The sequence below is a fragment of the Perognathus longimembris genome, chromosome 8 (assembly GCF_023159225.1).
Source record: "Perognathus longimembris pacificus isolate PPM17 chromosome 8, ASM2315922v1, whole genome shotgun sequence".
NCBI classification, from domain to species: domain Eukaryota; kingdom Metazoa; phylum Chordata; class Mammalia; order Rodentia; family Heteromyidae; genus Perognathus; species Perognathus longimembris.
In genome coordinates this window covers 23,443,721-23,581,087 of record NC_063168.1, presented here as the reverse complement: position 1 = coordinate 23,581,087, position 137,367 = coordinate 23,443,721, and the positions used below count along the sequence as shown (strand labels likewise).

General features: G+C 40.6%; 2 protein-coding genes across 4 annotated transcripts; one reads left to right on the top strand and one right to left on the bottom strand.

Annotated features, from left to right (window-relative positions):
• The first annotated feature begins 17,163 nt into the window (after positions 1 to 17,163).
• Bmp10 (bone morphogenetic protein 10) lies at positions 17,164 to 21,565 on the top strand. Its single transcript, XM_048353559.1, has 2 exons — positions 17,164 to 17,497; positions 20,625 to 21,565. Exons 1-2 carry the CDS (start codon positions 17,164 to 17,166, stop codon positions 21,563 to 21,565), a joined length of 1,275 nt encoding a protein of 424 aa, XP_048209516.1.
• Positions 21,566 to 51,277: 29,712 nt separating this feature from the next.
• Arhgap25 (Rho GTPase activating protein 25) lies at positions 51,278 to 123,597 on the bottom strand. Of its 3 annotated transcripts, none has more exons than XM_048352652.1 (11): positions 123,285 to 123,597; positions 90,001 to 90,200; positions 84,641 to 84,728; positions 80,717 to 80,833; positions 67,264 to 67,471; positions 62,206 to 62,338; positions 60,544 to 60,617; positions 58,636 to 58,757; positions 57,683 to 57,879; positions 54,487 to 54,995; positions 51,278 to 51,819 (listed from the first exon to the last, which is right to left on the bottom strand). In XM_048352652.1, exons 1-11 carry the CDS (start codon positions 123,343 to 123,345, stop codon positions 51,606 to 51,608), a joined length of 1,923 nt encoding a protein of 640 aa, XP_048208609.1. In that variant the 5' UTR covers positions 123,346 to 123,597; the 3' UTR covers positions 51,278 to 51,605. The 3 variants fall into 3 exon arrangements, with proteins under 3 accessions (XP_048208609.1, XP_048208610.1, XP_048208611.1); XM_048352653.1 differs by lacking the exon at positions 123,285 to 123,597 and adding an exon at positions 90,427 to 90,665; XM_048352654.1 differs by lacking the exons at positions 80,717 to 80,833; positions 84,641 to 84,728; positions 90,001 to 90,200; positions 123,285 to 123,597 and adding an exon at positions 73,869 to 75,413.
• Positions 123,598 to 137,367: the final 13,770 nt, after the last annotated feature.

Sequence of the window (137,367 nt, the reverse complement as noted above, 5' to 3'; positions counted from 1 at the left end):
GAACAGATCTTGCGCCTCTGGAGATCCAAACCCAGCACCCCAGGGATTGGTTTGGTTAGGGACAATATATGCTTCCCTTCCATATCTGAGCAGTCATTCTATCTGCAATCAACCCCCCACTGCCACTGCATCCCTTGCCCTCTGGGGAAACCTTCCTTAGGACACTGAGGCTCTGATTGCCACCTTGACCATTGTCTTCTCCTGACATATGACCCACTCATCATCTGCTCACCACACTGCTGTAATGGTCTCTATCTTCTTGGTACAGGCACATATGTAGTAGATGTGTCTCCCTCAGTGGGTTTAAGGACACTGTCATCAAATTGTCCAGGAAGGGATGGAAAAAGACTAATGAAAATATATCTGTTTTTTGCAAGATAAAGAGAAGAGCAATTCCACCATAGTGGTATCCTACTTGCATTTCTTAATTATGACTATTTCCACTGGCTTGGAGTTGAAAGGACTAAGTCTAAGAGCAGTATCCTGAAAGATTTGTATTAAACAATGTTTCCAAGTAGATATTACCAAACTGCATTGACCTGACTCACAAAGAACAGAAGTAACTTGTCAATAAGGACTCTTTAGGAAATCTCTTTGTGGTTTGTCTTTCATCCTTAAAGGCACAGGGGAGACACTGAGGAACAGCTCTGAGGTCTAACCTTGGCTGCACAACCCATACATGGAGAGGTGTGAGATGAATTCTAAACCCAATGAGTGTGACAAGATAATCCCTGGTATTTGTACAACCAGATAGCTCAGGATCCTCACAGCACTCTGCACATTTGCACATTGTCTACCCATGACAGCCTTGCTCATCATCTCCACTGTGCCAGTTTGGGTCTGACCAATGCAGGCCGCCGGTGGGCCTTTGAGAGTGATTGAATGCTTCACTGAATGGCTCTAGGCTTGTCAGATCGTCCTCTTTAGAAGAACTCTCTGTTAGCACAGATGAGAGCTGGCTCCCAGATTGGATTGCCAGGAAGTCATACTTATTAGGATAGCCAGAGCATTGGAAAGGCTTACATCTACCCAGCCCTCATAAAAATCCCCAATTCCCTGATAAGGAGAGGAAGTGACTGCCTCAGGAATTTGGTCTGCGATAACCCCCTCCACCACTTTGGGTGGACTGTGGTGTGCATTTGCAATGTGCAGCCACTTGTTGTAGCAAGCAGTGGCTGCTGCAGGCTCTAAAGGAATGCGTGCCTCCAATATTTGGTGCTGAAAGGCTGGAAAGAGAAGCAGAGCCCAGGACGCGTCAGGGAAACTGATTCACTGTGATAGAAAGGGTGTGAACCTCCTGTGGGCAAGAAGTGGGGGATAGGGTCACAGGGAAGAATGTGGAGAGGATTAGACTTTGCTTCACTGGGTATCACTCCTTCCTTCCTTCCTTTCTTCCTTCCTTCCTTCCTTCCTTCTTTCCTTCCTTCTTTCCTTCCTCCCTCCTTCCCTCCCTCCCTTCCTTTCTTCCTTCTACCTTTTTTTTTTTACTGGATATGACTTCTTAAAAGAAATATAGAATCTATTTTTCTTTTATAACTTTTCCTATTTGTTTCCCTTTAATTATTTTTAACCTGAGTTTCCCTAAACCCGAGTGTTAAATAAGCGAACAGTACAGTGTGTCTTGTGTTCAGGAGTGAACTTTGCACAGAGTATCCTCCCTTTGGAGCTAAGGGAACAGACTGTCCTCTTGTGGCTGTCAGACACAAGCAAAGGAATCTAAATTCTCACAGCAGCATTGGTGTGCTAATAACTTGTCAAGTCACATGCTTGACTCTTGTTCTTGGAAAAGGAAGGGAAAGCTTATGATGATCCATTTATCAGTGGAAAGAGCCCAAGATTTAGACTCAGCTGAAGATCTGGAGGTTTGCCTCTACTTTGCCACTTGCTGAGTCTGTCCAGGGAAACAAAGTCTCACCCTTGAGTCTTAGCTTCTCTGTCTGAACAGAAAATATTCTCCCGTAGTGAAGCAGGGGCTTTGGGAAAGACAAAGGTTACCATAAAGCAGAGAATTATATATTATACACAGTATATTATATAATTATTTAGCCCCTTCTCATTCACTCCTTTGCACTAATTACATAAGGAAATAACTTTATCTAAATTGACAGCTGTAATTAATAGTGAGGAAAGGGAGAATTGTGTTTCAGCCCAAGCCTCCATCAACCCAGAGTTGATAGACAAGTTTTAGCGTTCAGCTATTATGAGGAAGACAGTCTAGTGAGAATAGAGTTATGGGATGCCAATATGGCATACAGAAATGCACTTGGGATCTGAGAAAGTTGGGTTCAAATTTTAGAGCAGTTAGCTATTGCATCCTCAATAAAAAAACATTTTTATAGTTCATATGTTCATTTAAGGTAAAGTCAATTCTTCCACTTGTATCATTGAAAATGTTTTGTGTTCACTCACTCTTTCATAAATTCTCCCTGCTAATACCTTCCTTCCTTCCTTCCTTCCTTCCTTCCTTCCTTCCTTCCTTCCTTCCTTCCTTCCTTCCTTCCTTCCTTCTTTTCTTTCTTTTTTGCCAGTCCGGGGCTTGACCTCAGGGCCTGAGCACTGTCCCTGGCTTCTTTTTGCTCAAGGCTAGCACTCTACTCTTGAGCCACAGTGCCACTTCCAGCCTTTTCTGTTTATGTGGTGCTGAGGAATCCAACCCAGGGCTTTGTGTATGCTAGGCAAGCACTCTACCATTAAGCCATGTTCCCAGGCCCCTCCCTGCTAATTTTTATTCTTTAAAAAATATTTTTGGCCTTAATGATGTGTTTTTTGTTTTTATTTATTTATTTTATTGTAAAGGCGATGTACTGATGATGTCAACTGATTTGAGAACTTTTAACAGTGTTTCACATTCATTCTTTCAAAAGTTTATATACATTTAATATCTAATATATAATCTCCATTTTCTACTGTTCTCAGTTCTACACTTTGTGACTCTGTTTAGACATTGTTTTACAGGATTTTTGGTTTTATAGAAGTTCCATTATGCATTTCCTGAAGCTGTAAAATCAGTTATAATTTGAAAATAATAATGTTTTATTTCTTCTTCCATAATGGTTTTGAAGTGATATTCTTAATAGTAATTTGGTATACAAAATTCTCAGCTTTCTATATGCATTATGTATTTTAAAGATGAAATAATTCTGTACTATCAACTGAATTTTTAGTTGTATATTACGAATTATTTCTAAAATATTTAAATATACTATAGGAGCCTAATTGTAAATAGGAATATAAAATAATTTATTTTTGTGGAAAACTTTGGCTTTTCTTTCCTTTTCTGATTATTTTTTCCAGTATAGATAAGAAGAATTTTAAAATGATTCTTTGTGTGGATAAGTGCCAGAAAATAGAATTTGGGGATTTTTAAAATTTTAATTCTATGTACAGAGGGGTTACAGTAACATATGTAAGGTAGTGAGTACATTTCTTGCCATACAATGTTCAATAGTAAAACTTAGGAAACAATTTAAATATTTTATTACAAACTGGATGAACAATGCTAGATTGATGCAAATAAGTATGGCATTAAGCAGCCTTTTAGATGAAAATCATACAAATGCACATTGACAAAAGGTATATTCGGGTTATATGATTCAGCTTAAACATGACCCAATAAACAGAGTCCATGGGTTTCTTGTTTTTACTGGTCTTCGAGTTTGAACTCAGGGCTCTGTCCTGACCCTCCCTGTGCTCAAGGTTAGTGCTCTACCACTTGAGCCACAGCTCCACATCTGGCTTTTTCTAAGTAGTTTATTGGAGATAAAAGTCTCATAGACTTTCTTGCCTGGGTTGGGTTCAAAATGTGATCCTTAGATCTCAGCTTCCCGAGGAGCTAGGATTACAAGCATGAGTCACCAATGCCCAGATGTTCTTCTTAAAAGCGGAATTGTGACTTATATCTTGCCATTTCATTTAAATTGTACAATTTTTTAAAAAATCACGACTAAAAGAACTCTCACATCATTTTAGCCATCACCCCCTGTACCCAGCTTCTCCCACCCACCTCCTGGCAACCAGTAGTCTGTTTTTGTCCATAGAGATCTCTAAACATCCTCCTAATCTGTTTTAAATTCACATTTACATTGATCCACGTTTATTTTTCAGTGAGACTTCACACAGTGATCATGAAAACAATTATCTCTTATCGTTTCCTCTGTTCCATGTTAGGTACCAATCTTACAGCTATGATTGTGGTGGTTTTAGACCTAGGGGCCGGTGGTGGATTACAGCTGCCTTCAACCTTTTATGTTGTGCCCATGCTCAACTGGAGAGTTTTGCAACTTCTCTTCATGTTATTTCTGATTTGGGATTCTCTCTGTCTGACTGTCTGTCTCTATCTCTCTTTTTCTCTCTAGTATAAATGAAATAAGCCTTCACATCAATGTTAGGTATTGTACAACCTTATTTTCTATTCTGAATCACTAATGTGAAGTAAAACATTTTATAGATAATAAATCTAGTTGCCATCCAAGTCCTCTTAGGCCATAGTTATTTTCTAGGTGTTATTCTCTGGAATAATTATAGTAGCTTGATCTTAGGTATCAGAAGTGGAATTCTAAAACTAAGGGAAATGGAGTAGTTAAATTCTTATTTCTTATATTTCAAATATGCTATACAGATAATTAACTTCATTATGCTATCATTTGTTTACCATCCCCTGTAATAGAGAGTTCTTAGTTAATTTCCCAAGCAGACAATAAAGGAAAATCTTGGCTTAAATACACTTAAAACTTGTAAGCCATATTGCTCTCTTTATCTTTCTTTATTTACACTACTAAAGAGATCAGTCTTCTTAACTTATGGTAACCAACATAAATCCATTGAGAGCAAAGCATAGATCAAGTAGATTCACATGAAGTAACTAATATAAAGTGATTTCATGTATTAATAAAGGAAAAACATCTTGTACTAAATAATGATGGAACATGCATACCATTACTAGAATTGGGCTTAACATATTTTATAGGTATTATCTGATGTATTCTCACCCTATAAGGTATATAGTTCAGTCCTATAAGGTATGATGTTCACTTTTAAAGTTAAGAAAAAGTTTCAGAATCACAAATTCAGTACCTATCAATTCAAGTACATATGGAAAATAAGTGGCCTTATTGTGACAAAAATCAGTATGTTCTTAAATATTGTATTATATAAAACCCAAAATGTATCTGGAGAGAAAACAATAGCTACGGAGAATTTCTTATCCAAGTATCTAAAAAACAGTATAATGTGCTTAATAAACATTAGAGAAATATGTGGGCAGAAAAGGAGAAGGTGAAGACTAATAAAATAGCTAGATTATTAAATCCTTCCCATATCTTCTACTTTTGTTCCCAAGGATACGGAACAATCACCCTATGCTATAACATTTCCCATTGGTTGGTCCCCTATCTTCACCTCTGTGTTTCCAACAGTTCTGGAAAGATGTAGGCTACACTTCTTCTCTCTTCATTAGTCATCTCTGACCCAGATTAATAATCTTCAACCTACTGGATCAAGAATCTCAATTCTTGAGCTCTAACAGTCTTATCTCCAACTATCAGTTAGTAGAGAGCTAATATATAAACTCTTAAAAACTGAATAGTAATAAGAAATATCAGTAGAGAAGACATATGAAATATATGCTAGTTCTTCTCTGACTAATATAGTTCAGTGTCAATGACTCAGGTCATCTTGATATGGAGAGATCTGTCTTACAGGATACCTCTTGGTAAACCACCAACAATCACCAGCTTATAAAATGCCAACATGTGAACCACTTGATGCCCATCTGGTGATAACTACCCTTTCCCAAAGTTCTGTCATTACAATCCATCATTCCATAAGCTTTGCTTGCAAGATATGTGCTGGCAACTCCTTTTGAAGCTACCTCAAAATTCTGACATCTATCACTGTTCTTTGGGCAATGGAATGATACAGTGCGTACTCCAAAGTCATAGGTACCTAAGGACACTGCTAAGTCATTCCAAAGTACTCTGGAAGAGCATTATGGAGATGCCCATAAGTGCTGTCAGCCGCTGCCTGCCACATGAGTGAACAATTCTGTGAGAGGAGAGATACAGCCAATGTGACGGGGGATGAGCATGTGCATGATGACTAAATTTAGTTTCCAATCTGACATCCTCATTTCTGCCTTTTCTGGAATCAGCTACTGTTTCCCCCATACATGGTCCAATTCTGAAACGATCCCCATTCAGAGGTCTAAATGTCAACTGCTCTGAAATTCTGATGGCGAATGAATGTCTAACTTTCCAAACAGATACTCTGTGGAATCTTATCACCTCTCCCAGAAAGCAGCCAGGAGAGAACCATGGCCATATACTGAAGCAAGGCCTGGCTTCTGGCCTTGTAAAGCCATGTCTCAAATGCAGACGTATTTTCAGACTGTTTTGTCACCCCACAGATGGATTCCCATCATGACCTGGAGTCCTTCAGCCTTCCCAGAGTTTCATGGGAGCCGTCTCATTTCCTGGCGAGGCCAGAGGTTGGAGTATTCAATGCAAATGGAAGAAACAGGCTCTTCCAAGTCATGGAGGGCTGAGCACTTCAGGGACCAGATATTAACAACACAGTCTCAAATGAAAGGCAAGGAGGGCTCCCAAAGTCCTCCCACAGGAACCTTATTCCTAAGGCTTTACAAACTATAATTTCTTACTCCTGTCTTAAGTATGCTTTTTTGACCAGTCAAGGAGAGATTTCAAACTCAGCAACCTCAGGTGAATATTCAGGCCCATTTGTTTTTCTGACAAAGTCAAAACCAAAGGAGGGGGAAAGTTTAGATCATATACTCTCAGTAATAGTTGTAAAATGTGATCTAAACTTTGCCCCCCAGTATCTTCCTCTCCTTTCAAGGCTTGCTCACTAGGAGACCTCATCATGCTATCATAAGACTGCAACCTATTCTATTCCTCCATCTTGACCAGTACACTCAGCTTTCTGTATGGAGCAGCTCAAAGTATTCACCATCTTTGCCGTGGTTCTGTACGTCCAGACCACTGACATATGGAATAGCACTTGAATATTGCTGAAATTCAAAGCACAGTTGACTCTCACAACTGTAGAAATGGGTTCAGTTCTACTTTGTCTGGTGAAGATTCCATCAGGATTGCTTCCATTGTTGTGGTTATTCTGAATTTCACAGGGGAAGTTATGTTCTAGCCATACTTATAGATGTTTTGTATCTCTTGAATCATATAACTCACACGCTTATTGTAAGTCACTATTGTTGCTACTGAACCTGTCCCCCAGATTTCTCTCTTGGATTTCAGTTTCAGCAGGTCATCATCATTATCACCATCAGTAGCAGCAGCACAGCTTCCATCCCCATCTTTGCACTTACTTTTATCATACATTGTTTACACCCTACTATTGAGAGGAAACTGAGGATATTAATTGTAAAGATTCTTCTCTTCCTTACCTACTCTTGAAAATCTGACTGTATCCCCTTCGTCTCCCCCACCTCAAAACAGACATACCTATCTTTCCCTGTGCCCTCTCCTCCTCCAATCTGTGTCTTTCTGCCATGTTCCCCTCCACCGAATCAGCTCTCTTAGGTATGAAGCAGTTTAACTGAACAACTGGGCTTTGTGGTTGAATAGGGATGGTGTCACACTTAGATCTTCCTCTTCTTGGAATTTCATTTCTTCTGGTCTTGGGGCTTAAACTCTGGACCTGGGCACTGTCCCTGAGCTCCTTTTGACTCAAGGCTGTACCACTTGAGCCACAGCATTACTTCCAGAGTTTTCTGTGATTAATTGGAGATACCAGAATCACAGACTTTCCTGCTCAGGCTGACTTTGAACTCTTATCCTCAGATCGCAGCTTCCTGAGTAGGTAGGATTACAGGTGTGAGCCATCAGTGCCTGGCTCTTCCTGGATTTTTAACCAGAACCCTCATCTCTACAATGGAGATGATAGCAACAAGGTCACAGGGTTTGGAAAAAAATTGGATAAAACAATGACCACAAAGCATAAACTCAAAGGCCAGACACAAAGCAAAACCTGAATAAGCAGTAGCTTTTAATTATGGTTCTTATGTTGGTGGTGAAAGTAGTATGTGCCTTTTGTGCCAGCCTAATGCCACTGTACATTACATAGTGCAGGTACTTAACAAGTGTCTGTTTGAGTGGTGGTGGTGAATGGTGAATTATTTGCCACGATAAGTTTTTTTTCTGGCTGGGGCTCAAGATTTCTGACTCCTCTCAGAGCTGCTTGGCATTGCCACAAGTTCTAAAGAGCACCATTTATGTAGAGCAGTGTGCTGCTGCCAAAATCACTTTATTTCTACTGGAAAATAAAATGCTGCCAACCTAATGCAATCTCCCAAGGACACAGACTAGATCGGGCAGAGGAATGTATGCTCTGGATAGAAGCATCTTCGAGGATAAGAACCTAAGGTTAGCAGCTCTCTCAATGTCTGGTCTCTCTAGGATCAAAATTCAGTCTGTTAAGGAAGAAAGAGAATGCTAAGCAGTAAGAAAACTGGGCAGCCTCAGACATCCTTCTCAAAGGCCTTGAGTCTGAGAGAAGTCATCCTTCTAACTCGAGGACACTTGCTCCCCGCCTGTTGCTCATCAGCAACATAGATAATCCCACAAATTAATTCCTTGTCAGTATTCTCAAAATACTGCCCAAAAGGAAATATAGACAGCAGGGAAAAATTCCTAATCCTTGGAAAATGACATCAATGAAGGAAAACTGGGGGATGTGGAATGGGACAATAGACTGATAGCAAGAAATAATTGAAATAATTGATGCAAGTACCTTTAGGGTTAGTATGTACACACAGCTTAGAAGAAGATTGTGATGTTTTAAGAATGTCAATCTTGGGCTGGGGATATAGCCTAGTGGCAAGAGTGCCTGCCTCGGATACACGAGGCCCTAGGTTCGATTCCCCAGCACCACATATACAGAAAAAACGGCCAGAAGCGGCGCTGTGGCTCAAGAGGCAGAGTGCTAGCCTTGAGCGGGAAGAAGCCAGGGACAGTGCTCGGGCCCTGAGTCCAAGGCCCAGGACTGGCAAAAAAAAAAAAAAAAAAAAAAGAATGTCAATCTTCTTAACTTAAATATAAATCAATTTGGTCATATTTTAAGTTAATTCACAGTAACTTATGGAACCTAAAGCAAATGAATAGATGATACACAGCTGTCTTTATTGATTGATGGAGCCTATGTTTTATTCCAAGCTTCTTACAGGGTTGTAGGAATGTGTGAATGGAATACACCTCTGCCCTCAAGTTGTCTGTGTTATTGAGAAGACACACATTCTACCCTTATCTTGGGGAAGCTGATACAACTCAGAACTATGCCAACCACGCAACAGAGAACAACTATTCTTGTGCCTGTAATAAACAGCTTTGAGGATGCAGATTTTTACATTCTTTTTATCACAAATTTGGCTATTTATCTGTATTATTACACTTACTTGGACATTTCATCTTATCAAAGCCTATGCTTGCTGCATAAAAGGACAGTAGAGTCAAGGAGACTGCAGACATTTAAGGGGAAAAAAACCCAGTCCTCTAGTTTTCCTACAAGTCAGCTATCCAGGCTCCAGTTAGCTGGTGAGGGATTCTCAACACATTTTTTTAAAATAGAGAATCCACTTTAGGTGCTGGTATCAATACTGATTACACAAAACTTTCAGGGATAATTATCTATGCCACTGTGGTAGAACACTTATTAATAATTTGGGAGGCCATGTGAAAAACCAGATACATGACTCCGGTCTCCCGGACATGTACACAATGTAATTTGTTCCACAACAAGCTTAATTGAAGACATTTAACTTCAACTTATTTTGTCATTTTCTTTCTCCTTTTTGTTAGTGTCATGATGATGCACAGAGGGGTTACAGTAATAAGGTAATAAGTACATTTCTTTTTGAGCAATACCACCTCTTCCCACATTTTCTCCCATTTTTTTTCCTTCCTGACCCCCTCCCACACAATTTGTATAGTTCATTTCCAACATAGTGTCTAGTGAGTATCATTGCTGAATTAGTTCACCTTTGTCCAAACATTTCTTTGCTCCCCCTTGCCCTCCCCAAACAGATAAACTTACAAACAAGACACAAAGTACAGAAGTCAAAAACAGCAACAAAGTGAATCCAGTCACATATTTCTATTGCTCAAGGATTGCTTAAGCAGAATTACTGTCTTATGACATCACACAATTACAATGGAATTTGACTCTTGTGTCTCGACCTTTTTCCATTGAAGGAAAAAAAGAAAAAAAAATGTCCTTGACAGTTCATTAAGTATTTAAAGGCCATGGCACCAATTCACTTCTGCTTAGGAATCAGAAGGCTGTTTCTGTGAATAGACTTGCTACTTCAATGTTACTTAAGTGATGATTATCCAAGGCTTTAAGTTTGTTTGTTTGTTTGTTTTTGTTCTATGGACATGTTCTATGGATCATGAAGATGGGCAAGCCATGGTGAGCTCTGGTTTCACAATGATCACTGCATGATAGTTCTGTCTCAACAGACTGTGGCTCTGATACAAATGATCTCCAAGAAGCTCTTCTGGCATGCAACTTTCTGAACTTGTTAAGTGAAAGCAGTCAGAAACGTGGCTGCTGCTTGATAAGGAAGGTCCCATTTATTTCTGTCTCCTTTCTTCTCTCTTCCTGCTGTGTCATTGGCCAGCCAGGCTGACATCTGTTAGTCCTTTTGGCTTTAAAAGTCATTGATGATTCTGAGTTACAAGGTTACCCTCATGGGTAGTCAACTGGGAAGCAAGGTTCATTTGCAACATTCTTTATGGTGATACACCCTTAGACTGTGGCCCCAGAGTTCACAGAATCGTTTAGCTGAGCTAAATCTTAAAACCACATTTCTTTTTCTGTCTATTATTTTTTAATGATCACTTTTCCAACTTCATTACCATGAGTGTAGTTTCCCTTGGTATTGTAGCCCTTCAGACAAGGTTGTATTAATGATTGCGCAAAGAAAGAATGTACGTAATGTGTGTTGTTCTTTCAAAATGTATGTGTACTGAATTCTGAAAAAGAGGGACCATTTTTTCTTACCAAAACAAAAGAAGGAGGAGGAAGAAGAGGAGGGGAGGAGGAGGAGGAGGAGGAAAGGGGGAACTTGTGCTCTTTATTCTGACTTAGAAAATCTAAAACACTAGAGACTTCATTCGGCCTTCAGGAAAACTGGCAGCAATAGCTCTTGTGAAGAAGCCCTGTTTGCCCAATCCATGGGTATAACCACAATATAGGCACAGGTTTATAACATATCCTGTCTATTTTTTCCAAGTATAGCTTGATAGACTAAGCTTAGCACAAATTATTTTGAAAATTAAGAGTGAGAGGTGGCAAAAGTGTCACTCCAAGTTTCCTCAAGCATGTGCTTGGGACAACTCATGCAACCCTTTGCATTTCAGATACGTCTGGAAAATGAAGAAATAAATGCTCATGTATGCAACGAGGTACTCAGGTAGTGAGTACAAAGGGATTGGTAATAATAGGAATGAACATAGGGCTTTGGGTAGGCATGCTTGGAAAACTCAGCATTCTGGGAGTATGCTGATCGTGGAAATGAAGTCAAAACAACTCGAGATCTGCACATTTTCCCCAGCAAAATAACTGCATTTGTTCACGTCTCTTAGTTGTTCCTCTGGGCTGCTTTCTAGATGAGTGTGTTGTGAGGCGTGGATGGCAGCTTATCTGGCTGAGAGTGAGGAATAAACCCTTAGCAGCCTCTGGTGTTAAAGGGCTTGACTTATCTCCCTGTGGTGGCACGATGCCCTGGCTGGACTTACGTCTTTGTCTTTTGCACTCTGTGTCATTGCTTAGCACAGCTGTCAAACACCTCTGGTGACTCTGAGAGCATGTTGATGGACAGTCTATTCCACTCCCAGGATATCCTAGGTCAGTGGGCATTCTCATTTTTAGCATGTCTGACTTCAGAAGCACATTCAAAGGAGAGTCTCTTAGTTTTGGGAACAAAAAGTATGCTTCTTAAAGTGCATAGAATATAATCTTCTGTAACATTTAAAACTTGCCCCATGCCAGGTGATGTGTGTTTCTGGCAGGAGAGGGAGTATCACAAACTTTATTTAAAAGGAAACAGAGAATTCACTATTCCAAAGGATTTTCTTTGTGGATTTGAATACAGGGCCTCTCTCTTGCTAAGGTAGGTGACCATTACATTCCTCCACTTGAGTCACACCTCCAGCCCTTTTTCCTTTAGTTATTTTTCAGATAGGGTCTTATGCCTGGGTCCAACTTTGGACAATAATCCTCCTAGCTATACTTCCAAAGTGGTTGGAGATACAGGAATGAGCCATTGTGCCCTATTAGATATACCCTATCTAATTTTTTCATCTTTTGCCCTTACATATTCGAATTCTTCTGAAAGTTTTGTTTAGGATTATAATGAAGTTTTGTTGAATTTCTGCATGAACGTGGACATTATTGACACCTTTATGATACTGATGTCTTCCTATTTATGAACTTAGGTAGGTCTGCTTTACTATCCTTCAAAATCTCTCTCTCTCTCTCTCTCTGTCTCTCCTTTTTTTCTCCTGAGTACTGGATTTACTGGAGTCCAATAACTTCATACAGTGTGTGGAAGCCAATCCAAACCATCTCTTTGCCCAGAGACTGCATATACTGTTGCAAATCACAGGAATAAATGTGGGAGTGAAACAAAAGAGAGAATCTCTCAGGTCAACCACAGTTCCCAAAGCCAACCAGCAGAAGTACTGACAATGATGTACAATAACAAATATCCTTACTAGAAATAACAGAATCAGGAAATCCATTAGGAAAACACTGTTGCTAGTCTCTTTGACTAGTAACAACAATTCTATTCCTATATTTATTCTTATTAAATATAATCCTTACTTGCACTGTCTCATATCGTAGTTATAGTTACTTGAAGATATAAGTTAAAATGAATTAAACTGATTTAGTTCTTTAATGAACTCAATCATACTCAGTTATATTCTGCACTGAGAATTGGTCTCTTAGAAGTAGAAGGAAAGTTTGAAACCATTGTTCAATCCATTTAAGAAGTCTTTTTCACCCATCTAACAGTGGCTTTCTAGCTTAAACACTTAGTAACTGAGCTTATGACAGTATGAAGTAATTTCTTTTCCTTTTGGAGAGAACTGATGGTTTTCAAAGCTGCTCTTCATCCTGAACTAAGGTAGACATCATCAGTCATTCTATTCAGTGGTAATAGTTACGCTGTCTTGGACTACACAAATCATGCCCCACTTTTCATGATATATACCTAGTGTTCACATGTGAAAATACCCATAATGTCTTTCCAAATGTCTTTCTATCCACTACCTACACAAAAGCAGCTTTTTAGAACTATTATTGAAATTTGTAGGACTACTTGCTAAAATGTATTACACTGTATCTGCAATAATAATCTAAAATTAAAATTATTAAAATACTTTTGCTGGGAATATGGCCTAGTGGCAAGAGCACTTGCCTCGTATACATGAAGCCTTGGGTTCAATTCTCCAGCATCACATATATAAAAAACGGCCAGAAGTGGTGCTGTGGCTCAAGTGGCAGAGTGCTAGCCTTGAGTAAAAAGAAGCCAGGGACAGTACTCAGGCCCTGAGTTCAAGACCCAGGACTGGCAAAAAAAAAAATAGTTCTTGAATTGTACCTTTCATTTGGAAGGTGTTCGTATGCAGCTCCTATGACTTCTGTATTAGCATTCCCATCACAATAGGAGCTTCTACTTGGCTGCACTTCATAGAGAATATCTTTATGGAATTTGAACCCAAGGTGCTGTCTCTGAGCTTTTTTGCTCAAGGCTAGTGCCCTACCACTTTGAGCCACAGCACCATTTCCAGCTTTCTGGTGGTAAATTGGAGATAAGAGTCTCACTTTTCTGCCTGTCCTGGCTTTGAACCATGATCCTCACATTTCAGCCTCATAAGTACCTCGGATTACAGGCATGTGCCACCAGCACCTGGCCAGAAAATGTTTTTATTATCACAGGTGCTTTGGGCTATACCCCCAAAGTCTTGAAAATTTCTAAGTAAGTAGTAAGAATAATGTAATGTCCTGAAGTGAGATGCAAAATGGAAACAGTTTCAAGAACCTAGAGTTATGTTCCGTGGCTTTGTAATGTCACTGGCCTCTTGTCAATCAAGGAAATGTACAGATCACATTAGTTTGTGGTCTGACCATGTTCTATAGAAAATAGCAGAGCTCCAAAAGATGTTGCCCAACATTTTCAACCTTGTCTAAGGAAGATCAATGTTAAATCCTTCACTTAGGAAACTCATTTTTGAAAACTGGCTCTAAACTTTATGAAACAAAAGCTCAAGAGCATTTTGCAGTAGGACTGAAAAGCAATGATCTAATTGGTGTTTTGTCCTCACCTGTGTGCATTTCCTTAAGATGCTTTCACCTGCCTTTAGCATACTTGGTTCAGTAACACAGTTATCTTCATTTCAGTTATTTTGAATATGTAGGGACATCTTTCAAATGGGTGAAATCCAAAATAATGAGCTCAGCAGCAAATAGTAAGATAGATTGTATACAGAAAAAAAAATCAAGATAAGGAAAAGAATGACGAGATACTTGGACATTTTAGTGTCACATGGGAGTATTTAGGAAAAACTTTCTAGAGAAAAGCATGGGAAAAAGAGAATCTCCTGCAAAACTGTGTGGTACCCCAGGCCCAGAAGTGGAAGGCTGCTTATGGCTCCTTCCTGCAGACACAAAGCTCAGCTTCCTGCTTCCTCCAACCCAGCACACGTGTGGAGTTAAAAACCTTGACCAAAACTTCAAGACATTTTAGGTAAAAAGATGTCATTATAATCACTTTTCCATTCTTCTTTTTTTTTTTTTTTTTTTTTTTTTTTTGCTAATCCTAGGGCTTGGACTCAGGACCTGAGCACTGTCCCTGGCTTCTTTTTTGTTCAAGGCTAGCACTCTACCATTTGAGCCACAGCATCCATTTCCAGCTTTTTCTGTGTATGTGGTGCTGAGGAATTGAACCCAGGGCTTTGTGCATGCTACCATTAAGCCACATTCCCAGCCCTCTCATTGTATCTTCTACTCAGCTAAAAAAAAATTAAACATTTTGATGAAGTGACACAACCATTTGTCTGTAGTTTCTCTGACAAGTACAGGGATGTCAGGGACATTGCCGTTACATTTTTCATTCCGCTCAAGAATGTGAAGAACTAGAACTCTGCAACACAAGATGCACGCCTCTTCCTGACCTTCGAAACTGGTGCCCTGGGGGGCCATAAGTACCAGCACTTGCTCTCTTGTCCCATGGCAGCTCAGGCACATGCCTGCCATTCAGAGTTTGGGAGTGTGCGTTGACATCTCTGCATATGAAGATAAACGGGCGCTTGTTCTGATCAGGACCTGATACAGGGGCCTTGCTGGCAAGCTGTCAGAAATCTCAAGTTAAAATGTCCCTCTGGTAAATCACGTTTTGGCCTATCTACTCACAGATGGGCCTGTTCAGGGTATCATCTATTTCTGGTCTACCATTGTCTTTTTATAATAGAACTAAAAGTTTTCATCAGAATAGGACATTGAACACGGCCAGTTACTTCAATCAAATGCACAAGGAACAAGTGGTTAAATGAAATCTATTTCTGTGGCAACTGAAAGAATTGCTGTAAAATTTTACATAATAGGAAAAAGAAACAGAAGGTGACTAAAAACCTTGGGAAACCTGGTGAAAATTGGAGGTACTATAACTGTTTAGTGTAACTGTAAGAAAATTTCCCTTTGAAATCAGACACTATTCCAGCATACCAAATATTCAGATGTAGTCCTGAAGACACAATGTCAAGCTGCCTGGGTGATGAACACGCAGTGGACCAATCAAGAAGAGGCGTCAGTGTCACTGTTCCAGCAGCAAAGTCATCCTACACACTTGGCCTCAGGTCCCCATAATGGCACTAGAGTTGTTACTGCCACCAACTAGGGTAGACAATGTGATGAGCCTACCTTGTCTTCCTTAAAGTAGACAACCAGTTATAGCAGATTTTTTTCCCCAGGCTAAGGTATTTGGCCTTTCTCGCAAGCCTAGTAACACGGTTGATAGAGTCTTTCGATGAGCAATCTGATTTAGTTGTGAAGATGAATTTGACAGAGATTTGGGTCCTAGAAATGAGTGCACAGGCAAAGCAGAAGTTCACAGCCAGCTGCAAAGTTCTACCTGCTTCCTTTCTGTGCCTTCACAGGGCTGCTGTGGGATACACTAGCCTTTTGACACTATTACCTGTGCACTTGTGCAAGGAATAATGGTTTAAAAGCAGGATCACACTATTTTCTTAAGAGTCAGTTCACCTAGGTTCAACCTGTTGCTGTATCACTTGCAAGAAACCTCATGGTCTAAGTATCTGATGGGAATAATAATAGAGTTATTAGAAGGACATTAGATTACATATGTCAAATACTCAACATAATAAATGTTTGTAGAAAGCATCTAATAAACTTGAGTAGCCATTATAATTAAGCACCTATTTTATTTTCGAAATGCCATGTTAGCCTGACAAAATATGGAGGACAGAGGTTATTGGCCATGAATCTTATACTTTTTTGGTTCTAAAAGCATGTGCATCAAAAATTTTGTATAAATTCAATTGTATCTATTTACCTGAACAATATTGGCTATTCAGGAGTGTTTTTTTGAGGATGTAAGTCCATGACTTGAATTGACATATATCACCACTAATGCATGTTATATTGATTTCTGTATATCTACTGTGTCCATGTGTGACACTGAACCCCATAAAAGCAGAATTTTGGCATTTCTGCCAAAAGGAAATTAATTGTAAGGAAGAGTAGCAGAGGCTTCACAAGGAGAAAATTGCCCTATCTCTCAACCAGTGTCAGAATGTGGAAATGTTTACAAAATGCTCATTAAGAGAAAAAGGGATTGTGAGATAAAAACAAAATCTGGTGAACAAGTTTATACTAGGGAGATAAGAAAGGCTAGGCCCCTATAAGGGATTTTTGTTATCCAATTACTGCAACCTGCCTTGGGGGGAGGGGGCGGAGAAGAAGATGGCGGGGGGGAGGGAAAAAGAGAGGAAGAGTTTCCAAACTTGTCTCCAGTGACACGAGACATTTACGCCCTGCAAGATAAAACTGCCACTTAGAGGCCAGGAGAGCTAAACCTTCCTGGGTTGGCCTGGAGGCTTGAGCAGAGCCATGGGTTCTCTAGTCCTTCAGCTGAGCGCTGTCTTATGCCTGGTGACTCACTCCGTTTCTGGTAGTCCCATTATGGGCCTTGAGCAGTCACCCCTAGAAGAAGATATGCCCCTCTTTGAAGATGTCTTCTCAGAGCAAGATGGTGTTGACTTTAACACACTTCTTCAGAGCATGAAGGATGAGTTTCTCAAGACATTGAACCTGTCTGACATTCCCATGCAAGATTCAGCCAAGGTTGATCCACCAGAATACATGTTGGAACTCTACAACAAATTCGCCACCGACAGGAGCTCCATTCCCTCTGCCAATATTATCAGAAGCTTCAAGAATGAAGGTAAGCTTGCATTTTCTCTGATAGCCTCTGGCTTGGAATTTTCTCATGAAACAATAAGCAAATTTACACCTGAAGACCCATATGATGAATACATCCCCATGAGGGTGTGTGGACACAGACACAGAAACAATGAACATCTTGTTCTAAAATGATTTGTATGGATGCTTCAAAATCTCCAAAAGTGCCTAAGAACATTTCATAATACAACATCATTAATTGAGTCTTTACTAAGTGTTTAATCTGGAAATAAAAGAAAAATATTGGTCTGCTGTGATAGGTTTGCCATTTTCCAGTTAGGCCTTGGTTTCCATTTGGGATTTTTAATTGCCTGCAAAATCCACCAGCTTCTACTTAGAATGAAAATGGCAAATACAATTTAAAAGAGAGAGAGAAATTAGAGATCTGTGTTTTTGGTGAGACACTGAGTTTCCAATTTGTGACTTTGTTTAAGAAATGTTCAGATAGAATGGAAACTTACATTTTAGAAATTCCTCCAAAGGTTGTCTTATCTTTGATACATCAGGCAGTCAGAATATTGTGTGTAGTTTTCAGGAAGCATATACAACACAATCAATGACCCAGATGATTATTTCTATGTGGTTATGAATAGCATTGCATTAGCTTTCCATTCAGTTACTAGGCCTAGCAAGCTAGCAAGTTAATATTTTGTTTAATGTGGAAGTAGGAAATTTTTTTCTAGTATCTATGGTAGAAGGTATGGGTTCAAATAAACTATTTATCTACCATTTATGCCTTAAGCAGATAGGAAAAAGGTTTGGACCAATATTGGCCAGCTCTCTTTGAAAGCAGAAGGCCATTTGGTGAAGAAATAAGTCAGGACTGGAGATTCTGAGAACTTGTTGATTTGGGAAATTTGTATAGTTAAAATAAATTATTTGAGCTTCCATTTCCCCACCTGTAACATGGGAGCAACAATATCTACATAACACATGGAATGAATCCTAAGAGGATATGGGTAAGAAGGAATTTCACTAGGAAGTACTAAAGAAACTTTAATGATTACTATGTTGCTTAATATTCTAGGCAGGAGATATTTTCAAAGCCTCAAGACATTATTTTCTTTCAAATTTAATAAATGTCTCACCCCAAATTTTCCATTTAGTAGTTCATTTCTAATGGAAAAGGCAAGCTGAGATTACAGATTTCTTTTGGAGTTAAGACTGAGTTGAAAATAACCTCCAACTGAGGGAAGCCTCCCTCATGCTGCTGAACCTTCCACGCTTAGCTCAGGTTTGACCTATTCATTCTCTTTTCTCCTATGAAGGTCAGGGTGTTAAACTGACCAAGCTTGCTATGATTGGAGATCAATGGGTCAGGATCAGGGAGCACTCAGTCCTTGCACCTCTCCAAGTTGGTGGGAGGAAACGCACAGCTCAAGGACATGTGTCCCCTCACCAGGCTCCCCCTGGCAGCTGCTGTTATCTTTCTTCTGACACTTTGAGTCTGCTCAGTGCAGCTCCCCTGGGAGATAAAGACCAAAAAGACTTCAAACTTTTTACTCTATCTGAGGAAACAAGTGCCACATTCAAAGTGGGAAAAGCAGGCCTTTGATTCTTAGTTCCCCTTCACCCTTGCATTATCATCTGGGAAGTCAGTTGTTGGTTTATTATTATTATTTTGCATTGAGGATTTCTTCTGATGCAAAATGAACAGAGTATCAATACATGCAATATGAGGGAGGTCATTGTAAGAACCACAACCTAATGTGTGGAATTTGTATAGACTGCATGTTGTCTGCCTTTGCAGAGACTTTTGCAGTGAGCTCATTTGTTTGTATGTTTTGTGGATGGGATCTGGATATGTAGCCCAGAGTGTCCTGGAACTTATTATGCAACCTGGAATGTCCTTGAACAGTTTATTTTAACAGCCTTATTGGGGTCTAATTGATACAGAGAAGTCAGTATGTATTGAGAGTATATGATTTGATAAATTTTAACATATATAAGCATTTACTGAAACCACCATCAGGCTCAAAATAGGGGATGCATTCATTTCTACCAAATATTTCCTTGTCTTTGTAATCTTTCTCCCACTGCAGTGAGTACTTTACTCCTGGGGGGAGCACTCAGCCTATTCTCCTTTATGTGTGTGGATGGTGGTGGGTGGGAGGGTCTTGGGGCTTGAACTCAGGACCTGGGCACCATTCCTGAGCTGTTTTGCTCAAGGATAGTGTTCTATCACTTGAGCCACAACTCCATTTCTGGCTTTCTGGTGGTTAATGGGAGATTGGAGTGTCATGGCTTTCCCTGCATGAACTGACTGAATTTCAATCCTTGGATCTCAGGCTCCTGAATAGCTAGACTTAACAGGCATGGGCCACTAGCACCCAGCTACTCTCCCAGTTTGGGTCTTCTCCTGTTCCTTATCCAAAGGAAGTTGTGTCCTCTATTCTTATAGTGGGTGGACAATTCCCAAACTACTTCTGTATTTTTCTTTTAACCTGAAATGCTAGTGATGTTTCAAGGACATACATGACCTAGAAATCAACTGACCTGGAAGGCAGAAGTGCCAACTAGTGAGTAGTTTTGAAGTCCTGTCTCTGTTGAAGGCTTCAGGGTAGGATTCAGACACAGCAGGTAGTCTGAGTCATGTTTTTGCAAAAGATGAAGATATGAATCATCAAAGGCGGGTTTACAAATTCATTCTGCTGGTCAACAAGCACTAACTGAGGGATTGGAATGTTCTCTGCATTGTGAAGTCTAAATGGGAGCCGTGGCTGCATCAAGAGTTTAAATTAGATCTGATTGTAGTTGAACCTGAGAACCAGGCTGACAAATTTAAATTTAGTCCATAGTAAAGATTTCTTATTACAAGTGTGCGAGATGATTTTAGGTGGTACTTGGAAGTATCTGTGAAACATGCAAAATCATTAATTTCCACATAACTGTTACCTCAAGGATAAGCCTTTAGCTATTTTAAGAAATAGTAAGTTTAAAATAACCAGGATACCCAATGCTGGGTTTCTCCTCTTTTTAGAGAGACCATTTTGATACTTATCTTTTACTTTTGAACTTACTGTGTTCAGTTAAAGGAAAAACACTAATAGAATACAGGCTGGGACACATTACAAGTCTGATTTTTTTTGTACATCTTTCTTTTATTTCAGATCTGTTTTCTCAACCAGTCAGTATTAATGGGCTCCGAAAATACCCTCTCCTCTTCAATGTGTCAATCCCTCACCATGAAGAGGTCATCATGGCGGAACTCAGGTTGTACACACTGGTACAGAGAGATCGCCTGATGTATGTTGGAGTGGAACGAAAAATTACAATTTTTGAAGTGTTACAGAGTGAAGGGGACAACACAGAAGAAAGAAGCATGCTGGTCTTAGTGTCGGGCGAGGTCTATGAGCTCAACAGTGAGTGGGAGACATTTGACATCACCGATGCTGTCAGACACTGGCAAAAGTCGGGCTCTTCCACTCATCAGCTGGAGGTCCACATTGAGAGCACTCCCGAGCAACTGGAAGATGCTGGAAGGGGACAGCTAGAAATAGACACCAGTGCTCAGAATAAGCATGACCCTTTACTTGTTGTGTTTTCTGATGACCAGAGTAGTGATAAGGAGAGAAAGGAAGAAATGAATGAAATGATCACCCATGAGCAACTGCTGGAGATGAACAACTTGGATATGGATGGCTTTTCCAGAGAACCAGGGGAAGAAGCTTTGCTGCAGACGAGGTCAAACATCATCTATGACTCCACTGCCCGAATCCGAAGGAATGCCAAAGGAAACTACTGCAAGAAGACCCCACTCTACATCGACTTCAAGGAGATTGGCTGGGACTCCTGGATCATTGCTCCTCCTGGATATGAAGCCTACGAATGCCGTGGTGTTTGCAATTATCCTCTAGCAGAGCATCTCACACCCACAAAGCATGCGATTATCCAGGCCTTAGTTCACCTCAAGAATTCCCAGAAAGCTTCCAAAGCTTGCTGTGTGCCCACAAAGCTCGAGCCCATCTCCATCCTCTATTTAGACAAAGGCGTTGTCACCTACAAGTTCAAATACGAAGGCATGGCTGTCTCTGAATGTGGCTGTAGATAGAAGAGGAATCCTATGACTTATTTAATAACTGTAAATGTGTATATTTTGTGTTTATTTAATATGACTATTTAATGAGGGTGTACAGACAATAGAGGCTTGTTGCTTTTGGGAAATGGACAGGTGAGTTTGCTGTAGTAAGAACGTATTTAGCTATCCAATCTGTTTTGGCTGGGGCTTACGTTTTTTGATAATGCTACATTTAACAGGAAATGGTAGGCCCACACTACTTCTCTTCTGAGACAATTTGGAAACAGAAACCCCTAAGCAAAAATATGCTAACACACACACATTTGCTTATGTCTATATGTATATATATGAGCTGATGAGCATCTTTTAGTTCAACAGGCAGATTCTACTCAAGCACATGCATGACTCACTGAAATGTGAATATAAAGAGCAAATGGCATGTGTTCAGTCACCTCTTCTCCCAATTGGATTTAAGTCAAGAAAATTTGCATTAGGAATTTAAGAGTTCTTAATATTACCTTTCCCCAATTCTCTAGACATTTAAGTGTCGTTTTTGTTATTTGTTTCTGCTATGATTTAGAGCAGCAAGCCTGGTAAAGGAGGATGCATGCAGGGGAGGGGTTGTCATAGAAACCAGTTTTGAAAAGGAATGGTCCTAGAGGGCCAATGGCAATGAGCTCATGAGGACTATGTATTGTGGAAGGCAGGGGATGATGAGGAAAAGAAGCCAAAAGGGATCTCAGGATGAGCTCTGCCCCTCAGATGATAGAAATCAAGGTCATATGTGTTGGCCTTTCTGCTGCAGAGGATAGAAGAAGTGAAGAGGGAGAAAGGAGGAAGGATACAGATGCTATCATCAGGTGTACTTGTGAAATCATAAGCCATTCTAATGAAATAATTCAATCTTTTGGAAAAACAAATAATCGACTTAGAGGAGGAAAATCAGAAGAGATCTGTTTGTTGAACTCATTATTCCTTAACCTATTTTTCTTCACTTCATAATATTTCTCCCTTGCTTCTTACTTTTGGTTTCACTCTTTTCCATCATTTTCCTTCCTTCTTTACTCTCATGTTTCACATAGTTCTCCACTTTCCTGGGACCCCTGCCCCCAAGCTGTGGGCTAGAAGGAGGATCCATAAAAGCATTTCCATTCAGAATAAAGAGTTACTAATCTGATTTTATTTTTACTTTCCCCAGTGTTTAATTTGATTTTTTTTTTACTAAGATCCATTATGACAGGGATTTCTCATGAGGAATACTTAAGTATAAGGAAAGGAAGATCAGCGTCTAAGTACATGTCAATGCATGAATTAATGGAAAATTTGCCCACAAATGATTTGAAGGCTAAGTTTGAATTTTGAAATTGAATTTGTTTCATGGTGAAAACACTACAGCAATTCCAATTTTCCCATTCTGTAATTTTTTGTTTGGAATCCACCAAGGCTGAGGGTCTAGGAAGTGTCCCTTACAGGAGTAGTCTATCTGGACACTGAAGGTTAGATGGACATTGGGCATGGCTGCAGTTTTGGTGACCCCACTGGGGATCATGGGTTCTGCAGGAGGAACCAGAACAGAGCAGGTCTCAATCCATTTGGGAATCTCCAGCTAGGCAATAGGGACAATTCACACTAGAATCAGGAATGTGGTTTCTAGTACATTGCCCCTCACTCCTGACTCCTGCTGCATGTTTTCTTATAAAGTCTTGTACTCCTCCCATAAAAATAAACCCTCCCAGCTTATTTCATGAATCATAGGGTTATAAGCTTATGCTGCTCTAGAAAATAGAGACAAGGAAAACCGTTGTGAACTGAATTTGAGCCTCAGCTCTACACATACACTGGTACCCATAAGGCAAGTCTTGGGGAATTCATTACCCTGGAAGAATGATAGCTTAACTCTCAGTGGGAACACACTGAGTGACAATTGGAGATGGCCATGCAAAACTCCAAATCCTTTATTTCTAGGCTTTATATTCTATGATGTGGATGAGTATACACAAACACTTGTGTTTGTATAGCTAGCTACACTGGGAGCCCTCAGTGGAAGATGGTATATCCTTTATACTTCATGGTACACCCTGTATATTCATAGACTCCACGGTACTTATCCTTTCCAAAGGACACTGCAATAGTCATACAGTAAAAATCTCAGCTAAACAGAATCATTTTTGGTAACTCTTATTTATTTTATGTCAGATATATTTATAAGATAATGGTGTGCTGATAAATGCTTTATAAGCTTCAATCCAGTGTGGGAAAAAGCCCTGCTTTCTACATTTGTACATGGTCCTACCATGGTCCACTTCAAGGTACTAATGTGATGCAAATTTGGTTTGCAAACTTCCTGAAAAACCTAACAGTGCTTTTGACATAAATGCTGATGCTAGAGGTGCCAGCCCTAGTACCTCACTGTAACTCACCTGGTTCTACCAGGCTGCTGAAGAAACCTTGTCCTGAATATCTGTAACCACTCTGCTATAGAACAGAGGTGGCCATCCTGACTGCCTGAAATTAGGTAGTACATATCTCAGATGTTTTTCTGTTTACCCTACTCCAGATAGCAACCTGCATTTATTTTTTAGAAATGGGTACAGAAAAATTACAAGTTTGTTACTGAAGTATTGCTAGCTGAAATATTATTTTGTTCTCTCTTCTTATCACAAAGCAAATGATACAAACCATAAACAGAAGCACTGTTCCAATAGCACACATGCAAACCCTTCTATGTCTCTGCCGCAATGGGAAGCTAGTGAAGGGTTGGATCCTTAGGAAAGGAGAACTTCCTCATTATTTTTTTTGGTCAACGAGCTTTCACTCTGCCCCATGCTAGTCTTTTCTTTATTTATCATTTTATTGCTGAATTATCATCACTGAAGTTGCTAAAACTAATGACTCCTGAGGACAATTGTAGCAGAGGCAGCCCACAAGCAAAACCATCATGTAAAAGTTTCTAGGCCTCCTACTATTTATTGACTGATATATTTATTTTTGTAATATAGTGTAGAATATGAAATATTTTATTTTTATGCTTGTGAGTCACTCTTGGATAGAACAGTCTTCTGTGCATTTCAACCAGTACCCTTCCCCCAGAGGATGACTCACTTAGAGTATTATGTGGCCTGCATTTTCATTTCCTCCTTTTTTTTTTGCATCAAATTATGTTATTTTAAAGAGTTTTGCCATAACATTATGTATTTGTGTCATATAAGCAGGCTGTGAGCCCTTCTGGTAAATACTACAGCTTTCACTGAAGTATAAATGTTCCATAAAACATTTTATGAGTAAGTATCCTGTCATTCCACAAGTTGGTACTGTCATTTTATCAGTGAACCGAAATTACATTTAGTTAGGTATATCAAAGAAGGTTTCTCTTCTCTTGATATTCCCATTGTCTTTATTGATCCATCAATTCAAAGACATATACATGTCAAAATATTAATTTATTGATTTATCAAAGGGTCAACTTCAAAGGCCAAATTCTTTTGCAGTATATAATATTTGGTCTGGACATTAATGATAAAAAAAGATTTTCAAAAATGTTAATGCTTTAATATTCTTTCTAATGTATATTCTTTGAGTAAAAGATATGTTTGTGAAAAATATATGTTCACATGAAAGGTATGTTTTGATAAAATGATTTGTCATTTATACAGCACAAAAGGGACATTACCCTTTTTAAAGGCTATAGTTCTTGCTCAGAGACATTGTGGATTATACTTTGCGGTTCTGTGAGCTAATGTGTATGGATGCATTTCCTTTTCCTGAAAAAGAGACACACAAGTCCACACATTACATGGAAGGAAAGTAGATGATACCATTCATAGTGGCAAAAAGGATATTTTTGCAAGTGGAAGTGTATTCATAAGTTAATAACTCCATGAAGAAATACTGTTTGTTGTGGCCTGCATGTTTCTATCACACACGTAAGCACTGTTGTTTGTCGTTGTTTTCGTGAGAGCCTGGCCTGGTTGTAGTGGAGACAGATGCCCGGGTCCCACAGAGGAGGCTTCTATGCATGTGGAGTATCAGGAAGTGTTCAGACACGCCAAATCTGCTGAAGCAAATCACATTCTTGCATAAAATGAGAGAATTAGTCATGTCCAAATTTATTTAGTAATTAGACTTAAAATGGAGATGGGAATAAATATTTTGCACTGTGTTCATAAACAAAAGGTATACATTCAGAGTCATCTTGTTAAATAAAATGGAAAAATTATTTTGGCAAGAATTATTGGAAGTTTATTGTTTCTTCAAAGCAAAGTCTCAAACTCGACACTCGACTCCGCTCTTTGACACTTCCATTTCATAGCTTATCCAACGAAACTTGGTGCAGCAATCATAGAGAATGGCCTCATGAAATGCTAAGTTCTCTTGAGCTTCTAAGTGCTCAGAGTAGAGAATGGAATTCAGCTTTTAAAATTTTTTTTGGATACTGAATAACTATTTCAAATGCCATGTACATGATTTTCATGATCTTTCTATACAGCTTCAACAGAATTTTTAATTAATTATTTTATTGTCATACTAATATACAGAGGGGCTACATTTTCATATGTAAGGCAGTGAGTGCATTTCTTATCAAACTTGTTACCTCCTCCCTCATTTTCTCCCAACCTTCCTTTCTTCCTAACACCCCCCTGCCGAGTTGTACAGTTGATTTACAGCATATTGTCTTCTAGGTATTGCTGTTGCATTGGTTCACCTTTTACCCTTTGTCTTTCCATTTTGAAGTTTCCCTTCCCTTCCCAAGTTCCGATAAACATATACAATACCCACGGTACCAAAGTCAGTTACAGTGACATCAGGGGTAAAATCATGGGGAAGAAAGACAAAAGAAAAAGGGATAATTTGAAGTCACGTTTTGTTCTTTGCTAGAGGATTGTCCCTAACAGATTAAAGGTAAGATAAAAATAGCCTGAACAATAACTAAAGGAGTTCATTTATTTGTTCTCATCCTGATACTCCAAGAGCACTGTGTCATTTGCTATTAAATGGAGAGGATAGTTCCTAAGGATTCCCTCTTGGCCAAAAAAATATAAGACATCTGTTGAAGTCATGAGTGATTTTTCAGCAAGTTCAGCAGCAGTAAAGCCTCCTAAAAACAGATCTTTCTCACCAGTAGGTATTTAAATAATTACAGTCAATTACAATTTAGAATTTCTAAATTACAGTGACTTTTAAGGACTCTGCTGAATTTTCTCATTTGCCTTGAAAATTTCTGGAGTTACTACATAATTAAGTAATTTTCTTCATTTCATTTTTCATTCTAATTTTCTTCTTCAGGCTTGGCAATTACCCAGCACTCCAGGGTACATTCATTTAGAGTAGGGAAATAAAGACCACACAATTTTCAAGAGAGGCTGAGGATAGATTTACAGTTTGCTGAGTGATGAACTTGGATGTGTATAGCAACTTCCAAGTAAGTTGCCTCAATCAGCTTCTGTAGTCCTTAAACCCAGAGCCTTCCAGGAAATTGTCAAATTCTCCGAGTGATCAAAACCAAAAGAGTGAGCATTCAGACTCAACATTCTTTAAAAAAAAAAAAGAAAAGAAAAGAAAAAGGCATAATTTCACATGGTACATTGAAAAGAACAATAATGATAAACCACTTATTTCCATAACTTGTAGTTCATTTCACTTAGCATCATTTTATGTGTTCATATGGACTAGCTATTGAGCTATTGTGATCTTCTGCTAGGACTATCTTAGACATGTACTAATTATTGCCAATGAGGGAAACCATAGAGTCTATGTTTCTTTGGGTCTAGATCACTTCACTTAGTATCATTTGTTTTCAAGTCTTTCCATTTCCTTACGAATGGGGCAATGTCGTTCTTTCTGACAGAAGCATAGAATTCCATTGTGTATATGTACCACCTTTTCTTGATCCACTCGTCTACTGAGAGGCATCTGGGTTGGTTCCATATTTTAGCAATGGTAAGTTGTGCTGCGATGAACACAGTTGTGCTGGTAGCTTTACTTTGGTCTTGCTTATAATCCTTTGAGTAAATGCTTAAAAGTGGAGTTGCTGGGTCATAAGGGAGCCTTTTGAGGAACCTCCACACTAATTTCCAGAGGGGTTAAACAAGTTTACACTCCCACCAACAGTGTAGTAGGGTTCCCTTTTGGCCACATCCCTGCCAGCATCTACTGTTATTAGTTTTCTTGATAATGGCTATGCTTACTGGAGTGAAGTGGAATCTCAATGTTGGGATTCTGTAATTTTTTTTGCCAGTCCTGGGGCTTGAACTCAGGGCCTGAGCACTGTCCCTGGATTCTTTTTGCTCAAGGCTAGCACTCTACCACTTGAGCCACAACACCACTTCTGGCTTTTTCTGTTTATGTGCTGAGGAATCGAACCCAGGGCTTCATGCATGCTAGGCAAGCACTCTACCACTAAGCCACATTCTCAGCTCTCAATGTTGGGATTCTGTTTTTGCATTGCTCTCTCATTTCATATGACTTTGTATAAATCTCATGAATGCCAGAGAAATACATAGAAAATAAAACTGGCTCCTCATTGTCAATAACTGGGAAATACCTCTTCTTTGAATTTTGAATGAAGCATATGGAAGAGCAATTTGTGTTGGGAAATAGGCTAAATTTTTCTGGTCATTAATTATTGGGCCTCATAGAATTTAAGCTTAAGAAGGGATCTTTAAAAGCTAGTCAATGTGGTCTACTTCTGAGAGATATAAACATACCCATGTAATTTTTCACTTCTCTGCAAATATTAGTTATGAGAAAGGGACTCACTTAGGAGTACCTGTTCCATTCTTAGAGGGACTCAATCTGAACTACACTCTGTTTAACAAATCATTTGGGTCCTATGTGTGCACATCACTGGGGAAGCACAATGGACAGCAGAATGTTGTTTGTGGCTCTTCCTTATATGGAACTGAAGTTTGCCAGGTGTCTCATACTTTCCCAAACCATACCACTGGCAGCTTCACCATGCAAGTTGAACTCCCCATCTTCACAATAGCACTTCTAAAGGCTTATGGCAGCCCTCCTGGCATTCTGAGCCTACTGTTCCTCGTTCCCTGTAATGGTGTATGCTATGATTTGAATACTTCTCTCAATGTCAGGGTGAGAAATGGTAGAATGTAGCCCATTCATAGAGATCTAAATGTTTTCATTGTAAAAGTGATCTGTCTCTGACAGCTTACTCTGTCTCATCATGTGATGACCTCTGCCACATGATGCTGCTGCAAGAAGTATCAAAGATGCTGACCAGAGGTCAGTTCCATGTCCTCTGACTTCCTGGCCACCTGGTTTATGAGGTAAATGAGCTTTTATGTTATATACATTACTGGTCCTCGGTATTTTGTTATAGCAGTGGGGAATGGGTAGTATAAACCTGGGCAGGTGCTTAGACACAGTAGACTCTCAAAGGTGGGTGGGTATAATGAACTCCACATCGGCAGGAGCTTCCCCCTTATGAGCAAAAGTCCTGGGAGACAGACACACCCTAATGCCTATTCTAGAAGGAAATTCATTCTTATTATACAATGTGGGACTTGAAGGGCATAAAGTCAGCTCACTGTAGAATATAATTCCTTTATTCCTGCATCTCTTTTGAGAGGATTTTTCCAGTATCCTGGATGGAAAACATATCTGGCAGGCAGGTATCAGGGAACATAGCTCTTGCTCTTGGATGAGCACTGACAAGGTGAGGCAGACAAGGTGAGAGGTGAGAAGAGGGAGCTGAGCACCCATCGTGAACCTGGTCCAAAGAGGTCTGAGAAACCACTCTTAAGATTCAATTATGAGTTCATTAGCAACCTGTTTATTCTTATATAAATAATTTCACCTGGGGTTGTCTCTCACAGTGGGAAGCCTGGATAGGTTCTGCACAGGTGATCTGACCTGAGGTCACTTTGGATCAGTGGCCTGTTCTGAGGTTTATTTTCCACGGAAGTAGCTTGGAATTGCTTGATGGAAGGTAGGTTTTCACAAAGCATGCAGAAAATTATGCTCAAAGCAATGGATTCCAAATTATATGAGGGTGCTAAATAGGAACTGATCTTTGCGGTGCTGTGTGAAAATAATGCCAGAGGAAAGTCACTGCATGAGACACAAGGATGAGAGCTCACTTTTGCACGGAAGTGACTGGTTGTAAATAAGGGGCCTGTATGAAGTAGGTGAGAGCTGGGTAACTTGGGTGCTTATAAAGGGATTATGTGATGAGCTTGGACTCACTCTCCAGTACTGTCAGCTTGAACAGAGATTGTTCTTACCCCTCTCTCCCCGTCCTCAGACCACTCTTTTTTTTTTTTTTTTTTTTTTTTTGGCCAGTCCTGGGCCTTGAACTCAGGCCTAAGCACTGTCCCTGGCTTCTTTTTGCTCAAGGCTAGCACTCTGCCACTTGAACCACAGCGCCACTTCTGGCCATTTTCTGTATATGTGGTGCTGGGGAATCGAACCCAGGGCCTCATGTATAAAAGGCAAGCACTCTTGCCACTAGGCCATATCCCCAGCCCTGCTCAGGGCACTCTTGCAGACCTAAAGTAACTCTTCCTATCCCAAGAGAACAAGCCCCCGCCCCTACAAATTCATGGACACCTCAATCTGCCTTTACGTTATAACATAATTTTGAGAATAGTATAAGAAATGTAGGCTATTCTGTTCACATATAGATTCTTTGATGAAAAGAAGTAAAAATGAATAGGAGGTAAAAACTGGAAGTGAGAGAAGGGGTGACATTGTCCAAAAGGAAATGCATTCTTTACTTATGAAACTGTAACCCCTCTGTACATCACCTTTCTAAGAACAATAAAATTTTAAAAAGAAAGAAGTGAAAATGACCAATAAGCACATGGAAAAATGTTCAATAACTTTAACTGTCAGGGAAAATGTTCAATAATTTTAGCTCTCAGGGAAATGCAAATTAAAATTACATTGAGATTCTCTTATCCAGTCAGAGTATATCTCCTCAAGGAAACACAAAAACAAACAAATATTGATGAGGTACCCTTAATACTTGTGGGGATGGTACTCTAAATAAAAAGCCAAGCCCTAGTTGCTCATTTCTTGTAATCCTAGCTACTTAGGAGGCTGAAATCTGGAACTTCAGTTCAAAGCCAACCTGTGCAGGGAAGTCGGTGAGATTCTTATCTTCCAATTACCCACTGAAAAGCTCAAAATGGAGCCGTGGCTTAAGTGGTAGACCACTAGTCCTTAGCAAAAAAGCTAAAGTATTACTCTCAGGACCCAAGTTTAAGCCGCAATACTGGTACCCACATTTTTAAAAAGCTAATGAAAAGGCTATTATAAATTAACAAAGACTAAAGACATGACAGCTAGGTATTGACATAATGATGCTGTAGTGAATTCTAGACACCCCCCAAATTGCCAAAAAACAAAGATATTATCTTTTTGTTCTACTCACTAATGCTTCAATGGTAGTAGATACAACTTTATCAATTGTACCCTCTCAAGTTACATTCATTTTTAAAAATCATCTGCATGGCTATGGCACCTTTTCTGCAGTAGTAAGAATTTGTAGAGGAAGAATCTCTATGCTTTTGTTTAATGAAGTCTCTATGAAGCAAGCAGACAGCATTGCAAATGGAGCCTTGGGAAGTGGTCAAACTCCATAGATGCTACAGAGCCTAGGGCAATGTGTTAAGCCTAAGTTCAATAAAGGAACTATGACACAAGTTTCACCTGAAATAACCAAATTCAACACTCTGTTCCCTGAAAGAAGACATGCTTTTCAGGCAATAAACCATCTGTTCAAGTGTTTAGAAAACAATCTCCAATCGCTGGTAATTTAAACTTCCTTATGCCCCAGTTCAATGTTTGATAAGGAATGAGTGCTAACAGGATGGGAACTGAGTTACTATATTAAGAAACTCAGCCAGAACAGAAACCAGCCTCCTGCAGTTACTTTGTTTATGCTCCAGACCAATCTATTTTAATTAGCATAATATTTATAGGAGTCCAGCTCCCATTACGCCTTTTGCTGTGCCTGTCACATGTTTTATTCTTTCTTTTTCTTCCAATTCTTACAAAAAAAATGCAATTGCTAAGGAAGCCTGAACAAGTCGTATACAGTGGAATCAAGTCTTAGTATTCTGCTCCTAAGGGCCAAGCCCAATTTCTTGGTATGTTTTTAGCTCAGGCATCAGGTTACTAGATAGGGTATAGAATTTTAATCTAAGAAAAGTTAAATTTTTTTTTTTTTTTGGCCAGTCCTGGGCCTTGGACTCAGGGCCTAAGCACTGTCCCTGGCTTCTTCCCGCTCAAGGCTAGCACTCTGCCACTTGAGCCACAGCGCCGCTTCTGGCCATTTTCTGTATATGTGGTGCTGGGGAATCGAACCTAGGGCCTCAGGTATACCGAGGCAGGCACTCTTGCCACTAGGCTATATCCCCAGCCCCGTTAAATTTTAATCTAAGAAAAAAGAATTAAAAAATTAAAAGTGAACAATTTGTTCAGTATATTTCAAAATTACACAGGGCATATTTGTATTAAAAATTCTTCACTGTCTGAAATTCAGATTTCACTTGAAATTTGGGAGCTTATGCAGGTTACAAGATGGCAAAAGCTACAGGTAGTTCAAGTTGTTTGCCCTTCTAAACGAATGTTCAGACAATCTTAATCAAGCCCAGTAGGGCTCATTGTTAAAGAATAGCTTTGAGATGTGACACTGGACTCTGCCTGACCATGAAACTGGCTAATGCTAACAGGAAGTAGTAATTTCTAACATACCCTCCTCCCCATTTTATATGTGCAAAATTGAGTCACAGTGGCTGTGGGCACACTTCATCAGATAGACAGGAGCCAAGCTGGAACTTGGATTCTAAGTCATTCTGCTTTCTTCTTAAAATACTCATTTGGCATCTGTGGCTCATACTTATAATCCTAGATATTCATAAGGCAGAGATTAGGAGGATTATAGCTCAATCCATCCTGAGCAGAAGTCTTTGAGATTCCATCTACAAAAACGCAGGCTGGAAGAATGACTTAGGTAGTAGAGTGACAATTAAGCAAGGAAACTGAGCAAGTGCAGGGGCTCAGTACCATAAACACACACACACACACACACACACACAATTTTTCTGAGTTCTTTTTTAATAATTATTTATTTATTGTCAATTTCCAGTGATCCCAGGGCTAATTACTGACCTCTGCAATGTTCAGGAAACCCAGAGTGCGGCCTAGTTGCTTATGTGATCATGTCTCATCAATCATCAGATTGCTCTAGCAAATTGACTGAATGACATCTTCTTATATTTATTTTTCATTGTATAACGACCCACATCCCAACAGTGCTTGGAACAATTTGAAAAAAAAAACATAAATTGAGAGTGGTACAGAACAGGGAGAGGCTTCTTCTCTGAGCTGTCCTATGGCAAGATGATAACCAAAGTTTTATCATGTGATGGACCTGGGATGGGGCTCCTCAATCTGCTCTTACCATACTCTCTCCACATGGCTAGAGATCACACTGCTTCTATGGCAGCAGAAGCCTCCCAGAATGTGTATTTTGAGAAAAAGAGAGGCAGAAACACTCATTATCTAGCCTCAAAAGCCTTGCACCATCCCTTCCTCCACACCCTATAGGGCAGGAGTGTCAGTCAGTCACCAAGGCCAATTCAACACCAAGGAGAGGGGAATGAGACTCTATCTCCTGATGACAGGGATGTTGATGAATTGTTGACATGTTTAAAAATCTTCCACCATTAGAATTTAAGGACCATCTAAGCAAATTCTTCCTCTCTGTACACTGTCTCTCTGGGGCTCAAGGGAATCCTGTATGGGTTCTTTGCCCTGACTGATTTGAAAGGAGCAAGTCAGTCCCTGCTCAAGCATATTGTCTCCTGCTCGCCTCACCAATACACCAGGTTACTTACCTCTCAGAATTACTGAGTGGGGCTTGAAGTTCAAGTCCTTCATATGCTTCCTATTCCCCAACATCAGGAACATATTAGGTCCTTTGATTTAAAGCAACTCTTAGTACATTGGAAATGAAGTACAGTATGTTCTCTCCCCCAATTCCAACAATCAAAGTTTAACTAGTAAATTAGGATACAGTGAACTAAGTCACTAAAATCATGTTTTGTGTAATACTCATAGGTATGCATTGTAAATATTTCCTGACATAATATTTTTTCTTGAGTCAAATATAATGTTTAAAAAAATTAGTATCCCAAGATTGCTAAGAAACATACTGAATCTATAGCCATAGACAACTGTCATTCCTTTTCACTGGATGCCACAGTTGTATTTTATATTCTTGTGCTTTGGGAAAAGGCAACCATAAAACAACTAACTTAAGTCACCTTATCAATCAAAAGAAGGATCTGAATTTAGTAAAGACCTGGACTTCTCAGCTTCTCAGGACTCAACCTCATGCATCCAAGATCTTGCTAGTGAAGCTTTGTCCTAGGATTTGTCTCAAAACATTTTTTAAATAATGTACAGAGAAAGCAAGCAACCAGACACTCAAGACCCTGCAGGTCCTATAATCTTTGTTTTCTAAACTTTCTTTAGTGTACTTGAATAAAATTCAGACTTTTAATAACTCAATGCTGCCAAGCAAAATTATTTAATAGTAGGTATCCACATGATGTGGATGGGTGCCATCTGCTCGAGGAGTTGCAAAGTGAGAAGCAAAGTGCCTTTGAGACAGCCCAGGACCTGGTGTTGAAAAGCTACGTGTGGAGTAGGCAGAGGCCGAAGGCAGTGTGGATTCACACAGCAAGTACAATAACCAAGTCCCATGATCTATCACCTTAGGTTTGTTGTGCTTTGCTATGACAACTGCTTATCTTTGCGAGATGTTTTTAGATCCACAGTTGACACTGGAGGAAGTGGCTTTCCTTAACTGGTTTGACAGACAAAGACCAAATATGAAAACTCAGCAACAGAGCAGGAGATTTCCATAGAAGACCCTATGGAATGTATTTAACTGTTATTTTCATGTTTTCAAAGTATACCATATAAAAAAGACTGAATTGGAAATACTGATTACGCCAAACCCCAGATCACCACTAAGATGCAGTCCATCAGTCACTTATAACTAATTTAAACAGTTTAAAGCTATCAGTAGTGCTATTGTTCACAAAATAACTTAAAAATCAGTGATTGGAACATAGAACTATTCCTCTGATTCTTGTATACCAGGTGAATTAGTCTAACCCCAAATCCTAACGCCATGTTATAGATTCATGTATGCCTCACTGGGACTGTGTGGCACATTTAAAAAAGTAATTGTTTAATTTATTATGTCCAAGTGTAATGTTTTTCTTTTACCACCCCTTGTGTTTATTCATAGATTTATAGGTACATTCTAATTACTACAAATCAGGGAAACTATGCAACCTATGTTACTTTACGTCTGATTTGCTTTGCTTAATCCAATTTTTTTTCCAAATTAGAAAAACATTCACTCAGTAAGACCAAAGGAGGTTATTCTTAGGAGAGGATCACAAAGGCTCCATAGTTATGTGCATATGATCGTATAAAATGTTTATTGACATGAACTCCAAGAAATGGAAACAAGAGGTTTTTTAATTTTACTTTTTGTGTTTTATTTCTTTTGTTTTTCTACTTTTGTTGCTGTTTTTGATTTCTGTACTTTTTGTCTTGTATGCAAGTTTATCTGTTTGGGGAAGGGGAAGGGGAAGTACAGAAATGGCGGGACAAAGGATGAACTAATATAGCAGTGATACTCACTAGGTGCTATGTTGGAAATGAACTATACAACTTGAAGAGAAGGGGTTCAAGAGGGAAACAAATGAGAAAATGAGGGAAGATGTGACACTGCTAAAAAAAGAAATGTACTCATTATCTGACCTATGTAACTGTGACCCCTCTGTACATGACCTTTACAATAAAAATTTAAAAATAAATCAATAAAAGTCATTGCCTACATTACTTATACAAGGAGGGAGATATTTCATTGTTACATTTCTTCATGTGTTTACATTGTCTTCTAATCAATCTTATCCCCTCTCTCACACTTTCTAAGACCCTTTCTTCCTTCCCCAAACAATTTCAACAAATCTCATTGCTCCATGTTCGTAATTGTAAGTGCTCTCTTTGGACAGTATTCAACCTCCTTCAGCTTCTTTGTTAACCCAACTCCCTCCCACCAGCACTCATACACTGACAGTCTATTTCTCTTTTCCAGCCCTATGCCCTTAGTTACTAACAGCTCTTACCAAGTTTCTTTATGCTCTTTTCATATATACTTGCAATGTAATACAAAGTTATTCATCCTCTTTCTTTCCCTCATTCCCTTTCTCCTTCTTAAGTAGTAGTCCCTTTGTTAAATGGATATTCTATACTTATACATATATGTATTTAATGTTTATAGATAGATACATATTTATAGTTTATGTATGTGTATATCTTTCAGGTCTACTTTCACGTATGAGTATAAAAATGCAGTATTTTGTTTTTTGAACTTATCTGTCTTGCTAAGCATGATGTCCTCTAATTGCATCCATTTTTCTGTAAAAGACATGATTCATTTTTCTTTATGGCTGTGTATTACTCCATAATATATACATATGTATACATACATATAGATATACCTATATATGTACATATACATATGTGCTCTGGTAGTTAGTATAGTCAAATGCATAAAGGCAGAAAGTATATGTTATTGCCTGCAGGGAGGGGAGAGAATGGGAAGTAAAAATTTAGTGGTCTGTATTTTTGCTACATGTAAACAGAGTTTATGTTTTGTGGGATGAAATGATACATACATATATGTGTGTATATGTTTTAGTGCCAATATTGTGCTGTTTTGTTACATGTACATACATGCATATATACATATATGCATGTATGTACATATCATGTCTTTCTCATCTGTTCATTTGTTGTTAGGCACATCAGTTTATTCCATTTTTTTGGCTATTGTGAAAAGTGCTGTGAGGAATATGGATATGCAAGTGTCTTTCTGGTATATTGACTTACTCTCCTTCACACATATGCTCAATAGTAGTATAATAGGGTCATACAGAAGATCTAATTTTAGTCTTTTGAGGAACTTCCAGATTAATTTTCATAATTGTTGCACTTCACATTTCCATCAAAAGAGCATGAGGGTTCCATTTTCCCTGCATGAGTGCTTGCATTTATTTTTGCCACTCTGATGGGAGTGAAATGGAATCACAGTATTTTACATTTTCTTCATGGCTAAAGAGGCGGAACACTTATTTATGTATCTATCAGTCATTTGCATTTCTTTTTGTAAGCACTGTCTATGCAGTTCACTTACCTGTATATTGATCAGATTACTTGTTCGTTTGCTGCTTAATTTTTAAGCTGTTGAATGGTTAGTGGGGATTTCATTCTATTTTGTAAGTTTTCTCCCAATTATTTGTTGTTGTTGTATAGAAACTCTTTGAAACTCTTTAATTTGATATAGTTCCATTTGTCAATTCTTGCTCCCATCCTCTGGGCATGTGGAGTCATTCAGTAAAACTCTACCAGTGTCTATAAGTTCCAGGGTTTTCCCTACATCTTCCTGTAGTAGATTTAAAGTTTCAGATTTTGAACTCTTTGAAGTAGGGATGATTTTTCTTTTTGGTATGGGGTGAGAGCTAGAAGTATAGTTTCAGTCTCCTGAATGTTGATAAGCATTTGCCCCAGCACTATTTGTTGAAAAGACTGCCTTTAACTATGTTGCTTTACTTCTGTCTTCTATGCTGTTATGTTGGTCTTCAGGTCTGTTTTTGTGCCATTACCATGCTGTTTCTGTTACTATGGCTCTGTATATGATTTTAAGTCTGGTAATGTGATACCTCCAGCTGTGCTCCTTTTCCTTAGAACTGGTTTTGGTATTTGTAGGTATTTTCTTTTTTTTTTTTTGGCCAGTCCTGGGCCTTGGACTCAGGGCCTGAGCACTGTCCCTGGCTTCTTCCCGCTCAAGGCTAGCACTCTGCCACTTGAGCCACAGCGCCACTTCTGGCCGTTTTCTGCATATGTGGTGCTGGGGAATCGAACCTAGGGCCTCGTGTATCCGAGGCAGGCACTCTTGCCACTAGGCTATATCCCCAGCCCTGTAGGTATTTTCTTTTGTGCCACCATATGAACTTTTGGAATTATTTCTCTAATTCTACTATGAATGATACTAAGATTTTGATGAGTATTGCATTGAATTTGTATATTCCTTTTGGCAGTAAGGCCATTTAAAAAAAATCACATTGATTCTTCTTGAATGACATTGCCCCGTTCATAAGGAAATGGAAGAAATTGGAAAAAATTATACTAAGTGAAGTGAGCCAGACCCAAAGAAACATGGACTCTATGGCTTCCCTCATAGGGAATAATTAGGCTAGTCACAGCAGAGGATCACAAGAGCCTAATAGCTATGCCCTTATGAACACATAAGATGACGCTAAGTGAAATGAACTCCATGTTATGGAAACGAGTGATATATCACTGTTGTAATTACTATCAATAAGCCATGTGAAACTGTAGCTTCTTTTGTTGATGATCCTCTTGTATCCCCTTCCTGTGGTTGTACCATGTTATCACTGTATCTCATCTGAGTACCCTGGTTACTGTATATACTGGTATTAAAACTAGGGAAGTGAAAGGGAATATCAACATTGAGAGACACAGGATAAAAAGACAAATGACTCCAAAAGCAATACTTGCAAAACGATTTGGTGTAAACCAAGTAAACAACTCATGGGGGCAGAGGGAATGGGGGAGGGGAGAGGGGGGAATGAGGGTAGAGGTAACAAACAGTACAAGAAATGTACCCATGGCCTAACGTATGTAACTGTAACCCCTCTGTACATCACTTTGACAATTAATAAGTGATTATTTAAAAAATAAAAATCATATTGATTCTTCTAATCCAAGAGCATGGGAAATCTTCTATATTTTGAAATCTTTCTCATAGTATTTAATGTAGAAATCTTTAACATCCTTGGATATGTTACGTCCTAGGTATATCTTTCTTTTTCATAGTTTTAATGTAGAAGTCTTTGACACCTTGGATATGCTAAGCCCTAGGTATATCTTGGTATTTTATTGTTTTTGAGGCTATAGTGAGTGGAATTGTTTACCTGATTCTTTTCTAGGCTGTTCACTATTGGTATACAGAAAGGCTATTCATTTTTGAGGACTGATTTTGCATTCTGTTACATTTCCAATGGCAATCAGTTCTAGAAGGTTTGGTGGAGGCTGTAGGCTCTGTTAAGTATAGGATCATATCATCAGAGAATAGGGATAACTATTTCTTCTTTCAATACTGCTTGGTCCATCACTCAGGCCACTTGGTTAGTAGACAACTCTTCTGACTCTTTCTCTCTTTCTCACCTGTGGTATCAGTCCAAGGAGTCCCTTGACTCCTTTCTTCACTTTATCCTAATTTATCAGCCTTGGTTCTGTTCTTCACAGATCCACCATCCATCAGCTTATGTTCTTTGACTTTCTGTGTACCACTTTCATCTTATCCACAAAGCAAAGCTCCAAGACTAGAATTATTCTTCCTTCCTCATGTTGTCCTTGGACCTGGTGAATGGACGCAGGCACTCTGAGGTCTCCTAATCTGTAGACCATGAGACTTTCCAGCAATCCTTCCAATGTTCACCAGCATTTCTGTGCTCCATTGGTTAAGTATACACAAAAAAGGTATTCTAAATGCCTGGCTCTTTTTTCATGTCCTAGAACCTGTGTTCTTCCTGTGGATCTCATCAACTGCTGTAGCTTCACCCCCTCACAAATGAATTTTCTTTGTCTGTGCTGTACAGAGTACAGGTATGCATGCCTAAGAATGAACAGGAAATGGTGGCCCATAAGACTCCAGGATACTACAGCCAAGAGTGATGAGACAGAATCAAAATTAATTAAGATAAAAAACAGTAGCTAACACTAAGCTCTTAGTAAGTGCCAGGCAGCATTCCAAAGGTGGCACCTCCTCTAATCCTCATGACAACATCATGAAGTGGGTAAAAACAGATTCCTTGTTTACTCATGCTGCTTTGCTAACAGAAACCCAATATAGCTCATCCCTCTGACAAAGTAAGGGAGCTAGGATTAAACACACCAGCAAACATAAAATTGGGAGTAAGGATAGAGAATGCAATTCCAATGAAGGTGGAATGCCAAAGATTGGGATAAAGAAGATATTCCTGGAAATGTTTTCAAAGACAAAAGTAGGATACAGGAATTTCTCTCTTATGGGAAAAGAGTTCAGATCCCTCCATATTATCTTTGATACCATATGGAGACCAGAGAAGCTAAACAGAGAGTAGCCCACAAGAGTTCAGAGCCTTAGTTTATTATGTAATAATAACAAATCCAGAGCTTCTATTCATCAGATGAACCTTTTTGAAGGAATGTTATGTTCTTCAGAATTCCAAGTCAGACTCTCCAACTCCTCCAATTGCCACATTGTGGAGTAAGCTGAAAAGGGACTGAAGGGAAAGGAATGGATAAGGATGAGCATCATCCAACACTAGTTGAATCTGCAGCATAATTATTAGAAGAAATTTCAAAGCCATATGCAAGTAGCTCATTCCTGTATCATAGCTACTCAGGAGTACAAGATCTAAGGATTCCTGTTTCAAGTCAGTTTGGGCAGAAAATCTAAGAGACTCTTATTTTATTGTAAAGGTGATGTACAAAGGGGTTACAGTTACACAAGTAAGGTAATGAGTACATTTCTTTTGTGAATCCCTCATTTTCCCCCATTACCCTCCCCCTCATGACTCTCATCTCCAATTTCTTAGCAAAACTCAGGTGGTGGAACACCAGCCTTGAGTGAAAATCCTAAGCAAGAGTATGAAGCCTTGAGTTCAAATCCCAGTACTGACAGAGAAAGAGAGAGGGAAAAGAGTGAGTGGAGGAGGAGGAGGAGGAGGAGGAGGAGGAGGAGGAGGAGGAGGAGAGGAGCTTGGAGCCTATAAAATGTCACCATCTTGATTTCAATCCAATCTTTTCTAGCCATATCTGGGACCTGGTTCCAAGTAGCTAGATTGTCTGTATGTTCCAGATTGTAGGTAGCCTATCTCCTCTCTTCTGAATCCTTTCCCTTCATCTTCTAAGATATTATATTGTCATTTCCTTCTCATTGTAGTATTATTCCAGCAGATCTTCTCCACATACATCTTCCATATTGGCAATGCTCCATTTATGCCTGTCCCAACAGCAATCCTGTGCAGCCCTTTATTGCTGCCCTGCTCCCATCCATCCGGAAATCCATATGTAGTGGAGTCAGATGCAGTGGTGCACAATTCAATCCCAGCACTTAGGAGGGAGGCGGAGGCAGGAGCACTGTCATATTTCAGATCAACCTGGGTCTCAAGAAACAATCACACAAAATCTATGTGCTGGGATTGTGTTTCTAATAATTTAATTTCCATGCCTACTTAAACATTGCCTCTGATAGTCCTTCTGGTAAGTTCCTGCAATTCTCATTTTCAAATTGTTTTTTGTTTTCTTCCAGAACATTTTCTTTATTTCTTTAATAGTATCAACCATTATCTTCAGATTTTTATTTACTTGCATTCTTATCACTGCTTCTCCTCTTCTAGAAGAATCAAACTTTCCTTTCTTATCTTTCCCATAGAGTCTGGAATTTTTTAGGTTCTCTAAACTAGGAACAAATTATTATATACCTGGCACATAATAATAAAAGCTAGTACTTGTAAGCTAATCTGGAGCCTCTTTGCTGAATATATTTCCTCAAACGAATTATCTATATTGTTGCTAATAATGTATTTCACTTTAAATCTGATACACACAAAGTTGTGTAGAAACCAGGTGGGATTTTCATTGAAGCAATGTCTCCTAGTAATGACTGCATACTCTCTGGATGGTTCTCCCTCTTCATGAGCTCTGAGCCACAGGAAATTCTTTTAGAACTCTTCCAAATAGTTTCAAAGGAAACTGTTGGAAAAACCCCTCGGTTTTTCCTCTTGTGGCTATAAAATGCCTGCCCTATGTCAGTTCAGGGATATTTGCAATGCCATCTCCAAGCCAGCACTCTGGTATTTCTCAAATTGTGTTCCGAACTCAACATACCCATCAGGGAAATAATGCATTCAGAAAATACTGTGTCCTCAATAAATTTGTTATTAGTAAGCCAGTAACATGCTGTTATACCAGCTACTTCAAAGTCATAGAGGACCTCAGTCAAAGGCTAGCTCCAGCTCAGAAGTAATACCATACCTGAAAAATAACTGAATGGAAAAGGGGCTAAGGGTGTAGTTTGAGAGGTGCGATGTCTGCTTACTGACCTAGAGGCCCTGAGTTCAAACCCCAGTGCAAAAACAAAACAAAAACAAAAATCACTCTGTTATTTGTTACGATGGACTAAATATAATCTCCTTTTCATTGGCCTTCAGCACACAGAAATATGAACAATAATCATGAAACATTGTTGGGAATGTTGAGGTCATATTAAAAATAAGTAAACAAAATCTGGGTAATAGTACTACTTCACTAAATAGTATGTGTTCAAAAAGTGAGCTTACTAGCAGAGGTCCTTATAAGGAAAGAAGAAAACTAGGTCTTTTTACCTCAAAAGTACTTTTCTGTTCTTTTGAATTGCTTTGCGAGTAAAAACCATTTATACATAACTAAAGGCATACAATCCCAAGCCTAACAGTCAACCCGCAAATAATAAGCCAGAGGTTTCTCAAGTGTTTCACTTCACAGTTTCCTTAAAAAGCATTTCATGGTATTCTTGGCTTAAAAGAAACATGTAGTTCCTCCATGTATTAATTGAAGTCAAAGCAATTTAAGAAACACTTCATTTATGTTTGAATTTAGTAGCTAGCTGCTTGAAAAAGCAAATGTACATTGAAGGAAAATAGCAAGATTTCATTTGCAAATAACCACAACTACTAGCAGAAAACTCCTGTTGACTGTTATATAATTTCTCCAACCTGGAAGCACATTGGACATTTCCACCTCCGATTTTCCTTCCATGACAGTTTGCACATGGCACTTCTCTTTTATCATATCATACCTATATCCTCAGTTCTGGAGGATTTGGTATGAGTGAAGGGATGTGGACAATCTACTGGAGACATTGAAAACTACTTCAGGCTGGTCAGCTTTTCTGAGATCCCACAGATAGAAAGTACCACTCTCTTTCCCTCAAAAAATGTAAAATAGCACCATGTCCTTGTGTGTTTGCCATGGCTGCTGTGGTGGGCAAAGGCACACCTGTTGGGAACCATCAGAAATGTTATTTTGGGGTAACAAGAACTATGTTAAGACTTGGGTCTAATCAATGACATGGACATATCCAGTCTGTGCGCCATGAATCTTACAGATGAGTATGTGAGTCCAACATTAATAAATTATCAATAGCAATGTCTATGTTAATGCAATGTTTCTGCGTGGGGTGGAGGATGTCTATGTCATTTATGAAGCCCTGCTCTGAAAACTTAAAAAAAATGATTAGGGCCAAAAGGGCAAAGATCTCAGGCCTCTAGTGTCAAATTAGCCCTAGGAAGTCAAGGGACTTCCAAAAGACTACACTGTAGAGGAGTTTCCACTATAGCCTCATAGTCTAGTTCAGAGCCTCACCGAAGTACGGTAGGCCTATATAGGTTAGTTAACCAGTGGGTGGATGGAAAGCTATGAGTCTAGAGCTCCCACTAGTGGCAGGAGTAGACCACCACCATAACTGGATTTTGCACTGGCTTCCCTCATTCATGTTGAGCTTAATAGCCAGGCCTACAGTACCCCAGAGGCTCCAAAACATGCCATCTTTGTCTTCATGAGGACATTTCTCTACACACTGGCAGCATTCTGTGGACTCTCATGGAACAATTGTTATCTATATTTCTTCATGAAAATATCTTCACTGTCAATCCCCAAAGCCTCAGCAAAGAGGAGGGAGTTTGAAGTCAACTTTTGTTTTTGTGCCAGTACTGGGGCCTGAGTGCAGGGCCTGGGTACACTTGATCCACACCTCCATGTCTGGCTCTTTTGTGACTATTTGGAGAAGCCTACTAATTTGAAGCCTACCCAGTCTGGCTTCAAACTGAGATTCTCAGACCTCAGCTGCTGCTTCTTGTAGTGGTAGTAGTAGTAGTAGTAGTAGTAGTAGTAGTAGTAGTAGTAGTTCTCCTCTTCCCCCTCCTCTCCCTCTTCCTCCGCCTCCTCTTCCTCCTTCTCCTTCTCCTCTATCTCCTTCTCCTCCATTTCCTTCTCCTTCTCCTCTTCAAATTTATTTATCTTTATTGTAAAGGTGATGTATAGTGGGGTTACAGTTATTTAAGTCAGGTAATGAGTACATTTCTTTTTGAACAATGTCACCTCTTCCCTAGTTTTCTCTGTTCACTCCCAACTCCCCTTCCTCACAAGTTGTATAGTTCGCTTTTTATCATAGTGTCCAGTGAGCATCACTACTGCATTTGTTCACGCTTTGTCTCACCTTTCCTTCTTTTTTTCTTGATTTTTGTTATCTTTAAGTAGTCGTACAAAAGAGTTGCCATTCAACAAGCAGTTTATGAATACAGAGCATCTTGATCAATGTCACCCCTTTAAAGATCCCCACCCATCCCTCCCTACCCACCCCTTCCCTCACTTTGCTTAATTTTGTAGCATATACATTGGATTCATGGCTGCCTTCTCCCTCTCTTCTCTTCATTCCACCTCACCTTTTTCAAGTGCCTGTTTCCTGGTGGGATTTTGTTGTTGTTGAACTGTGATTTTGCCTTTCTAAGGAATTATACTGTTTAAGTTCTCCACTAAATCTACCTTATTTCAAGTAATACATTTATACATATTTGATTATCACACACCAATGCCCATTTCCCTTTCTTCCATAGGAAGTTTTCCCCCCTCTTTCCTTAGATGATGTTTTTGCTTACTCTGCCTTCCTCAGCATCAGGATGCTGTGATGGAGAAGCCCAGCAGGAAGAACTCAAGATGCCCTGTGGCTTCCTGGGGAATAGGCTGCAGATCCACTTCATATCTAAGCTCAGCAGGCCCCTGTGCTGCTTCCAGGTCCAGCACAGATCTCTAGAGGATCAAAGCAGTTTGAGGAAAAAGAGCTGGTGCAAATTATTTACCTTCTCTAAACCTGTTTTCTCATCTGTAAGAGGGGAATGATGCTGTCAATTGTCTAATAGCTTTATATGAGAATTAATTAAGATATGACAGGTAAAGCAGACAATTCCATACTTAGGGGATATGACATACTCAACAATAGTGTTTCTTTTGGTGGCACAAGAGAACTGAGAGCCCTGTGCTTACTAAGCAGGCACTCTCCTGCTGAGCCATATCTCTTGCCCTTTATGTGATGGTTATTTTTGAGACAGGATCTCCTTTCCTGTCCAGATGCACACTGGCCTGCAATCCACCTGTTTTAGGCTTTCCACCATCCCTGGGATTAGAGGTACATAACAACATGCCCAGTTTCACTCTGTGGAGACTTTTTCCTCTACAGACCTTTTCTACCCCAGCTGGCTGGGCCCCATGATCCACCCAATAGGAGCTTCCCACATACATTGGGATGACAACATCTGCTCTGCTGTTCCCAGCAGACAGAAGAAGAACAATTCCTATAACATTGTGTTCTATCTTGGGTTCAGTTTTCTTATATCCGTGCAAAGATGGCATTGGCCTCCCTACCCAGATTACCTTTCATGGAGGTCAACTATCTTAAGATTGGCATAGCAGTTATTGAATGCCATGTGCTTTTTGTGTATTTCATTTCTCCAATAACTCTCAAATTCTTTGGGAAGTGAATTAATACTTTCAGAAGAGCCATTGAAATACACAAGAATCACTGCCAATGAGTAAAAAACAAATATGTATACCAAGTGAAATCTGTGATGTTCACATAATAATATGAAATCCATTATGAAAACATAAAAGCAGTAGCCTAAAGCTGAAAGTATTAATTTTGCTTAGTACTCAGCTCTTCCATGGGTAAGCAATCTCAGAGTGACACATAACAAGACTTTCCTTGGAGCTGGGAATGTGGCTTAGTAATAGAGTGCTTGTCTAGCATGCATGAAGCCCTGGGTTCAATTCCTTAGCACCACATAAAGCAGAAAAACAAAAACAAAAGAAGCCAGAGATAGTAATCAGGCCCAGAGTTCAAGCCCTAGGACTGGCAAAAAATGACTATACTAAATGGGGCCTTCTTTTCTCATTTTTTTCATAATAAAGTTGTTCCCCCATATTCATAGGCTCAAGATCTTGCAATTCAACCCATTACAAACAGAATCTATATGCCCCCTACACCTGCACTGAGCATGCACATTTATTTTTCTTTTTATATTCCAAAACAATACAGTGTAACAACAACATCCATACTGGATTGGATATTATTAGTATAGGGATTAATTAAACTATACTAGGAGATATTAGTAGGATATATACACAGAGGCCATTGTAGCTAAGAGACTTGAATATGTATGGATTTTGGAATCTACAGGGAGCCTTGAGACCAACCAATCTCAGGAAGATACAAAGGGTAATGGTATCCAGCCCTAAAATACACACAGTACCTAACCCAGGCCACTTGCTTCTGAGTCACTAAGTTCAAGTTCCCACAGAACGCATCTGTTGTACAGCTCCATCACCACTGAGCTGGGCCATGTGCTCACCCAGCTTTTCCCTTGAAAGGGACCAGCAGGAAAACCACTGCCCTCTTTCACAGCTTGGGAAGGAGCAACTTCTAAGAAAAACAAGGGTTTTGTATTTTTGCCAGAGGCAATGATTAAACTCTAGGAGCAGAGGGCAAGTTTATGTCAATGCATGGTTAGATGGGCCTTGTTCAAAGTGGTCACATGGCAATGCTTCCTCTGCTCACTGACCCACAACAGTGTTTTGAAAACAGCCAGACCACGTGAAACAGAGCTGAAGATACTCCATCAGGAAGCTGCAAACCCCAAGTCAGGACAGAGCTTATATTTAACTCACAACACAGCTCCCATGAAGAAGAGATGGAGAACGTATTTTCTATTCCTTTTTTCTTTCCCAATACCACATTATTCCCATGAGTTTTTCATGTGAAATTGGCACATTTTTCTCTCTCTGAAGCACATCCTTTAGGCTTTATCCAATGTGCCCCACTTGGGCACATTGGATAGAGACAGAAGGTTTCTCTGAGTGGAAAGAAAGGTTAAGAATAAGTGAGGAAGTTCAGCATGGATGACTAAAAAACAAGCCTCGGGCTGGGAATATGGCCTAGTGGCAAGAGTGCTTGCCTCCTACACATGAAGCTCTCAGTTTGACTCCCCAGCACCACATATATGGAAAATGGCCAGAAGGGGCACTGTGGCTCAGGTGACAGAGTACTAGCCTTGAGCGGGAAGAAGCCAGGGATGGTGCTCAGGCCCTGAGTCCAAGGCCCAGGACTGGCCAAAAAAACAAACAACCAAAAAAAAAAAAAAAAAAAAAAACAAGCCTCAACCTTGCTTTGCTACAAAGAATCAGAAACACCATGGATATCCTAGTAATACAGTTGTTTTCAAGAGATCTTTTGAGAGTAGAGTTGATTCACCAGACTCTATACAAGGACCTGGTAACACGCGGCATTGCAGCCCTCTCAGGTAAGCAGATAGTCAGGACTTTGGGCCATGGAGAAGTCTTTACCTGCAGATGGCTCTACTTTACTGCCAAGTAACACAAAAGGCATGCTTGGGGATTCTTTCCTCAACACCTTCCAGGGCTCTTTTAGCCAAGCCCCCAAGTGCCTACCTTCTTCCTCTATGTATCTACTCAACCTTCAAAGCAAAGACGTCTCAAAATTCTTGGATGATTTGTTTATGACTAAGTTACATTCCTCTTCTAAATGAATGAGCACATGATAAGCTAGTGGAGATTCAGAGAATGGAGTTGCAGATGGGAGAGAGGAGCATATGGATTCAACCTTATCATTAGCAAGGTTTGAACCAAACCCCTCAGTTTCAGAACCAAGTAAATTTTTAGGACCCCCTCCTCTCAGCTTCCTGCTGGGATGTTAGCATCCGAATTTCTATTTTAAAGCTCCTGAGGTGATTCTACTGTGTAACTAAGACTGAGAGCTGCTGTCTTAAAACATCTATTGATAACACAAGCAGATGAAAAATCTCAAATAAGGTGTGTAGTTATACCCAGGAGCTGTGGCCTGCTTTATATTCTGGAAGCCCTGAGCAACTGATGTTTGAGAAAGAAATCATGAAAAGAAACAGTATATGAGCTGTGGGTCAGGAGACTCATCCCTTAACACTTCCATTAGGTTCCCTCCTTGATGTTGGGGGAACACTGGACAGTCCATTGTCTCAGCCACACATTCCCTGTCCATGTAAGGAGCCATTTGGATTAAATACACAACAGAGCATCTTCCAATGTTGTTATTCTGTGGCTCTAAGACAGTTTTCCAGTATCAGAGGAAATGAGAATTACAACTACATATCCTTGCTGAAATTCCTTGCCCACTCCTCATAAGAAATTGCCCTGGGAAATCTGAGCCACAAGCCCTCCAACTCTGATTGCTAGCCTGGGTTGGGGACAGCCACAGCTCTACCCTGTGGGTGTCTCTCCTCTTCTCTGCCAAGACGAAGGACTTCATGTGATTCTTGTACAGGGCATCCATTTTAACTATAGGATCAGTCTGTAAGTGTTTGCCCTGCTCCTCTGGAAGCACGTGGGATGCTCATTGCTGGTATCTGCACAGGAAGTGGTGGAATGAGGAAGTTTACCAGATGTTAGTGTACACATGTCTTCCTGTTCCTAGCCAGTGGAGTCCAACCAGCTGTTGCCGTGGCACTGTGCTCCTTGCCCTGCCCCCTCTCAGCAGCCTGAGGCTGCCCTGGAATCTCCCGCTTCTTGCTTTTTTGAGCAGATCTTAGGGAAGTTGGTAAAAAACAAGAACAAGTGTTTATTTCTTACATCCTTTGCAGCAGGCTCTGCACCAAAGAATTCTGCATTGGTCTCTTCATGCTTTAGACATTGAACAAAATCTATTGGGAGGAGATTATTTCAGATAGTGCCCTAGTACAAACTGTCCCTCTAGTGTGTAAACGCAGTGGGAAACCCATATATCTGCCTTGAACTTAAAAGAAATATTTCATTGTGTGTGTCTGTGTGTATGTGTGTGTGCCCATGCACACATGCTTATGTCTGGGAGTTTAAAAAAAAAAGAATGCTGGCAGGGAAGAGGTTTTAAGGTGCCTATTGTAGAACTTTCCAGGCATGTGAGTAGAGGTGGGTAAGGAGGTGAGGGAGACTTGGTATAGTCCTGTATTGTCATAGGAAACTCCTGGGCCCAACAGCTGGCAGAGGTCATTCTCCAGGACTGCCTTTCTTTCTTTCTTTCTTTTTTTTTTTTTTGCAAAACACCAAATCTATATTTACATCCACATAACATAACTTTAAGCTGAAATATAAATAAAACAAGTAATGTCTACTGTTTGACGACTTAAGTATCAACAATTAAAATAAATCAAACTGGGATGAAATAAATAAACAAAAATCCAACGAATTGTACCTCTACATATGTATTGTTGTCCCAAAGGAAAAATAAAAACATACAAAACCAGTAGTATCCCAACAGTTAATACTGATGGACCAAAAAAATAAGATTTTGAAGTACAAAGGGCTGTCAAAAACCGCTGGTTTTCTGCACTCCGAAATGTAGTTGAAAAGGAGATCTGAAAGCCCTCTGATTTCAGCAGAACACATACTGACTTGTTTTCAAATAGATTTGGTGATTTTTTTTTTAAATACAAGTTGAATTTCAGCCCGCTATCATCCCCCCAGGACTGCCTTTCTGAAACTGGCCCCTTGGTCCCAGAAGGAGCTACCCTGTCATGTATGTTATGTTTAGCTTTATGAGGCATTAGGGGCAATGATATCACATCCCAGATCTTCTTTTCTGACCCTTCCTTGGGACTCATGAGGAACTAGAACTCTGGAACATGGAGTAAAGTGTCAACATTCTCATTTACCCAGGCTTCTGAAGATCCAATGACTGCTATCTCAGAATATGGGTGGAGGGAATGGGATCAGAGGTATCCCCAGACCAGGAGGGGAATGGGATTCCAATATGGCATTACTACTCTTTGCTCTTAGACCTACCATAGACATGGTATATAGCCCCAAAACGGACGTCAGGGCCTTCTTGTACTTTCAGGCAATTGTCTCCTACGGAATTGTGGTGCTGGCCACTTCCACAGTCCACTCTGCTTAGCACCTAAAGAGTCAATGTGAGGCATCTGTAGGGAATGCATGTACACGTGCTAAGAGAACTGCGGGCACTCATCAGACCAAATCAGGAGTCCAAGAAATGAAGATATGCTTGCAACTGTAATTTTTTTTTTTTTGCCAGTCCTGGGCCTTGGACTCAGGGCCTGAGCACTGTCCCTGGCTTCTTCCTGCTCAAGGCTAGCACTCTGCCACTTGAGCCACAGCGCCCCTTCTGGCCGTTTTCTGTATATGTGGTGCTGGGGAATCGAACCTAGGGCCTCGTGTATCCGAGGCAGGCACTCTTGCCACTAGGCTATATCCCCAGCCCCTGCAACTGTAATTTTTTAAAAAAGTAGAACCTAGGAAATCAAATATTTTATTGTATTTCTTAACAATATCCCAAATTACCATTTTTTAATCTTCCACAACAAGACTCTAGGATAGAGCTCTCTATTGCCCTCCACCCCATCAGTGTGGTCTTTAGGGGGTTACAGGTGGTGGTGCGGAGTCTGAATAACAACTAGAAGCCAGGCACCAGTGGCTCATGCACATAATGCTAGCTACTTAGGAGACCGAGATCTGGAAAATCAGTTCTAACTCTGATACCAGCAAGTCCAAGGACTTCTTTATTAACAGCTCATTAACAGAAAACATAAAAGCCTCAACCAACCTATCTAGGGTTAAGGGACCTGAACAGGAGCCTCTGATGAAAGATAATGGCCATCCACTGGGAAAGTCTTTCTACTAGGTGTTGTCTAGTGCCTAGTGATCTTTGCAGGAAAGGAAACTCTTTTTCTGCCAAGGGCCATTTGGATATTTAAACATCATTCTTGGTTCAAACCAAATTATAAGTACAGGCCACAGACCGCTGACAAGAGCCAATGAGAAGCATACATGTCAGTCCTGTTATATGTCAAGTCATTTTGAAGGCCATATTCTACCTGAAGTCTGAATGTTCATCACCCTTGAGAGAGTAAAATCATACACATTTTAGTAAAACAAAAGGATAACTTACTTTCAATGAAAACACACAGTGAGTCTGTGAGGACATCACAGCACAGTTGGGAGATTTTTGTCCCAGGCCCTACATACATAACGGGGGGGAGGGTCGGAGTAGGATTGAAAGGAAAGTGGGGACTGGAATGCACTACCCTCCCCTGGCCCCCCGTTCATCAAGCATACACCCTGATAGCAATGCATCTGCTTCAAGGGCAGGGTATAATCTTTTACTAATTCTTGTGAAGGTTTTTGCAAGGATTACAAATAGGCTTCCTCCTCCTCCTCCTCCTCCTCCTCCTCCTCCTCCTCCTCCTCCTCCTCCTCCTTTTTATTTAATACAATTATCCATTTATAAATAAAGTTCATGGTTTATTTTAAGTCTGATAAGTTTGGGAATGCTTGGATCATGGGCATCAGGGAAGGGATGTCAACATGGGACTCCAGCAGATTCAGCTTCTCAAACATTACTCTCCATAAGTGAGCACTTGAGAGCTGAGTACCTGTCCCCAGGTCTCCAAGCAAGCTGCAGAGCATCTAACCAGGCAAGTGATTACACACAAAGAAATAAAGAAGTAATGTATCAGCCTAGCTCTGCACGAGGCCCAGACTTCTGCATGAATCCTCAGATGTCCTGCCCCAAGGGTCTCCATTGGACTGTAGTCAATCTACCTGGAAAGTTCCATTTCACTCTGCCTGAGGCTACGGAGGAATAACACAATTGCCTCACGCACAAAAGACTCAAGTGCCACGTGTCCATATGAGTCTCCGCTGACCCTTAGCTTCCTGAAAACTCTGCCAATTTATTTACTAGGAAGCGTGTTTCTCCTCACAATTGTCCCTTTTAGGACTCTCAGAGTGTACTTTGGTTTCCCTATCATCAGGTAGCAGATGAGAAGCAGCAGAGCTGGGCCCTTCTCAACAGGTTATCCTAGCAGTACTCCTGGAACCCTCAAGCATCTGTCTTGGTCTTAGGCTCCTTCATTGATTTTACAAATTCCTTGACTTCTTCTTCCAGGACCTTGTTCCTCCTCTCCACATCCTCCCGGGAGCGCTCCATGTTGCGCAGGCTGATTTCTAATGCAGCAAATTTCTTCTTTTCACTCTCCAGCTCTTCATTGAGTCTTACTACCTTAGCCCAGACATCGTAATTTTCCTTCTCAAGGCTACAAAGAAGGGAAGAAAAGTTGTATTCATAACTATTTTGTTAAATGGCAACTCCTTTGTACAGCTACTTAAAGATAATAAAAAATAAAAAGAATAAAGAAGGAAGTAGGATTTAAGAAGAAAGAAAGAACAGGGTGTTAATTGTAGGTTTTTCCTTTACGATTCTACCTTCTTGTTTACAACCTCTTGTTCATTTTCCTTTCTAAAACACAAGGCCCAAGTCCAACTAGCCTTTTTCTCTCTCCCATATGAAGACTTTCCAGCCAATCTGGATTCTCAGAGCAGGACTAGTCCTTTGTCATTTTACACCCTCTTGTGACACATCTTAAGTTACTATTTTGCATGTCATTTCATATTTTCTATCCTCAGTCAGATAATAACATCGTTGAAAGAAGAGATTACCACTAACAGATGTGTATGTCTACCCCTATAGCAACTTACAACTGCCCTGTTCAATAGAATCTGTGGAAGTCACATTTACACTCCAGATTCCCAACATTTCTATGGATTCAGATGGTATGTATGGACACTTGCTTCAGAATTTCATTCTGTGGGTCACAGCCTCCCTACTCCCCAAACAACTTGCCTATGTTCTTCAGACTTGTGCTCCCATTTCAGCCCTTGTCTCAGGTGTTATCTTCAAAGACCATGACATATTCTGCATGTAACAGCCTCTCCTCAGAGCCTTGTCTGTCCCTCTGTATCTCTTCTTAGAGTAAAACTAATTCCATTCCTTTTGATCTTTTCATCACAAACTAGTTGTCTTCTCCAAGTTCTCCAACCCTTCTGGCTAGAATAAAATCCTAGGTGAGACAATGTGCTAAATCCTGAGCACTGCTTCCAGGGAACAGGCAGAGTTTGTGTGGGTTCTGGAGTCTGGCTGACCTACATTAAAATTCCAACTTCATCCATATTGGGTCACAGGACCTTCAGGAATGGTTTTATACTTCCTGCATCCCATTTCTCCTGGGAAATGCGGCTGCTACCTATTCTGCAGAATTGTTGCGGGTATTCAAGATGTCTCGGAAGCACAAAGCTGTTTTGATAAACAGCAGCCACCTCAAGGGAAGCTGGTTCTTTTCCTACTCTTATTAATGGTACTCCTCTGTTTGAAAGAAATGGGAGCCTTCTCTGCAGTGGCTTTGATCACAGCCAAAATTTCACAGAATTCTTATAATTCCACAAATGATTGATTTCAGGGTCTCAGACAATCCAGCTACATTTTGCTTATAGGTTGACAAAGCTCTGTATGAATAATGAATACAGGCTCATAATAATCTTTCTTTTAGATACCTAACTCTTAATGGGTGAAGACTTCTACAATCTCTTATGTAATCTCTTTTATAGATATGGAACTCCTCCAAGTTGTATTTCATGGCCTTATAACTAGTGTGAATATGGGCAAAACTGGTTGAGGTTATCTCTCATGATAAAGAAGTTGCAGAGAAATCTGGAGTGTCATAAAAGATCCTAACACTACCTACTCCACACAGCAGGCTGTAAGTAAGCGTCTTAGGAAATTTATGAGAGTAGGGCACTATCTGCGTAAGGGCCCCACTTCTGATTACCCCTGTAGCCTATGTTCAATGGGAAGCTGGTAAATAACGAAACACAAGTCAGATGGATGGAAATGATCCAGACACTTCCATTTTAGACAAGCTTTCTGATGGTTAAGACAACCCCATTGGGTCCTGGTCTGCTATACTTTTCTACCTTGTCTCCTCCTGCTCCAGATATTTCCACTCATCCTGTGCATGAACATACCAGACCTGCTTCCTTCTTGTGACCTCTGCACCTTGGCTCCTCTTGGCTGTGTGTCCTTCCCCAATCTGTGCCTGACATTCCCTCACCTTCTTTAGCCTTTTACTTAATCACCACTGTCTCCCTATTTAACCTTATAACTTCCAATAGATTTCTTGAATTCTTTAACCTCCTGACTTAATTTTTTTCCATCTGACTTAACATGTTGTGTTACATGTATTTTAGCACTGTCCACACTCATTAGAAGAGAGTTTTCTATAAACACAGAGACTTTTCTCTGCCTTGTTTACTGCTGTTCCCAAGGCCTAGATTATTGCTGGCCCACTGGAGATGCTTAAAAAGTATTTGTAGAATCAATTAAAGACATTGATATGAAACACTGTACAAGTTTTTCTCATTTCATTAAAATATACTGATTCTTAAAGGAACCACTATTTGGAAATTGTTTTTTTTTTTTTTGTTTTTTGTTTTTTGGCCAGTCCTGGGCCTTGGACTCAGGGCCTGAGCACTGTCCCTGGCTTCCTTTTGCTCAAGGCTAGCACTCTGCCACTTGAGCCACAGCGCCACTTCTGGCCGTTTTCTGTATATGTGGTGCTGGGGAATCGAACCCAGGGCCTCATGTATATGAGGCAAGCTCTCTTGCCACTAGGCCATATCCCCAGCCCTGGAAATTGTTTTTTAAGCTCCTTAGGCAACATAATTAAATTCTCATAAATCTAATAATGTTGGGATTTTTACTCAAGTAGTCATCTAAGCACTCCTTTTCCATCTTCCTTATTACACTCAAGTGCTATGGACTAATGTATCTGCTAAATAGTTCATAATGACTTCTCTGGAAGATGAGAACAATTGCTTCCAAAGATGGAAGCCAAGTGTTTCCTAGTGCTCCACTGAATGGAACTTACTTTTTTATCTGCTCCTCATATGTTTGCTTCTGTATTTCTATTTCCTTCCTTAGGTCCTGGACCAGCCTCTGCAGATAATCCAGTTCTTCTTCTCCGGAGTTCTTCCTTCCAGGCCCAGTTTCAGAGTTTGTGCCAGAATCACAAGCAGAGGAAGACAGCACAGGTTCTGTGTTCCCAGAACCCTCTGGTAGGACAGGGACATTATCATAGGTAGAAGTCCTCTGGGAGTCAGAAAGATGGCGCAAGTCCTGAGACATGGTTCTCCTGTGCCCTTCCCCTGCCTTGGCCCCTGAAGACCAAAATTCATTTTTAAAGACCTCTGCTTTGCTGCTATTGGCACTTTGAAAAGCTGACGTTAAGAAACATTTCCTGTTAGGGAGTGTTTGAGTCCTTTTTCGAGATTGTATCTTCCAATCTCCTGACTTTTCCCTGGGAATCTTGCTGCTGTCTTCTTGCTGCTGGTCACTTGGCTGTAGTCTAGTGGGACTACTAGCATCTGAATCACTTGTCTAGAAAAAATATTCAAAGATGTTACAAAGGGTTTTCCCACTCATGTATCATGTCTCTAAGATTAAGAATTAGAGAACTGCAAGAAAACTGGTTTTATAGTTGCAACTCTCAGAAAACCATTTAATTTATTACCTCATTTTATTATCTGTTTGGAAACTCTTCATAAGGATATTGCCCGTAGAAAAATTGTTCATTCTCTAGAGATGAAATGCTGACTAAAATAATTTTTTTTTGCTTATGGTGAAAGAATATACTAGGGATGTCTTTGTAACTATGGTATACAGTCCAGGAGTTATACAGAAAAGTTCAATAAATTTAACTGATATTGATCTGATTTCCCTGACCTCAAAAATAAAAAAAAAATAGTAAAAGAAGCAAATCAATCACCCCCTGCTAAACCAGTAAAATGAAAATGATCCCAAAGTCAAATGACAGACTGACAAAAATATCTACAATGTCTATCACTCTCCCTAATATATAAAGGGGATACTCTTATTAGCTATTCCCCATATTATATAAAGTTAATAAAAGTTGTAAAGAGAAAGACTAAATATGAGCAAAGGACAAGATTAGATAGTTCATCAAAGAAAAAATGGAACTGGCTCTTACATTTGAACAAAGCTCTTTATAACTGTGGAAACTCAGTTACTAAAACCATCCTCACCTATCAGACTGGTAAAACTCTCAAACTCAACAGCACACCCTGTTGTGATACTGCAGGAAAATGTATTATTTCACATACTACTTGCTTTGTGGAAGTAACACAAACTTTAAATATAATTAAAATTACACATTCAAGTCTACTTATTTGACACAACAATCTCATTTCTGGGAACTTATCCCAGATATATATTTACTTGCATACAAAAGGAGGTAAAGTCAAGATTGTTTGTTGCAGCCTTGTTAGTAGGGCTGAAAATAATAACTATAGTACAGGAAAAGAATGGAACACTATGTACATATGAGTCAAAAATAAAACTACATACATAGCGATTCATGCATCGATATGGAAAAACACTGCAGGATATACTGCTAAGTTTTAAAAATGCAAAATTGAAGGGCTAAAGGGGGTAACAGATCAAGTGGTAGAATACCTAAATACCAAGCACAAGATTCTGAGTTTATATGTCAGTATTTCCATCTCCCTGTAACAAGATTCAGAGAAGGAAAGAGTATGAGAAAGAGGACACTACACAGAAAGAGAAAGAAAATACTATATTTGTGTAAACATAGAAGGGAACAATTATATTTGCATAAAGAAACACTGGAAGGATAAGAAACTTCTAAAGGCAGCCAACAAGGAAGGATATTGTGTGTGAGAATATGAGAACAGAATTCAGTATGAGTTTTTTCTATCTTTTAAACCATGTGAATATATTACTTTAAAGAATAAAAGTAAAGGTAAAAGAAAAGCAAAGACAATAAAAATGAACATAAACATCAAATGGGGAAACAGGAGGCCTAAGCTCTCTTTCTGCCTTCCAATTCATTACCTGCTTCAGCAATAACATTCTACCTCCTCCTGTAAATTAGAAGCACCTGGATCCTAAAATGGATACTAGACTTGAGTATGATCTGAAGCATAGTAGTATTGTTAATTTGGGACAACTGGTCAACCTCCTTGTTTCAGCTTCTCAAAGAATGCAAATAAACATATAGCCTATGGAGAAGATTCCAGAGGTAATATATTTAAGTTGCCCAGCACAATGTGTGCCCATAAAAACAATGAATAGCACACATCTATTAAATGAGCATACTAAGGACTTCACATGTTTGTATGAATGTGTGTGTGTGATTGTATTATATAAAGTAAAGGCTTTTCAAAATTGCAGTTTAGTTTTGAAACAGTAAAATGTACCTAGATAAACATCAATTAACAAAAAGCACTATTTCTAAAACTACTACCTTTTACTCACAACTTCAGGATCACTGTAGGTAACTTATCTAGTTGAACAGCAATGTTGAATACATTTCTTGGCCACACATGATGAATTAAGCTTCTATACAAAGTTTACATTCTTTTCTTTCAAAAAAATTATTCCTATAAATACATATAACTATTTGACCTTTGTAAATTACTGCACCCAAATTGTCTACATTTTGGAGTCTGCAGAGTTTGGGGACATTGGGAACGTGAGCTCCAGCCTTTCTGTACAAATGAGGGGGCTGACACTGCCGAGAAAGCTTATCAGGGAATGAGAAATACTACACGAACACATCACGTAACTCTGAGAAAGAAATCACGTTTCATGGTTTCAGCAGGAAACCAGTTCTCTCTGGACTTTCACACAGAATTTTCAACAATTCTCACCAAAACATCTGCAATGCTTTATCTATTTCTTTCCATTAAACTTCCTTAGACTATGCCTGAAAGGTCTCTCTACAGGTTTCAGAGAGAACTCCATTACTCAGCCTTTGAACAACTGCCATGCCACTAATCCTACCTCCAGATAACTTGCAACAGAGACTAAATTTTGAAAGGTCATGCCACTAATCCCACCTCCAGATAACTTGCAACAGAGACTAAATTTTGAAAGGGGCCAGGCTTTCAAGATATGTTCAAATGGCTCTGTACCAGCCATGCCCACTGCCATAGTAGCACCTGTAACTTACCATGTTGCCAACCCAGAGTAGCCTTATATGAATTGACCCAGATTAAGGGGCAGGAGAGGTCTGTGAGTCTTACCCTGTTACTAGTACTTCCTGTCCTGAAAACTGGAGTGTCTTCAGTAGCATCCCAACCTACAGAACTTCGAGGCACTGGTGGTTTCTTAGGGTCATTTTTCTGGACAGGGGGTGACAGTGGTGCATCCTTGGACTTGGGAAAGAGGACTTCATGGTCTCTTATCATCATCGTCATGACTCTTTGGATCTGTGGAGTTCCTGAAGGAAAGAAGCAAAAGATGCATCATGCTAAGTCAGAGATGGGAGGCAGATTGCTCTCCAGGGTTGAAATAATGAGATGGCTCCAGACTTGGCCCTAGAATTACAGAGCCCCAAAAGATTTCATTTTATCCCTTCATAGGACCTTTCCTAATTATTCAGTAGATTTGATGAGAAGGCTACAGAAGTGATGATAATGAAAAAGTTAAGATTATTTTCAGTCTATATTGTACTGTATAAGCCCTTGATCAGATAAGTAGGCTATTTAACAGGGGAGAAAATAGAAACATTTTTCTCTTTGGCTGAGGACCTCAATATGGCATCTGTTTTCTTATTGAACACACAGCAAACATGTGCCCAGAATACAGTCTACCTACATCCATGGTTAGGTATCAGCACTCTATGCTAGGTTTTTTGCTAATTGACCCAAGATACCACCTCAGAAACTTTCTCATCCTAGCTTTACGGCAGCCTTTACATGAGCTGAGGTTTTGTGGGCTCTGTCTCATTAAGGATATCTGAAAAAAATAATAAAAGAGTAGGAAGCCCTTGCTAACCATTTTAATGTAAAACTACTGTGTTCTGTGACCACTAGACAAATCCTTGCCCCATAATTTTTATCTCATTTGACTAGTGATTCACAGGTAGTAATCAACTGAAATTCAATAGACTGAAAAATGCAGAGTAGTGCACAAACACTAGGGGCAGTGTTGTCGCTATTACCCTCTATCCTTTATCCTGAACCTGCCTATTTACCTCTCATAATCACAGCAGGGTCTTCAATCTTCGACCTGATGAGGTTCACACCAATCACAGTAGCCAGGTTTTCCACACTCATCTTGTTAACAGCACAGTTCAGCTGGATTTCATGTAGAAACCTGTGGTTAGCCAAGAAATCCCTTATAGAAAACAGGAAGTTGCCACAAGAAAGTACTTCCAGGTATAAATGGTGTATTTATTGGATTCCAGTTTATTTTCTGTCCTGCTTGAATAGTGGAACTAGATTGCTCTGTCCACAGGAGTTTAGATTTGATTTGCAAAAATCCAAGACCAAGGAGGGAAGAGAAACCATAAAGGTTTTCAAGCTGCTGGGGGCATGACAGTGACTGAATTTAGAGAATCAGAAGAGCAAGTGTCTAGATCCAGTTCAGGGAACTAAGAGGTGACTAGAAGAACTAAAATGTATTTGACTGCCACTGGGTCCTGACTTTGTAAGACTTTAGAGACATACTGCCTCTATATATAGGCATATTTTTTATATAGGACTTTATAGGCATCCTGTATCCAGAGAGGAAAAATTTGTCAGTAAGAAAGTCTTCTCTTTTTTTTTTTTTTTCCACCAGTCCTGGGCCTTAGACTCAGGGCCTAAGCACTGTCCCTGGCTTCTTTTTGCTCAAGGCTAGCACTCTGCCACTTGAGCCACAGCGCCACTTCTGGCCATTTTCTATATATGTGGTGCTGAGGAATCGAACCCAGGGCTTCATGTATACGAGGCAAGCACTCTTGCCACTAGGCCATATTCCCAGCCCAGTAAGAAAGTCTTAAAGATAAGTCCTCTGCTCTCACACTTCAGTTAGAGCACCAAGCATCTCTAACTCTCAGCAGGCGCTCAGTAACTAACAATGAATTTTGACTATATTTCTACTCATTGGAGACATGAAACTCTCAAATTCACTGTTGAAGAAGCTGAAAAGACTGATAAGAGAATTTCTAGATGTTTTCCAAAAAATGTAAACAAAATAGATTGAAACAACTGAAACTCCAAATACGGTGAAATTATTAGTTAAACAAATTATCACATGTCAAAATAACAAAAAATTATGAAATATCATCAAGCCACATATAATCTTATTGTATGACACAGGGAAATGCTCACAATATAACAGAAGCCAAAAAAGATATGTGATTATGTATATATATACACACACACACAAATATATACACTTGTATACATATACAGACACTTGTGCTTATATAAGGTTGATCTTGCTTTTATTCCAATTCAGCAAAGATGTTCTACTATATTCATATTTATGTTTGAAAAATATCTAGAAGGACATATGTCAAGGATTCAGAGATCATTGCTGGACCAGGGGTTGCAGTTTATGTTGGTTTCTTATATATGATTTTCTGTAGTTTCCTAGTTTTCAAATAGAGCAAGAACTATTTTTCTAATTTGGCAACTACAACTCACTATTCTTTTGAAAAAAGGAAAGACAAAATTCAAGAGTTTGAGAGGAAGACCCCAGTTCCCAGTCTAGCAGACCTAGGTCAATCCATCTTCCAGGTGTTTCTTCAGGAATGGCAAATGGATGGTCTCAGAAAGGGTGGCTCAGAATAACTGTGTTCAAAGCAGTAGGTTGGTCTCCAGTGAAAAAGACCAGAAATACTAGGAATATGGGGTATCTTGCATATTCCAAGATTCTGGGCAGCACTGAGGCAGGACAGAAGGAGAGGATGGGTTCATTCTGTGTGTCAGCTGGGCTATAAGTGATTATTGAAATTATCTTGCAGAAACAGAAAGTTCTCTCAATACTATGTGAATAGAGATGAACTTTCAAAGTCCTAGACCCAAATCTGTTATCTCAGAGAGAATCTTTCTTTCTTCTTCTACCTAGTGAATGTTTTCTGATGTGGCTCAAATGATAAGAGTTGGCATCTCACCTGCAGATATAGCTCAGGAGACTATAGTTGTCACGAGGAAGGTTGGAGAGCTGCTTTATCAACTCTTGCTGAGCCTGGGAAGAGATTTTTGATAATATTAAGAATGCTTGTGGGGCTGGGATTATGGCCTAGTAGCAAGAGTGCCTGCCTCGAATACATGAAACCCTGGGTTCGATTCCTCAGCAACACATATATAGAAAACGGCCAGAAGTGGCACTGTGGCTCAAGTGGCAGAGTGCTAGCCTTGAGCAAAAAGAAACCAGGGACCGTGCTCAGGCCCTGAGTTCAAGGCCCAGGTCCGGCAAAAAAAAAAAAAAAGAATGCTTGTTATTCACCAGCAAGGCTAATTGGGAATACAATTGGTGAATCTATATGGACACAGTACACTGGCAGTCACCCTGTTCCCACATTTGTGACATTACCAGGGCCCCTTCCCCCCAAAAAATCCTCACCATTTTAGCAAAATGGCACAAATATATTCATGGACCTTGGGTTTTAAAAATCTCAGTTAAAAGCTGGGCGCCAGTGGCTCATGCCTATATTCCTAGCTACTCAGGAGTCTGAGATCTGAGGATTGTAGTTCAAAGCCAACATGGGCAGAAAAGTTTGTGAGACTCTTACCTTTAATTGATCACCACAAAGCCAAAAGTAGACATGTGGCTCAAGTGGTAGAGTGCCAGCCTTGAGTGAAAAATCCAAGGGATAATTACCAGGCCCTGAGTTCAAGCTCCAGTACTTGTGAATTTGCTCTCTCTCTCCCCCTCTTTTCCTCCCTCTCCCCCACCTCTGTCTTGGTCTCATCAAGGTCAAAGTGCCTTTTCCATTATTTTATTTTATTTTTTTGTGGCTCTGACACTTGAGCCACAGCTCCACTCCCTGATTTTTGTGGTAAACTGAAGATAAGAGCTTCATGGACTTTCTTGCCTGGGCTTGCTTCAAACCATGATCCTCAGATCTCAGCCTCCTGAGTAGCCAGGATTATAAGCGTGAATCATAAGCACCTGGCCCCAGCTCTATTTCAAAAGTGAGTCAGCTATAGGTGATTAGGATCCATTCCATTCCTTTCCTTTTGTCTTTTGTTAAAATTATTTTTAGGGCTGGGGATATAGCCTAGTGGCAAGAGTGCCTGCCTCGGATACACGAGGCCCTAGGTTCGATTCCCCAGCACCACATATACAGAAAACGGCCAGAAGCGGCGCTGTGGCTCAAGTGGCAGAGTGCTAGCCTTGAGCAAAAAGAAGCCAGGGACAGTGCTCAGGCCCTGAGTCCAAGGCCCACGACTGGCCAAAAAAAAAAAAAAATTATTTTTAAATCATCTTTAAATAGTTATACATAGGAGTTTCACTTCAACATGTCCATCTATGAATACAATGCATCTTGCTCAGTGTCACCTTCCCCCAATCTCTGCACTATCTGTCCTAACCCCACCAATCCCTTCAAGGGTACATTTCTTTGCTGGATTATGACATGCCATGTAGGCAGTGTTTTGGCTGGTCACCATCAGCACCACCTACCATCTTTTGCTGATGCCTAAGTCCCAAATGGATAAAACATCTCACCAAAGGGCATAGGGTTCCCAGACCCACTGTTACCTTCCACAATAGCATTCTGAAACCAGCTGCTTTCTTCTAAAGCAGAATAAGTAAGTAAGCAGACACAAACCTTTGCCTCATCTGCATTCATGAGCTGCCCACAGAGCAGGAATCCCTCATACTGGCTCCAAGGAACCACTGGCTCTGGGAGGTCTCGGAGGTAGAGCTTGAATAGAGAGGCCACGGTGTGCACATCTGTGTCTCTGGAAGGAAACAAGCAACAGATTTTGAAAGGGAAATTCCAGAACTATCTTCCCTTCTACCTCATACCCAGTCCACTCAGTAGAACCATAGGTTCCAGAGGAGAGTTTTGGTTAAGTGCCATCAGAGCCAACCATTCTTGCTAATTTGTACTTTGAGTGCAACAACCCTGAACACTTCTTTCTCTGCATCTTCAAAGGCACATTCAAGGCCCACTTTTCCCATGAAACCTCCTTTGACTACTTCATTGCTTTCTACTTTCTTTAAGTCACTCAGTTCCTTACAGCACTGTCTAATTAGTCTCTAACATTTTTGTGTTAATTTCTTTATATCTTTAAACCATCTGTATCTTTAATCTCCCATCGTGCTTCTAAGGAATGAGATCCATTTATGTATTTTCTCCATAATTTATTCAATCAGTATGCAGTGTAGTTTACATTGCTACATTTTGTGGTACCATTGTTTTGCTTTTGGACAGCACTGGGATTTCAATAGTAAACCCCAAGGGATACAGAGGACCTTTGGCCTCATCAGGCCACAGAGGGGACACAAGTGTTATCAGATCCTTAAAAAAATTGTGTGGTTGGTGCTATGGTATGAGACTCAGGTAGCATAGGGAGTCTGTAAATGCATTGGATAGGCATGCAGAAAAGGATTCCCAAACCAGAATTGGGGAGCCATAGTGACCACTCAGATAAAGTAACACCTTGGGTGAGATCTGAAAAGTGGTGAATTACAGCATAATGCATGTGTGTTTGTCCAGAGAGGCGGAAAGGAGGCCCGGTGACTCATTACAAGACTGAGACAACATTCAGGTGAGTGTCTGGTTGATGGAAAGAGGCAAGGCTTTGTGTTTCAGCTTCTCCAACTTATAGCCAGGTCTGAAAAGCCACAGCTAAGAGGTAGAGTTGGACCAGCACCTATATTTATGTAGCCTTCAAGCTGAAAATGATTCTTGCATTTTTAAATGGTTGAGGAGAACATACCAAAAAGATTATCTCATAACATGTGTAAGTTCTATGAAATTCAATGCAGTGACGTTTTAGACCCCCACAGTCGCTCGTTGATCTATGCACTTCTCTTTGCTTTCTAACTATAAGAGCACACTGCTCATAGCTGTGGCAAAAGATGTCTAGCCTGAAAAGTCTAAATATTTAATATGTGGCCCATTATCAAAAGTTTGCTGACCTCTGGCTTAGAGGGCTACTCCATTTATTTTGCAGCATTATAAGAGAATAAATCTGAATCTGCCGCATATATTCACATACTACTTAACAAGGAGAATGTGTTCTGAGAAGTGCATTAGGTAATTGAGTCACTATGTGAACTCAGAGTGCTTATATAGATCTAGATGGCATGGCTTATTGTGCTCCTAAGCGCTATGATCCATACTGTTGTATATTTGTCTGTCACGGACCATTCAGCAAAGGAGAATGAGAGTGGACTAGAACAATATTCTTCTTGGAGGAGTGGCAGGAGGTAGGTTTGGACAGCAGAAGGAAAAGACAGATATTTGGGGCAAGAGAAAGAGGAGTATCAGAACTTGTCTATAAAGCTCTGTATTGAGCTTTGTGTACAATATTTTGTTTTTATTCTTGGTAGCCAGTTGTTGTTCTACAGTTCTCTCCATCCTCTGCCCCTCCCTCGCAGCCTATGAACTTTCCACCTCTAGAGGAAAACACAGAGCTGGCACAGAGCCCTGCCTACACTCCATGGTTGCCCTCAGGAAATCTGGGGCGGAACTGTTCCCTTAAAATGGAGATTCTGAAAAGTCCTACCCTGTTGAATTGGTGGCTAAAAATATCTCTAAACAGAACTAGCTGGGAAAAGTATTGTCGTCAAAACATGATGAGAAGTTCCCAAGGAACAGACAGAAAGGCAATCCGCTGACAGTCTGCAGGAGTGGCATACACCTAATGTCCCCAATGTTGCAGACCAGTCTTGGGATTCTAACACACATCCAATGAGTCTCTCAAATCTCAATACATGACCCCCAAAGTCATGCAAATCCCTTGAAGCCCCTCTTATCCTTTCACTGCCTTATTCGGAAGGTCATTTGCTTTTTCCCAGGATCCTGCCCCAGCCTCTCTTGGGTATGCCTGCCTCCAGCTTCCTGTTCACTGACATGTTGCCTAGCCCAGCCCCCAACACACAGAAAACATCCACAGCATGAACAGAGGAAACAAAGAATTGAGATGAAGAAAAGAACTTAAATGACAAGTCAAAAATAGGATTCTTTGTAGAAAAATAACAGCAATTTTTTAAAAAGTTTGGTCAGAAGAAACTAATGACAATAAAAAGCTCAATACTGGAAAGACAAAGTGATTATAGCCATAGATAAAGATATAGTATGAATATATGGGCAGATCAAAGTAATGAAAGGACACAAACACACACACATGCCACTCCCCCCTACACACACTTAGGACTTTAAAAATCTCGAGAACCCAATCCATATTATTGTCCACTGACAACCTAGCTAACTTCTTATTCTTATTATTGGGTCTCTGTATAAATGTCATTTCTTTTGGTGGAAGCAGCCTCTCTAAGCATCATACCATGTCAAAAGTTCCTTGTTCGAAGCTTTCATAGTTCTCTTAACACAAGAATCACAATTGTTTCCAAAATTTTTTATGTGGTATCTGTGCCCCATCAAATTAGGGCTGATTCAGATGTCATTCTTATAGTCTTGTCTATGCTTCCAGCATCGTTTTTCCTTAATTGGCTATCCTACAGCTTAACAATTTTCATATAATCAAGTACTAGGAACCACGTGGCTTCAGAATTCAATAACGCATTCACCAGAGATTACCCTAGGCTCTTCAGATGGCTCTGATAGTCCTTGCCTTGGAGTGGATAATGTCGAATATCTCCTTATGGAGATGATAGTGTAGAATATACATCTACCTGTTTCTCACAGAAGTATAAGTATGGGGAATGCATCAGCATCAGTTTTTACTGGGCTAAGCAGTATCCATCCCAACAGAGAACTGATGAGGAAGATGCTAACTTTACATTTCTATGTCTAATAAGAACATTCCACACCTGTGCTAGAATGTCCAAAACAAGAGTCCCCATATTTCTTCAATGCTAGTGAGGCAATGGGGGAGTCCTCTGGTGGAACCCAGCATTTGGGCAATGTAGACTATCTCAACTGCTATTGGGGACACCAGGAAGGGGCTCTGTCCTCCCATTTCCCTTCTGCCACTCAGTGATTTCTAAAATATATTTTTTCAATAGGCTAAAAAAATCGATGAAAAAAAATGGATGGGGCTGGGAATGTGGCTTAGAGATAGAGCACTTGCTTAGCAGGCATGAAGCCCTGGGTTCGATTCTGCAGTACCACATAAATGGAAAAAGCCAGAAGTGGCATTGTGACTCAAGTGGTAGAGTGCTAGCCTTGAGTGAAAGAAGCTCAGGGACAGTGCCCAGGCTCTGAGTTCAAGCCCCAGGACTGGCAAAAAAATATATTTATAATTGTATTAAATGTTTCCAAAACCTACATCCTAACAAGAAGTCAATGAAATTGGTAAATTAACTTTGAAGGGAAAGTGACCAGTGTTAGATGGCTTTCTGAGAGTCAGTCTACCTTGGGGGTAGCAGAGAGGGAAGCCAATCTTGGGGTCATGCTCATCTGAGTGATGTGTGATGTGTAGGGAGATGGTGAGGAGCAGGTCAGAAGAAAAGGGAAATGGAAGGAGGCTTGGGGTAAAAGATGATATCTAGCCGAGAGCCAGTGGCACATGCCCATAATCCTAGCTACTTGGGAGACTTAGATCTGAGGATCATAGTTCAAAGCCAGCCCAGGCAGGAAAGCTGATGAGACTCTTTTCTCCAATTAACCACTGGAAAACTGGAGGTGGTGCTGTGGCTCAAAGTGGTAGAGCACTAGACTTGAGCTGAAAAGCTCAGTCTATCTATGCCCAGACCCAGAGTTCAAGCCCTATAACAAAAAAAAAAAAAGATATGAGACCTACTCTTTATTTAGGGCCCAGGAACAGGTTCCAAGCTGAGACTACAGCTTTGTGCACAAAGACAGATAGACCCCAGAAAAGTTACAGAAGAAAGGTGGGCCATGCTGGTGATTGGGGTGGAAATACGGTGGTGGGGAAGAGAAACACCGAGAACGTCCACACAAGCCCAATACTCAGGTCTCTACAGCTTTCCCTTCTGTCCTAAATAAGCTGTAGGGGATTTCAGTGTTTAGAAAAAATGGAATTTAGACTTATCATATTAAATCTTGCCTTGTGGGCTGGTAATTTGGAAACAACAATGGATCTGATGCCAGTAGGACAAGTGTCTACAGGCAACCCCAGGATGGCCATTGCATAACAGGCACAGGGGTGGAAGATATAGCAGCTTAAAACCCTGCCAAGAGGCAGGAAGAGGAGGGAGGAGAACAGTTGCAAAGAAAAGTCATTACATCTGACATGTCCAGAAGAGGTGGGCAGCTCCCACAGAAAAGACTTAGGAGAACCAAGGCTGCCACAATAGTATGTTTCCCACAAAAAGTGCAGAACTGAGGTGAGGAAGTGCTACAGTATAGGAGACTAATTCAAAATGTTAATTCTAGAACGCTATGAAAGAGCATAAGAGCCATATATTTAGTACATTCTCAACCACATCATCTGTATAGGCTTCTCTTCTAGACTTTTCCCAAAAGGTGGGTCTCAGATTATGTTATCCCCTACCCTGTCATCCCCTTCCCTAATTGTTGAAGCACCACTTGAAGCTGTTCAGATCATTGTCTCTTACCTAAGCTCTCCAAACTGTGGTCCAGGTCCCAAATTCAGCACTGTGAGAACAAAAGACTATTTTTGTTGTAAGCCAGAACTCTTGGAAGTGTCTGTGTGTATCAGTAGCTCAGCTAGCGTGGAGAGGTAGAAGAGACAGCACACACCTCACACCATAGGCAAGGATGACATACCTGTCAAAGGAGGGCCTCTCCCCAGCATCAAAAGCATCCCTCAGCTGCTTCACCAGGTTGTCCTGCCCAGGCAGACGGAAGATGCCCTCTTCATTCACACCGTGTTCCAGAATGAACTCTGCACACTTCTCTACCAGGATGGGCACGAGGTGGGGGCCAAACTTCTGTTCATAGGCCACAGTTTCATCCAAGCGCTGACCAAACACCGCTAGGAAGAAAAACAAAGTGGGTCCTGTCCATCATTTTGACTTTCCTCAGATGATCTGATAAGTCAAAGTGCTTGGCTCGTTTCTAATACTGTTTTCTATGTCGCTTGAAAAGCCAAACAAAATAAGTACCAGAAAAATGGATACTTGCAAGAGAGGGTGTAGAACTAAGGGGAGAAGGGTACAAAAATAAAGGGGAAAAGGGAGGGAGAAGGCAGTCAAGAATTCACTGTATATACCATCGAGTTGAGAAAAATAAGGGAAGGGGTACGTCAAAGGGTAGTGAAAATGCTGGAGGGATGTCAGAGTGCAAGATGCATGTGCATATATATATACACACATATATATATGCATATATATATATAGCTTTGTTAAATAACAAAACAAATTTTAATACATATCCTAAAAATTAAGAAAAGTGAGGGAAGGGGTGGGTTGGAAGGTGTGGTTGAGAATGTTGAAAGAGGTGATCTGTGGAATGGCAACTCCTCCGCACAACTACTTAAAGATAATAAAATATTCATAAAAGAAGATTTGACTGCAAGGATACCACACACAACTTGGGACACAAATTACTCATAATATTTCCTGTGGTAAAAATTTGGGTTAGCCTCTGTCAGTCTCTTTCAATTGACCCACATTTTTCCATATTTGAAACAACAGATTTTGCAATGCTGGTGGATCACACTTCATAATCTAGCTTCTCAGGAGGCTGAGATCTGAGGATCATGGTTCAAAGCCAGCTCAAGCAGGGAAGTCCATGAGACTCTTACCTCCAATGGACCACTAAAAAGCCAGAAGTGGAGTTATGGCTCAAGTGGTAGAGTGCTAGCCATGAACACAAAAACTCAAGGACAGTACCCAGGCCCTGAGTTAAAGCCCTGGACTAAAAAACAAAACAAAACAAAACAAAAAGCCATAAAGCAAACAAACAACAAAAAAACAGCTGTCTTTTACTGAGTACTTGTGTGCTAGAAAGTGTGCCAAGTGCTTTGCACATCTTTTCTTCATTTAGTCTCAACAGGAGCCCCATGAGGTGGCAGCACTGTCATTGACTCTGAGCCTTAGGGACTCTGAACTTGCCAGGTCAGATAACACAGGGCACAATCCAAAATCAAGTTCAGGCAGCACCGTCCTGAGAATGCAGCCTAAGCCACAGCAGCAAGCAGCCCATCCTGACTTCTGCTGACATCCCAGAGTATTGAAGCCTAACAGCCTCGTGCATGATTGTCGCTTGCTCTATTAGACCCCTGTGGCATTTCAAATACTTTAGGTTATTCACTATTTTCATAAACAACTTCACAGTAAACATGTTCATTTGCCGAGCAGAGATCCTGGAACGTGTGCAGTACAAATACATAATGTCTAATTAATGGCTTAATTTATTGTTAATGTTTGGATGAAGGAACATAGACATTTCATTCTTTTGAACTATTTCCTTAAGGCAACTTCCCACATGTAAAATTACAGAGTAAAATGGGTTGAACATTTTTATAAACCAGTGGTATGCAAATTGCTTTGCAAAAATATTTCTTTTCCTAATTGTGCAGCCTCCAGCAAAGCAAGTATGGACTAGCAGCACCCGCAGCCCAGTCATCACTTGGCTCTGTAATCTCCCTACCTCTACATGTAATGAGATTAGTTTCTAAATGAGAGCTATAGCCTACCTATTATCTCATCGGACCCCAAGGCTTTCTGTGTCCTTAGGTTTGTAAGACTGTCCATAGTTTCAGTTTTGTCCTATCTGATCTTCCCTCTGTCATCACTGGGGCTCCGCCCTACCCAGCAGAATCCTAGGATACTGATTTGCAAAGTCCTTTGGTTCTCCCCACGACTCTTCTTCCTCCCTCTTGCCCTTCTCCCTTCTCTCTGGCTGTCTACCTCTATTGAGAACCCTCCTAATATAGATCCTACCTGAAAATTGCTGTCCCAGATTCTTTGTTTTCTTTATTATCAAAGTGAAGTACAGAGGGGCTCCAGTTTCATATGTAAGGCAAAAATAGTGAGGACATGGATAACCACACAGAATTAAGTTCCTGTCCATCTGTGAAAGAAGCTTTCCATCCAAGCAGTGCATCACAATCGAAATGACCTGACTTAAAACCTAGACCATGAGGCATTTGTGAAATTCTTTTGAGGTGCACCTCAAAGAAATAGGTAGATGTATTTTGGAGCAGCTGAAGCTTGGATTCAGCTCCAGGGCTCCAAATGAAGACAGGTAGATGTTAAAACTTGGGCTCAGAATTCACTGGGTTCCAATGAAAGCCAATAGCCCCAAATCAACATATATAGAACAGAGATGTCAGAGGTTTCTCCCCAACCATGTCACATGCAGTAGTGCCTATGTCTCACCAATACATTCATTTCCCAACAGGACTTTTCCCTCCACCTTAACAGTTCCTACTAATAAAGTGTTCACATCTGAGAGCACTGAGAGCTAGGCATCTCCATACCATGGAAATTTCTAATTGCAATCTTTGTAACTCAGATCTTCATCACTCCCCCTGAGCTCATCATCTTTTTTTCCTCTCTCCATCTTAGCAGGTAACCAGGTAGAGATGAACAAACTCCCTCCCCAACAATCTCTGTCCCTCTCCCCCTTCCTCCTCCTCTGCTTCTGTCCCTGACCTGTCTCAGGAGAAGAAAGAACCCTGCCTTTCCTTTAGGTGATGCTTTCCAGAACAATCAGCTCTACCCTTACTATCTCTTTTACCATTTACTCCCTGTGCTGTATGTTTTTCTCTTTTGATATAAATAGTCCAGGTGAGTGTAGGTCTTTATCAATTTAGGAAAGAATGATCCTTTGCGCCAGCCCTCATGCAGATGATCAATGCTTGTTTCTCTTTATCAATGACCTCATAGAAAAATATGTCTAGCTCAGAAGGTGGTCCTCCTCACAGACCACTCTCTGTTGACCATTCACTTGTGAGCGTCTCAGCCCCCTGCAGTCTAGTTCCGTCAGCCTGTATCTTCCCATCTCATGTTCTTGCTAAGATTTCTGCTGAAATCCCCTGAATGAGTCCAGTTTCTGATAATTCAACATATTACTGGTCTTATCAGAAGACTGATAGTATTGATTCCTTTGCTTTTAAGACCTTCTTCCTACAAGGCTATAAAACCATCTGAACCACCCATCGTCATTCTGTTCCCATCTCTCTGATGACTTATTTCAATCCCCTTTCCTGTGTCTCCTATACCTACTCCTTTAGTACGCTGGTGTGTCATTGCCTTGGATTCTAACTCAAAGGTCTCTTCTTCCCTTCTAGGTGCTCTCTTTGTGAAAGTTCATGGGAATTTACACAGTCATATATAAATGGATCACTTATACAACTGTCAATCTGGTTCTGGCGCTCCCTCCCTCCCTCCCTCCTTCCCTTCCTCCCTCCCTCCCTGCCTCTCTCTCTCTCTCTCTCTCTCTCTCTCTCTCTGGCTCTCTCTCTCACTCACTCTTTTTCTCTTTCCCTCTCTTATTCCAAGCATCTCTGCAGTGTCACCATTTCTCAGTACCTTCTCCAATTTCACCCATCCTACCTCCAGCTCACTATTTCTCCTCTAATTTCCTCACAGGAAAGAGTATTCAATTTTCATAGCACCACATACTTCTTCTCCTAGGCATTGAGAATACCAAGACACTAATACAAGGTACTTGCACTCAACTAACTCAATTAGCAAATTTCATGAACATTAGAGCTACCTGTAAGCTTCTTTCTCCCTCCAAATATATAGGCTATACATATATATATATATATATATATATATATATATATTAGGCTATACAGCCTAAGTACATGAGATTTGACACTCTAGTCTCACTCCTGCTGCCTTAAGTCATTGCACTGTCTTGTTGTTTTATTTCTGGCCTTTTTGCAACTGAGTTCCTTCCACCAAAATTAAACAAATCCGCTGTGGGTTAGGCTCCTTGGTAGCTGGAGATTATGATGGGAATAATTTTTAAAAAGTGGTCTTTGCCCTTATAACCTTTCCAGTTGATGTCCACTTCCTACTTTTGACCCGGGAACCCAAACTATCTGAGTGTAGATGCCTTCTCAGGAGGTATGGTCCCTCCCTGCTCTGTACTCATCGAGCTCCTGGTGCACACCTCTACTTTATCACCTGTCATTCTGTTTTATAATTATTTATTCAGACATCTCTCTCTCTCTTCCACTGGACTGTGGGCTCCTCAGAGGCAGACAGGATGTCTGGCTCACCTCCTATTTTTATCTCCTGGCACAGAGATTGGCACATGATGGACCAGCCCTCAAAGAGCTATGACTACCTGCCATCTCCCATTCTTCCCATACCCCATTCCTTCTCTCTGCTCAGCATTTCTCCAAGCCTGCTCCTGTCAAGGAGGTCAACGGTCTTTGTATTTTTAAACCCAGAGTTAAATCTTCAGTCTTCATCTCAGCTGCTCAATCAGCAACCTGCAATACAGCAAGTCACTCCCCTTCAGTCACTTGTCATGTGATTCTGGGTACTCCACTCTCTCAGTTCCTCATTGATCTCATTGGTTGCTCCCACTCACCCTCCTCAGATGACTCTTTCTTCTCCCCCTGCCCTCTAATGTTCGACTGTCCCTCCCCCATCTAATGTTAGACAGTACCATGGCCTCCCTCCTCCATCAGCATGTACTTTCTCTTAATTTCAAAGCTTTAAGCATCACTCAAACTTTACATGTCCAGTGTAGAAATCAGCCAAAGCTATTCTCTCTGACAAGAGTACACCACTGTGTATTCTGGACACATGAGGAACAACAGTGTCTCCTCCTACATGACAGAAAAAGCATCATTATGTTTTTGTTTGCTTAGTTCAGGGTTTTGTCACTATTTGTTTCTGATCACAAATGAGGAATTTAGAATCCCAAACATCCCAGAAACTTCAAAGTTGTAATCTTGAATTGAACTGATCTCAGACCTCGGGATTCTTATCTCCAGCCTTTGCTTCTGAACAGACTTGCAAGAGGCTTGATATGGGGAAGTGAAGAACAGAGGAAGCCCAAGGAAACATAATAGAAGCCAGCAAAGGAACGCCACAGGGCAGCTGTTTCTCAAAGATCATTCTCTGCCCCAAAGGCAAGGCTCCTAGTTCTGTGTCTTGTGCTCTTAACCTTCCCCCCCTCTTTGAAGGACCGTTTGCTCCACAGCTTTTCCTACCCTCTTGCAGTGGGGTCATTTCTAATTGACTCCTTGATGACAAATCAATAATTATGCAGGGTGCCAATGACTCATGTCTGTAAATCCTATCTATTCATGAAGCTGAGATCTGAGGAACATAGTTTGAAACCAACCCATGCCCCCCAAAAAATGTTTGTAATACTATCTCCAACTAACCAATAAATAAAAGACTAGAAGTTGAGGTATGGTAAAAGTGGTAGAGCAAAAAGGCAAGTGAGAGTAAGAGACACTGAGTTCAGCCCTACTATCAACACACACACACACACACACACACACACATGCACACACACCCAAGCACACATAAAATGCAACAACAAAAACAAACAAGCATGACTTAGATCTAGTCCCTATTAGCAGAGGCATTTCCACTCTAACAGTTATGAAATCAATCAATTCATTATAACTATATGTCTATAGTTATTATAATTGTTAAATGTAATGTGATAATTATAATGATTAGCCAATTTAATTAAGTTAATTTTATGCTGGTATCTGCCTTAGATGCTTTCACGTGTGACATCCCAGTCATTATGAAAGCCCTACCAAGCAGATACTGTTCCATTTTACAGATAATAAAGCCAAGGCTCAGATTAGGAATTTGTCCTAAGGTCTTATTTACCTCTAGAACTTATGTTAGGTCAACTATTTCTGTTTAAAGATTTCAGGTATCACCTATCTCATTGGGAGGGACAGATCCTTGGGTTTCTATAGCCCTTCCACGCCACACATGCCATCCCCACCTCCTCTGGTAGCACACTCTTCATGCTCTTCTCCAGTTCCCAGACTTAAAGCTTTGGACTGATTGCACCTCATCCTGAGCAACCACTTAATGATGACATGTCATTACCATGGATAGAACTGCCCAGACTGTCCTCTGCCTTTACCCTTGAAGGTTCCTCTTGAGAGTCTAGAAATCCTAGGGCACTGAGCTGGGGTGGGGAAGTGAAAATACACAGATCTGTTGTGACTTCCTTCCAGTCTTGTTCCTCTTTAGCATCTCTCAAATTCTGCATCCAGACCAAGTGCCCCCTCCCCACCCACCTGCCACCCATCCAGACCTGCAGAGACCCCTTGCCCAACCCCTTCCTGCCAGCCCAACACTGGTCCCTATTCTGCAAAGGCTCCCTTCCAGGCTTGTTCCCCATTTCTGAGAGGAGAGTGACAAGCAGCTTAGGTACAGTGTCTGAAAGTATTAGAACTGAATTACAAAATAGAAAAGAAATACCTTTCTTTCGGAGCCTGGGGCTTTTCTTCCTGTAATCCCAACAAAAGAGCAGCACCAGGGTAGGAAAGCCACAGCCCAGTTCCCAGCGCGGCATCCTGGGAATACGAGGCATGGTAGCAGCCAGGACTTTCAGCGTGAGAGCCAGCCTGGAGCCTCTCCTCCCTGAACTGGAGCCCCGTCCTCTCTGGCTTCCAGATCAGCACATGCTTGCAAATACTGTTCAGTCTGATTCCCTGGCAGGAAACATGGGATCTGCCGGCACCTGCCCAGCCCTCCTGGCTTCTTCCTTTCCACCCCCCTTTTTCCTCCCTACTCACCTTTATACACATGACTCTTGGCTTTAAAAGAGTGAACATAAAGCTGTCAGGGCCTCAATAAAAATAAGTGCCTCCTTTTACTTAGTCGCTAATTGTCAACTGCCATTCAAGAGATATCTCAGAGGTGGGTTTTAAAAAAAAAACAACAAAAAAACTCTCCTACACAAGCCCTTCCCAGCATTGCTTCATATATCAGTGTCTGGCAGGAACACAGAAGTTCACTTAGCGTTTATGAAGCCAGCCTACCATTCCCTGGAAATGCTTTCAGAGTTGCACGTGGCTCAGCATCAGCCCTGCCTGCAGAGAGAATGATCGTGGAGGTGGGCTGTTGACTAAACTGAGACGCTTCCCTTCCTGTTGAAAAGACTGAGCCAACAGTGCTAAGGCCTAAACAGACACAGCCCAGAGACCTGGAATGGCCTTCCAGCATCACAGACAGACAGGAGGAGTAAGATTGTAGAGAGAGAGCTGAGGCAGTCCCACCCTGCCAGCCGGGATTCATCCCTCTGTCATCCCCAGGCCAGGAATCCAGGAGTCATCTCTGAAACTACTTTCTCTCTCCATGCTCTTTCCCACATCCTGGCAATGTTACCTCTGGAGTGCTGAGCAAACCAATCCACTTTCAACCTGCTCGTCCAAACTACCATCTGTCCTCTTGTCTAGTTTTATTGCTAGTCTCCTGTTTTTACTCTGATCTACTACTTCTAGTCCAAGCCATTCTCCATACAATAAGAACGATCTTCTCAAGATTAACCCAATTTATTGCCTTCTTGATTGCAAATACCCACCTGCTAGGATGAAACCCATATCTTGACAAATCCATCTCTACTGTCACCAGCTTCCCCACCCTGCAGTTTGTTGTCTTCCTATCACAGGACCCACTTTCTCGCTGTTCCCTTTCATTGAAACTCCATTCCTTCCCCTTTCTCTAAAGGTTCACTTCTGCTGGCCCTTCAGAGTTCAATGAATCATTCATTCAAGAAAATCTCCCTCACCTTTCTTGACAAAGATTTCTTTTTTTTTCCCACATGGCATGTGTTTTCTTGCATGGCACTTGTCTCAAAGCTGTAATTTTATGTTTTTCCTTGGCTTTAGGAGGTTAACTTCTACGTCTGCTAGTAGACAATAAGTGCCCTGAATGGGGGATTTTTTTTTCTTTTATCCCTCTTCTTACTGCTTCTGGTTTGCCTCCCAGGCTGGGTATAGAGTTTGGCAAGTAACATACATTCAAGAAATAGTTGTTGGGGCTGGGAATATGACCTAGTGGTAGGAGTGCTTGCCTCGTATACGTAAAGCCCTGGGTTCGAGTGCCCAGCACCACATATATAGAAAACAGCCAGAAGTGGCACTGTGGCTCAAGTGGCAGAGTGCTAGCCTTGAGCAAAAAGAAGCCAGGGACAGTGCTCAGGCCCTGAGTTCAAGGCCCAGGACTGCCAAAAAAAAAGAAAGAAAAGAAATAGTTGTTGACTAAATGAATAAATATCTGCCTTGTGTTATTAGCTGAAGGGAATTGGAAACAGGAGAGAAATAGAGGAAATAAGTAATAATAAAGAAAAACTATCATTGCTGTTAAGATACAATTGGATAATAGAATAGTAATGGCTTTCAGACAGAACAACTAACAGGATAAATTCATGGCAGCTTCTGAAATCACACACACAAAGGTACAAACAGTTTCCAAGAATTAGGGGGAGAGGAGGCACTCCAGTTACAGAATAACTCAATACTTATGTGCTCTCGATTTTTACTTTGAGTGAAAAAAATGAAACTATTGGGAAGTGGAAAGAGTTGAGCAGTGAAGGGTTTAACAAGCTCACCCTGGCTGAGTGAACCGAGTGTAAGAAACAGGTGAAAGCCTGGAGGTGTGTGCATGTAATTCTGGAATTTGAACAAGAAAAAATTTTGTCTGAAAGTCTGTGAGAAGCGGGCAGCTTCTGGGTGGAAAACACTTCCCAAAGTGGCAAAAAATTCTGGAAGTAGGCTGCAACACCGTGTTAACAGTGACTTTACAATATTTAGGGAGCATGTTCTGCTGATCTAGGGGTGCTTTAAGGAGCCTCACCCTGAATTCTACCAGCCAGCCTCCTTAAACAAGCCATCCACTATTCCCTCAGAACTAGAGTTCCCTGACTTACAAACAGGCAGGGCAAATATCTGATTAGATGGGGCTATACTGTTTCAAAACATCACGTTTTCCTGAATCCATGGTTTTGTTTCAATGAGTAACTTTTAAAACACCCAAGATGTGACATGAGAGCCAACACTGCACTTTGAATGAATAAGTGGTGTGTGCTCTGACTTCCCTTCCCTGAACTTTCTACCACCTATGGTACTTATGCTTAATCTGTTTCTCAGGGCAGTGGCCTTGAGATGGGGTGAAGGACACATCCCTCATGTACCAGGACAGAATGCAACTCACCATGGCAAGGCCCAGCCAGGCACTGCAGAAGGCTCAAGTCCTGATAAAAGTACAGAGCCAATAGTTGGACTGTGAGCAGTGCATAAGGAGGCCCAGTCTCCTACTCTCAGATGCAGACAGCTTAGCGCTAGGGAAAGCAGGAAACATCAACAGGCCTCACAGGCTCTAAATCCAGGTCAATAGGGAAGGTCACAGATAAGATTATCCAGGCTTAAAAGAGTATAGTACTAGGCCTTAACAGATTAAAAATAGAACTTCATGTGGCCCAGGAAGCATAGTAAAATGTACTTTTAGAACTTGTGAGATGGTTGATACAACTATGTAACTCTTTGTGGAATAGAGTACAGATGTCATAGAGGGCTGTAGCTGGTGTGCTGGAGTCTAGTTGTCCCATTCAGGTCACTTCAGAAGTCCTCATGGATGGTTCCCAGGCTATAACTGCCTGGCCCCTGGGCTCACATACCCCGAGTGTCCAGAGGGGCCGACCTCAGCTGAGCCAGGAAGTTTCTTTCCCAGGGGTTTGGAATGAGGCTGCCAATATGTAGCTGGTGCCTGTGGCAGATGTTGAGGTTGGCACAGCAATGTAAGGAAAGAGTGTGGGCACGATGGGGGCCGATGACAAGGTGAAAACAGGCAGGTATGCAGAGAAACACAGAATGAGAAATTGTGGCCCCACAGAAACCAACAAGAAGAGCTCCAGAAGCTAAAGACATACAATGGAAAAAACATAGCCTCTTCAACTACTAGTACTGGGAAAACTGGGCAGCCATATGTAGAAAACCCAAAGTAGACCCTAGCCTATCACCATGCACCAAGATCAACTCAAAATGGATTAAGAACCTCAACATCAGACCTGAGTCTTTGAAACTACTGAAGGACAGAGTAGGAAAGACGCTAGAACTTATAGGCACAGGAAGGAACTTCCTGAATCCCAGGGGCACAACAGATAGGAAAGAGACTTGACAAATGGGACTATACTACAAAATATAAAGTTTCTGCACAGCTAAAGACATAGCCACCAAACTAGAATGACAGCCAACCATATAGGAAAGGATCTTTACCAGCACAGCAACAGACAAAGGCCTAATATCTGTCATCTACAGAGAACTCAAAAAACTAACCCCCTCCAAACCCAGTAAACCAATTATTAAATGGGCAAAGGAGCTAAAGAGAGACTTCACAGGAGAAGAGATAAAAACGGCAAAGAAACATATGAGGAAATGCTCAACATCCCTGGCAGTAAAGGAAATGCAAATAAAAACAACCCTGAGATACCACCTCACTCCAGTTAGAATGGCCTATGCTCTGAACTCAGGCAAAAACAAATGCTGGAGGGGATGCAGGGAAAGAGGAACCCTTCTCCACTGTTGGTGGGAGTGCAAATTAGAACAACCACTTTGGAGAACAGTATGGAGGTTCCTCAAAAATCTCAGCATAGACCTACCCTATGACCCAGCCATACCACTCCTAGGCATCTATCCTGAACAACAGGTCTCAGGATATCAAAAAGACATCTGCACATCCATGTTTATCGCTGCACAATTCACAATAGCCAAAATATGGAAACAACCCAGATGCCCCTCTACAGATGAATGGATCCAAAAAATGTGGTACCTATACACAATGGAATACTACATAGCGATTAGGAATGGTGAAATATTGTTATTCGCAGAGAAATGGTCAGAACTTGAACAAATAATGTTGAGCCAGACAAGCCTAGAACACAGAGAACAAAGGGGCATGGTCTCCTTGATATATGACTGTTGGGGGGGGGGCGGGCAGTAGAGACCAGGTCTGCCAAAGGAAAAACTTCTTGTCAAATGGTATTTCCACAGGTTTGGGTCAGCGACCTTACATTATATATCTAAAACCAAACAACTACTAAACATAAAAAGGTCTAAAATAGACCTCTCAGTGGATCACAATAGCTCAACAGCTGTGTATATATGATCATATAAGACAAGGATAAGCAAACTCTATTGTTGACATTATATTTAAAGTTCTAGGTGAATTTCCTTTGGCATATGCCACGTGGCTACTGCATATGATTTTGGTATACTGGGTATTGTATATATATGCCTACCTGATCTAGGGAAGGGAAAGAAAAACGAAGGTGTAAGATATCACAAGAAATGTACTCACTGCCCTATTATGTAACTGTACCCCTTTTACATAACACCTTGTCAACAAAATTTAATTAATAAAAAAAAAGAAAAAAGAAGAGCTCCAGAGCTCAGCTCCTGTCCCTTGTGAGGTCCCTGGCAGTTCTTGACTTCTTTTCTCTCTTCTCTTTTCTTTTTCTTTTTTTCCTTTTATTGTAAGTACTGAGATTTGAACTCAGAGCCTCAAATTTGTGAGGCAAGAATTCTGCCACTGGAGCAACAGCCATTATGCTTCTACTTTGTGTCCCAAATAGTCTTGTGCTTTTGTCCTGATTGACCTTGGACTGTAATTCTCCTTCCTGTGTCAACTGGGTTGCTGGAATTACAAGTGCCCCACCACACCTGGCCTCATTAGCACCATATCTATCTAGTAAATCCCTTCCTGTTGCTTAAGTCCTTCAGATATTACTCCTAACCTTTATAATTAAAGAATCCCTGGAATTTATCAGTCAAAATTCTGTAGCAATATGGAGAAATTCTTAGTTATAAATTCTTAAAAGTTATAAAATATAAATTATGTACATTCTGTTCATTATTCTGGAAAATATATCTATATATGAACCCTGGTTAGAATCAAACACTATAAAATAGCTCTAATGGCTTAAGGAATATTTGTCAAATTTCCATAAAATTATTGTGGTATTTGTATAATTTTGGAAAGAAATTGTTAGGAGATCAAATCAATATTTAATATTTAAACCATGAAAGCTTCCATAAACAACTTCTAAAATAAGAGACCACAAAGTCAATAAATAGTTATATAGTTATCCTGGAGTGGATACATAGCAGAGTGTTCCTAAAAAGATAGAAGATGGTGTCTTCTTGGCTCACACATGTCACTTCTTTCATATGTGTATGACAAGAAAACATATTAGATTCATAATTGTGTTGATTTCAGAGATTTTTTGTTTATTTTATTTATTTATTTATTTATTTATTTATTTATTTATTGCCAGTCCTGGGCCTTGGACTCAGGGTCTGAGCACTGTCCCTGGCTTCCTTTTGCTCAAGGCTAGCACTCTTCCACTTGAGCCACAGCACCACTTCTGGCCGTTTTCTGTATATGTGGTGCTGGGGAATCGAACCCAGGGCCTCATGTATACGAGGCAAGCTCTCTTGCCACTAGGCCCCAGCCCCTATCCCCCAGCCCCTATTTGTTTTGTTGTTGTTGCCAGTCCTGGGGCGTGGACTCAGGGCCAGAGCACTGTCCCTGGCTTCTTTTTGCTCAAGGCTAACACTCTACCACTTGAGCTACAGCACCACTTCCAGCTTTTCTCTATATATGTGGTGCTGAGGAATCGAACCCAGGGCTTCATGTATAGGAAGCGAACACTTTACCACTAGGCCATATTCCCAGCCCCCAGAGATTCTTTTTTTTTACACCGGGTTTTGTTGTTGTCTTTGTTGTTGCTTAGGTTTTTGGTGTTTTTTTTTTCTTCAACCAGATCTTGTGTGGAAATACTGAAAATTCCCCCCAAGAGTTCAAATATTTAAGGCACTTAGCCTAGACAAGTGTTCAATACACAATTCACTGCTCTCTTGCAAGGCATCTCTAATCCCACCCCCTCCTCCAGAGAGTGTATTTATTTTGCCTGAGCTGAATAGCCTAAGTTACAGCTTTGTTTTTCACCTTCTCAGACCCCCAAAGTCCCATGATAGGGCTGACCCACAGTGCTGTGTAACATACCACTGCCAGGAAACCAAGGGTCAGCCTTGGCTGAAACCTTCGCTAAGGAGTGCAAAGACTTGCCATCTCTCCATTAGCTTTGGAATTGGCTAGATACTCTGAACCCTCCATAGTCAGCAGAGGACTTGGTCATGACTGTTGTCTCAGAGTCACTATGTGATTTGTCCCTTAAGCACTGTTCAAGGAAAGATCAGGTCCAGAACTACTGCCTCCTCTTCTCCAGGTGTTGCAACCTGCCCAGAAAGGCGGAGAAGGGTCCTTACCTCCAGAAGGTGTACCAGCAACTCTCCTGAGGAATTTAACCCACTCCTCCATCTCTGCCTGGGAACTGGCCATGAGAACATAAGAGTCCTGTCCCAAGCGATTCTGGTCACATGAGGCTGCAAGAAAGAGTAGCAAATATGAAGGTCTTAAAATGGCAGGAGGCCCAGGCAAGGGGAAATGAAGAGAGGCAGAACCCAATTAGTGCCTTGGATCAATGAAGCACTGCCAGTCAATAGTATAGTCATTAGATAACTGTCCTCAGTGGATCCGAATCTCCATTGCACTTATGGTTTTTATCAAAGCTCTCATTCTGCACATCAGTCACAGTGGTTTGCAATTGAGATGGTTTTGACTACAAGCTACATCCACGCAGGACAGAAGCCATTTCTTACCCAAAGGAAGAAAAATTACACAGGGTCATGTTCAGCATTAGCTGCGGTGGGATCAGCCTTGCACATGTGCAAGTGTGAAGACCTCCGGTCATCATGACAACCATGAACATTTTCATTTTTGTTGTTTTGTTTATTACTGGGGTTTGAATTCAGAGCCTTATACTTTTGCTTGACTTGATTTTTACTCGTCTATTGCTGTAGTACTTGAACTACCCCTTACTTCCAGCTTTTTGCTGGTTAATTAGTGGTAAGAGACTCTGGGGGCAGGACACTGGTGGCTCGTGTCTATAATCCTAGCTATTCAGGAGGCTGAGATCTAAGGCTCATGGTTCGAAGCCAACCTGGGTAGGAAAGTCTGTGAGACTCTTTTTTTTTTTTTTGCCAGTCCTGGGGCTTGGACTCAGGGCCTGAGCACTGTCCCTGGCTTCTTTTTGCTCAAGGCTAGCACTCTGCCACTTGAGCCACAGAGCCACTTCTGGCCATTTTCTGTATATGTGGTGCTGGGGAATCGAACCCAGGGCCTCATGTATATGAGGCAGGCACTCTTGCCACTAGGCCATATCCCCAGCCCCGGTGTGAGACTCTTATCTCCAACTAACCACCAGAAAAGTAGAAGTGGCACTGTGGCTCAAAGTGGTACAGCACTAGCCTTGAACGAAAAAGCTCAGGGACAGCACTCAGGCCCTGAGTTCAAGCCCCATGACTGACCAAAAAGAAAAAAAAAAGAGGGAGAGAGACTCAGATTTGTCTGCCAGGGCTGGTTTTGAGCTGCGATCCTCAGGTCTTAGCCTCCTCAGTAGCTAAGATTATAGGCATGAACCACTACCATCCAGACAAGAACACACTTTCTAATGTTAGTCCAAACTCAACAGTAAGGAATTGGAGAGAGCAAGCAGCCTCAGGTGGAAGGGACAATGAGACAGGTATGCTTTTCCCACAAAACCATTACTTCTTGTGCAAATCACCATTCTCTGGATAATATAAAACCTAGAAAATGGTAGGTATCAGTACCTAGTTAATGGACACATGAAGCTCATTAGGACTTTTTTTTAGCATCTTCTTTTTAAAACTCTTAAGTTTTATTCTCTGGGTATCCGTTTTCTCAAATGGACAAAAGGATGAAGAAATAACAAAGCAGCAGAGAGGGAACAGAAGGAGATCAAAAGAATGAAGAAAGATGACCAAAATGGAAACCTGGGAAAGGAAGGTAAAAGAGGGACAGGGAGAATGTCAAATATAGACCATGTAGTAACAGTTCTGTGACTAGAACTTTTAAGTCTTTCATAGGCCTCCTTTTCAGTGGAAACCTATAAAGTTGAAATGGTTTGGGGTTGGTAAAACACAAGAAGGCTTTAGGAGGGTCAGGAAAACAATTTCTTTTAATGGTAAGAGGGCACTGCACTACAAAATGCCTTTCAAGCTATTCGTCCCACAAGCTCACGAAGAAGCCCATTTGAGCTGCCATGTTGGGCCAACATGGGGTTTAGGGGAGTAAAGACTGTCTGGTTCCTTTCGGTTCCAGGCTGTGGACTGAGATTTAATGTGACTGAACCTCATCTTCTTTGAGAAAATCTGAGTCTAAATTCATCTTGTCATTGGATCCTCAGATCTTCAGATCACAGGGGTCAAGCCATGGGAGGGCTGTCCATTCAGGAAAATATGAGAACTGAGTGCTTCTGAAAGTAAAATGGGAATCCAGGATGTGCTTAGGGAAGAACTAAAAAAAATGCTGCAGGAACCATAAGATCTCTTGGAGAGAACAGAGACTTATAATATTTCCATCTTCCAGATCATAAAACTGAAGCCCAGACATGCAAGCCCACCTGCCCATTGATACCCAGAAAGTTATTATAGGTTCAAAGCAAGGTTCCATTCCTCCCAGTAGAGATTACTGTAGCCCATATTGCTTCAAAATTTGACCTTGGATATAATTTATATGTTATTCCTCCCTACTGCAGGTGCACTCCAGTCTACTACTTTGTCAAAACATTGCCTTTTCAGTTTGTACTTCCTAGGACATCCTTTGGTTCTGTCATTAACAACCCTATTGAAAATCACTTCCTCCAGCTGGGAATATGGTCTAGTGGTAAGAGTGCTTGCCTCATATACATGAAGCCCTGGGTTCAATACCTCAGCACCACATATATAGAAAAAGGCCAGAAGTGGCACTGTGGCTCAAGTTGGCAGAGTGCTAGCCTTGAGCAAAAAGAAGCCAGGGACAGTGCTCAGGCCCTGAGTTCAAGCCCCAGGATTGGCAAAAAAAAAAACAAAACACTTCCTCTACTGGCACTGGCTTCAACTTGAATTTTTGCAAGTCTCCTCATTGCACTCCTTCCTGCACTCTCGGTGCGCCCATGCCAATTCAAAATAATTGTATGACTTCAGTCCTATCATGCTCAGAGCCCCCCAATGGCTTTCTATTCTCCTAACACAGAAGCCAAACACATTGTCATTGTATGTGTCCACTCCTTAGTGAAATCCCCACTCTCAAGCACCAGTCCAGTCTAACCACCCTGGCCTCCATAACATTCCTTGAACATGCAAACCAGGCTCAGGGACTCAGCCCTGTCTCCTCTTCCTCCCTGGAATGCTCTTCCTTCTCATGTGAATTTGGTTCATTTCTTCAGGACTTTCAGGCATTTGCTCAGATGCTACTTTCTCAAGGTAGCATGTTCTTCCAGCTTGTTTTTAAATGACAAGCAAATGCCACCATCCCCATCTCAGCCAGAATATTCTCTTCAATGTAATTCTTTCCCATAGTACTTATCTCATCAGAAAGCCACACAATTTATTCCTGTGCTTGCTTTGTTGCTAGTTTCCACTAGATTGCTGTTATGTGAAAAGGCTAAAGGGAAAAGGCATCAAGGAAACTTGTGACCTTCCCTGTTGTAACACAAGATATAGCTTTAAGACAACACAGCCAAATCAACTGTCTGGCAGTTTCTGGAGGAGCTAAGGCTTGTGTCTGAGCAAGAGACAGAGATCCAGAGAAAAGTAGCCCCAGTATGGCAGATCCAGGACCACAGCCAACTCTCCTTGGAAGACGGTAACCCATGCAGGTCATGTGTTCAATAGGTGACATACATACCTGGCATGCATAAATGTGCAGCACCTCAAACTGTCCTTTCTCATCAAGTCCTGTTGAACCCTGTATGAGATTTCTGACTTCCCACCACCCTCAACAAACTCAAAGCAAAATCCCACTGTACAATTTATATCCTGTGATTAGTCTCCTCAGTTCTAGACTGAGCTCGTCCATGTAAGCAGGGATGATGTCTTTTCATTTCAGTGGTCTTGTAGTACCTGGCTCCAAGCATGTCATTATGGAATGCTCAATAGAATTGAATGAATGAGCACTCATTTTGTTTATGCATTTTATGCCAGCCCTAGATACTAGCTCATCAACTAGCTTAGGCTTGTGAGTTCTCTGCTGAACCATTCTTAACAGATTGGTTGATTTGTTGGTTAGAAGGACTCACTGAATCAAACAGAGCAGTGTAGTACACCTTTGCCTCATTTTTTGGCTCTTACCTGGAATAACTTCAAAGACAAACTTCCCAGCTTCCTCTGGGTTTGTAGCAATCTCTTTGATCGTACTTCCTGGTAGATACATGCAGCCCTGAAAGATCAAAAGTCAGGCTTTTCAGACAAGTAACAACTCTGTCACCTGGGAACCAAAATTACCCTAGAGACTAGATAGGACTCACAATTGATTCAAACTACCAAAATGATATCACTGAACTTACAGTTGTGTAAACAGCACAGCATCATATAGAATTCTTACCTCAAGGATAAAAGAAAGTTCAAGAGCAGAAATAATAGTAAAATATACTAAGTAGTAAAGAAGTGATGCACTGTCTTTGGGGGAGGAATGGTGTTGGGATGGTGTTGCTGCTGTGCTACTTTGGATGAGTTATGATACCAGAGGCCCTGTTACTTTTGGAAGAAAAAAAAGAGAACACTCCTAGGAAGAGAAGGAAAGTCAAATTTGAGGTACCTGCTTCTTTTCAGTTCCTCTTTAAACTGTCATTTGATCACCGAAGTCATTTCCTCAGAAAATAATAAAAAACAAAACACTAAATATATAATTTCTAAGTATTGAGCAGTTACTAAGTTTCAGATTCTTTGCTGATTGCCCTGAATATTGTAGCATATCTCCATCTTCTTAAGAAATCTGTAAGAATTAGTATTTTCCATACTAGAGAGATGAGGAAATAACGCTTAGAGAGGTCTGTCAGCTGACCCAAGATCACAAGTTAGTTCATAGGAAAGCTATGATTCAAATTGTGGTCAATGTGATTCCAAATTTACACCCAAGTCCCACTTGCTGAAAGAAGTAGCAACTGTAATGCAACTCATTCACGCAGGCATAAATTACTAATTTGAGGCTCTTTCCTCACACTAAGCACGAGACCCTTGGAGGTCATAAACGGATAGAGGAAGGTAAGCTACAGGAAGGGACACCAGTCAGGCTGAGGGTGAGAATACTGATGAGGAAGGAACTCTCTCAGAAAGGGAAGGGCTCACATTGTCCATAATTACTTTCACTTATTAGGCAAGTTGAATGGGGCAAGACTGGACCTCAAAAATAACCAGTGCTGGAGGTGTGCCTCAAGTGGTAGAGTACCTGCCTAGCAAATGCAACTTAGTTTAATCCCAAGTAACACAATCATAATAATAGTAATAATAACCATAAATCACTTCCTTATTATTTACTATTATTTCTGCTATTGTATTTACTTTTGTTTTATCCATGTGGCAGAAATTCTATATAGTGTTGTGCTGCTTCATATCTTGAGTTCAGTATTATTACTTTAGTAGTTTGAATCAATCATGATGGGAATATTTTACATCACGGAAATTGACAAATACTGCACACAAATCACAACTCATCTACCACAGAAGTCTGTCAGAAGTTGTAAAACATTTATCAGCACACCACTGACAGAAAAATATTTATGAGATTAAATTCTTGCAATTAGACATGGGAGGCAAAGGGTTTGTTATGTTTAGAGGATATAATATTCACCAGAAAAGTTGTATTTTTATTTCCAAAAATTGTGCATTGGAATTCCTGTTCCTGGCCCCCATTCACAAAAATTTCTAAGAGAACTATCTAAATTTGATAAGAGACACTGGTATCTCATTAGCTTATACTGGATGTCCTTAATTATTAATGAAACTGAATACATATAATTTTCTACTCATATCATTTCCTATTTTTCTGCTGACCTGTTTGGATTTTCTTATGGATTTGAAGCACTTTAAATATTTTATGAGTATTTGTTTACCATACGTGAAGTATATACTTTTGCTGTCATTAGTTGAAATTTCATTTTGCTTTGTCAGTGTTTAAAGTTATATTTATGAAACTGTCTTTCTCTTGTGCTGTCTTTTCTGTTGTGCTTTAAAAATAACAGCTTCCTAAAGATTATGCAGATATCTACATTTTCTTCTGGCATTTTGAACTTTTTTTACATTGCAGTCATGAATCTACCAGAATCACAAATGGTAGGAAAATAACATGGGAATGTATTATTACTTTTGCTCCAAAACTTTAGCTCATGCCTGTAACTTTCTCTCCATTCCTAGACATTGTATTTAGGAATTCTCAAAAATGTGTTACATGATTTTATGATTAACATAGATCATGTTATCTTAATAAAGAAACCATGACTGCATGAAATCGATTAGGACAGGTACTTAATTTCTGTTTGTGATAATAGATCAATACCAGCTCAAATTCCCAAAAGCAAGTAATTAATTAAATTACAGAGATCCATACAATATATTATTTTGTCACTTTTATTAACTTCATTGTAGAATAATGTTCAACACTAAGGAGTACAATTCATGGTATTTTAAATAAGTGATATTATACTAATTTTACACTTATAATAGATGATTTTCTAGATGTCTATGGGTAGATTTAGGTGGCTATTTCTTGTTGATGGGACCCAATAATTTTTATTTTTTTTTGTGCCATTCTGCATTTTCTAAATTTCCTACAGTGTACCCGAATGGCTTTTGTAGTCAAAATATAGGTATCAACATACAGCAGAATATACTTATTTTTCCTAGGGATTATCATTTTATTCCTAAATGTTTCTTTTTTCATTTGTTTTTGTCTGAAATGAATGTCAAGATTTTATCAAATGTTTTTTGTTCAGCCACTCATTGAGGGGTCTGTGGTTTTTCTCACTTGACCTATTGATCTAATGTGTTACATTAATAGATTTGCTAAGAATAAATCATTCTTATCTTCCTAGGCAAAGCTTTACCTAATTACTCCGGGCTAATTTAATCATAAGAAGGCCTTGATTTTTTTCTCCTCCTACACTGGGAAGAAGTAAGAACCTTCAAAAGATTATTTGAGCCTTTATGATTAGTTTGTTTTTCTTATCATGGTGGAGGAGGGGTATTTCTATGTTTTCTTTGTTCTTAGTAGGTTTGGTATCCTTTTAGAAGGACACAACACAAAAAAACTACTTTAATCAGTAAATGTAAAACAGTGGCTCCTTTCAAAAAGTCTCAGAGCCAATGTTTAGCTTGAAGAAAACACTTAATACAATGATTTCCAGTAGTCTGAACAATCTTGTTTTCCTAGCATAAAATTTGAGACACATACTTAGAGTTGATTTACTTAACTAAAGAAAGCTGTAGTAGGCCTATAATAATCAGTATATAAATTCATAGTTTACCTTAACAACATGAAAGTGCTGAGTACATTTTTTTAAAAATCTTTCTTATTTGGGTTTTTGAGACAGGGTCTTCCTGTGCAGCTCAGGTTGGCCTTGAACTCATTCTCCCGCCTCCAGGGTGCTAGGATCACAAGGGTTTACCACCCCTTTCCATTGATGACTGATGGTCAACCTCAAAAGTGTTATTGCCCTTCCTCTGCAGGTGAGAAGACCTTCCGCACTGTCCTAACACAACCAGCCACAATCTCAGCCTGAACTCACTCCTCTCTGATAAAGTCTGGGTCATTCAGAGAGGACAGGAAGTCTGGTTACCACACACAGTACATCATGAAGAACACCGGTTATGTGTGGTGGAGTCTCTGAGGCCCTTCCAGGTCTCTACAGTGCCAGATGTGCAATATACTCTCAAGCGAAGGGTGTGGTTCCCCAAGTCCTGATTCATTACAGATCCTCAGGTCTCCCTTTTAAAAATGACGTTTTCTTCCATAGTGTTTTATGCTGGCTCCACTCTCATCTTCATTCACCCCCAGTATCCACACTTCTTATCCTCACCCTGTTCTGGCTCCAGAAGGTTCTAGAGCTTATCTTCCCTGTAAATACCACTGGTCAAACCCACCCTCCTATCTGAATAGACAAAAGCTCCAGGTAAGTATATGCAGTTGTCATGGCTGCCTATAGACATCCAGCTTACACCTGGGATCTTAGGGTCATTTTTAACAGTGCCTCCCCTCGTCTCATACACATCAGTGATCACGAAGGATTCATGAAATGAGGAGGACACCCGTGATCAAAGCCTATTCTCCCAGCCTCATCCACTCCATCAGGAAACCTGGCTCATTACCTTCAAAGACATTCCCAGTCTGACCATTTGCCTTGAGGCCATAGTTTTCATTGTGACTCTTGACATCATAACCACTTAGCTCAATGGTCTCAAGGCTCCTGATTCAGGCTTCTACTTATTTTAGAATACAGCAAGGAGAATCATCTTTTTTCAACATTAGCTTTTTAAAAAAATGACCTCTCTACTCCATCCATCCTTCCTGTGGCACTATCTAGTCAAGAACTTCTCAGAGTCTACAGCAATCTTGACTATCTGCAACCCTACCTGGGCCCCTACCCTCATTCTCTGACCTCATTCCCTCTGGTTCTCATTTCTTAGCTCTGTTTTCACCATGCTGACCTAAGGCTATTTGTCACATGGTCCAACATGTTCCCCTTGGCCTTTGGGTGGATAGTCTCTAGGCCTGGAATGTCCTTGCCCCAGAAATCCACCTGGCTAAACTCCCTTTCCTCATCATTCTTGGCTCAAATGTCACCCTCTTCAAGTGGATACTCGGACCACTTCACTAAAAATCATAAAACCTCACCAGACACTGGTGATTCAAACCTGTAATCCTAGCTACTTAGGAGGCTGTGATCTGTGGATTGTGGTACAAAGCCAGCCAAGGCAGAATAGTCCATGAGATTCTTATCTCCAATTAACTAACCTGAAGCCAGAAGTAGAGATGAGGATCAAGAGGTAGGACACCACTTGATAGAGCACAACAAGAAGAGCTTGAGACCCTGAGTTCAAGCCACAGTACTGATATTAATTGATTAGTAATTAATTAATTGAAAACCGAGAAACCTCTCTTTTCCCTTGCCATTTTATTTTTACTTCATAGAACTAATCTTTTCCTAACAAACCACATACTTTCCTTATGGTATGCTTATTTTCTTTCTCCTCATATTCTAAATTCCTAGCACAGGAATTTTTTTTCTTTGCCTATTTTACTCACTGATTTATTTCAAATTCCTACAGCAGTGTCTAGTGTGAACATTTATGCATGAATACATTAAGAAAAATCACATACACACACACACACACACACACACACACACACACTGAATAAAGTTTCCTGAGCCCAAACACTCAATACACTTCTCTTCTTAATGACGCTACTACATTATAAGCCTTGACTTAGTGATGCTTTTTACGAATTTCTACTGTCCTAGTATGACATCTATGTCATCTTTGCACTTCAGGAGTAGAAAAAATAATGAAAAACAAAAGCAACCTCCCCAGAAATAGATGTACATAATTCTACAGAGAAGGCTTGTATGAGTTTAAGTATGGCCTAAGTGGGACCAGGCTCTAGCCAAGCCTAGCGACAGAGTGGCTATTAATAAAGACAAATACCCAGCAGGTACCTGTGGCTTCATGTCCTCTTCATCTTTGTAGTAGTAGAGTTGCTGGGCCCTGAGCACAAAGTACCTGTGCTGCCAGTTTTTCACGATGGATCTCTGCTTCTTCAGCCAGCCCATCTTGATGGGCCTCTCGAGCGGGTTGGGGGTGGATAACGGATGAAAGGCAGCCATATGTTCACCGGTCATCACGCTTCTTGATCGAGCTACAGAGACAGACAGATAGGCAGACAGATTGAAGGACATGAAGCAGTAAGCAAAGAGTGAGTGGGGAGGTGAAAGAGGAAGCCGGGTAGGGCCATAGCCAGGTCTAGTTTAAGAGACCAGTTCTGAATCAAGGACAGTCACCCCCACCCTCAGCACACAGAGGCCCTGGAAGGGAGCCAGCCTGGGGTCCAGCTCCTGATCAGGGCTGTACCCAGACCCACGCACTTGTAGTCCAGCTTCAGCTGCTGCTGCCGGCCCTCGCATTCTGCAAAGACAAAGATTGGCTGGAGCCTGCTGAAGAGGAAGTGGCCGCAGCATCTGACAAAAGATGCTTCCTTTTCCTGCGTGGGAGTTTGTATCTGACAAGAGAGAGAAGAAAATAATGGCCTCGCTCTGTGGGTTCAGGGTGAGTCCCACGCAGCTGCAGAGGCCGCTGGAAGCTGCCTGGGCATTCTTCCTAAGCAGGAGTCAGCTTTGGGCCCTCGCTGTCAGCCGGCCCCATGAAACTCCCCAGCTTCTGTTCCACTGGCCCGTTGGCAGGGAGTTTGCACTTCTTGAATTTTCTTGCTATGGATCATTGAGTGCCCTCCTGTCCCCTGCCCACTGAGAACTTCATGCTGGACCAAGTTCCTGGGCGGGTGCCCTCCTATGACCTTTCCCCTCAGATTGTCACTACCAACAGAACTCAAAAGCAGAACTCAAAGCCAGGGCCCCTCCCTCCACTACATGGTAAAAACCAACTCTTGTCCTCCAACAGGAGCTCTGCATGTCATCCAGTTGGGTCCCAACGTGTGCAGCCATGTCTTGTCTCGGTGGTGGCTCACACTCAGAACAAGGCTTTCATTCCCCATCTTCCACAGCTACCGTTCACCACTCTGGATCTCATTCCCTGCTTCCCTGACTTCTTTTCCAGCCAGCTGAACATTGATCCTAAACTCACTCAGGAGTCCCTAGGTTCCTTGATCTTGTGCTGTTGCTCCCCACTTGTAATACCCAAGTTCAGCATTCTTCTCCTTCTTCTGAAAGGAGATGAAGTCCCCCTTTTATAACCCCTCTACCCAGCCTCTGTAAGTCCTGGAGACCTTCATGACATAGATGAACTAAGCTATCAATTGCCCCAGTTCATTTCACCCAGTTAGAGACTAGTTCTTCCTTTCTTGGTTTTTGACCTTGGGCAAATTATGCAATTTCTCCTAACCTCAGTTTCTCCACTTTTTATACTAGCATATAATAATAATTTATTATTATATCGACGTTGTTGAGGAGATCAAACTAAGTTCACAAAGCACTCAGAAGTTTGTATCTTACTCTTGTGTGCAGGTGATTTCATTTCTTACTATTAAGATGAAGATGGTCTTTGAAAGTTTCCTCACTTTCTCTCTTACTTCGAAATGTCACTCCATCAGCAAACTTGCTTTCTTCCCTCATTCCTATCTTTTTTATTAGTTTAAATTTTATTGTAAAGGTGATTTACAAAGGGGTTACAGTTACACAAGTCAGGTAATGAGTACATTTCTTTTTGAACAGTGTCACCTTGTCCCTCATTTTCTCCTAGGTTGTCCCATCCTGAAACCCCCTCACTCCCAAGTTTACAGTTCATTTCCAATATAGTGTCTAATGAGTATCACTGCTGAATTGGTTCACTCTTTGTCCCACCATTTCTGTGCTTCCCCTCCCCCTCCTCAAATCAGATAAACTTACATGCATGACAAAGGGTACAGAAATAAAAAAACAGTGGCAAAAGGGAATAAACTGAAGGGGATGGGGGATAACTGCAAACAGTACAATGTACTTAATTACCCATTTCTCCCCATTAGATTCCTGTCTTTTCATCTCCTTCCAGGCCTGTTTTCTTACCTTTATTCATGTTCATGTCTCACTTTTAAATGTAACTTTTTTTTAAATAATTTTTTTGCCAGTCCTGGCTTGGACTCAGGGTACAAGCACTGTCCGTGGCTTCTTGTTGTTGTTTTTTGTTTTGTTTTGTTCTGTTTTTGCTCATGGCTGGCACTGTACCTTTTGAGCCACAGCACCACTTCTGGCTTTTTCTACTTATGTAGTGCTGAGGAGTCCAACCCAAGGCTTTGTTCATGCTAGGCAAGCTTAGCGCCACATCCCCAGCCCCCGCCCGCGTGTCTCACTTTTAAATGTTAGATATGTGTATGGAATGATAATATTTCTTCCTCTGATTCCAATTGGATCTAGGGTTTTCATATTAGGTAACAGAACTCCCTTCAATACACAATGCTGTCTGTGAAGAATCCGGTAATTTCTCTTTATGGGGCTCCTTTGAACCTCACAAGAGAGCTGTGTTCCTACCTCATACTCTTATTCCTGGCTTCCAGCTTGCAGCCTTTAATTCCCATCAGGGAACTGGACAGGATGCCACATATCTTTCATTCAGCCTCTCATTGGATGGATATCATCACAAGAGTGCATTTATTTGATTATAGCAAAAATAGATGTATATTTTGAAGACAACTTCACAACATGCTAATGGGAATGGTTCACTTTCTTCTATCCGTGTGTCCTGGAGCCTCAATAAGAGTTTTATTTTAGATCTTGCTGCGGGGCTGTCAGCTGTTTTCAAGGATGCTCAGTGGAGTTGCTTCCTTACTCAAAGGCTGTGCAAGTGACCCAAAGGAACCACAGGAGGGTTCTGTCAGGAGCAGTGGAGGTAGAAGGAAATTTGAAGGAGAGGATGCAGCTCTGGATCACTCCAGGTCAGAAAAATATCTTGCAAAGACTCTATCCATACTAGAAAGAGGTTAGATATAGTTCAAAAAGAAATGTACTCATTACCTGACCCATGTAACTGTAACCCCTCTGTACATCACTTTTACAATAAAAATAAATGTTAAAAAAGAAAAAGAAAAGGGTGCTTCAGCCATGAGACTATTGGAGAAGATGGAAGACAGAAGCAGTCATCATTTCACTCTACCTTAATTGTCTCTGTGTAGTCTCTCCCAGTGTGAGGCAACATCAGACATAGTGGGGAAGGCCCCCTTCTTACAACAATGTAACGTAATGTATGACTTCTGGGATGAGAGTACTAAACGGAGTCAATGGATGTGGAAATCAAGCAGGTACCCGTGGGAGCTATGAAGAGTAGGGCTTCTCCAGCCACTGCAGAACTTCACAGACTTTCTTAGGACCACTATGGGAAACAGGAGAGGTAGAAGGTAACCCTCAGCATGGAAGAAGCAGGGCAGTGGTTATCAGGTAACAATAAGAGACCCTGCAGATTGGAGCACAGAACTCAGTTGTGTGTGTGTGTGTGTGTGTGTGTGTGTGTGTGTGTGTGCGTGTGTGTTGATCTGGTACACTTTTCATCCCTTCCCATGGCAAAAAACAAAAAAACAAAATGTAAAAAAAAGCAAGTGTAAAGCATCCTCTTAGAAATACCTGTGCCTTGCAGATGGTCAGACAAAGGCAGGTGTATATGTGAGAACCTGGTATTTTCAGACCTGGCCAAGAGGGAGCCTGACATCTTGGGGACGAGAGGGCAAACACCTCCCTGTGTGCATTTGATCAAGGTCTTGAGTAGCCTTGTTTTATATTCCAAAGTGACCCCTTCAGTGAATACCCAGTAGTGTTGCCTGAGTGTGTTACCATCACACCACTGTTAGGATGAGTGGGGGCCCAACCCACTTGTTCCACTAAGTTATAGTATGTGTGTGGACTAGTACAAACCTCCACACTGCTGGAATTAGAACCAAACACCGGGGAGGAGGGAGGTGAGGTGGGGACTGTGTGAACCAGTAACCAACCAGAGGAGATTTCTCTTCCACGTACAGTCTTCTCCCTTCTTGACCCTCAGCATTGCTCACCTGCCAGACCTACCGTGGAATGAGCCAACTAAGGGAGAAGAAAGGCGATGGGCCTTGAGTTTTACTTTCCTCTCTCAGTCTCTTTGTTCTGAGCACCCTATCCTGTCTGTGGGTGTTCCTTATTCCCAGATGAACTAAATGAAAAGATATGTTACTGTTAATGGAAATGGCTCTCATGATGAAATATTAAGCTGAGCTTTGCTTGTGAGCCAGTGGTTGACTGTATAGTGCATGCTCTTTGCCCTTTTGGAAGTTCTAAACCAGGCTTGGGCTGCGGAAAAAGCTGTAGGCAAGCCAGCAGGGCAAAGTGAGAATACAATTGCTTAACATTTGCAGAACATTTCTGGAACCAGTGAGAAATGTGGAGCTCAATGGGACTAGCAACCTAGCCAAAAGGTAGGGTAGAGAAAGAAAGAATGGGGCTAGAAATATGGCCTAGTGGTAAGAGTGCTTGCTTCATATACATGAAATCCTGGGTTTGATGCCTCAGCACCACATATATAGTAAAAGGCCAGAAGTGGTGCTGTGGCTCAAGTGGCAGAGTGCTAGCCTTGAGCAAAAAGAAGCCAGGGACAGTGCTCAGGCCCTGAGTTCAAGCCCCAGGACTGGAAAAAAAAAAAAAAAAAACAGAAAGAAAGAAAGAATGAATTAGTCCCAAGCCAGCTATACCATGCACTAGGCACCTTGAAAGACTGTGTAAAGTCAAAGGGATTAAAATAAACTAAGTTAAAACTAATTTCCTAAGTCACCAGTCACATTGCAAGTGCTTGGGAACCCTGTGGAAAGCACCATGGCAGTATCAGACATCACACAGAGAGAACACTTTTCCATCATCACAGGTTTTGTTGCTCAGGTTAGCCCTTCCTGGAATGTGAGTGCTATTGTTACCAAACATGGGTTGAAATGAGCCATAAAGGACAATAAGCAATTCACCAAATAGGGAAGTCAGGGCTCAGATTTTGGTGGGAGATGGAGATTTCAGCCTTGATCTGAGAGGTAATACAGAGCCGTTTCAGTTGCAGACATGAAAACACAGACAAATTACTCAATTGGACTGTGAATATTGCTAATTTTAGACTACAGATGAGGGAATGAACCAGACGGGAAAGAAGAAGATTGAAGAATTGCTACCATGTTAACAAGGATGTGGTTTCTGCTGTAGAAGTTAGTTGCTTTTTTTTCTCCACAGAACTAGAGACCATTAAAGAAGGAAGTGTGAACAGAGAAATTGGCTAAGAAACACGATCACTTCCTTTCTTTGTCTTCCTGTCTTCTGATGACCCCTAACACACACACACACACACAATCTGAAAATAGCTAATCATGACATCTCCAGGGTTCTTTCTCCTTGGGAGTTTTGCTCCCATGGGAGTCTCAACTCTGTCTCCTCTAGGTTGTTTTTCGTGGCTATGAATATGTGAGAGAGGTGTCAGGAGCATTTGCAGATGGAGGGGAATCTGTTCCAGGTGTTTTCTAAATGCCCCCTGTGAAGTAGTCTGGGAACCACATTTCAGTGAATATGCAAAGGGGGAAGAGTTTATGGGCTTCACTTCAGACCTGTTTCCTGAGCTTCAGACCCATCTATCCAGTTGTTCACAGTGAGATTCTCGAGCTGACCAGCTAGCCAGCCAAGCTGACTGATGTCCATTCTCTCATCTACTACTCCCTTATGTGACATCAACAACTGTGCTCCCAGAGACATGCTGTGAGTGACATCCTGTCAGTCAGCCAGCCAAACCAGAAAGCTGCCCAGATGACATTGTTTAGTGAGGTGCTGCTAATGCACAAGCTCTTGCTGTTCTCCTGCCTAAAAGCCTCTCGTGACCACCAACACCTCCCTCCTTTAAGATGAAAGGCAGAGTCCCTACCATGGAGTCTACAGTCCTTGTACCAATTGTGTGCCCTTCCTCCACACCCATCCTGCACTTGACTGCTGGTACCATGCTTTTGCTAGAATGTCCTACATGAGTGTATCTCTTTCCCTGGTCTATTCTTTGAGATGAATTCCAGCCACATCTCTGAAAAGCCTCCACAGAAAAGCAAGACTTGATTGCCCTCTGGTTCTATCCTCTGCTCAGTGGATATCCGTGAATCACTACATGACTCACCACATGGGTACTCTTTTCTTCCCCTGTCTTCCTTTTCCACTTGCAGGCTCCATAAACAAGCACGATGCCTTCCTGTTTGTACTTCACTCGTCCTTTTGTCCTGGCACCTCAAATAGCACTCAGTGAGGAGGAGACAGGAGAAGTCATGGAACTGCACGAGATTCCATATGCTGGGATGGCAGGATGAATCATCCCTCAAGATTATAGGTTATTCCATAAAACTTAGTCTATATTACCTAGCCAGCAAGTGGATAGGTTCCAGTGAGTGCCTGCCTCTTAAAGCATAAACATTAAATAGAAGCAATTATTATTAATATTATCATAGTATGAAGTAGCTGTGATATTAAATGAGAAGAAGGAAGGAAAGGATTCAAAGATGAAAGGAAAGAGAAAGATGAAAAAGAGTTGATAATGAACCATTTGTCAGGTCCAAATCAAACAGGCTGAATGAGGTAGGTGCTTATGGAAAAGGAAAGATCATGAGATCATGTGGATTATGGACAGGCCTTGGACACTGGCTGGACTAGGAGGAGAAAGAAGCCAAGACATCTGGGAGGTAGTTAGGTTTGCATGGCTTGGGTAAGCGAGCCATCCTATCATGCATTCAACCCGCATTGCCTGAACCCTTGGCAGGAATACAGTCAAGTTCTGGGGATGTGAGATCAGCCAGATCCAGCCCTGTGCCCAAGAGCTCACAGACCTGAAGACAATTTTGACAAAATTAACAGATTTTCCTGTTTGTAGGACTATGTGTAGATATGTTCTAATTCAAATGGAGTGGCCAGTACAAGATAGAATCTTAACCTCATACAAACATAATATTAACTTACTGTAGCAGTCATGTTATAAGTATCTCATATATCTAGTCTTGTTTAATGTTCACACATACTCTTTATGGAAATAATTTTAAATATTATCATCTCTTTTTTAAAAGCAAGGAACTAAAAGCTCAGAGAGGCGAAATGGTTTGCTCTAGCTATGTGGCTAGAAATGGGCTGATTTCACAGCCCAATATCCGTACTTAGGCTACACAGCTCAACTATTCTGGTATTCTAGCATGGGTTCTAGTGGTGTCCACACTGTGAATCAGCATGGTGAGAAAATAAGTAGAGTGGACAGAGATGGCACTGCTCTTTTTCTAAGCAAGGAACACACCCACAATCCCCAAACTACTTCATCTGTTTTCCCCTCTTATAGCAGAGTGCTTGAGGCTGAGCAGTTTATACAGAACAGAGATTCACTGGGCTCGAAGTTCTAAAGGTAGGAAAGTTCAGGAACACAAGGAACTTTGTGTTGCTTCATACCAAGGTGAGAAGGCACGAGAGGCCCAAAGAGAGGAGCAGTAGAGCAAGAGGGAGCATAACGCGATTTTATCATAGCCCACTGTCATACAAACTAACCCGCTTCCTAGATAAGGGAGTTATTCTATTCGCATGGAGGCCCCATTTGACCTATTCATTTTTATTAGGCCCCATTTCCCCTCCCCCCCCCACCACACACACACTGTTGCACTAGAAATTTAATGTCCAACATGTCAGCTGTGGGGCACATTCAGACCATCGGACACTTACCTCATCCCCACCCACTGGGCCTCAGTATTGTGCATAAACAACTCCTGCTTCTATTTCCGCCCAACGTATTCTCTGCAAGGCTTGGCAGGCCTTGAAAAGCCAGTGACTGAGAAATGGTTCTGAAACCTCAAGCCCCCACCAAGGCTGTGCTGACACCAACAGGAAAAGTGACACATTAGGTAATCCTGCCACTTCTTACCAGCTCTCTGCCCAAGCTCATGGGAAGAAACATAAAGATGCTGATGCAACTGAGTATGGCCAAGGTGTGAGCAGTGAATGGAGGACTGTGCTAACTCAGCGCAGGCCTGGTGCTCAGGCCCATGCAGCAGCCCCTGGGGCAGAGAAGGAAGCCATTTGCACAGCAGAGCTGACACTACTGCCAGAAATGTATGACAAATTTATGTGCACCATCCATTTCCCCACTTTGTCTCCACACTCCCTACTGCACACATGCATTTGTGTCCCAACACATCCCTACATCCATGCAGACCCTCTTGTGGTCAGACAGGAAGGGTTTCCATTTCAGCCAAGAAAAAAATTAGAGCTGTTGATTTCAGAACCTCCAGGATTCTTTCTTTAATACCTTGTATCACTCTAAAGCAAATTTCCTTTCATTTAAAAACACTCACCAGACCCAAAGAAACATGGACTCTATGGTCTCCCTTATAGGGAATAATTAGCACAGGTTTAGGCAAGTCACAGCAGAGGATCACAAGAGCCCAATAGCTATGCCCTTATGAACACATAAGATGATGTTAAGTGAGATGAACTCCATGTTATGGAAACGATTGTTATATCACTGTTGTAACTACTTTCAACGTGCTATGTGTAACTGTAGCTTCTATTATTGATGATCTTCTTGTATCCCCTTCCTGTGGTTGTACCTACACTATCTCTGTATATTATCTGAGTATATTGGAAACCGTGTATACTGGTATTAGAACTAGGAAATTGAAAGGGAATACCAAAATCGAGAGACACGGGGTTAAAAAAAGACAAACAACTACAAAAGCAATACTTGCAAAATTGTTTGGTGTAAATGAACTGAACAACTCATGGGGGGAAAGAGAAAGGGGGAGGGGGTAGGGGGGAATGAGGGACGAGGTAAGAAACAGTACAAGAAATGTATCCAATGCCTAATGTATGAAACTGTAACCTCTCTGTACATCAGTTTGATAATAAAAATTAAAACACTCACCACTGGGAGGTAGACAGTTGAGGGACTTTGAAAGTCTTCTTAATTTATAACCTGTCATTTGGGCTTCAGAATAAATGTGTGCAATTACTTTCCTGGATTATTTTCTGCATCTCTACATCACCTCTTAGAGAAGGAAGCAAGCTGGGACCCTCCATGTGCTCTGCAATGAAACTGTGTACACCTTCCCTGAACATCCATCCTTGAAACAAATCTATGTAACTTAACTCACAGATAGCTCTCCAAGTGGTCCCTAGAATGCCTACCATGGCACCCAGAAACGATGCAGGCTTATTTTTCCCATGTTCTATAGCTTTAAGAAATGTCCTTGGGCTGGGAATATGGCCTAGTGGCAAGAGTACATGAAGCCCTGGGTTCCTCAGCACCACATATATAGAAAAGGCCAGAAGTGGCGCTGTGGCTCAAGAGACAGAGTGCTAGCCTTGAGCAAAACGAAGCCAGGGACAGTGCTCAGGCCCTAAGTTCAAGCACCGGGACTGGCAAATAAATGAATAACTAAAATTATTTTTTTTAAAGAAATGTCCTTTCAGGAAAAGGAGTGGGGGAGAAGGAAAGTGGGAGAAAAATGAGGGAAGGGGTTACAAGTTCGACAAGAAATGTACTTACTACCTTACAAATGTAACTGTAATCCCTTTGTCCATCACCTGGATGGTTAAATTAAATTTAAAAGAAAAGGAACACCCTTCAGTGTTTGCAAAGCTAAGAAAGCAAAGTCTACTTTTCAAGGAACGTAGTATGGATGGCAATGTCTAGATTAAGTAAGTGTGCTATCTTGGTATGAAGGGTGGTCATGCAGATGGATAGGAAGAGAAAGGAGAGAAAGGAGAGGTGGAAGAGAGAGGGGATCCTCCTCTGTTGTTAGTGTTTCTTAGGAATGCAGAGGACAGTTACTTCTGGGTCTCCCTGGGTCTCCATCAGTTACAACACCTCCCCCAGCTCTCTCTGCCTATCTCTGCATAACAGGAAGCCAAGTGTAATAACAAGAAGCTTGCAGAATTGTGTGTGTTTCCTACTGAACACTGCCTCTTCCTTAGCACAAAGCCAAGTGGAGATTTGGCAATCGAGTGGTAAATTCAGCCTGCAGTGACAGTGTGACTAGATTACGGCCTATGTGGGAATGAACCGCTTCCCTGGGCATGAATGGAAGAAAGTAGAACTGTGGCATAGTCAGTGCCATCACTGATTGTGTGTTGAATAAGTAGTGTGTTAAATGAAGAGCATTAATAGAAGTTCTGGCCCCTCCATTGTCAAAGCTACTCACGTACTGTAGGTAAGCAGGGGGTGGGAGGTTTACTTTATTAGCCATTAACATTCATAAACAAGTGGTAGATTGAGGTATTCATAATATTTGTTTTTTGTCAGTTGTCATGGGGCCTGGGCACTGTCCCTGTGCTCTTTTGCTCCAAAGCTAGGACTCCACCACTTTGAGCCACAGTACCACTTCCAGTTTTCTAGTTGTTAATTGGAGACAAGAATCTCACAGATTTTTCTGTCTGGGGTGGCTTTAACCACGATCCTCAGTTCTCAGCCTCCTGAGTAGCTAAACTTACAGTCGTGAGCCACCAGTGCCTGGCATATTTGTATTTTATAAGCATGAATGAGGGCCCTGCATTTCATGGTAAGAATCCTGCCTGGGCAACAATGCCCCAGAACTAACGACTATAATCAATGTCCAGTCTAAGGTGAGTCTCTCAATCAATTCTGGGGCATTTTCTGGTCTTTGGAAATGATGATTTTAACTTGAATTCACTCAAAATTATGAAACAATGAACAGAGATTAAAATGAAATGGATCTCTGATACAAGTTACTGAAAAGATCCCATTAAAAATTGAGATTATTTTCTGGATGCCAGTGGCTCAGGTCTGTAATCCTAACTACTCAGGAGTTTGAGATCTGAGGATCAAATTTTGAAGCCTACCTGAGAAGACAAATGCAAGGAACTCTTTTATTTAATTAACCAGCAAAAAGCCAGAAGTAGAAGTTTGGCTCAAGGAAAGCTCCTGGAGTGAAAAATAACTGAGGGTAGAGCTTCAAGTTTCTGGATAGAAGCAAGATGATACAAAAAATATTTGTTACACATTAGTTTTGTTAAGCATATTCATGGTAATGTGGTTAAAATGATATATACATATTCTTAAAGGTGCATATTTAGAAATAAGGGAAATTACAAGGTAGCTTACATTTCATTTAAAATATTTCAGGAAAAGAAAGAAAAGAAAAAGAAAGTGATCAATGCAAATGGGACAAAATCCTAACAAACTGTTCAATTTCCATAATGGTTGTACACGGTCATTTGTTATACTCAGTTTCTTTGGTGGTGTTTGAAATATCTACATAATAAAAGTTCCACCCACCTCCTCCAATTCTCTTAGCCTTTCTTTCCCCCAAACAGTCATCTCTTGCCCTGAACCTCAACTTGCCCATTTTCTCATGCTGTACTTTCAGACCTGCTAGTGGCTCCTCTGGCCAGTAGCAAATGATACTACCCAGATGTCACACCACTAATCCCTTCCCCCAGAGGAGCCCTGACTCCCTGCACTGTCATTTTATCAGTAATGAATGGGAATCATGAGGTTTCTTGGTGCTTCCAGTGTGGAGAGCATTCCTGTGATATCAAACGTCATTCACACACAGAAACAGAGAGAGAGGGCAGCAGAGGCCTGTGGGAGCACCAGGGGGCTTTTCCCAGGAAGTCCAGGAACAAAGGGCACCTGGAATTCGGTAGCGGGGGTGGGGGGGGGGGAAGGTAAGGAAGGTCAGGGTGGAAGGTTGCCTCCTGGTAACACAGCTTTGTTTCTAGTAATAATTACTGGACACTGCTCATTATTTCCATCCGATCAGTAATTATAAGGGGAATCTGAAACTGATAAAATGAAATCTGAAGTGATAGTATATGTGTGTGTATGAAAGAGAATACACAGTTAACCGTTCACACAGAACACTCACAGTGCACATTTTCTATACAAAACTGTCTCTGAATAGAAAAAAAGCAATTCTGAGCACATTGTATCAAGTAAATTGACCACAAACCCTATCATGTCAGAGATTTTTTTCTGTCTATTTTGTCCATTCCTCTTCCAGGAATGCAAGGATAAGTACAGAGAACACTAATAAGTTATTCTCCAGGTAACAGTTAAGAGAATTTTTAATAAGCCAAAGGTTCTTAGAAGATTATGGATTTATATTTGACACATTCAACATTAGGACCTACTAAAAGTTACAATGATCCAGAAGACTGTATTTTATGTGCTAATATATATATAACATATATACATTTATAACACATATATGCTTATATATAACACATACACATGTATGTGATATCACACACACACATATATATGTGTGTGTGTGCAAGTGTGATAGTACATGCCTGTAATCCCAGCATTTAGAAGACAGAAGCATTGGGCTACATTGAGATACTTTATTTAAAAAAAAAAAGAAAAAATAATAAAGCCAATAATAATATAACTGAATGAACAATGGAAGGTAATTGCAAGAATGCCCCCTGTTGTTAAATTTTCAAGTAGTAAACGTTGGAAGAGATACAAATCTTTATGAACCAGTGTAAGTATTGAGGTATTTCTTGGGGTATTTTGGTATAAGGAAAAATCATAACGTATACAGATGACACTTCCAAGATGAAGAAAATGACACAGAAAAAAAAAATTTCTGGTGTGCCCACTATGCCATATTATGGAGAGCTATGGAGTTTGTGAAATTTTCCGTCTCTGGGAATTTCATCATTCTGTTTTTAAAAAATATTTATAGCTTGACAGAAGAAATCATTTGAAAATTTGTGAAACATCATCATCGAAAAAAAATCTAAGTTAATGTCCTGCTTAGAGCTACTCACTTCGAAGGAATTAGTTACATTTACTTATTTTCATGCATTGCTGGCATTTCTGTCCATTTCAGGCTATGTTTCTCAGTCCTGGGTTGGCGCTCTCGAGCCAATTTCCTCTGTGACTCTGCCACTGGCACCTAGAGTTTCTTTTCCTCTTCAAGGCTGCCAAACTTTATCCGCTGTCTGAAAAATGCTTCAAGGGGTTTCCTTTTTAATCACCCGTGGACCTCACAAAAACATCAGGGCATCTGCCCACCCAGAGCCTCTGCCTGTACCCCGCTCTTCAGAGCTCTCATGCTGGCCTTTGCCCCAGTGGTCTCTTTTCAGCTGCCACTGCTTCAAGGTTCTCACAAAACTAAGGAACATCCGGTTCTGTTTGCTTGAGCTGGTGGCACTGAAGTGCAAAGTGAACTTTGAAGGACCTATTGCAGAGGCTGAAGAAGGAACCACAGAGAGGAAGCAGAAGGGGAACCATCATGCAACAAACTGATACCATGACCCTCAGGATTCACTTGCAGCTCTGAATATCTCCAGCTGACCATCTAATAGTACAAAATTGTATATGTGTGTGTGTTAGTGCATGCACACATATGCACTATGCACTTGTGTGTGTATGTACCAGTACTGGTCTTTGATCTCAGGTTCTCACATTCTTGCTGGTGCTTTACCACTTGAGCCACACTTCCACTTCTGGCTTTTCACTGGTTAACTGGAGATAAGAGTACCACAGACTTTCTGTGGGAGCTGATTCAAACCACTATGCTCAGATCTCAGCCTCCTGAGTAGCTAAGATTACAGGTGTTAGCCACCAGCATACAACCCCCAATGATATTTTGTACAGGAGAAAAAAAAGAGAAAATATCTATCCTAACGTTCTCAGGGAATCTCAAGGAGTTCTGAATAGCCAAAAGAATCATGGGGGAAAAAATAGCTGAAGTATTCACATGTCCTGGTTGCAAAGCATTCTATAGTCTTCTCAGAGTTAATTTCAAAACTCTTGATCCTCAGATCTCATCCTTCTAAATAGTTAAGGTTATAGTTAGATATGAGCCACTGGTTCCTAGCCATGTCAGATCTTATTATTAGGTCCAAAACTACTTGTAATGTTGGTTTGTGTTACTTTGTTAACCCAAATCTCATTTCTTCTTATTGCAAAATACATATAGCATTAAATACCATCTTAGTCATTTTAAGTGTACATTCCATACATTTACCTCCATGCAATCATCCTTACTATCCATCTCAAGAACTTCTTTATCTGGCCACACCAAAACTCTTGAATCATTAAATAGCAGCTGCCCATTTTCTCTTCCTCCAGCCAGGGAACTGGTATACTTACATAAATGGAATCATATAATACTTAACATTTTGTGAGCAGTTTATATTATTTAGCAAAATGTCCTCAAGGTTTACTCATAATGTTGTAGGATTTTTTTCTCCTTTTAAAGACAAACACTTCATATTATTTAGCTACATTTTGTTAATTATCCATCTGTCAATGGGTACTTGAATTATTTCTACCCTTTAGTTATTAGAAATAATATCTATATGAACATGATATACTAATCTCTCTTTAAGACCCAGCCTCCTTCTTGGGTGTGCATATAAGCAGAATTTTTAGATTGTATACTGATTTTCTTTTCTTTGTTTTTTTTTTTTAGGAATTTCCATATTGTTTTCCATACTAGATTTACTCTTTTACATTTCTACTAACAGTACACAGAAGCTTTGGTTTCTCCAGATCTTTGCCAACCCATGTTACTTTCCAATGTTTTGACAGTAGTTTTCTTGTTTTGAAACTAACAAAATAGCTGTTATTTTCACATTACAGAGGGTTGTGCTCCCACCCATTCTCACCTGGAGTTTGCTGTCCTCTAGTGGCCATTATCAGCTTCAATTTACACAACAACAACAAAATAAGGTGCTGTCCTGTGGCTGACTGGGACCTGTACCTCAGTCAACAAGAAGCAACTCTATAAATTTCCATTCATTCTTTGTTACTCTAGTAATGGTCCAGACCAGGAAAACTGGACTAGCCAAACTGAGCTTAGAAAAGAAACCACATTGTGCTCACAATCACATCCCTCTATGCTCACAATCACATCCCCCAAACACCTTTGGCAGAAAGGGGAGACTGGAGAGTGGGAGCCACTTACCCACCATGTTACATCTAGGCCAGTTACCAATTCCTTGTTGAGGTGAGGTAGACTAACACAAGGAAGGTGACATAGGAATGAAAGTAAGCCAAAGTCAAGGGTATGAAGCTCAAAGCAAGCCAGAATCATGCATAAGATTGCGAAATTGCTAGGACCACATGACTAAACATTGTACCAAATGATCTTTAAGAAAAGCAGACATATATGCTTTTTCTAAGTACCCCCTCACACCCATCAGTCCATTTCTTCACTAAGGAGGAATTTCAAAAGCAATTTCTCTGGCCTTGAGATGTCAGAAATAGCAATTATTTTGACCAAAGAGTTGCCTATAAAAATTACAAGAAATGGGCACCTATGCCCTTAGATGATTTTGTTGGTAAGATCACCTAAGATGCTTTCTCTCATGCTTGGGTGATAATGTCAAAACATTGCAACAGGGCTGGGAATGTGGCCTAGTGGTACAGTGCTTCTCTAGCATGCGGGAAGCCCTGGGTTTGATTCCTCAGTACTGTCTACGGCCATACCACCCTGAACGCACCCGATCTCATCTGATTCCTCAATACCACATAAATGGAAAAAGCCAGAAGTGGTGTTGTGGCTCAAAGTGGTAGAGCACTAGCCTTGAGCACAAAGAAGGTCAGGGACAGAGCCCAGGCCCTGTGCTCAAGCCCAGGACTGGCAAAAACAAAACAAAACAAAAATTGCAATAAAGTGATTGAATGTTACCAAGTACCTAGTATAAAGTAATCATCTATCTGAAAAAAAATGAAAGCTATACTCTTCAAACCTATTTTAGCGCATACAAATAGCACAATGGAAGAAACACCAGTAGTATCTCTAATAATTAAACTCTGAATGCTCACTTGATGTATGTTTCACTTTCTCTCTACTGATTTCTTCTTCATCTTACTTGTCTTAAAAAAAAACAAACTACTTTTCTCACTACTGTGTAAGTCATCTTGGAATTCTTCTCACTGATAGATTCAAGAACCTGGAAGCAGGTGGTCAGTGCAATGAGTCAAGGATGTCTCCATCACTAGGTCATCCTTGAGCCCATGGTGGTTAAACTTAGAAACCTAAGAGTGGTGGCTTTGACCTTCAAAGTATAGCAGACCTCTTTGAGACTTCATATGTACACATGAATAACTCTTCAGACAAGTGCAAAAGAGTACAGGGTCACTGAAAACCAGTCCATGAACAGAAAGGCCTTTCCTTAGATAGTTGTAATCCACTCTAATACTGTTTGGGACAGAAAGGAGAAAATGTCAAGGCCAGTTATAAGAAAAGGAAGTTGAAAGTTACTGTTATCTGGAGCATAATAAGTACTTTATTGTCCCCTAAGGTCACAGAATACCCATGTGGCTCTTTAGCCTCTTTATTCATGCCGGGTATCCACCTTTCCTTTTCACCCTTAGAACTAGTTTTGCTCACTTGAGTTTCTCCTGGCCACTCCCATTCCTGTTTTACCTCCAAAGTCTGGGCACAACAGCAATGAAGTTTGAGTTAGAAGTGAGTAGATGTGCTGCAATGAGACCAACAGCCTCTACCACCATGTGCGTGAAAAAGTCCGGTAGCCTCTCTGGCTTTTGAAGAAGACAAGCACTCCTTATTCCATTATGGGATGAGATGATACCAATGCATAGGCATTAAAAAGGTGCCAGAATGATAGATAAGTTTTGGAGGCTAGGAAATTCATGCCACAGTGAAGGAATAGAGCCTTAGATGCAAACTTTGCAATGGCAACATACGCTGGTATACAGTGCAGGAAGTGCGATCTCTCTCTCAAGGACTTAAATTTCTGTCAGATATTTGGAGAGGCTGAAAGTGTGAGCTCCTATCCCTGTGAGATACATACCAAAGCCACAAGATTTGATTCTCTCAAGAGGTCAATTCCTCTGAGGCCACCACTGAGAGAACTGCATAAACCAGGCCTCACTACAGAGGTGGGTCCCCAAGACACTGAAGACCTTGGACCTCTGCTTTGGGGAAGTCTCATACATGCTTATCTTGCACAGCAGCAGCATTAAGAAAGGAGCCACAGGAAGACATTCTCCTTCTATGTTCACGATTCAGGTCTCATTTGAGTGATCTAATCAGCACAACCTGATCTAGTTCTAGAATCCTAGCTGCAAGGGAGTCTGAGAGTTTCTGGTTAGATTTCCAACTTCTCCACATAAAGGTAAAGTAGGATAAAGTTTTAATGAATCAGCCCAGAGTTGCAACTGTGTTGTCACAAACAGTGGGTTAACTATGTAATTACTTTTGACTATGTAGTTAATAAGCTCCAATTCACTGTTGGTTGTGGCTACTAAAAGTTGACTTATAGAGCCTTTAATAGCATCTTTCACCCACATGCTTACTCTTCTCTAGAAGTATATTAATAAACACACCCAGAAGTGTGCTCTCCTAAACTCCTAAACCCATCACAATCCAATAAAGTTGATAATCAAGATTAACCATTCCAATAGGCATAAGAAATTTAAGAAAAAGAAAAATAAATTGCCTAATAGGTGCTCCTATCAAAAGGGCTTGAGGAAGTGTGTTCACTCTTTCTGCTCTTCAGCCACATGAGGTCACAGTGTTCACCCCCCTTTTGTCCTGTGTTCCTTCTGCCATGTCTGTACCATCAATAAGGAAAACCTATATTAAGCATGCTAACACCTTGGTCATGGACTTCTCAGCCTCTAAAACTATTAGAAATAAATTTCCATTATAGTCTCAGACATTTTGTTATGGCAGAACAAATGTATTAAGACAATAAATATAATGAATTTGGTTATGCTGATTATCTATCTAAGATAACAGCTGCAAATGTAGGCAGCCCAGATATCTGATTTTTTCTCATAATGTTCAGCTGCACTGTGCCAGGCACTGAGAGGGTAGATCACTGGAGTTTCCAGGGCCAGAGGTTTTTTGTTTTTTTTTTTATTTCCTCATCTCTCTTTTTTTTTTTCTTCAAATTTTTATTATCAAACTGATGTCCAGAGAGGTTACAGTTTCATACGTTAGGCATTGGATACATTTCTTTTACTGTTTGTAATCTTGTCCCTCATACCCCCTCCCCCCTCCCCCTTACCCTTTCCCCCCCTGAGGTGTTCAGTTCACTTACACCAAACAGTTTTGCAAGTATTGCTTTTGTAGTTGTTTGTCTTTTTTTTACCCTGTGTCTCTCAATTTTGGTATTCCCTTTCAATTTCCTAGTTCCAATACCAGTATACAATATACTCAGATAAGATTACAGAGATAGTGTAGGTACAACCACAGGAAGGTGATACAAGAACATCATCAATAATAGAAGCTACAGATACACATGGGAGGTTGAAAGTAGTCACAACTGTGATACAACAATTGTCTCCATAACATGGAGTTCATTTCACTTAGCATCATCTTATGTGTTCATAAGGGTATAGCTATTGGGCCTTGTGATGCTCTTCTATGACTTGCCTAAACCTGTGCTAATTCTTCCCAATAAGGGAGACCATAGAGTCCATGTTTCTTTGGGTCTGGCTCACTTCACATAGTATAATTTTTTCCACGTCCTTCCATTTCCTTACAAATGGGGCAATGTCATTCTTTCTGATAGAGGCATAAAATTCCATTGTGTGTATGTACCACATTTTCCTGATCCATTCATCTACTGAGGGGCATCTGGGTTGGTTCCAGATTCTAGCTATGACAAATTGTGCTGCAATGAACATTGTTGTGCTGGTGGCATTACTATGATTTTGTTTGTGGTCTTTTGGATAGATACCCAAAAGTGGGGCTGCTGGGTCATAGGGGAGTTCTATATTTAGCCTTCTGAGGAATCTCCATACTGCTTGCCAGAGTGACTGAACCAGATTACATTCCCACCAACAATGAAGTAGGGTACCCTTTTGGCCAAATCCCCTCCAACAATTGTTATCGTTAGTTTTCTTGATATATGACATTCTTACTGGGGTGAGATGGAATCTCAATGTTGTTTTCATTTGCATTTCTTTTATGGCCAGTGATGTAGAGCATTTTTTTCATATGTCTCCTGGCCATTCTCATTTCCTCATCAGAGAAGTCTCTTTGTAAGTCTTTAGCCCACTTGATGAGGGGGCTATTGGTTCTTTGCGGTTTTGTTTTGGAAGAGGGTACTTTTTTTAGTTCTGCATATATTTTAGATATGAGGCCTTTGTCCTTGAATGGCCAGTAAGGATCTTCTCCCAGTCTGTGGGCTTTCTGTTTATCTTGTGAGCTATGTCCTTTGCCGTGCAGAAGCTCTGCAGGTTGATGCAGTCCCATTTGTCCAACCTTTCTTTGATTTGTAGCCTTTCTGGGTCTTTGTTAAGGAAGTTCCGTCCTGTGCCAAGGAGCCCAAGTGTTTCTCCTACTCCTTCCTTTAGTGTTTTCAGGGTGTCTGTTTTGATTTCGAGGTCTTTAATCCATTTGGTATTGATTTTGGTGCAGGATGATATATAAGGATCTAGTTTTAGTTTTTTGCATGTGTTGAGCCAGTTTTGCCAGCACCATTTGTTAAAGAGGCTATCTTTCTTCCATACTATTGTTTTAGCTCCTTTATCAGGGCCAGAGGTTTTTAGAGTGCTTGGTGAGCAATGAAATTAATGCTTTAAGAACCCATGGCAAAAAGAAATGCAAATCAAAGCAACTGAGATTCCATCTCACCCCAGTTAGAGTGGCCAACATTGTGAATTTGAACAACAAATGTTGGAGGTGATGTGGGGGAAAAAGGAACCCTATTCCACTATTGCATTGTTGGTTGCAATATAAACTAGTACAACCACTCTTGGCACTGATCTGCAGGTTCCTCAAATAACAAAGCATAGATCTTCCTTATGACCTAGCCATAGTACTCTTGGGTATATCTACCCAGAACATCACAAGCCATGATACCATAATGACACTTGCACATCCATGTACATTGCTGCACTATTCACAATATCCAGGTTATGGAAACAGTCTAGATGCCCAACAATTGATGAATGGATCCAAGAAAATGTGGTGCCTATAGACAATAGAATTTTGCACAGCCATTAGGAAGAATAATATCATATCATTTGCAGGTAAATGGATGGACATAGAAAAAAAATGTTAAGTGAAGTAAGCCAAACTCAACTCAGAGAGACAAATGGCACATGTTTTCTCTCATATGCATGTTTCTGCTCATATGCAAAAGCAAAATCTAAGGACATAATAAATTATACAAGTCTCTAGGCATTTGAACACAGTGAGACCAAACGAGGTTTCTGTTAGGAGAGAAACAGAAAAGCATAATGCCTGTGTGCATCTGATCAAACAAAATAATATTTATTGAAATGAATTGCCAGAAATGGAAACAAGAGGGGTTTTTGTTCTTTTCTGATGTTTTTGTTTTCTTTTTGTCCTATTTGTTCATTTATGTGTCTTTGGGAGTGTAAGGTGAGGCATAAAAACAGAGGGACAAAGGATGAACAAATGCAGCAGTGGTCCTCACTGGACACTGTATTGAAATGAACTATACCACTTATGGGTAGGGCTGGAGGGGAAAAACTGGGAGAAAAAGAGGGAAGGAGTAACATTGTCCAGAAAGAAATGTACACTTTGCCTGACTTATGCAACTCTAAGCCCCTCTGTGCATCACCTTTATACTAACAATTTAAAAATTGGGGAAAAAAATTGTGGAAAGAAGGGTGTATTAGGTGATGGGTATTAACAAACTATCCGGGCCAATGCAATGGTGGCTCATTGAGGTGATGTTGGAGAACTATGGAGTGGGTGAGCTAAGTGCATAAGATATGGTAGTCACAAAATGGGAAGCCTGAAAAGGAGATTTCAAACATAGAGCAATTACAGAGATGAATATGGCTTACTTCTGACTGTGAGTAACTGAGCTAGAAGACGAAGCATTGTGTAACAATTCTGTTGCAGGCAGAGATCCTCCCCCATCTTAAAGATGAGAAGAGGGAAGCTCAGACATTTAAATGACTTGACCTAGTCAGAGACAATTAAAGGCTGAGCTAGAGATCAAATCCACGTTTATCTTCCTTCAAGGTTGTAAACTTTTTCACTCCCACTGTACCCTCTATATTCAGCTCTGGCTTCTTAATAATTTTTCTTTCAAATATATTTCTTAATCTTGTTTTTTAATCTGTGAGGGTAAAAAGGTGATCACATTAGTGGCTTTTATTATAATGTAGATTAATTTGGGCCATAGTAGGCTGAGGTATGAGAATGATTTTGTGATGTCTAGAGAACTGATTAAACACAAGTCTTTCTGGAAAAAATAATGGAAACAAGTTTATCCACGGAAATAAAACTACAGTGCACTGTCAGTGGGCGCTCTCTACTGGTTCTCAATGAGAATGACAGCCTGGTCTTGGAAAATATTTGTTTGGGGGGAAGAAGTTTATGAACTTGAATTAACATGTATAAATTTACTCGTATAAGGATCAAGTGGAGCAAAGAAAACTGTGATTACACAATAAACCTTGTGTTGTTTTTTTAAATGTCATGAGGACAATTATGGTGCTTAGATTCTCTTTGGTGGAGGTTACTCAGACTCCCTCTAATGAAGACTGTCAAAAATCTTAGTGGTTTCATCCTTCTTACATCATGAGTGAGCAGTGTCCAGTACATAATAGTTACCCCCAAAACACATGCCAACCAGAGTATAAGAAAACTTAGCAAAGTGGTATAATGTCACAGCCTGAAGGGCTACTCCTGCTGGGAAATTCAGTCAGACCTTCCAGGAGAAGAAAAAGTGGTGGCCATGGTGATGAGTGGAGGGGACAGAGTTGGGGAAAAAAAACAACAACCATAAAGTCCAATAACAAACTTAGGAGTGAAAGATAGAATTCATGGGGTCAGGAATTTTTGTGCAATTCTGGAAAGGATTCCAAAATATACTGAAAGGTGTAGTTTCCAATATGTGAACAAGGATTTTAAAAAGATTTCTTTATAACAAGTGGAAGGAAAGGGGCGCTGTGGCTCAAGTGGTAGAGCACTAGCCTTGAGCTGAAGAGCCCAGGGACAGCGCCCAGGTCCAGAGTTCAAGCCCCACAATGGACAAATAAATAAACAAACAGGTGGAAGAAGCTAGCACAGCATATTCAAGTAGTTGAAGCAGAATATGGAAAGACTTCTGACCATGGGCACCAGAAAGAACAAAAATTCCTGGTTAAAAGGTAGTTCCCCAATTCCACTTTACCTAAAATATGGTATCCTCATTGAAAATTCAATTTAAGAAATATGAGAAGCCTCTGTTGACATTATGATATTTTCTGAGTTTAGGAGAACTGAATCTAGAGTGACTTTCCCAGGTTTCACACTGAGAGTCCTGAAACCTAAAACTGCCAGAGTTTCAACAAATTGAGAGAGCTCTCCTCCTGGCTGAAATGAATGACTTGGAATACTGAAGTGAGAAGAGCAGTGCCAATGTGAAAATACAACAGGTAGACTTCAGGAATTGCAAAGAACACCTGGGCTGAGATTGGACTGAAAGAGATACCTATGCACCTGATTCTGGACATGCTTCAGAATCAGATGCCTCATCCACTAGCAAAGTGAACTTCTACGTTCTAAATGATCAGCAATCTGGAATAAAACCTGAACAATAGTTAGAGGGAAATAACACAAAATAATCCTTGGGTGGCAACCACAGAACTGAGAACAGGAAAGACAGAAACCTCATTTCAAAGGCCTTTGCCTGCTCCCTTCCAACCATACCTAAAAGCAATGATCTTCTGGGTTGAAGGTATGACTCAAGTGGTAAAGCAACTGCCTTGCAAGCACAAGGCCTTCAATTCAATACCCAGTACCACCAAATCATCATCATCATCATCATCATCATCATCATCATCATCATCATATCATCTTCTGTAAAATTACATTCTAAGCACATATGAAAACATAAAGAGAAAGAAGCCTGGTGGACACTGATAACACAGAAGGTAGAGATGGAGAAGATCACAGTTTGAAACCAACCCAAGAAGATAAGTCTGCAAGACTCAAAATAACCAGAAAAGGCTAGGCTAGAAATCCAGTTCAAGTGACAAAGTAAAAGAACAGCAAAAAAGCCAAGCAAGTATGGAGCCCTAAGTTCAAACTCCAGTATTGGAAAAAAAAAAAAAAAGGAAAAGGGGGGGGGGGATGAGGAGTTAATACACATGTATGTAAATGTTATAGTGAAATCCCCTTGTACAATTAATTTAGCTGATCAAAGGTTAAGAATAAATGAACAAATAAAAATGATGATCTGAGCTGGGTGCTGGTGGCTCATGCCTGTCATCCTGTCATCCTAGCTACTCAGGTGGCTGAGACCTTAGTAAGATCATGGTTCAAAGTCAGCTGAGGCAGGAAAGTCTGTGAGACTCTTATCTCCAGTAAATTACCAGAAAACCAGAAGTACAGGCCCTGAGTTCAAGCCCCATGACTGGAAAAACAACAATAATAATGATCTGAATATATACAGCAGGCCAGGTGGAGGATCCTTACAGTAAATAAGGAAAACTACTCTGCTTCTACTGTAACCCACATGTAAGTGATTTCAAATGGTTAAACATTGAGTCCCAAAGAGGCCCAGGCTAACAGCTCTCAGTCTGATTTCAGAGGCCAGGGGTGCACATGACAGCAAGAGACAGTTGAAAGCTATGGACAGTTGGAGCTATGGTGCCTGAGTCAAGGAGGAGTGTCTTCCAGGCCAGAGTCACTCTTCCTACCAAGGTAGATAAGTTAGAGGAGCAGTTCTTTTCACATCAGAGACAAGGATGTTCTGTATGTAGCAGGTATGCTGCAGGAAGCTGACCAGAGGCTGCTATTGCTCATAATAGAAGTCACAACTTGGGCATTTTGATTTTAGAAAAACTGAGCTGAGAGCTGGTGGCTCGTGCCTGTAAGCCTAGCTACTCATTAGGCTGAGATATGAAGATTGTGATTCAAAGCCTGCCCTGGCAGGAAAGTTTGTAAGACTCTTATCTTCAATTAACTATCAGAAAACCAAAGTGGAGCTGTGGCTCAAAGTGGTAGGGCACTAGCCTTGAGTAGAAAAGCTCAGGGACAGTGCCTAGTACCTGAGTTCAAGCCTCATGACCAACAACAAAAGAAGAAACTGACAGAAACAAAACCAAACAAGAAAAAACAAAGATATCTATGCAAGCAAAATTGTTGAAATCCACAGGAATTAAAGGAAAAGTGAGAATTGGAGGTATAAAGAGAAAATGCTCTGATCAGGGCTGGGAATATGGCCTAGTGGCAAGAGTGCTTGCCTCCTACACATGAAGCTCTCGGTTCGATTCCCCAGCACCACATATATGGAAAACGGCCAGAAGGGGCGCTGTGGCTCAGGTGGCAAAATGCTAGCCTTGAGCGGGAAGAAGCCAGGGAAGGTGCTCAGGCCCTGAGTCCAAGGCCCAGGACTGGCCAAAAAAAAAAAAAAAAGAAAGAAAGAAAATGCTCTGACCAGCCAGCTACAAACCAGCATGCTGAGACAGGAACCAAAGTCACTCAGGGAATGTTATAGATCACATAACTAAAAGGAAGAACTCAACTAGACCAAGACAAACAAAATCCAAGTAAGGCTGGCTGTGACTTTCACAAAGGACTTGATGAAGAGGTTGATAGCAGACCTATGTTATAGTAATGTATAGGATGGTGATGCTATTGATAGCTAATGTTTATGAGGTTCTTATATTATGCTATGGGTGATGTGGATGGCCTTCTGTCATTCTGTCACCCTAATTGTGTTCCTTTTCCCATTGGAGAAGCAGAATTCCATGGTCACATTACTCACAAAATCCTGGGATTCTAATATAGACAAGTCTGCTCCAGTGCAGCTTTCTAACTACAATTCTATAGCCCATTTACTCCAGTATAGTTTATTTATGTTTTGCCATGAAAGTTATTTTTGTAAACTTTGTAAACATTATTTTAAACTATCAATATTTATTCTATATCAGACTCAGGAACACTGCAGTGTACTTCTTCTTTCACTTTGAAACACTAAGCCACCAAGGCAGCTCGCAAATGGCTCAGCTACCAAAGACTAGAATTCCTGCACAAAGTATCTGCAGGAAAGATCCAGCTGAGCCCATTTTGGGGTGGATAAACATCGTGGGAAGAAGGGAGAGTGGGAAGCAGGTGTGGCCTGAGTCAGCCACCATGCTGGTGACAGATACCTCACAGCTTAAGCAGAACATGTGGTGCTGATGACCTTGAGAAAACTTTCTTTAGAAAGATAAAGGCATAGCCTGGTGCCATGGCTCATGTTTGTTAATCCTAGCTACTCAGGAGGCTGAGATCTGAGGATTGTGGTTCGAAGCCAACCCAGGCAGATAAGTCTATGAGACTCTTATCTGCAATTAATTACAGAGAAAGCCAGAAGTGGTGCTATAATTCATGTGGTAGAGTGCTAGCCTTGATCAAAAGGAGCTTAGAGACAGCTCCCAGGCCTAGAGTTCAAGGCCCAGGACTGACAAAAAAAAAAGAAAAGAAAAGAAAAGAAAGGAAGAAAGATAAAGGTATGCATGAGGAGTTGCTCTCATTGTGATGCTTTATAAAAAGCACCAGCCACTGTGGGCACCGCTGGCTCACCCCTGAAATCCCAGCTACTCAGGAAGCTGAGACCTGAGAATTGAGGTTCAAAGCCTGGGCAGGAGAGTTACACACACACACACACACACACACACACACACACACACACACACACACAGAGAGAGAGAGAGAGAGAGAGAGAGAGAGAGAGAGAGAGAGAGAGAGAGAGAGGGGTCTGGAAGTGGAGCTGTAGCCCAAGTGGTAGAGCACTAACTTTGAGCAAAAAAAAAAAGGTTCAAGGATAGCATCCAGACGCTGAGTTTGAGTCCCAGGACCAGCAAAAAACAAATAATAATGATAATAATAATAATAAAACAGAGCACTTTTTTTTTCTCCCACATAACACCACACCGTTTCCTTTATTAGCATGATAAATTATAATTAATGAACCAATATTAATACAGTGTTACTAAAAAAACTGCACAATTTATTCAGAAGTCCCTAGTTTTTATCTTTTGTATCATTTTCTGTTTCAGGATTCCATCCAGGGTGTAACAACACATGTTGTCATATATTCTTAGATTCCTCTTGACTTTTCTGATTTTTTTTATTGAGTATATTTGTTTCCTGTGGCTGATATGACTTACTAAAATGGCTTAGAACAATAGAAGTTTACTCTTTCATAGTTCCAGGGAAATCTGGAAGCCAAAACAGAGCACTTTTTACCTGCCATAATGTAATGTTTTATGGATGAAATCACTGACCTGAAGGGACCATTCTTTTATGTAACTTCAGACAAACAGTTTGAGTGCCAGTGGAATTGCATTTTCATTTATGAACCAGAAGAAATGACATTCTTTGAACACTTCTTAGAAGTATTATACAAATACATTCACTTAAGGACTGTTCACAATAGCTAAGCGATGGCATCAGCTTAGAAGGCCTGTTAACAGATGGATTGTTTATTTTTTGTACTATATATACACAAATGGAGTACTATTCAGCCATAAAATATAACACAATTTTGTCATCTGCATGAAAGTGGATGGAAGTAGAGATCCTGTTCAGCAAAATATGCCAGACTCAGACACGCACCACATGTTTTCTCTCGTGTGTGGTAGCTAGATTAAGAAGAAAGAAAAGGATATGAAGCTAAAAATGATCTATTTGAGGGAGGGGAGAAGAATGATGAAGAGGGGAGAGGGAAATGTAGTCCAAGTATGTAGTATGCAAGTGAGTGTGAAAATTTCATACCAAAGCCGATTATTTTGTATAATTAATAATAATAAAAACATTTTTTAAAAACTCCAAGTAAGATATTGCAAAAAATGGAATATTGTATTAAAAACTTGAAGTATATTTTTAGATTTTTGACTTTTAAGAACCTAAACATTAACTTTAAAGATATTAAATTTTGTAATGTTCAGTTGCCACTAAAACAAGTGAAATCCACTTACAGAATAGATGAAGGATTCTGTGTTGGTATATTGCATGTATTTATACTCCTTTATTTAAAGAAAATGCTTAAGGAGGTTTTCAGAGCCACATGGGAAACCATTTTCAATGAACACATAAATTCTTACCAAAGGCAAAGCATATGTTTGTTAAACAAAGGGCTAGAAGTCATTCTTGCTAAGCTTCAAATTGAGCTTAGCTCCCTGGCAGCCAAGACAAAGAGGGAACACAGTAAGTTGCACTGCCTTGTCAGAAAGGAGGAAACACAGCCATCCCTGAAATGGCAAAGCTATTTCTGAGCACTGAATTCTCCGACAACTTTCTCACATGGTGTTATGCATAGGAGCTCTGTGTTCATTTTTTCCAACACAATTAGGAAAACATTTATGAAATATCACTTGCAATAAAGATAAAAATAGAGGTTATAACATTAAAGCAGAGTTTGTCAGCCCTATTCTGTGTAGTCCAAGCCTGGCTGTTTTTCTGACATGAGACTGAAAATGCAATCATCTATAAAGGAAACAGATGCTTGCTAAACACTTAATCTCTGTGGTGTGCACGAAACATTTTCTTCTCAACAGCATGTTCTTTCCATGAATCGTCTTTATACAAGTTAAATACTTGCCCTAGATTTGCTGCTGATTAACAGTAGGGTCCACAGGCCATGCCGTTTTTATTTCTAACAAGAATTGTCAGTGGACAACTCAGCCTTTAAATAATCTCCCCTATTTGAATTTAGGCTCCTTCATAAGAGCCTAGGATTCTTACAAGGTTTTTATTAAGAGCAAATCCTTTTACTAAAAACCGAATGATCTGCTAGTTGGTAGGGTTGACTCAGAGAGTGCAATTGAAAAACATTCATAGGTATCACCTTCAAAGGAATTCATGGCCTTGAGATCTGGAAATGCACATATGCTCAAGAAGGGATTGTCAGACTGTCTTTCCAGTGATTAATTAGTGCTCAGTAGACATGAAGCCTACACTGTTACCCAAGTATGACAGGAACTGAGCAGCACTAATGGTGCCTATAATGGGAAGAGAACTTCTGGCAGACAATATAAAGAGGAACTGAAGAAAAAGAGAGGTGGCTGAAGGCTAGTGTGTGAGCATGGTATGCTTGGGAAAGTGTGGTAAGAGACACGTGACAAGGGCCCAAGCTCAGATTACAAGGAATTTCAATTTACTTACTTTCCAAGAGAGGCTGTAGATAGATGGATGATAGATAGATAGATAGATAGATAGATAGATAGATAGATAGATAGAGCTATAGATATTAGTTTGCTTCTCCTAAGAAACAGATTACGTGCTGAAAAATCAGTATAGGAACCATGGAAAGTCTGGAATTGCTGAAGGATATACACATTTTAAAGAAAGGAAGTAGTAGCAGTAGGATAGGGGTGGTGGCATCAGACTTTCAGGTCCCTGGAGTTTCCTATGTCCCCCAAAGCTGTTCCCATCACAGGATTTCTCTCATGGTCTTGTAGTATTTTTCCCTATCTGTACCTCCACTTACTTGTGTGTTCTAGAGATGTGGAAAGCAGAACTACCTTTATGTGTGGTTGCTAACCCAATGTGTGTGCGTGTTACACATACACACACACAAATATATATATGTATATATATATATATATACATACATACATAGAGAAAGAGAGAGAGAGAATTTTTAAAAGGGTTTTCAAAGCGAAAACTGGTGATGAGTAAAGGTTAAGGAAAGAAATGTAAATTACTATCTGTCGTGGTAACTTTCATATCTCAGTTCCTTCTGTGAATTCTTCAGAATTCCCATGCCAACTACCGTGATAAAAATCCTTCCAAATGGCCCATGTTTTACTGTGGCTCCCCCTTTGTGATTTTACCCTCCCCAAGTACTATTTAGTTTCCTGCTGTGGCCACCGAGGCTTCATCTAACTCTAATACCCTCCATGCCTTGCATGTCAACATATCTAATTAGGCAACCATGGTATTGTCACATGGAACACTCATTTCTTTGTTTTTCAAGCTATTTTGTGTGTCAAATATTGTCATCATCAACTTACTCCTCTCAATCTGTCCTAGGAGCTTTCCAACATGCTCACAATGAGTACTACTTACTCAGAGGACTACATTCCAACTGTACATCATTTCCATATCATTCTACTATTGGGCACTCTGAAGATATATGAGAGAGAGACACACACAGCACTAGCACACCTACAAGTGACTTCTGGCTAGGTACTGCCAGGCTAGGGCTATCTCAAATGGGACCCCAAAGACTCAAACATCAAGAGCTACTGAACTTACCTCTGTCAATTCAAGCACACTTAGTGCCCAAGATAGTGCAAAGTACAGAAGAGGAAAGTGTCTGCTGTCTGCAGGCAAGATGTTGTAAGTAAATAGGTAAAAACCAGGTGTGTCTTCCCTTTACCTCAAAGGTTGGTCCTCACTCTTCTTGCTGTGTAAGGCCAGAGATCTCAGCCCCCACTCTTTAACTAGTGAGAACTCTCTAGACCTAGATAACAAGAGACATATCCTCATGGGAAAAAAATAACTTATGCCTAAATTTTAAGTCAGTGAGCATATATAAGAGGAATAGTCATTTTTACTCAAGAAATAATGCTATGTCCTTAGCAAAAAGGACAGAATCTGAGTCTTTGTATCCATGTTCCTATCAAAGGAAAGTATGTTCTTATTACAGACACTGTCTGCTTGTGTGGGACCTTTAGCCACCAGGCATTGGGAGCTATTTAGAGCACAATGGCATACGCCACAGTAAATAGGCCACCTTGGGTCTAGAACTCAAACTGGTCTGGATTAGCACATTATGTTTGGCAATGAATGCAAAAAAAGCTTTCACCAAGCATGCCATAAATCAGCCACTTTGGCTCATGTAGGCTGTGAACTCCCACGTGGAAGGCAATATTCCAATGATCACATGGGGCCAGGTAGCTTTTTGAAGAAAACCCTGTATACTAGGAACTCAAGGTAGGGAATCTTACAGAAGAGCCAAGTGTGAGTCCTGTTGTTGTAGATCCTCTTGGGCTCAACCAAGGCTTTGGAGCTGGCTATGGGATTGGCATTGCTCTGGGTGTCCATAGCCAGAATTCATTTGGGAATGTGTTTTAGTTTTGAGCACTTTCAACAACACAGTTAATACTTGTTTATTATAGAAAACATTTTTAAAACAATAATATATGTGTATATCTTTATCCATAGTTAACTATTACAAACAAATTGTATAAGTATTTACAGATTGTGGAGGGTTTAATTTACAAGTGCTTCTTCATTCATTTGACATTGAATAATACAACAAACATTTGTGTGCCAATTAGTAATGTTAGGTGCCTTTGGAGGTCCCCCTACGGAAGTAGCAATAACCCTGAATTTTATGTCAGTCAATTCCTGCTCTTCTTTAAAATTTATTCATATATACAGACAGACAGAGACAGAGATACAGAGACACAGAGAGAGACAGAGAGAGATATCATTTAAAACTTAATATAAGTGAATACCATTCTATTGTTTGGATTTCTTTTTGCCACATATTAAGTTTCTGCTATTCAATTTCATTTATATGTGGAATTATAATTAATTACACTTTGCTCTGGGCAACATTCCATCTTAGAGAGATGATAGCATTGACTTTCCCATTCTACTATTGGCAAACATTTGAATTGTTTCCTGTTTCCTATTATTACAAATAATACAGCTGTAAAGGCTACACATATGTTCTGGTCACATACACAGCTTCTTTAAGGGAATAGTCTTAAGAAAGAAAATGCTACTTTGTATGACTTGTACATAATCAACTTGAGTAAACCATACCAAGTAGCTCTTCAAAATACTTGGATCCTCAGTGACTGAGAGATCTCATTGCTCTACATTCCAGACAAACATGGTATTGTCAGGTTTGTTTATTGTGAACAATTTGGTGTGAACAAGTATGTCATCATGCTTTTCATTTGCATTCTATTATTACATATATTTTCATATGTGTTAAGTATATGTTCACGTGTATTGTCCAAGCATAGTTTTTATTGTGTAAGATGCCTGTTCATATTATATACCCATTTGAAAATAATTTGTTGTACTTTTTATAGTAGTAGAGCTGTTCAACTGGTGCTGTATCATTTGAGCCACATCTCCAACCCTACTTTTTGCTGGTTATTTTGGAGGTGCAACCTAGTACACTCTTCTGCCCTCATTGACTGTGAATCAGTCTCCCAGATCCCAGTCTTCTGAGTAGCTAGTGTGACAGAATTAAGCCACCAACTCCTGGACTTTTAAAAATATTCAATTCTAACTGTATGTATTTATGAATGTATTTTAAACCATAGTTTCTTTGAACAAAAAGAATAACCTACATTGTACAAGTCCTTGTATTTTTATAAACAGGTCTTTTATAAAAGTTTATATAGCAAATGTTTTTATTTCTTTTACTGTGATTTTCCAAAAGGCAAAAGTAGACCCAGGTCAGATAAACAATGTTTAAATTGATATCAACTAGGAAATCAAGTGAAAAAAATCCCACTTCAATGAGTCAACAAATATTTTTTTTTGTTTCTGAATAGGTTTTTTTTTTACCCCAGTATTAAATTTCAAGGAGGAAAAGATTAAAAACAACCCCTATCATCACTTTCCTTATGTATCTCCTAACCATATGCTCACCAGGCCCTGTTCTCCTCTATTGGTTTAGGGAACTGAGAAAAATAATAAGATGAGCTTGAGATTGGATACAACATTAATGGTCTTAATATCCATCCAATAGGGCTCCAGGTAAACATTTATAGACCATTCATAGAGTAGAGGGAGGTTTTCCTGGATGGTCAATCTCATCTCAGTGGAATACCCACATGCAAAACACTGGATGTGTTAGGCCACAGGGATAAAAGATACTATTTCCCAGAACCTTCCCCCAGGAATGACTATTCAGTCCAAAAAGAAAGATATATAAATGAGTAAAATGACTGTGAGTGGTTGTCACAGTTTGAATTGCTAGACTAAAACTGAATAGAAACTAATAATTTTCCCATTTTTAAAGTGGAAAAGGATAGGGCTGGGAATATGGCCTAGTGGCAAAAGTGCTTGCCTTGTATACATGAAGCCCTGGGTTCGATTCCTCTGCACCACATATATTAGAAAACGGCCAGAAGTGGTGCTGTGGCTCAAGTGGCAGAGTGCTAGCCTGAGTTCAAGCCCCAGGACTGGCAAAAAAAAGTGGAAAAGGATAGGATGACTTTATGTAAGAAGAATCAAGACAGTTTCAAAGGAACGGAGCCATAGTAGTTTGGCCTTAAACAATGAATTCTGATGACAGAGAATGAGCATGATGAGCCAAGCACATTTGTATCACTGGTTAGGAGAAAATGCCCTTGTTTAGGTAAGAGGCCTGGACATGGTTATTCAGACCTCAGCATACAAAGATTCCAGCTGATTAGGAAATGCCAGTCCTCCCTGACCACCAGAAAAATGGCTTTTCTGCTTATTCTCATTTTCCTTTCAAGTATTTTCTCAAACCTTTATCAACACTCTCCATTTGTGATCTTCCAATAGATCATTTTTTTTTCATGGCATACCTATTACCATTAGAGGTCCAATCTAAGTTTTGTTCCAAGTAAAATTCCTCCATGCTATTAGAAATACCTTAACATTTATCTATGTCTAATGGCAAGGAAGTTTCTTTCATATATATTATATACATGCATATATAATTTTTATACAATAAGCAAATACTTTCAGCCCAATTACTGCACTATAAATTGCTATGATTGATTTAATTATAGAAAAAAATTATGTAAAGAACTCCATAATAATAAATACTAGATTTAAATTAATGTACACCACCGTCATTGGAGGGAAAGAGTATAAATCAAGGACTACAATATGACAGAATTATCCCTTAAAACACATTTTTTAAAACTCTTCTGAGTCTCTTTCTTTAAAAATGCTTTTACTGTATTTTAAAATGTCGCTACACTTCCATCTTGTTCTCCTTGTCTATTTTTTTTTTGCCACAGGTAGCTCCACTTTGAGCCCTTGGCACACAAAGCAGGACACCCATCACTGAGTTTGCTCACCAACTGAGCACAGCAAAAGCTCCTGTTGCAAGCCATTCAAAATACTAGTGAGTTTTCTCTGATATAAAAAGTAAACCTCCATCTTGTAGGTGTTGTATAGCCTAAGACGATCCAAAGTGCCCTACATATCAAGGAGTTCCCTTCCATCTCCTAATAAAAACGACCCCCCTTTCACTACTTGGAAACCTTAAATTCATATATCAACTTGAATGCAAATTTTTTCTGAAACTCAAGCCTGCTGGCAAGGTGCATTTTAAAGGAGACTATACTCTCTGCAGACCAACATGCAAATGGTGGGCACTCAGGTATAAGAACCCCAAAGGCAAGAGAAAGATCTGAATCCAGACAATACCTATTTTTGCAGCCTCCACTTTCAGGTTGAAATCCCAGTTCTTTGGCAACTTGAGGGACATTTTGCTTCCGGTTTGGACAAGTAGCGGGTGAAGTAGCCAGTCTGTTACAATCCGTGCCCTTCTGGCTTTTTCAATATCCTCTTTTTGTGTCTGTCTCTTGTGTCCCCCTTACAACTGTTTCACAACAAGTCCTAGGTTGAAGTTTGATTTGCCAATATGTCTTCTCCTCCTTTTTCTCAGATGAAAGATACATCCATCTGTCACTTGAGGATGACGCCCAAGCTCCCTCCACCTCCCCCCCACAATCCCCAGGGGCTGATACCCACTTCTCTTACTTTCAGTTTTACCAGAAATATCCCAATTGACACTTTGCTCTGCGTCATGAGAAGCAGAAGCAGAGGGCCTGTTTGAAAGAATCTCAGGCCTCACTAAGGCAAAGTTGCGATAAACAACTGCTGCTTGGTGCTTTTTTTTTTTTTTTAACTGTCTGCTTCCTTGCATTTTGAGGAAGTGGGTAACTTCAGTACAGTGGCCTTTGAGCACATTTTTTGAGAAAAAAAAATTTAATGCTTCTAAAGCAATAGTGGGTGCCTTTATGGTAGAAAGCTGTAGTTTTGATTAAAGTAAAATTCACAGTTCTTACTAGGAGGCTTTGTTCTGTCCTCTTCAACTGAAGGATCAAAGCTCCATTTTTCAAAGAAGTCAGAAAGTTAGTAGGCAATATCACCGAAGTTACTTTCTTTAAATTCTTCCTCCATAAAGAGCACATGGTCAGCTGTTGACCTGTTCTTTGGGATAAAGATTCTAAGTGATTCTAGCCTGAAGCAGGAAGTTTTTTGTTTTTTAAAAAAATATATTTAGGTAATCTATCTGTTTCAACTGGGCTGACCCAAAATGTCATGATGATTCTTCAAAAATGCGTATGCTTGTGTACATCGTGTAAGATTTAGAATCCCTCCAATTCATTTTTTTTTTTTGGCCAGTCCTGGGCCTTGGACTCAGGGCCTGAGCACTGTCCCTGGCTTCTTCCCGCTCAAGGCTAGCACTCCGCCACTTGAGCCACAGCGCCACTTCTGGCCGTTTTCTGTATATGTGGTGCTGGGGAATCGAACCTAGGGCCTCGTGTATCCGAGGCAGGCACTCTTGCCACTAGGCTATATCCCCAGCCCCAGTTTTTCCACTTCCTATGTCTACAACTTCTTTTAAGCTTGAAGACAATTATAGCTTTAAATACACAATTATTTCTATAACTTTTGACCAGCAACTGACTCTTTCTGGACCTCATCAGACAAATGGATTTGAAAACCACCTTGGTAGAGGGTACATTACAAACATTAATTCAAGCTTCACTGTATAGCTCAGTCTGGTGGCAGACTTTACTATATTTAATGAAAGTTGAATCCAGTGGTTAAACATTGGACACTGGAACCGGGTTAGCAACATCCATATCCTAGCTTTACTACTTCCTTGTTGTGCTTCGTGACCATTTTGCATTTCAATTTCCTCATCTGTAAATGGGGCAAATAATAAAGCCTAGTTCATAGTTGTGTTGTAAGACTTTATTAGATAGTGGGTACAATGTGCCCAGGACAAACACTGCTCAGAACAATCATAGCAGGCAAGCGCCATAGTGTTGGCCTCGGCCTCTTCATTCACTCCATTGCCATAGATGGCAATGTAAATCTCCATTTGTCACCTCTTATATTTTCAGTCTCTTGTTGGTGACCTGCCTTCCTGTTTCATTAAGAAAACTGCTACAACCAGAAGAGAAGAGAATGTTTGCAGCCCCTCCCCCATCAGATCCTCTTGCCTACCTGCCTGTGAGTCTGCTTGCTTTACCTCCCAGTTCAAGTTCATGAAGCATCTCTCTTCATTCCCCATCTTCAATGACATATCCCTATATTCTCTCTCCTGGATGCTTACCATCTATGATGTACCAACCTAGTGATTGTGCTTTATCTCATCTTTTAAAAGTATCTTGATATCATCCCCTGTTTGGTTATCACCTCATTTTCTGTTTTTCATTTCTGAACTATCTACACTTGCAAATGTCTTTTCTGAATTCCTTCTGTTGATGTTTTTGCCCCCATAGCTCAACAGAATAGCTTCAGGAAACCAGTGAATTTCCTTTTCCTAAACCAATAGACGAGTTCTCTATCGTTATCTAGTTGATCTATCAGCAGGATTTGACACATTTGATCATTATCCTCAGCTCTACCACTCTATCACGCCCCCAGGAACAGTGCCTTGCTTAGTTACCTATTTTGGGGCTAACCTATTTCTGATTCTTTGCTAATTCTGTCTTATCTCTCTGAATTGAAAATATGGGAGGAAATCAAAACTCAGTAGATTTCTTTTTCTCTCTTTACATATTGATGAGCTTGTCTACCTCAAGTCTTGAGTTAACACATATATACAGTGGCTCCGGTGTAGATTTCCAACCTAGATCACCCTCTGAATTGCAAAGCATCTCTGCTTAGATCTTCAGTGCTCCTCTCAAAGTAAGCCTAGCCCCAACTAATATTTAACAACCAAGCTGAAAAGGCTGTGTGACCTGGGGAGTAGCTTCTCAATAGGAATGCAAGGAGTATAAGAAGCAAGAATCAGGGGCTGGGAATATGGCCTAGTGGTAAAGTGCTCACCTTGTATACATGAAGTCCTCAGCACCACATATATAGAAAAAGCCGGAAGTGGTGCTATGGCTCAAGTGGCAGAGTGCTAGCCTTGAGCAAAAAAAAAAAAAAAAAAAAAGCCAGGGACAGTGCTCAGGCCCTGAGTTCAAGCCCCATGACTGGCAAAAACAACAACAACAAAAATGAAACAAGAATCATACAAGTGTATTTCAAGGTTCTGCTTCTATCCTATCTGTACATTCCACTGGCCAACACAGGGCACATGGCCAACTCCAAAGTCACTGAGGCAGGAAGTACACACAGCACTAAGGGGGAAGGGGAAGGAGGAAGGGCAGGAGTATTTTCTGATCAAGGCTTCAATCCATCACACCAGCAAGCTTACCTACCTGCCTTCCAGCTTCCCTGTAGTTCTGTATCTCTCTGACCTTGACTCAGACAATTGGGAACTCTGATAACGCTTTGCACTACAACCTATCTGACCCAAATGCCACTGTTTTTAATACAGTTGTAAGGGAGGCCACCATCCTGAGCCCCAACCCAGTAGTGACTCCATAAGAAAATTAGCACCACCCAGAGTTTCAGTCACAAGATTCAGTCCTGGGATCTTTAATTTAGGAACTCTGAAAAGGTTCTGAAATTGGCATTTACTAATACACAGAGAACTTCCTTTGCTCTTTTGGGTAGCTTGCTGTGAGTCCTGGAAAAACTCATGACCCATGGGGGAAGTTGGTTGTGCGTACTCAGAAAGGCAACCTGATGAAAAACTAAAGCCATTCCCTTTAAAATCAGGAACAAGGCAGGGATGTCCACTCTCTCCCCTGCTCTTCAACATAGTACTAGAATTCCTAGCCAGAGCAATTAGGCAAGAAGAGAATATAAAGGGGATCCAAATAGGAAAAGATGAAGTTAAACTTTCTCTCTTCGCAGATGACATGATCCTATACCTAAAGAATCCCATAGACTCTACCCCCAAGCTACTAGAGCTGATCCAAAACTTTGGCAAAGTTGCAGGATATAAAATAAACCTTCAAAAATCAATGGCCTTTCTCTATGCTAACAACCCGAAGACCAAGGCTGAAATCAGGAAAGCAACTCCTTTTGCAATAGCCCCCAAAAACATAAAATACCTAGGAATAACCTTAACCAAAGAAGTGAAAGACCTCTTTGAAGAGAACTTTAAAAGCTTGAAAAATGAAATTAAGTCAGAACTAAGAAAATGGAAAAACCTCCCATGCTCCTGGATTGGGAGGATTAATATAATCAAAATGGCAATATTGCCAAAGGCTATCTACAAATTCAATGCAATACCCATTAAAATCCCAACACCATTCTTTAATGAAATAGAGGAAGCAATCCAGAAATTCATATGGAACAATAAAAGACCTAGAATAGCAAAAACACTCCTAAGCAGAAAGAACAGTGCTGGAGGAATTACAATACCCAACTTCAAGCTGTATTATAAAGCTATAGTAATAAAAACAGCTTGGTATTGGCACCGGAACAGGCCTGAAGACCAATGGAACAGAATTGAAGACCCAGAATTAAACCCACAGAACTATGCCTACTTAATCTTTGATAAAGGAGCTAAAACAATAGTATGGAAGAAAGATAGCCTCTTTAACAAGTGGTGCTGGCAAAACTGGCTCAACACATGCAACAAACTAAAACTAGATCCTTATATATCACCCTGCACCAAAATCAATTCCAAATGGATTAAAGACCTTGAAATCAAAACAGGCACCCTGAAAACACTAAAGGAAGGAGTAGGAGAAACACTTGGGCTCCTTGGCACAGGACAGAACTTCCTTAACAAAGACCCTGAAAGGCTACAAATCAAAGAAAGGTTGGACAAATGGGACTGCATCAAACTCCAGAGCTTCTGCACGGCAAAGGACATAGCTCTCAAGATAAATAGAAAGCCCACAGACTGGGAGAAGATCTTTACCGGACATTCAACAGACAAAGGCCTCATCTCTAAAATATATGCAGAACTAAAAAAATTACCTTCTTCCAAAACAAAACCGCAAAGAACCAATAGCCCCCTCATCAAGTGGGCTAAAGACTTACAAAGAAACTTCTCTGATGAGGAAATGAGAATGGCCAAGAGACATATGAAAAAATGCTCTACATCACTGGCCATAAAGGAAATGCAAATCAAAACAACATTGAGATTCCATCTCACCCCAGCAAGAATGTCATATATCAAGAAAACTAATAATAACAATTGTTGGAGGGGATGTGGCCAAAAGGGAACCCTACTTCATTGTTGGTGGGAATGTAAACTGGTTCAGCCACTCTGGCAAGCAGTATGGAGATTCCTCAGAAGGCTAAATATAGAACTCCCCTATGACCCAGCAGCCCCACTGTTGGGTATCTATCCAAAAGCCCACAAACAAAATCACAGTAATGCCACCAGCACAACAATGTTCATCGCAGCACAATTTGTCATAGCGAGAAGCTGGAACCAACCCAGATGCCCCTCCATAGATGAATGGATCAGGAAAATGTGGTACATTTACACAATGGAATTTTATGCCTCTATCAGAAAGAATGACATTGTTCCATTTGTAAGGAAATGGAAGGACTTGGAAAAAGTTATACTAAGTGAAGTGAGCCAGACCCAAAGAAACATGGACTCTATGGCCTCCCTTATTGGGAATAATTAGTACAGGTTTAGGCAAGCCATAGCAGAGCATCACAAGAGCCCAATAGCTATACCCTTATGAACACATAAGATGATGCTAAGTGAAATTCACTCCATGTTATGGAAACAAGTGATATATCACAGTTGTAACTACTTTCAACGTCCTATGTGTATGTGTAGTTTCTATTATTGATGATGTTCTTGTATCACCTTCCTATGGTTGTACCTACACTATCTCTGTAATCTTATCTGAGTATATTGGAAACCGTGTTTACTGGTATTGGAAGTAGGAAATTCAAAGGGAATACCAAATTTGAGAGACACAGGGTAAAAAAGGAGAAATAACTACAAAAGCAATACTTGCAAAACTGTTTGGTGTAAGTGAACTGAACACCTGGGGGGGGAGGGAAAGGGGGGAGGGAGGGGGGCATGAGGGACAAGGCAACAAACAGTACAAGAAATGTATCCAATGCCCAACGTATGATACTGTAACCTCTCTATATATCAGTTTGATAATAAAAATTTGAGAAAAAAAACTGAAAAAAAAAAGAAAGGCAACCTGAAAATTCAGCTTTGGAAAGGCCCACACAGCAGCCTTCCCTCTGCAGAGCCCTCACTGGGTGTCTTCTTACTGCAGGGAGACTGCTGGATAGATGTCCAGCAAGGATTTTGATGCAGCAATGTGCTGTTTGCTAGATAAGTGGCTTGTCACTTGAGTAGGCTGGCTCAATCTCACAAGGAATTCCATTCTCCTTACTAGCCATCACTAGTTATCTAAATGATCTGGAATGGCCAATTCAGGGAGAAAAGCACAGCCACCATCACTCCTGCCTGCCCACAAGAAGAGTGGACACAGAGGTGCTTGTGTTCCTCTCTTAGAGCACAGGTTCATGTGTTGCCAGCTGAACACATCTGTCTCTGGTCCGGAGATTTGTGTGCCAATTCACTTTTAGCCCCAGGATGCCTGCACCAAGTTACACTCCCTTGTGTCTGCATGGTGTTTTGAAAAGCTGTCTTTGAGCACTGATGTGCTCACAGATAGCATAAAATGTACCGGGCATTTAGTACTTGAACTAGGATGAGAAAGCATTATAGGGACCAGAAGCCCTAGACCAGACATCTTGGGTTCAAGTCCTATTTCCTTATGACCTGTGTCAGCATGGGCATGTTGATTAACCTAAGCTTTCTTTTTCTCCTATGTCAAAAGAAGGATAAGTTCAAGCTGAGTGCTGCTAGTGTATACCTGTACTTCCAGCTACTCAGGAGGCTAAGATCTAAGGATCACGGTTCAAAAACCAGCCCAGGCAGGAAAGTCCGTGAGACTCTTATCTCCAGTTAACCACTTGAAAACCAGAATTGGCACTGTGGTTCAAGTGGTAGAGCACTAGCCTTAAGCTGAAGAGCTCAAGGACACCACCCAGACCCAGAATTCAAGCTCCATGAGGAAGAAGATGAAGAAGAGGAAGAGGAGGAGGAGGAGGAGGAGGAGGAGGAGGAGGAGGAGGAGGAGGAGGAGGAGGAGGAGGAGGAGGAGGAGGAGGAGGAGGAGGAGGAGGAGGAGGCTAAGTTCAGTCATGTAAAGTATTCAGTATGGGACCTGGTATATAGCTGAGGTAGAGGGACTAGGCGTTCAAGTCCACTTGGGTTATATAGTGAGTTTGAGGCCAGCCTGGGCTACATAGTGAGACCCTGGCTCAGAAAACAGACCATGACAACAACAGAAACAAGAACAGAAACCTGCTGTACATTGCCGTGTTAGGCCAGTAGTTGTCTTAGGTTTCTGCATCCCTTGATTGACTGCTGAGGCCAGGTATAGTGGCTGGCTATGCAGTGTAGCTTTAGGTATGATCTAGAATGTTCATGCATTGATGAAGTGACTTCAGCATACATTTCTCAGAATACTTCCTGCATTACGTAACACGTATCTGTCTAAAAGATGGAATCTTCCATCTTGGCCATAGTACCATTACCACCTCCCTTGCCCAATAATTCTGTAATGTAAGATATTTAGCTCTTGATCACCTGAGTATTTACTTAATCACAATAACTAGTTATGTATGCCAGTGCTAGGGTTTTATCGATCTGACTTGGGTTCTCACCATGCGGTTCTGTTTTTCTGTAGAAACTCACATTCAGACTGATCTGGTTTGGCCCACCAGGCTGAGTGAGGACAAGAAGTACTTGTAGTCAGTGCTGGCTTTGTTGTTGAGTGGACACGTGTGTGTGAGCATGTCACCGCAGCACTCACTTGCAGTGGTTCTCACTGAACACTGTGTTGAAAATGAACTGCACAACTTGTGGGTAGGGACAGGAGGGAAAATTGGGAGAGAGTAAAATGTACTCATTACCTGACTTATGAAACGATAACCCCTGTGTACATCACATTAACTATAACAATAAAACATTTTTAAAATAAAAAACAGCATATAGCAACAGTATATAGCAAGTTCTTAATATAGGTTAGACTAGAAAATAATTTCCATTGGTGAAATGATGAGTCAGGAAGAGCCCTTCAAGCTCCATTTCATGTGACTTATTAGCTAGTAAGTTACATTATGCTATCTATGCTCCAACTTAGAGAACATGAGAGACCTGCACTTTTTTGATAACTAAAGGCCTACCACACTGCAAAGCCCAATAGGGGCAGATTTAGAGGGGCACGCCAGGGGAGAGAAGGGGTGCTGTCTGTTCACAACATATTATAGTTTTGAGATGTTGAAGGTGGTGACTAATTCTAGACCACAAGCCATTGGTGTGGTTTCATCAGCTTGCCTTCCCAGTGGCCCAGCACGTGTGCAAACAATGACACACCCAACGTGATTAGCTTGGATATATCTTAGCCATACTAGGCAGAGGAAGTGTTATTTTAGGGAAGAGTAGGGAGGAAGTAGGAAGAGTTCTAACCCTGACAACAGAGAAGGGAAAGGGATCTAAGTTGCAGCAAAGCACTTCAGTAGAAGTTATTCAAAGCCAGCCTCCACTCTCCTCTCAGCAGGGCACGATAGAACAGGAAGTGACAAAGGCCACTGATTCCACAGCTGAACAAAACTCACATTGATTTGCATAGAGTACACCCAGACCTGCCTGGGGAAGGGAAGAGTGCGTGGGAGCCTGGACCTTAACCAAGACCACACCCTGGCAAAGGCAGCACTGACTTGTAGCCATTTCCCATCCAATTCTCAATAAAGCCTTCTAGGTGAGTAGAGCAGTCCTTACTATTCATCTCATTTCACAGAAAGGCCTGTGCTAGGGGGCTAGTTTTCTTACAGGTCAGGTCAGAAATCCATGTTTCATCCAAAACTTATTTGTACCTCCAAAAACATACAATATACACTATAGACCTTCAAATAAAGTTCAAAATAAAATAAGGGATTGAGTTCCAATGGGTAGGTCTGATGATAAAACAGAGAAAATAAACTTTGGCCATTTTGTGAAAGGAGTCCACCATCCTTTTTCTATTAAGCAAAAACTCTTTGGTTATAAAATTTGAAGTAGGCAGTGGAATCAAAACTTGCAAGTATCAGCTAGGAACCAGTGGCTCACTCCTATTACTATAACTATCTAGGAGACTAAGATCCAGAGGATCAAGGTTCAAAGCCAGGCAGAAAAGTTTGTGACACTATATTCCCCCAAATAAGTAGCAAAAAGTTGGGCTGGACACCTGGATCAAGAGGTAGAACATCAGCCAGACAAACACGTCAAGAAGTACAAGGCCTCTAGCCCAAACCTTGGTACCAGCAAGAAAAAAAAATAACTTGTGGAAATATTCATTTGAAACATAACCTTTTCCTGTGTATTAACATTGGAAGAGTTGCTACTAGCGAAGCTACCTCCTGAAAGTTGTATGGACACACATATATGCACAGGAGTCAGAAAACAGAAACAGTGATTTTGCACAAAAAGGCTTTAGAGAGGGGGTGGCATAAATATGAAGGATCCACCCACCTGTCAGCACAACTGGATTATGACAAAAAATTATTTCCATTTTCAAGATTGGTTAAGCAGAGGAATCTATTGGGATCACCTTGGAATATCCAAAAAAACCCATCTGGGTAGAAGAAATGTATCAGAAAATAGCCTATGAGTCTTAAAATCAAATAGATTTTGTTTGTCTCTGAGTCTGGGCAGGAAGGAAAAGGCATGGCATTTATCATGATAGCAAATAGCAGGATGATTATAGCAGTGTAATTGAGAGGATATCAATCTTTGCATGGAGCAAAGCTTCCAGAGCAAGTATAGGGATTGTTACTGTAAAAGACTATTCGCAATGGTCCCAGTAGAGATCAAAGAGGGTCTTTGATCTCTACTATTTCCTGATTTTAGTTCACTAACCTTTCAGTTTATCGTTGGAATTCATCTGAGTGACATCTCTCAAGCCACCCTTTCCAAGGCACAGCTTTCCTTCTGACTCCTGTGATTTTCAACTGGGGGCCTCCTCTATGTGCAAGTTCTAGAAAGAGGCCCTGATCTATCAGCTGATAGGGCACAGGAAGTTGCTAGGGCTTTTCACCAAAAGCATATATGTAGTCATTGTAGAATATTTGAAGGATGCTTCTTAAATTAAGGATAGGCTCTAGATGGGTGGGCATGGGTTACTGGATACCTTCATTTGGCCAGATATCCCTCATGCTGAATTTGGAGAATAAAATAGGCGATTATGATGATACCATGAGCCAGATACCTAGAGAAGGTCTATAAGCCTGGTTGGGCCCCTTGAGGTCTGGGTGCTGATACCTGATTTCAAGTCACTCAAAGTGATTTCTGAACCCCAGACCTTTCATCTATCAGGAAATGATGATAGTATCTATGGCGGGGTATTCTTATGAGAATTAGGCTCGTATGGAAGTAAAGGACCCAGCTCTTGTTAATTAATAGTCATAGTTAAGTTATCTATGCCTAGAAATGAGCTTAGGGAAACTTTTTTCCTCAGACCCCTCAACATTTCCCTTCTAATGAATTTGTAGGGTGTTTTTTTCCAACACCAACATGTTCTGCAACATCAGCTGGGTGTCCTACAGTTCAATTCACTTATGCCACTAGCTGACTAAAATTATCAGCTTCTCCCTATGTCAGACACCAGTCACAAGCCCCTGACTGCGCCCTGTACTTCTGAGCAGCTGTGCATGCTGGTCCCAGATTCCCTCCTTGTTGCATAATCTGTCAGAATGGGCCTCAGAACTCAGGAAAAAAAACACAAAACACTTCATATGTTGACTGTTAAAAAATTGGAATGGACTCAGGAAGCCTCGGCTACGGGCTAAGACCGCATTTGTAACACATTCCCAAATGTTGCAATGCTGCTGGTTCTCAAACTACAATTTTGAGTGAACAGTCTCCAGAGGATCACTTTCAGGAAATGCTCCAGTGTCCATTTAACAGATCTAATTTTATCTAACTTCACAGTTCTCTTCAGTCCTTCATAATAAGTTACGCTATACTCACATGTAGTAGTAGCCAGCCATTCACTGATAGTCCCATCAGGACGATTGCATAGGTTATGTAGATTAACTCAGTTGTATCTTTGCTCCAGCTAATGCTTCCCAAGGTAATCCTAACTATTCTAGTTAGGATGATAAAATAGATTAACCAATGAGATATGAGTGCAAAGAAGAAACCAAGCTCTTTTCAATGAAATCTAAGCTAATGGAAAGATGTGTGTGTGTGTGTGTGTGTTTGTATGTGAGTGTGTGTGTATATACCATCATAAAACATGTCAGTTCACATGGGTAAGTAAATAGGAAAAAAAACCATAAAAATCTCTACACTTGGAATATCTTCAAGTCCTTGTTTTTATTTCTACTATAAAGAAACCAAAGCTTTCCAGCCAGTACCTTATAGATATAATTTAGACAAGAAAAACCATAGGAATTTACATCTAGTTTGAAGCCAATATGTGAAAAGATCAAGTGATTGTTGTCAGTCTCAATGGAGGTGAGCATGTTTACACTTCAGACTTTGGTTTCCCATTCACAGTGCTTTAGTTTTTGTCTAGCACTCTTGTCAAGCCTCAGTACCCAACACCTGTGAGGCTCAGATTCATTTCTGGTCTCATACAAAGGAAGAATTTGAAACTCAAAAAGAAAGCAGTGAATTGACTCATTTCTAGAGCCAGTAAAACCTCAACATCCTGGCCCTGGGCAAATCATTAGCAAAGGGGTCTGGGTTTATGCACAGCAAAGGACCTATGGTTTAACATATATTTGACTATAGCAAAAACATTGAGGAATACACAAAAAGTACACATTGCTAAATACAAAAAATGGCACATTCTGAGAGTTGGGATGATAATGTGCTCATATGACTTAGCTAGCTTCAATGAGTAAAGAAAATATTGGCTGTAACAAAAACATACTAAATTGAGAGAAGTTCAGGTCAGAAAACCCTGCAAAGTAGATTAATGGTTCTGATTTGAAATGGCCCTAGAGACCCCATGATGGTTTCTCACCAATGCAAGTGTTGCCTGAAGATAACATCATGTGGTTGAGAAAACTCTGTGCATGTCTCTCTGTGTGTGTGTGTTCTCAAATCTGCAACAGAAAAATAAAACTCCAATTTCATTATGAGAGCAGAAAGATCCATATGCAACATCATCTTCTGGGTCACCAGCTGAGAGGGAAAGACAGTTATCCAAGCTCCAAGGGGGAACATAAGTAACCCACAAGAGACTCAAGAGCCTGTGAGCCTCTCATGCCAAACTGACACACTTCAGTGTCCCCATGTACTTTGAAGCATCTAACTTCAAATATAAGAGTTGATCATCATTTTTGTAGCCCTAGAATGTGTCTCACAAGGGTTACATGGATGTCCACTAAGCAACTGCCCTCCTTCCTCATGATTTCAGATGTTCCTCTTCTTTTGAAATAAGACAAGGGACAGTGAATACTAAGTCTCAATAAAGTCTGGAGTTGGCAAGCCAACATATGACTTTATCTCTGCTCTCTTCACAGCTCACTGAAATGGCAGTAAATAGTGTAAGGAAAATAGAAGGCATAAAAAAAGATCTAAGTGGAACTACACTGTGGACACAGAAGCAGGAGGGACAACAGAGGAGAAAATGGCCCGGCCTGCACAGTCAGGAAGAAGGGTCTATAACTCAGAAATGACAGGTATGAAAATGATTGGCAGGTATGAGAACAATTGAACAAATGCTGAGGGAATAATCCCAGGCAGGAGTAGATTCCTTTTCCTAGCTACCTCCCATGGTGCATTTTGTAACAATGACTTTTATACTCTAACACAGAGCCAGTTAGTCTTTTCAGCCAGTTACCTACATACTTGGAAATAAATAGGGTTATAGAATCGTAACTAATCAGAGTATCTAACAGAGTATCTAACATACGTATATACATACATACAGACAGACAGACAGACACATGCATGCATGCATGCACAATGCATATAGTCAATTTCAGGACTATGAGATGTCATTGCACCTTCAGATTCTTTCCACCTGTCACATCAGTCCTACTCAGTTTGTGACCTGACTCCATGAACCCAAGATGGCTGCAGCAGTTCCATCCCTCTAGACCGAGACAGAAAACTGTCTTGAGGAAGTACTAGGATATTGTTCCCTTTATTCCCATGCATTTCTTGCAAGTGTAAGGATTCTTTTTTCCAGAAGACCCTAAAACAAATATTCTCCAGCAACTTGTTTGCCAAAACAGGATCAAGAGTCCATCCGTAATCACTGACAAGGGAAATGGGACCCATGGGAAGGTGGAAATTGTTGTAGACTACCAGGAGACGTTGTTAAAACACATGTGGATTGCTGGGCTCCAGCCCCCAGAGGTTCTGATTCAGGGAGTCCAGGGTAAGGCCTGAGGATCTGCTGTTCTACAGAGTGAATTCTCAGAGGTAGTGGTGGTGCTGGTTGGAGAACTGCAATGAAAGGGCCCATCCTCTTCCGGCATTCTCACAGTAACCACTGACTTCCTGTCTATTGGCTTCAAGTTAAGCTGGGCAATGTTGTGTGCCCCACTCTTGTGCTCAGCGCTTAGTCATCACATTCAGTCCATGAAGTTACAATGGTAATCACTAGAAGAACTGAAAGCAGAAATGTTCAAAACTGGTTACCTCTGGGTAGCACCTGAGAGGGGATAGGGAGAAAGCAAAGTATTGAGATATTATATTTCTGTTATATGCCCATGGATCTACAGCTGTATTACTGCTTTACTAGTGTGTATTTTCCCAGTAAAGAATTTTCTCAACATTTTCCTTTCTTCAACCAGGAATCACTGTGTATCAAAATCAAGGTTGTGAATGGAGCATATGAAGCTGTATTTTCTTAAACACACCCATAATTGAGTACAAGTTATCATAATGAGTTTGACAATGTATTAACCTATTATTTGCACCAAAAGTTATCTTAGGAGCACACTATTTAAAGAATCTATAAGAAATTTTAACCTGTAGTCCTCTAAATGACCACCACCACCATCACAAACCCCCAGAAAGGCAAGGACAGAGAGAAACAAGCTGATTGCCACAAAAGGGAGAAGCCATTGGATCTCCTTGAGAAACCCTACTGAGAGAAGAAAGGGGAAGGAGACAAATGAGTGCATGTGGGAGAAACAAGGCTCAATCTGGCTGGATGATTTTTGTTGTGAGAGAAACCAGAGACCAAGTTTCAAATATGATGATCCAGACAACCCAAGAGGAAGCAGGTCAAGGAGGAAGAGAAACTGAGAGCTGCCTAGGGTTTGATCAACACTAGAGGGATGTTACAGAGATCTTTGTTTTCACACCCAACCATCTCAGTTATTAGAGAGTTGATAACATGTTCACCAGTACCTTAAGGGACAGATC

Bases quoted from the DNA above. Each gene is read 5' to 3' on its own strand.
- Bmp10 (XM_048353559.1), top strand. From the start codon at position 17,164: ATGGGTTCTCTAGTCCTTCAGCTGAGCGCTGTCTTATGCCTGGTGACT. The intron at 17,498-20,624 runs GTAAGCTTGCAT...CTTTTATTTCAG, and splicing joins CAGAAGCTTCAAGAATGAAG to ATCTGTTTTCTCAACCAGTC.
- Arhgap25 (XM_048352652.1), bottom strand. From the start codon at position 123,345: ATGTCCCTCAAGTTGCCAAAGAACTGGGATTTCAACCTGAAAGTGGAG. The intron at 84,729-90,000 runs GTACCTGCTGGG...TTGATCTTTCAG, and splicing joins AAGAGGACATGAAGCCACAG to GGCTGCATGTATCTACCAGG. The intron at 62,339-67,263 runs GTATGTCATCCT...GTTTCCTTCCAG, and splicing joins GAGAGGCCCTCCTTTGACAG to AGACACAGATGTGCACACCG.